The sequence below is a fragment of the Sphaeramia orbicularis genome, chromosome 16 (genome assembly GCF_902148855.1).
Source record: "Sphaeramia orbicularis chromosome 16, fSphaOr1.1, whole genome shotgun sequence".
NCBI classification, from domain to species: Eukaryota; Metazoa; Chordata; class Actinopteri; order Kurtiformes; family Apogonidae; genus Sphaeramia; species Sphaeramia orbicularis.
The window spans coordinates 20316724-20432288 of NC_043972.1; the positions used below are offsets into that span (position 1 = coordinate 20316724).

Sequence of the window (115565 nt, forward strand, 5' to 3'; positions counted from 1 at the left end):
AAAACACTAAAGGTCCTAAAGTGTGATCAGTAGAAAAACATTGTGTTAAAACAGACACTAGTGCTGTCAGAACACAGGTAGGCAGCCTTTTATTTCAGTCCATGTCATTCTCCTTTTGTCCAGCAGGTGTCACTACTGAGCCACATAGAAAAGTAGTGAGGTACTAAGTTTTGGCACAAATAAAATAAAATAAAATAAAGTAAAATAAAATATGAAAAATAAAATGTAAAATAGCCAATACGCTGCAATATTTAGTTTTACACACATCGTAAAGTCATTGGCTACGAGTGTTAATGATTATTTCTAGATTTTCAAGAATAACCTGCACAAAATACTGAGTTTTTTGTTTGTTTGTTTTTTTGCCTAATTCAAGAGATATGTTGATATTCTTTAAAAAATATGGTTGAATGGTGAATGAAAATAAATATTCCACTGTAATTTCTATAGATAATATTTGCACTTTAGCAAAAAAAAAAAAAAAAAGTTTGTGTAGTTTTTCATAGTGTTTCATAATGCTGTCTGTAACCAGGGCTGTGTGTATGGAAGGAAGTAAATCATCAGATTTCAAATTATGTCATCAGATTTTAAATTATAAAAGCCACTGAATTTATAGTACTGGTTTTTTTGTTTTTTTGGGGTTTTTTTTGCACTGAAATTAAGTATTTGATTTGATTTGATTTGATTTGATTTGATTTGATTTGATTTATTTATTTATTTATTTATTTATTTATTTTTGCGCTTCCATATGTGTGTCACAATTTCTAAAGCTTACAAACTTGCAACTTACTTAAATGACAGTAGGATATGTGGGAATATAAACATGCTCAGTGTTCAATGAACGTCTACTGTACATTTTACAGTCTTTGTCTCCCTCTGTTGGCCGTTCACTGTACTGCACACGTTTACATGCAGGGCCCACAAATTAGTTTTAGTTCAGAGGTCACATACAGCCCAGTATGAGCTCATGTGGGCCGGACCAGTAAAATAATAACATAATAACAATAATAACAAAGATAATCTGCTCCCTCTAAAATTATTGTAACATATTAATAAGTTGTTTTTGTTTTTGTTGTTGTTTTTGTATTTTGTGTTTTGTATTGTGCACATTGAAATTTGGTGTCAAATGTAAAGTGTGTTGCAAATAAAAGGTATTATTATAATTATTATTATTATTAGTAGTAGTATTATTATTAAGTGACTACCATTCTCATTTTTAGGTGCTAATGCAATAATCGTGCACAAAATATTAGATTTCTGCAATGATATCCTGCTAAATTTCCCTGTTTATAAACTGGACCTTAAATGTGTCTGAAGCAGTGAACATATTTCTACACATTATGCAGAACTTTTACCTGCAGTGAAGATTAATCACTATTTATTATAATATTATCCTTACTATTTTGTGTTTTTTCAGTGAAAATCATGTATTTTCCTATATTTACTGTAATTCACGGATCATATAGATGTTCATTAAAGCTCAGTGTAAATTCAAAGGTTATTAAATCAGAAACAGAAAAAACTGAAGAAAAAGTGACTTTTTCTGCAAAGATATCATTAACTGAACGTAAAAACGAGCATCTCCATCTGCTGTCATTGAATGAACTCCATGGGTTTTACTGGTGAATCAATGTTGTAGAAGATGACAGTGTTTTCACGTTCCCTATGGAGCCTCTGGGTCATATCTGATGACCATGAAAAGATGACAAACTGCATTTTACACCCATTATTTACATGCATTGATAGGATTAGTGGATCAGAAGTTTTAAAACATTCCACATCAGTCGATTATATTGGTCACCAGTAACTGTTTGGGTCTTTATGGGTTAAACTAATTGTTGATTCTCTGTTGTAGAGGTAGATTTTGGTGAAAAACTCAGCTGCTTTTTCATCCTATGGGAGTTCAGTGTAATGCCACAAAAATCAGTAAAATCAATGCACAGAACAAGAGAAACTGAAAATAAAATTATAAAAACATGTCAACAGTTTGTTTTCTTGATCTTGTTTGTGTTGAAATAGTTTCCAAGCAGAACAAACCCCCCCTCCAGGTTACACAGTAAGCACAAAATCACAAACAGATGTTGAGCTACTTACAAAACTCTCATCAATACTGCTCTGAGACCAGTTTGGCTCTCATTCTGTGTGGGGCACCTTATTGTCATGTGAGTTTACTAAAGGTCCTAAATCAGCGCCTTGTTTGTAGGAACTCGATTCGTGGATGCCTACTCCACCTCCTGAGAACACTGGGAGGAACACACGGGTCCCAAACCTCCAGAACTTCTCCTCAGCAGTGGAGGACAGTCTGTTTCTCTGAACCATGAAGAACCTGGTCTTACTGGTTTTGGGTTTGTTGCTGTGTGCCAAGCAGGCAATGCAAAACAGAGCAAACTGCAGACTGGTTACAGCCACCTTTTGCCAGGGTGTGGGCTACACCACCACCCAGTATCCAAACGGGGCTCCGGGCTACATGCTGCAGCCCACGGGTCAGATCGTGGAGACGGCCTGTTCAGCCAACGTTGGCATCCTCATGTGTCGCGTGGTTGTGCCTGAATGTGGCTCTGATGACGACAGCCGCCTGAAGCCCTGCAGAGCTCTGTGTGAAAAGGTCAAGAGTGACTGTGACTCTACTCTCAGATCCAAGAGGCTCACCTGGCCCTCAAAGCTCCGATGTGAGACTTTACCAACATCCAACTGTGTGCAGGTAAGGAATAAAGATCATGTACACACCAATAAGTATCAGTCATATTGTGGTATATAGTATAGATATGCTTCGACTGGGAAGGTTATTATTGTTATTAATCATATAAGCAGAAGGGTTTGGGGTTTATAAGTTGTGCTTCTTCTCACTCATTTTCAAATATGTATTCTACAGGGTGGGGAAGCAAAATTTACAGTGAACATTTAGTTGTTTTTTCTCAGCAGGCACTACGTCAATTGTTTTGAAACCAAACATATATTGATGTCATAATCATACCTAACACTATTATCCATACCTTTTCAGAAACTTTTGCCCATATGAGTAATCAGGAAAGCAAACGTCAAAGAGTGTGTGATTTGCTGAATGCACTTGTCACACCAAAGGAGATTTCAAAAATAGTTGAAGTGTCCATAAAGACTGTTTATAATGGAAAGAAGAGAATGACTATGAGCAAAACTATTACGAGAAAGTCTGGAAGATACTGTTAAAGAAGAATGGGAGAAGTTGTCACCTGAATATTTGAGGAACACTTGCGCAACTTTCAGGGAGCGTGTGAAGGCAGTTATTGAGAAAGGAGGAGGACACATAGAATAAAAACATTTTCTATTATGTCAATTTTCTTGTGGCAAATAAATTCTCATGACTTTCAATAAACTAATTGGTCATACGCTGTCTTTCAATCCCTGCCTCAAAATATTGTAAATTTTGCTTCCCCACCCTGTATGTCTTATGTTCAAGTGTTTTGTTTATTTATTTTCTTCTGTTTGACATTCATATTTGAAATAAATACATCAATCAATCAATATTATCATCCTTTACTTAAAGCTTTAGTAGGAATCAGAGAAACTAACACCAGGATTAAACCTGCACAACAGGGATTAGACCAGGTGTCAGGCTCATTTTAGTTCAGGGGTCACATATGGACCAGTAAGACCTCAAACAAAATTATGTGTGTGTTTTAGTTTTTTGCTCTTTTTTTTTTTTTTTTTACTTTAGTCATTGACATTATCTACTAATGCATGTTTACAACTAATTTCTCTGCTATATCTGCAACCATGAAATGTAAAAATGAAACTGGGGGTAGGAGTAAAGAAGTCTTACTACTTCTCACTCCCTTTTGGGCTATTAGGGGTGTATATTAGTATTAAATTATTGTATATGTTTATGTATATTTGAGTACACATAATGATGTGTATATAATATGTGGATGTTATGTTATTTCTGTCTTATTGTGAAATTGAAACAACACTATAAATAGAGCGCACAAGCTCAAAATAAACCAGTCCATCAATCAACATCATATCCTTTTAATAATGACAACTCCAAGCTTTTTTCTTTGTTTTAGAGTGGAAAAAGTAAAATTACATTTTGAAAATGTTTAGTCAGAGTAGCATTAAATAAAGCTGTCAGACAAATGCAGTGGAGGTTGTGTAATCACCAACATCTGTTTGTTGGTTTGTTTGTAGAGGATTAAACCAAAACTACTGCACCCATTTCCATGCAAGTATTGAGAAATGTGTTGAGAAATCCCACAACCAGGAATCCCAGAAGGAAAATGGGAAAACAGGAGGAGAATGAATGAGTGGAGTTCTTCAAAGATTAATGAAAAACATTATCTGGTACCAAAGAAACCTGAATCTATTACTTTCAGAAGTCACACTGTTAATTAAATCAAATAAACCATATAAAGCTAAAACATTCAGACATTAATAAAATAAATAAAAACAGTAATGTGAGGAAAAAGTAAGTTTTGCAAGAAAATCTATCATTAACAGGATATATAAACAACCCAACATCTGCAACAACTGTCTTGGACAAACTACAGTACATGGGTTTTATTGTGAATGTTGTAGAAGATGATGGTGTTTCCATGTTCACTACGCACGCTCTGAATGTAAAAAAGACAAATCTGATACCAATGAAGAGCTGAGAAGTTGCATTTTACCTGAACTATTTACATGTATTGATAGGATAAGGTGATCTATAGTTATTAGACATCTTAAATCAGTAGATGCCTTTGGTCACTGGCAGCTGTTTGGATCCATAAAGACCCAAACATCCACTGGTCACCAAAAGCAAATGTTCTAAAATGTTTAATACCTGTTGATCCACTAATCCTATGAATAAATGTAAATAATTGGTGTAAAATACAGTTTGTCATCTTTTCATGGTCATCAGATATGACCCATTTGGATGTTCAGAGGCGTGAACGTGGAAACACCGTCATCTTCTACAACATTGATTCACTAGTGAAACCCATGGAGTTGGATCAATGACAGTCGATGGAGACATTTATTTTACATTAATTACTGATATCGCTGCTGAAGAAGTCACTTTCTATTAAGTTTTCTCTGTGTTTGATATAAGAACTCTAACTTTAATCTGAGGTTTTATGAACATCTACATTTTTTTGCATTCATTCATTCATTCATTCATTTGTTTTGAGCAGAAGAAAAAAATAAGCATTTCTTTGTGTACATGGAACTAATAGCAGAGCAAATACTTTAATAAATAAAGGTGATTAAGACAAAACAGCAGTTGCCGTGTACACTAGTAATAAAATTAATTCAATATATACTGCTCAAAAATGACAGGATCAGTAAATTAAAATTAGGAAAATACATGATTTTGATTGAAAAAAAATCACAAGATAAGATAAGATAAGATAAGCCTTTATTAGTCCCACAAGGGGACATTTCAGGTTTACAGCAGCAAAGTACAAGCACACAAGAGCAAAGAACAAGAGCAAAGAAGTGCAAAATCAAAATAAACACAATCAAGAAAGTTATATACACTATTTACAGCTGAGTACATGCTGATCATGTCACAGGTTTATTGCACAGTTTACTGTATTTGTTTATTGTACGGTTATTGCACAGAATTAATATTATACATAAATGCTAATAAATCCCAAAAGATAAGCTAAATATAGTGAAAAAATATTTTAGAACTGACACAACAGTAACACTGGGTCTTTAGGGGTTAATGATCTGTTTTCTAGTTGTTCTTTGTATCTTCACTAATGTCTCTGTGGATCCAGGGCCCACCCAGTCGTCCCCCTCCAACACCACCTCCTACATGTCAGACCATCACTATTCCTCTCTGCACAGGCCTGTCCTACACAGAGACCGTCCTGCCCAACATCCTCGGCCACAGAACCCAAGAAAACGCAGGTCTGGAAGTAGGGCAGTTTTATCCACTAGTGAAGGTGGAGTGCTCCCCTCAGTTGAAGCCCTTCTTATGCTCCGTCTACACCCCTGAGTGTGTGTCAGGAAGACCTCGACCTCCCTGCAGAACGCTGTGTGAAAAGGCCCGATCAGGCTGCGAACCGCTGATGACGAAGTTCGGCTTCAGTTGGCCTGAAAGCTTGAAATGTGAAGCCTTTACAACAGAGTCCTGTGAACAAGTAAGTCCCAAACATTCAACTTTAACAGCTTTTACAAATACATATCGCACAGAACAAAACAGCTACAGACACATTTAGGGATGGGAATCGTTAAAAATGTAACGATTCCGATTTCATTATCGATTTTGCTTATCGATCCGATTCCTTATCGATTCTCTTATTGATTTTCATTGGGTGAGGGAATAAAAGAGTACAAATGGGTGTGTTTGTATTAACTGTCTTTTATATTTCCATCTGCACAGAAAATATAACATATACAGAATGTACAAATAATAATGATAACAGATGATGCCGGGCCCGGTTCGGGGGGGGGGACGTTTGTTGTCCGCACCAGAACCGGAACTGGGCCCAGCGTTCACTCTGCCGCTAGATTCACAAGCGCCGCTAAGTAGCAAATCAAATACGTGAAGTTTCTGTAAATGAATCACATGCTGGGGACAAATGTTTGAACATATACCACCCTTCTGAAGACATGGAAACTTTGACAGTGTTCCAGTGGACCTGGTGTCATCTTTTGTAGACCGTTTCTGCCTCAGCACCATGTTGGCTACGTTCTGACCAAAACAATGCAGCGTATGCGTGACGTCATCACGCATGTGCAACGAAGGCGGAATCGATAAGCAGAATCGTAAAGCAGGCAGGCAAACGATTCCAAGGAATCGAGCTACTGGGATCCAGTTCTCAAAAAGAACCGGTTCTCGATTCCCATCCCTAGTCAACTAAAAGGTTTCAACAAAACAGGAGGTGTATGGACAAACACAAACAGCTGCTGAAAACATCTGGAGACTGATTAAAGTCCAACTTGGATTAAAAATATCAAACACCTCTTTCTGATATTTCAGCATCTGCAAATTCTTCCAGGACAATGTTTTGCTTTCACTCTCTCATTTCCTCCTCAGACAAATTCAGACAAAACTAAATGAGATGAAGAAATATTCTCATCTGACTGAAGCTGATGATCTCATCCTGTGATTTCGCTAATTCTAAACCACCAAATCAAGACCAAACCAGATAAACAAACACATGAACTGAATGAAATAACTTGATTATTGAACCTTACAGTTGCATATTTATCTTGTTAAAATGAACTGGAAGCAGCTGGTCTCCATGGAGTTCATCATGTAGCTCAAAATAAACTTCCTCTTTTTTTTTTATGTTTTACAATGAATCCTAAAGTCATCAGAAAACCTAAAAAGCCCTGAACAGACAAACCAAACTCTGATTATAACAAAATAATGACAATTCTTTTTGTGACCACCATACAGGAGGGTAAGGGGGGCATATATCAGGAATATCACATACTGAACCTTTAAGGACTGATAAATGTTTTACAAGGCCACAGAAGTCTCAGTGAGTGTTGTTTTTAATCATTTACACACTGCTGGAGGATGTTTTGAAGTATATTTGTCTTTGGTGGGTGTGCAGGTCTCTTATACAGATACTAACATGTGGACCCATGGGGATTCTAAAGGGTCTAAAGATCCTCTGATACAGTTCATTCCTTTACTTTCTTGGTAAATTCCACTGGCATTTTCAGTTGAATAACCTCTCAGCTGGCATGTCTGTTTCTGCACACAAACTTTGATACCATGGCAACGTGGCCCTATTGTTTATCTGTTTGTAAAATCCTTGATACACAAAATGGTGGACTCAAATGCACGACTCACCGAAAACTGAAGATTTTAACAAAAGTATTTTAATATTGAAAAAGTCATTGAACAAAAAGTGCTCCCAAGGAGGATATATAATACTACTCAAAAGAATCTCTATGATAAACAAAACCCTTACAGAAAAACTGAAGGAAAACTGGCAAACATGAAAAAAACCTGGTTTGGACGCTTGACATGAACACGCTAACAGAATACGACGAACTGGCATAAGACAAAGGGAGACAGGGACTATTTATACATGAGGTTGGGGAACACAGGTGACACCAATCAGGGGTGGGGCTAACAATCACACTGTCAGGAAAACACACAAAGGGAGGAAGTCCAGGTCTGAAACAAGACGGAAGAGATGTGTACAAAATAAAGCAGGAAGTGCAAGACAGGACCAAATGTGAACGACTCTAACTTAACATAAAGTGACTAATCAAACAAGGACAAAACACTGAAAACCTAAGACGAGACATGAAACGCTAAACATTAACATGACTAACACACCTGACGAGACATGACACTGTTGCTAGGTAACCAAATTCAATGATGATTCTATGATTCTGGGCATAGCAATGTGATCGGCCATCAGGAGGCTATTGTATTCCAAAATTACTAATATCTCCCAAATAGTTGGTTCTATTAACTTGCCATTTTTGCTAGTCTCTTCCTTGACCAAAAATACAGGAGAATGCCACAAACTGTAGCAGTCAGCTCTTTCTGGATTTTGTGTGATGCCTGAGACACACAGACAGAGTCCACTTCGCTTTTATAATATAGGTCAGGGGTGTCCAATCCTGGTCTTCAAGGGCTGGTATCCTGCATGTTTTAGACATTTCCCTCTTCCAGCACAAGTGACAGTCGTTATCAGGCTTCTGCAGAGCTTGATGATAGGTTTATCTTACGAATCAGGTGTGTTGGAAGAGGGACACATCGAAAACATGCAGGATACCAGCCCTCCAGGACCAGGATTGGACACGACCGATATAGATGTTTATGAAGCAAATGTAAACGGTTTGTGGACATCCCAATAAGCCAGTGTTTTTCAACCTTGGGGTCGGGACCCCACATGGGGTCGCCCGGAATTCAAATGGGGTCACCTGAAATTTTCTAGTAATTGATTAAAAAAAAATGTAAAAAAAAAAAAAAAAAACTTAATTACTGAAACTGCAGCACTGTGGTACTGTTTATCTTTCAAATGTTCATTGTGGTCGGTTTCAGATGCTGCAGCTCTTTCATGATTCATAGTTTGAGTTCTTGTTTGTTCAGTATTAATTGTCAGCCTTGTAAATCCAAGCTGGACTGACTGTACATATCCTGACCAAGGAAAATAAAATTCTCACTTTGTGCCGTAATCTACACCTGGCTTTTCTGCCTCTGTCCATAATAATATACATTATATAGACTAAATGTTGTCTAAAATTAACGTTAATTTGCAACATAGCATAGCAAACTATTCCATGATCAAAAACAAAATAATTTTAGCAAAAAAAAAAAAAAAGTCCGGGATTGCCAGAAATTTGTGGTGTTAACTCTTTCATGCATTGTGGTCACTCCAGTGGACAGTTCTTCTCCAGCTGTTCTCTTGTATATTCATGGGTTTTGTTGTTTTAGTTCCATATGAGCCAACACAGTGGACACTTATGCAACATCCCATAATACATTGCAATTCATACCATTACTATAACTTTGCTGTTCTTGATAAACCTGATCTGCAGTGACATGTTTAAGTGTAAATCAGTTGTTATTTGTTAGACAAAAAGAGTTGCTTTTTGCACATTATATGAGGTAATAACTGGCATTGGAGTATGGTAAAATGTGAGAAAACATCAAATTAGCAGCCTTAAAAATGTTTTTATTTCATCGTTTTCATTTTACTTTGTGATATTGGGTTTTAAATATGTATTTCTTTACTTAAAAAATTAAATGCATGGACATTTTTATAACTCCATGAAAAAAAAAACTTGATCGCAATTTTTTTTTTATGCCTAAGGAGGTATAAAAACACTCCAGAAAAAAAAAATCTTGACTAAGGTTCTCATAATTCATGCATGAAAGGGTTAAAATGGGATCATGAGCCAAAAAAGGTTGGGAACCACTGGCCTGAGACAAAGCTAATGGAGATCCAAATAAATGAAATGAAATGAATAAAAGAACAAAATGAGGACTAAAAATGGGTGTCATACATTACTGATTCACCCACTGCTTCTTTCACATGAGCGAAAATTGAAGAAATAAAAAAAAAAGTCTCCGTTTTGAATGTCTGGGGTTGCCAGAAATGTTAAAATGGGGTCATGAGACAAAAAACACTGGGAACCACTGCAATAAGCTATCAGCAAAAAGATGCAGCTGGTTTGACTTGAGTGACCTCCAGACCACATCAAGAAAGACAGTTTGGACACTGATGTTTGGACACTTCAGTTTTCATACTCTTTCTGTTTCCATCCATCCAGGGTCCAGACTTCCTTTTGCCCCCAACACCACCTCCAACATGTCAGACCATCAGTGTTTCGCTCTGTTCAGGTCTGTCGTACACCCAGACGGTCATGCCCAACGTCCTCGGCCACAGGACTCAGGATGAAGCAGCTCTGGACTTGCAAACATATCAACCACTGATACAGGTGGAGTGCTCTCCTCATCTGAAGTCTTTCTTATGCTCCGTCTACACCCCTGAGTGTGTGTCAGGAAGACCTCAACCTCCCTGCAGAACGCTGTGTGAGGAGGCTCGATCTGGATGTGAATCGCTGATGACAAGGTTTGGCTTCACTTGGCCAGAATCTCTGAGATGTGACGCATTCACCACAGATTCCTGTGAACATGTAAGTCTGTCATTTTTTTTTTTTTTTCTTCAAATTTTTATTCAGAAAAGTCTCATAAGATATTATACAGGACATCAATGGTACAAAGTACACTGTTCTCCTTTTTTTTTTTTTTTTGCAAAGAAATAAGGGCATCAATAATGCTCTCTGAAAGGAAGAAAAAGAAAGTGAAAGAAAAGAGTAATATAAATAAAGTAAATAAGTAAGTAAAAAATGGATAATAATAATATTATAAGTTTGTACACAGAGCCAATCACACTTATAGGAAATAAGGCAGAGAAAATATGCGTAAATATATGTATACACACAAAGTAGAATTTATAGCACAAAGAAGAAAAATAAAATAAAAGAAGAAGAAGGAGGAGCCTAACAGTGCACATGTATAATTAGTATTTGGATATTCAAGTATAAAAGGTAACAATGAACACAAGAGTAGCACATGAAAAAACCTAAAAAAGCACTCGGAGAGCACAGACCTCCACCAAGGCAGATCAGTGCCCCCCATAAATCAACTGTTTATAGAGGGTATGCACGTGACGTCACCGTTAGCAGAAGTCACCGTGGTTCCGTCCACTGAGTGGCAGAAAGAGGCAGATGAGTAGCGGCTTTGGCTTGAATACTGCAAAAACTTTAGAACAATCTAAAAAATGGGGCAGAGCTGTTGTGCCATTGATCGCACAAATAGGTTTAAAAAGCACTCGGAGCTATCGTTTTAGCGGCGACCTAAAGCCAAAGACAGAAGAAGCAGACGGATCGCTGCAATTCGTAGAAATAACTGGAATCCAGGCAACCAAACCTGGATTTGTGGTTGTCATTTCATGTCAGGTAACGTTAATTTATGCTGTATTCTTGCATAAAATCATACCTTAAATTACATATCATTTTGGCTAATGTTACTTCTTAGTAAAGCTCTTAATATTAGCATCTGTCATTTAGTTCTATATTTCAGAACTGAAACGTTTTTATCTTCAGTTGTGTGATTCTGAACCTTGTGCTCTACATGATTTGTAAACTAGCTTAAACTGAGGCTAACCTAGTTTTCCAAATAAGGGGGTACTCTAGCACAAAGCTGTTGTAGCTGTGTTGTATCCAGTATTTGATGTTAACTCTACTTAAATCTCCACAGTACCAGTAGGTCATCCACTCACTTGGGTCAATACTAAGGGTTCAACTCCAGTAAATCAGTAGTGAACTGTGAGCACTACTGCTGGGCCTTTACCTTGGCAATCACCGCCAAGAAAATACGTCTGCACTGACAGAAAACCTCGAAAACAATAGTATGTTGAATTGAAAGCACTCACCAGCTGTAATCCTCTAATTAACGATGACGAGGATGTCAACAACTCTTTGTCTTTTGGATGCTTTCAGGCTTTGCATTGGGGATTTTCCCAGCGTTGAAATCAGGTTCATATAAATGTCAGGATACGGGATTTCCGGCCACATATCAATGTTCGTAGACCACTTGTTGTTTGGTAGTTGTATGGATCCGTGTCGAGTCCAGTTGTCTTTAATTTCATGTTATATTCCACATTTTTCCCTGTCTCGCTGTAGTTACTGCTATGCTCCGCCATGTTGAGCCGGTTTGTTTTTGCCGCTCAATCTGACTTAGAGGGGCGTGGCCCAGGGGGGAAGTGACATATGTGCTTTCCCTCTATAGAAGAGGGATGCCATTTTACATTGATAGAATCTGCAAAACCAAGTAAAGCACTTTTCTACTTGAGATACAGGGGTTGGACAAAATGATGGAAACACCTTAAAAAATCAACAAAATATAATTTAATATGGTGTAGGTCCGCCTTTTGCGGCAATTACAGCCTCAATTCTCTGAGGTATTGATTCATACAACTTGTGAATTGTTTCCAAAGGAATTTTAAGCCATTCTTCAGTTAGAATACCCTCCAACTCTTTTAGAGACGATGGCGGTGGAAGTCGACGTCTTACTTGAATCTCTAAAACTGACCATAAATGCTCAATAATGTTGAGGTCTGGGGACTGTGCCGGCCATACGAGATGCTCAACTTCATTAGAATGTTCCTCATGCCATTCTTTAACAATTCTAGCTGTATGGATTGGGGCATTATCATCTTGAGGTGAAGGTGTTTCCATTATTTTGTCCAACCCCTGTACATTTACAATATAATTTTACCTCTCACCCAACTACATATAATTACAAGACAAATTGACTTACTCAGCAAAATATAACATTAACTGAACATAAAAAGTGTCTCCACCCACTGTCATTTGTCAGTGTTGTAGAAGATGATGGTGTTTCCATGTTCACGACAGAGCCTCTGAACGTCCAAATGTGTCATATCTGATGACCGTGAAGACATGATAAACTGCTTACACCAATTATTTACTAGTATTGATAGAATTAGTGGTTCAACAGGTATTAAACAGTTTAGATCAGTAGATGGTTTTGGTTGATGGTGGACGTTTAGATCTTTGAGGGTTAAAATGACAGTGAACAGAACTCATCTCCACTGTATTTCACTGCCACTTCATTTACAGACATTGACAGACTTCAGATCAGACTTGTTACTGGTGTGTGTGCTTGTGTTTTGTTCCAGTATGGTGTTGGTAGCAGCGGGGGTCTCTGTAAGCCCATCACCATCCCCATGTGTCAGGATCTGTCCTACAACATGACCATCGTCCCAAACCTCCTCGGACACACAAGTCAAAGAGAGGCCGCCGTGCGGATGTCCTTCTTCAACTCTATTGTGCAAACCGTGTGTTCCGTGGACATACGCCTCTTCTTATGCATGGTCTACGCCCCCAAGTGTGTGCTGGGGGAAGTGCAGCGGCCTTGTAGGTCTTTCTGTGAGAAAGCCAAACAGGGCTGTGAGAGTCACATGAACAATTTTGGCGTTTCCTGGCCGGTGGAGCTGCGATGTGAATCATTTCCGACTGAAAGATGTATCACAGTATGTAATGGATGAAGGAACACAAACAGAAATTTACAGTTTTTTTAATGTTGAAATAGTAGATTCTTCTCTGGTTGTGTGTTTCTGACATCCTTTTTTCTTCTCTTTACAGGAGGACAACAGATCTGGGGTATTTCCTTAAGATTTTAAAAATTTTTACAAATGATCATAAATTCCATCTGATCAGATCAGTCTCTGTTTGAGGTGGTTAGATGATACATATATATCCTCCACCTCCTGAGACCCAGCAATGCATTTTGGTCCTCTGTAGGGAACGAGAGTTTCACAGCTTTACTTAGAAAAAAAATCCTCTCCACACCTCGAAGGACATTCCATAAAAAAATAAAATAAAAATAAAAATTGTATCTGAAAAACTGTTGCATTAGGCTTTTTCCAATTAAGACAGTTATTCAATGTAAAAAAGCCAAAACATTTACTTTCCCAGGTCTCAGAAGGATATATAGATATTGTTGGGAGACTTTTAATAAAACAATGATGAAGTTGTCGAGGGGCTAAGCAAGGGAAAAAAGAATCTTTACCTGCCGGACGTGCTGCTAAAAAATAAAAACTGAACTCCAGAGGAATGTCGTTCCATACATTTATTAAAGGCTAAAAAACAAACCCTGAAAAAATCCAACAATGTCTAAAAACATCCAAGACAGTATACTTTTTTTGGCGGCAGTCAGCAAAGTAGGACCCCCCCCCCCCCTCACCCTCTCAGTTCATTCATTCAACAGGTAAAAACGTAGGTACCACCCTCACATGACTCATCCCCGGATGTGACAAAAGAAATACTACCTGGCACTTACCAATGTTTATAGATATAGATAAGATATAAATATTCTAACTGGACTATTACTGTAATTACTAGTCTTGTGAGAAATACTTCCTTGTCTGAACCAGTGACTCAGGTGATCCTTGTTTGCTTGTTTCCTTCAGATGCTGAGTGCTGAAGATGTTCTTGCTCGACTAAACGCTGGTGGCTATTCTGTTCATGGAAAAAGTCAGTTTATTTTGTGTTTTCGTCTTAAGAAAAATGACCATTTATATCATTAATGATGGAACATGTTCATTCTCATCATCATCTTCACTTTCCCTCATTCAGCTCTGAGTCTGAGAACAGCCCACCTGCTGCTGACTCTGATGGATGTATCCTTTAAAACCTCAACTTTGGAGCCTGTTTTTGTGCTTGCAGCTCATCTGCTTAACCCGTAAAGACCCAGTGCTACTTTTGCGGCAGTTCCCAAATTAATTTTTCTCCCTATCCCTATTTTCTCCAATTTATTGGAATGTTATGCTCTATAATTTGTGTTTCTTCAATAAAAATCAAGTATTTTCCCATATTTAATTTACTGATCACGTAGATGTTCATAAAAGCTCAGATTAAAGTTAATTGTCATAATGTGAGAAACAGAGAAAAATGAAGAAAAAGTAACTTTTTCAGAAATTATATCATTAATTGAACATAAAACAAGTGTCTGCATCCACCGTCATTGATCCAACTCCATGGGTTTTACTGGTGAAATAATGTTGTAGAAGATGACAGTGTAACTTCGGAACCTCTGAATGTCCAAATGGATCATATCCGATGACCATGAAAAGATGAAAAACTGTATTTTACGCCAATTATTTACATGTATTGATAGAATTAGTGGATCTGAAAGTTATTAAACATTGTATATTGGTAGATGATTTTGGTCGCCAGTGGTTGTTTGGGTCTTTATGGGTTAAAACAGATTAGGATCAGTATCTACAGAGGGCCATAGTCCTGATCCTTCTGTTGTATCCAGTGGGACCTAAGTTTAGATAGTTGAGATTTTTGCCATATGTGCATCACATACAGAAAACTGAAATTACAAGAGTCTGAGGCCCCATGGAGCAAAGTGAACATAGTATAAAAAAATATCAAAAAAGTATTTAAAAAATAGAATGGGATATAACTATAACCTATAAACATTAAACAATATAACTATAGACTTAGAATATAACAATAAACAGCAGGGGGTTGAGGAGACAATAAATAGACAATAAAGATGAACAAGGATGAGAAATGAATAACCTTTTGATCTTGAATGGGCCACCATTTTCTCATATGATCTGTGTCAATTTACAAGCATAGATAATAAAGAAACATGTAGTTTTGTATACATCATATTGCACATTAAAAGATTAAAAGAGGTGAAAGTCACTACAAGTCTGGTTATGTTGAAGCTGCAGAGACATTTTCAAGAACTCTGAACAGATTGTGGACAGACAGTGTTTCCATGACGTCACCTCCACGACTTTGGGTTGTGTAGTCTTTCTATTTATATCCTGTATTTTCACAGTCTCATAGGTCAGCATTTTTACCACAAACTGCAACTTTATTGACTTGTAAAATTATCTTTTAAACTGACAGACATATAAACAGTGGTGTAATTCAAAGAGGATAGAAAAATGTCTTGTTTTACAGAATTCAATAGAATAGAATACAATACAATACAATACAATGCAATACAATTACAATACAATACAATACAAGACAATACTGGAATTTAATTTTTTGGTATAAAAGTGTCAGGGCTCAGGATCTTTATTACTACTGATCAGATCAAATGAACCACTTTTTTTAGTGTTCTTCATAATTATCCTGTGCTACTAAGAAAACAAATGATATTTTTTCATGATACACTATCACATTATCTCAAGATAAATTAATTAATTATACAGGACGCCCTTGGAAGTGTCAATAATAAAGATTTGGTAAAATATGATAATTCGATGGTATAGTAATGGTATTATACAATAATCACTGTATTTATTTATTTAGTGTTTTTACATTACAATAGGAAGGCTTGTACTATTTATTGTTAAGTATTTTTTATTGTTGCTGTGATTGTCTTTTGTTTGTTATTTATTTGTTGATCTTGGGTGGAGAGAGAGCCAGGGCACACTGTGTTTGATTGCCATGGTACTTGTACCCTGAATGCACATGACAAATAAACTTGAAACTTGAACTTGAAACTTCAGATTTAACATATGATTAGCTGCATGCACAGTCATTCACAACTTCTGTATGTGAGTATCTTTGACCCCCCCATTCAGACAGATAATTCTGGAGACCTGGAGGTGGTGGAGTTCTTCAACCTGGAGCACTATGCAGCTGTAGTGAGGAGGGAGTATGTGGAGAGCTACGAGAAGAGGAGACCACCTGCTGTGACTGAAGTCCAGATGAGAAAGGCCCTGGTTGCCCGCGGTAAAACTTTACATCTACAATACTTATTATGAAAATACACACATTGTCTTTTGTTTGATCTCAGCATGTTGAAAAAGTAGATGCATGTCAGTCTATTTTTTTTTAATTACCTCCGCCAAGGAGGTTATGTTTTTGCCAGGGTTTGTTTGTTTGTTTGTCTGTCTGTTTGTCTGTCCGTTAGTGTGCAGCATAACTCAAAAAGTTATGGACAGATTTGGATGAAATTTTCATGGTTTGTTTGAAATGGGATAAGGAAGAAATGATTAAATTTTGGTGGTGATCGGGGGTGGGGGGGGTGGGGGGGGTGGGCACTGATCAGCCTTGGCGGAGGTCTGCGCTCTCCAAGTGCTTCTAGTTAATCATTGATTCTGTTTTGCAGGATTCAGTCTGGATGAGGACACTTTCAAGACTCTGTGGCGCGAGTACAGAAACAGAGATGGAATCGACTACGACGAGTACATGGCCGCCATCACTAAACTTCAGATTCTCAAAGGTAATAGAGACAAAATTTAGAATAAATAACTTTTAGATGTATAAACAGTTCAACAGCAATAACCTCCTGAGACCCAGGAAAGTGAAAGTTTTGGCTTTTTATACATTAAACAATTGTCCTGATTGGAATCAACAGAATCCATAGTTTTTTCAGATGTATTTTTTAAATTATTTTTATTTATTTATTTATTTATTTATTTATTTAATGGAATGTCCTTTGCAATGGACAGTATTATTTAAGTAAAACGGTGAAACTTTTGTCCCCTATAGAGGACAAAAATGTATTGCTGGGTCACAGGAGGATAAGTGAAAATGCAAAGGCATAACTGTTTAGATGGAAAACATCAACGAAAATCTACTGCTTCTTCTACTCTGTTTATTAAAGCCACTTGTGACCTAGACTACAGCGCCGCCTGCTGGTGACTCAGCACATTCTTGCTCAGGGGTGTGAAACATATGGTCCACAGGTCAAAAGTGGCCCGCTAAAGGGTTTGATCCAGCCCACAGGATGAATTCGCAAAGTGCAAAAACTACACAGAACATATTAACAGTCAAAGCTGTCATCAAGTCTTAACAAATTGTTTTAATCATGAAGTTAAATACGATATTTTTCAGTTCCGGATGCCTGTTATTAAATGTTTTGTACCTTTATAGATCCACTCCAATCTGTAAGTTGTGATACACATCTGTACATGATAAGCTGAGGCATAATATTGTTAAAATAGAAATTTAAGGCATTTCATAGTTGTTCAGGTTATTCACATTTTTAAAGGATAGTTTGTAAATCTAAATATTTTTATTTTGTAATTGTACTTTTTTGCACTAAAACAAAGAGACACATCTGGAGTTATCATTATTTCTAGGTTATTAGGATATCATTTTAATGGTCAGGCTCGCTTGAGATTAAATAGTGCTGTATGTGACCCCTGAATCAAAATGAGTTTGATACCCATGTGAAATTACTCGCCCCAAACCAGTTTTATTGAAATGCATTCAGTAATTTGCAACTTTTCCGAAGTTCGCTTCAAATTGTCTTGACATTTTATGGCAACACAGATGGCGTAACGATACTTTTTTCACTACAATGCAAAAGATATGAAATGATGGTGTCAGTCATTATTTTGTACTTCACCATTTGACAGACAAGCTCCTTGAATGGCAGGAGGTTAAAGATTTATTACTTTATATTGTGTCCAGATGTGAAATGTTTCTTTTCTGCCTCAGATCGTTTTGTGGCCAATCGGCTGAACGTACCCTGTGTCGACTGTTACGTGGCCAGCTTCTCCTTCATGCAGGTGAGTAAAATTAATCACTGAACCACCTCTATTTAAAAACATGTATAGTCCGGTCCAATCACTAAGTGAAATTGTAGCTTATTTTGCATTGATCCAGGTGATTCCATCATGTCTATGTGTGTGGTGATGTCAGCATATCAATTGCCTCTATATATGTGCCAAATTTGAAGTAAATTGAAAAAAAAATTGATGCTTTTTTAGATATTTGAAATTTCGCCCATTATAAGTAAATAGGTGAAAAAAAAAGGTTTTAAAATTTGGTATGAATTCAATCAATAGTTTTACTGACACAGACATTTGACATTTTGCCCATAATAAGTAAATGGGAAAAAAAAGAATTAAAAAATTCATAAAAATTTTTAACTTTGACCTATTTTTCCCAAAATGTAATGAGATCTATTCTGGGTCACTGGTAATCTACAAACCAAATTTGGTATGATTTCAACCGATAGTTTTGCTGCTAGAGTGTTAACAAACAAACAAACAAAGAAACAATCGAACCAAAAACAATACCCCTTGCCTTCCCTTCGAGGGGGCGGGATAATAAACAAACAGGAAATCAACATCAGCACTGTCTATTGGACAAACTGTCATTTTACATATCGATATGTATCCAGAATTTGCAATTGGTGCATATCTACAAATACAGGAAAACGCATTGTGAGTGACTTTTAGTAATAAATGAGCTAAATATGTGAAGTACACAGTCTGTTTCACAAGTACATTGAGAATATATTTATCTCCAATGCTGTGTATCCTGTCTGAAATAACTCTTATTCTTTCTCTCTGCAGTTCATAAAAGCAGCAATAATCTGAGGATCAAACAGGAGCTCAGCTGAATGAACTGAAGAAACATTTTAGCAGCTGTTCGGTGGCACTGACATAACATAGACAGTAACAACTCCACTACGCATCATTATGAACACATCTTTACCATTGAAAGAGAATTAAATATTGGAAATACAATGTTGTACATCTGAGTTTTTTTGTCTTTTGTTCTTTTATCTTTGTTTGTATTTCTGGATCATGTACTGTTTATACACTGCCCAGCCAAAAACCAAAAAGTTGGCCGTGCAGTATTTGACTGCACCACCTTTGGTTTGGATTACAGGAGACATTCTCTGTGACATCTTTTTTGTCACATAATGCTTATGTAGAGTCACAATAAGATTCATAATATTTTTTCCATCCATATTTGCATTCATTTTAGATTTTTGATAGTGGAGAATCGGACCACTGCATCAAGTCTTCATCACATCCCAAATTAGAGTCTGGACTTTATGAAGGTTAATCCATGTGTGAAAATGAGGTCTCATTCTCCCTGAACCATTCTGTCACAAGGCTGGTGATCAGGATCAATCCTGGCATTGTCTGATCTTTTTGACATTAGAGACATGAGAGGACACTTACTGCTAGAGTTAAATAACCTGTTACAGCTGAAACATTATCAACCACTGCAGTACTGACCCATGGAAAGATCTTATTCGTAGTTGCTTCCAATGATCTTGTATTTGTACACTGATTAAATTGTGGTTGTCACGTTATTATCCAGTGTTATTTTTCTATATGGGATAAATAAAGTTTTCTGAATCTGAACTATTTGATCCAAGCAGTTACTTTTTTTATGTCCAGGCTGTTTATTTAACTCTAATTGTAGTAAGTGTCCTCTCATGTCTTAAATGTCAAAAAGATCGGACAATGTCAGGACTGATCAGGTTCATCAGGCTTGTGACAGAATGGTTCAGGGAGAATGAGACATCATTTTCACACATGGATTAACCTCCATAAAGTCCAGAGTCTAATTTGGGATGTGATGAAGACTTGATGCAGTGGTCCCATTCTCCATCGTCAAAAATCAAAAATTAATGCAACTATGGATGGAAAAAATATTATGAACTTTATTGTGACTCTACATAAGCATTATGTGGTAAAAAAAGATGTCACAGTGAATGTCTCCTGTAATCCAAACCAAAGGTGGTGCAGTCAAATACTACAATGTACATGATCATCTTGTACAACAACATGTTTTTTGGTTCCACTGGTCATTAAAACCTTATGCTTAATGTGTTCATAGTTAATTAGTGAATAAAAAGGTAAAAGTGGATTTAAGAAAAAATAAATCTCTGCTCTATGAGAATAACTTGGTTGAATCATACATTTTATTTTGAGAAATAAAAAGTAAAAGTACAGATATAACATGAGTAGTACAACTGTGTGCCTGGAAAAACACAGATTATTACAGTGTCACTTACACTGCAAACACTTTCAACATAGACATGTGCATTTCACAGACACACACTAACTGCATTTAAAACATCTTCTCTACTCATCACTAACATACATCAGTAACATCACCTGATTTTTAGTTACAGTCACAATTCCAAAATATCAGTGTATGACAGTAAAAAAACAGAAACCTTCTAACTAATGCAACGAATATGTAGGATTAATGATTAAAAAGTTGGAAGTTAAGACAATTTATTTACAATTTGCAAAATAATCCTGTTAGCGACTGGAAAATAAGTTGAATAAAATGTATAAAATGATGTAACTATTAAATTTCGTCACTTTCGTAGTTGCATTAGGTTATTGTCTCTTTAATCCAGTGTTAGTTATTCCATGTTGCTTGATTACTTTCCATATAAAGATTTAAGATTGATTTTATTTTGTCGTATCTGTTCATACCATGACTGATGTAATCAAACACATCTAATTACATAGGAAATAAAAAAAAAAAACCTGAATAGTATATCTGAGGAACATGTAAAAGCATCGTGTTTTGCAAAAGATTCACTCTTCAGATCAAATGCTGATCTGATTATGTGAAGTTCTCATGTACAAACATATATACATCTCTTCTTTTTAACCCTTAAAAACCTAAAAATAGTCTTGTGATGACTTCCAAATGAGTATTTATCTATTTTTACCCTTTCCCAAGACATTTATCACCATTAATTACATTACCTTTTTCATTTTGCAAGTTTCAACCAAAAACTGATATTGTCTTACAATTTACAATGTAGACATTCATAAAAGCTCTATCCTAGTCAGTCTGTTGTGTCCTTGGGTAAGACACTTCACCCTCCTTGCCTTCAGTGGCACTCACACTGGTGTATGAATGCATATGCAGCTGTGGCTACAGATGTAGTTTACCACCACCAGAGGGGGAATGTGACAGTGAATGAATAATGGATCAATAATGTAAAGCACTTTGAGTGTCCTAAGAAGCGCTATAGAACTATTATCCACATTTTCAGATTTCACATCTGAAAATTTTATCAAAATTGTGTTAAAAGCTGTTAGATCAGGGGTGGCAATTCATCTTCTTATGGGGCCACATGAGAAACTTTGATAGAGCCTGATCAATCCACTTGCAGCTCTGCTCAATATGTATCTCTAGAAAACCAGTAAATGAAACAATAAAATGATATAATGAAAATGCAGAGCACAGAGTACAACTATTTAATGAATATTTAAAAAACATTTTCCAAAATGTGCAAAACTGGCTCCACATTAACTTTCCATGAAAGAGAATAAATCCATCCAGCTTCGTTTGTTTGCATATCTCAGTTCCTTTTCTTTACCTCTGACTTCAGTAAAGACATACTTAGAAGTCCATGTCTTGTTGAAACTCTGCGGGCCCCATACAATGCCTAGGTCTATGTTAGATTGTACAAGACCTGAACTACTATATGTTACACAGAGTCACTGAGGAGTTGAACGGATCAGTCTTCACCCTGAAGGCAGGGTAGACCGGCTCAGTGAACGTTGTGTGGAAGGTGTGGAGGTGGATCAGTTTGTCAGAGGTCACTTGGTAAAAGGACAGAGTGCCAGCAGGCCAGTCCAGGTATACTCCGACTCTGTTGGAGGGGGATTTCCTGACAGATGATCTCTTGTTGTGGTGAAGGACTGAGTATTTTTCATCAGTGCAGCCCAGACTCCAGGACTGATTATTTCTTCCAAGACAGCTGTCATCACCTTCTCCCCTTCTTTTGATTCCTCTGTATGTCACTGCGATGTAGACTTGTCCTGTCCACTCCAGCTCCCAGTAACAGCGATCGGTCAGACCTTGTTGACATAGAACCTGTTTCCAGTAGTCGAATCTCTCTGAATGGTCAGGATATGACTGCTTCTCTCTCATCACTGTCACTTTTCTGTTGTTGTCAGACAGTTCGATCCTTTTGTTTACTGTGTTTAGGTCCAGTGTGAGATGACAGGCATCTGTAGATGAGAACAACATCCAATATATATTAATCAATATGTAATATATAATTCAATTAGGAGTACTGTCATAACAGAAAACCATTTCACATGCAATAAATATGTTAGATGGCAGGGCTCAGATATCGGATACAATGACATGTTTTCAGTATGTGTATGTATGTGTATGTGTGTGTGTGCATGTATACATACTGTAGTTCTACTACTTAGTTTTATTACTTACTATTATTGTTATTTTTTATATTCTTTGTCTTTTGCACTTGTTTTATGCAGGCACATTTTCTTCTTTACTTTAATCTTTTGCTGCCTTGACCAGTGAATTTCCCCATTGTGGGATCAATAAAGTCTAATCTTATCTAATCTAATCTAGAGTAGAGTCTTGAGATTACTGGAGGGTACATAATACATACTTACACTTTCTCAGACCAGGCTGTATTCTCTCAGACCCACCATGGTCAGTCCTGTGGGGGAAGTCAGGACATTTACTTAAGAATATGCCCTTTGTTGTCAGTTATTCATATAGCTATGCACTTTCGCATGTATGTTTTCAAATATTCAACTTGCGTACAATGTAAATGTAAAGCCTCAAAAACTGGGAAAATAAATGAACTGAACTGTTGAACTTTTAGACTGTATTTCCACCCTTAGCGTAAATGACATGCCAACCAGTTTTCCCCATAATATCTAAACCGTTGTGTCTTTGTACCTGAGAACCTTCAGGTTCCTCTGTTGATCCTCTCGTAGAGCAGAGAGCTGTCTGATTGCTGCCTCCTTTAGATGGTTGTAGCTCAAGTCCAACTCCCTCAAACGTGAATAATTGGAACTCAGAACTAAGGCCAGAGAAGCACAGCCTTTCTTTGTGAGCAGACAACCCGACAACCTATGAAACACACATACAGTTTTTATTTTACTTCATTTAAGAGCAGATCCTGAGGGTGCATTAGACCTTCTCACTATCTGACAGACAGGATTAACAAAAGCATCATTTGACATTTGAACTTTCTATTTTAATGTAATCAAGCATGTTTAATATTTTCACTTTCAGCAGCTACCAAACTATGGTAAAAGGGTGTTTCAAATATTTGTGCATTTTTACCTTGATGGTACACAAAGTGCTTTAGAATGTGTCACATTCACCCATTTCCACACACATTCAGGACACTTTAACATGAGGAAAGGGGTCAGTTGGGTGACCCACCCCAACTCTCTACTTTGTTTCTTCTGCCCAACAGTTTTGTTGCTTCACCTGTTTTTCAATGATTATTAGAACTTTGTGTTCATAATTCAGCTTTTGATTTGTTTCCACTGATTAAACCTGAGTTTAGCTTCTGCTTTATCTCTGTATCTGGACTCAAAGGTTTTTGCCAGGTTTTGTACAAAGAGTAACTTTGTATGTATTGCTTTTAGCTGCCAGTAAAGTGTCCCTTATATGTGAGTCTTTTCTCTGACAATGAAATACCCCACAAGCCATTCTGTTAGGTATATTTTCATTAGCCAGAAGTCCAGCTTTTTCCATTCTTCCATTAAACACACTTCTATAGTACTGTTGTGTACCATGACATGTTTCTGTAATACCTTGGTCATTAGAATACAGGTGTTTACCATCATTGCAGAGAAACAAAATCAATATAAAGAAAGACAGTTGTGACTATTGTGATACTACTTTTTTTCCGTCTTGATCTAATGGCTAAGAATAAAGGAGTGCTAATCATGCTGTTGCCAAAACAGAACAGACAGGCAAACAGAATCCACACCTGAGAGTTTCCAGTGTGCAGTTTGGACTCTTCAGTCCAGTGCAGAGCAACTTTACGCCTGAATCCTTCAGGTCATTGTTGCTTAGGTCCAACTCTTTTAGACTGGAAGACTGGGAACTCAGCACTGGGGCCAGAGCTTCACAGCTGCTCCCTGACAGGTTACAGAAATTCAACCTAGCAGCAATAAAACAGGGACTTAGGATACAAGTTATTTAAGTTATTTAATTAATTTAATTTTTGTTTTACGTAAGCTTTATCTTTGAACTTTCTTTCATTTTATAGACTCCGTGGACTCCCTCAACCAGCATCAAAATCTAATTATCCATGTCATTTGGAAACGTAGCTTAAAATCAACATTTGTACCTTTGTTGATTTTAATGATCAGCTTATGAACAAACCTGAGGGTTTCCAGAGCACAGAGTGGACTTTCCAATCCACTGCAAAGAAGTTTCAATCCTGAATCCTGCAAGTCATTGTTAGACATGACCAGAATTCTCAGACTGGAAGACTGGGACATCAGGACTGAGGACAGAGCTTCACAGCTAGGCAGTGACAGGTTACAATCACTCAACCTGAAGAGACATTAGAAACAATTACAACTCTGTTTTAATATCATTATTTGTAAAGTGACATAATGAAACAACAGTTCTGTCATTTTTCATCAACCTACAGTGCTTTGTTGGAGGCTTTGACCACAGACACCAGCCTCAGAAGAGCCATTTCTGAAGCTGAATATTTCTTCAGGTGGAACACATCTAGTTGTTCTGATGACACTAAGACATAGGCCAGTGCCGACCACTGAGCAGGACTAAGACGATCACCAGGGAAGCGTTCTGAACTGAGGTAAGACCCGACCTCGTCCACTACAGAGCGGTCCTTGAGTTCACTCAGACAGTGGAACAGATTGACATTTCTGTCAAATGACAGTTGTTCACTTATCTTCATCTTTATGTATTGGACTACCTCCAAAGTGGTCTCTGAGGTGCTTCCAGTTTTCTTCAGCAGACCTTGTAGGAGTCTCTGATTAGACTCCAGAGACAGACCCAGCAAGAAACGCAGGAACAGGTCCAGGTGTCCAGTTGGACTCTGTAAGGCCTTGTCCACAGCATTCTGGTAGAAATGGATTTGGAAAGGTTTGCCTCCAAAGATTCTAGACAGCAGAGATGGCTTTTCTGACAGCAGATCGACTCCATTGTTGATGAAGGTCAGTTGGACATGAAGAGCAGCCAGAAACTCCTGGACACTGAGATGGACAAAGCAGTACATCTTGTCCTGGTACAGCCCGCTCTCCTCTTTGAACATTTCTGTGAAGACTCCTGAGTACACTGAGGCTGATCTGACATCGAAGCCACACTCTGTCAGGTCTGATTCGTAGAAGATCAGCTTTCCTTTCTGCAGCTGCTCAAAGGCCAGTTTTCCCAGAGACTCAATCATTTTCCTGGTGTCTGGACTCCAGTGTGGATCTGCGGCAGATCTTCCATCATACTTGATGTTCTTGACTTTGGTCTGAAGCACCAGGAAGTGGACGTACATCTCAGTCAGGGTCTTGGGCAGCTCTTCTTTCTGTGTGGTCTTCAACACTTTCTCCAGAACTGAAGCAGTGATCCAGCAGAAGACTGGGATGTGACACATGATGTGGAGGCTTCGTGATATCTTGACATGGGAGATGATTGTGCTGGCCTCCTTCTCATCTCTGAATCTCTTCCTGAAGTACTCCTCCTTCTGTGGGTCAGTGAACCCTCTGACCTCTGTTACCATGTCAACACACTCAAGAGGGATCTGACTGGCTGCTGCAGGTCGAGTGGTTATCCAGAGGTGAGCAGAGGGAAGCAGGTTCCCCTTGATGAGGTTGGTCACCAGTACATCCACTGAGGTGGACTCTGTAACATCAGTCAGGACCTGATTGTTGTGGAAATCCAGCGGAAGTCGACACTCATCGAGACCATCAAAGATAAACAAAATCTTAAACTCTTCAAAACGGCAAAATCTCTCTCTGGTTTCAGTAAAGAAGTGATGAACGAGTTCCACCAAGCTGAACTTTTTATCTCTGAGCAAATTGAGCTCTTTGAAGCTGAACAGAAACGTAAACTGTATGTTTTGATGTGCTTTTCCTTCAGCCCAGTCCAAGGTGAATTTTTGCGTTAAGACTGTTTTCCCGATGCCAGCCACTCCTTTTGTCATCAGTCTTTGGATTTCTTTATCTCTTCCAGGTAAGGGCTGAAATATATCTTTGCATGTGATTGTTGTTTCTGGCTGGGCTGGTTTCCTGGATACTGTTTCAATATGTCTGACCTCATGTTCCATGTTGACTTCTGCAGCCCCTCCTTCAGTGACAAAGAGCTCTGTGTAGATCTGATTTAGAAGTGTTTGTCCTCCTGCTTTAGCAATTCCCTCAAAGACATACTGAAAATTCTTCTTTAAATTAGACTTCAGTTTAAGTTGGCACTCTGCAGCATGCAATCCTAAAAGATAAATGAAACATGATCATTTATTAAACTTAAGAAACTCAAGTGCAAAGTCTAATAATCTTGTGCTTTTTTTGTGTCACATATTGTTTAAGTCTTAGGTTGTTCTTTTTAGTGATTCGTCAACAGTTCTGTCAGGAATGTAATGTTATATATTGTGAAAATGAAAAGTTATGAAAAGTTAATTTAAAAAAAGGAACATGCTATTGTCTAAAGACTAAGGTTCCCATTACGATTAGCCATGTATTACAGCAACCAGTTAGACAGAACATGACACAAAGGCTGTGTTTGCTAGCAACGGCTGAAAAGCAAAGATATGTTGTTGTTGTTTGACAGGTAGTGACCACAATGGCACACCTCTTTCAGTTATAGCACAGCTCTTCCTGTTCAACACTAGAGCACAGAATGTATTTTAAGGTATGCTCATATGCCTCTAACTCTGACTAAGTGTTCAATGTGTTTAAAGCTGCAACTCAAATCAGGGAGCTGATTTGCACCAAAAGTTGAAAAAACACACACTGCAGTTCTTTCCTCTTCTTCCAAATCAAAGATGATGGGAAAGATACTTTTCTAAACTTCCATGTCACATGACTATGCAGAGCAGCAGAGTCATGTCTGACTGAATCTGATACAGCTGTCAGTTATGCATTTATCTCCCTTCCTGCCTGTAAACACCTGTGGCAAAGTCTACATCACAAGGTAGATTTACTACAGGGAGGAGGGTGGAATTGTAATTTCTTCTCAAACTAATTGAATTACAATTGGTTATAAGACAATTATACCCAGTGAGAATTATCCCCAATGACATCAAAAAACCATCAAGCACTGCAGCTTTAATACTGCGATGAAAGATTTTCAGACCTCGTTAATCTATGAATCTATTAAAAGCCTCATACTTATATGCAAATCATCAGCTAGTTTGTTCTTCTTCATTTTTCTCAAAAAATGTAGCGTGAGCCCATGGAACACCTTCTTGTGATCACCCATCACATCATCATCATCATCATCGCTATTAATCTGAAAAAATTCAGATTTATCTGAGCTCAGAATCTTCTGAAACATCTTCAGCTGAGTCTTCACAAAAGCACTGATGTTCTTCTCAATAACCTGAAAAAAAAACAGCACAGTATTGTTCACCTTAATACAATTAATATAATTGAAAATACCCTCAGTTTCATTAGTCACAGTCAAAATTCTCAGTGATTATTAAAAACAAGTAGGATGTTATTCATGTTCATGCTGCATAGTTACCACTAACTTTGTAATAGAAAGATACACACCCTAAATACAGAACTTAGATCTGTTTCATCACCAGTGGAGATATTTCCCAGCTCCTCGGATTCTCTGTAAAAAATAAAAGCCACCTTTACATTTCATTCCTACTTATGTTTGAAATATATTTTTTTCATTATCATTTGTACTGGTTTGTGTTCATCTGATGCGGCCACACCTTTTCCACTTTAATAATGGGATTATTACTAGGTGTTTTCAGAAATCCTTTAAAAAATCTAACATTTACTTTGATTCTAGAGTTTGTCGTCCTTGAACAGTCGTGAGGTGACCCATAGAATTGCTCCTCATGCATCTGTGCAGATCCATGTCAGTGAGATTTCTCTTCAGTCTATGTTTCATTCTGGAACAAATATCCAAAAACAACAAATGGAGCTGGTTTCACAATTGATCATCAATTGATCATCATTTTTATCATCTCATCTTTATATTATGTAATTAGAATTAGGTGTTTTTTTAGAAGTTCTGGCATACTTCAATCCTGAAGATTGCTGTCCATGGAAAGCCATGGGGTGACCCATAGACTGGTCACTCTTCATGGACTCAAGGCTTGGAGCTGGCTCATACCTGAAAGAAGCAAAGCATTAAGAAATATTACTTAATACTTTTTACTACTTTCAATGACTGTCATTATTTTGGCTTGGTGCAAATCATTGTTGCATGTCACAGTATTACTTTTATTGTTTCTTACCTGTAGCTTCCCTATTCCACACAATACAATTTATGAGTTATGAATTATGATCCATGGCAGCAATTACCGCTGTACATTTGTTTTCTGTTGTTGTATGTGAAGAGGAAATTATTTTAAAATGCAGAAGTTCTAACTTCAGGTATGGAAAGACCCAAATTGAACACTATTAGTTGTCAACTACAAGCAAATTATGCAAGAATGATTCAGTCCCATGCTTTTCAATCCATGTAAGTTTGTTTACCACTTTAAGTATTTACAACTATATCTAAAAATAAAAGCAGAGCTCCTTTTAAAACTGAACTCTTTTCTCTGACAAATGAATCCAACGTATGAATCCAATATCCACCAGATACAAACTCAAACAAGATATATTACTCCAACATTTGCTGAACTTTATCTAAAGTGATTATTATTGGTTCTTTTTGGAAGTCTGTAAAATTCTGACATACTTTTTTTCTGGAGGTTGTTGTCCTTGGAAAGCCATGGGGTGACCCATAGACTGGCTGCTCCTCATGGACTCAAGGCTTGGAGCTGGAGAGTCTGGCCTTTCCTGCTCAACCCTGAAAGAAGCAAAACATTAACAAACCAAAGAGCAATACAATTTGTAAATTTAATCATTTGTTCCTTGTGCCAGTATCAACATTTCCTGAAATTTTCATCCAAATCCGTCCATAACTTTTTGAGTTATCTTGCACACGGACAGACAGACAAACAAACATCGGGGGGGGGGTCGCTGATCTGCCTTGACGGAGGTCTGCGCTCTCCGAGTGCTTTTCTAGTTATTATTATGTTTTTCCAAGTCTTGAAAAATTCTGACATACTTTGTTTCTGAAGGTTGTTGTCCTTGGAAAGCCATGGGGTGACCCATAGACTGGCTGCTCCTCATGGACTCAAGGCTTGGAGCTGGAGAGTCTGGCCTTTCCTGCTCAACCCTGAAAGAAGCAAAACATTAACAAACCAAAGAGCAATACAATTTGTAAATGAGTCACATGATAAAAACTCAAATTTCAAGGGTAAAAGGGACTTAAACTAGCTTTTATCTGAGATACTTAGGTAGGACACTTTGAGAAATGCAAAAATTATAAATACAGTTTGGTGTGTTTGTCAAAGCAATAGCAGAGTTTTTCAGTAATACTTTCATGTAGATGTTTCACAATAAAATCCTTTGTACGAAGTTTCCATTACGAGTTCTGTCCTCTGAAAAGCTAAAAGGCCTTTTCTAAAAGGCCAGCTTCAGAGGGTAAATGAACTTTCAGACACCACTGATGCTTTGTCCGCACCAACAAAAACATTATTCTAAACAGATATTTTCTTCCTCATGAAAACAATGGACCCAGGCCCAAATGCAGAGAAAAATATCAGTTTTAAAAAATATCCACATCTTTGTGGATGGGGCAGGAGTTAATTCTAAAACTACAAAAGCTACAGAAAAAATGTTCTAGATACTGACTCAGTCAATATACAAACCAAGTTCCATAAAGATTAACTCTTCAGTTGATGAGGTATAAAGGTCACACTGACAGACTGGAGTGAAAACAATATTCTGTTTGTCTTCAGCACACAATAGCAAGACATTTTAACAATATTTTTAGGTCTTAATATTGTGTGATTATTATTGGTTCTTTTTAGAAGTTCTGTAAAATTCTGACATACTTTGTTTCTGAAGGTTGTCGTCCTTGGAAAGCCATGGGGTGACCCATGGACTGGCTGCTCTTTATGGACTCAAGGCTTGGAGCCGGAGAGTCTGGTCTTTCCTGCTCAACCCTGAAAGAAGCAAAACATTAACAAATCAAAGAGCAATAAAATCTGTAAATGAGTCATATGATAAAAGTTTAGATTTCAAGGGTAAAGGGATTTAAAACCAGATTTTACAGGAGATATTCAGGTGGGACACTCTGAGAAATGCAAAAATTATAAACACAGTTTGGTGTGTTTGTCAAAGCAAAAGCAGAGTTTTCTATAATACTTTCATGTAGATGTTTCACAATAAAAGCGTTTGTATGTCTCTGTAAGTCTCCATCAGGAGTTCTGTCCACTGAAAAGCTGAAAGCCCTTTACTTGGAACAGCTTCAGAGGGTAAATGGACTTTCAGACACCACTGATGCTTTGTCCACACCAACAAAAACATTATTCTAAACAGATATTTTCCTCCTCATTAAAACAATGGACCTAGGCCCAAATGTCATGTGATTATTATTTGATGTCTTTTTTAGAAATCCTGCAAAATTCTGACATACTTAGTCTCTGAACATTGTTGTCCTTGGAAAGCCATGGGGTGACCCATAGACTGGCTGCTCCTCGTGGACTTAAGGCTTGGAGCTGGAGAGTCTGGTCTTTCCTGTCCCCCCGACCCAGTGGTGTCGGAGGGTGGAACTCCATCATCCTTTTCCCCACTCTGACTCATTGTACCTGCACAAATACAGCTCACTGACAAATGCATAAAGTATACTAACATGATATTTTTAAGAATTAAAATGGGTTTTTGATACAGTTCAGTGGATTTTGACTTTGCTCACACTTGCTTTAACATCCAACACAGACTGAGCCATAAACAGCTGAAGTATTTCTACCATGTTTGTGTCCTTCATGGAAACTCAGCACATCATCATGTTACACTCAAACATGAAAAGGAAGAATAGCTTAACTCCATCCAGAGAGAATCAAACAGCATAAGGTGGTAATTGATATTAATATTGTTTCTGTCAAACAGATTACCAAAGTTTACTTCAGTTCAGTTACTTTATTTCAGTCTCTAATGGATTTTTTTCCTGACACTAAATTACATGAAAAAAACAAAACAATTTTAACTGAAAATGTGTAGGCTGAAGCTATTTATTTTTACACCTGCTCTTTGTACATATTAAACCAAGCAACTATTTAGGTCAAAGCAACCCCCCCCCACCAACCCACCCACAAAAAAAAAAAAAACTTTGACCAGATCAGTTTCTGACAACTAACTTGCTTACATGTGAATTTCAATTAGGACTGGGTTATTATTCTGACTTTAAATGCAAACTTCGAGGTGTAGCTACTGATATCAGTGACCTACCAGTCAAAGTGGCCTGACCATCACATGCAAATAGTGGCTTTGATGTCTGACTTCAGGAAGCTTCCTTGAGTGGACAGATGGAGCCACTGATCACACCCCCACTCTGCAGTAAACAGACAAAATGTTCTTACGTTGACGTCCAATATTAGAAAAAATATAAGAAAGGAAAGGCATCTGTGCTTGTGCCTTGCCTTTAATTTAATTAATAAAATAATTGCCCTTACTTGGATGGAACACGGAAGCTATATTACATCAAAATCATCTTAAAACTCCAGGTAAAATAAATTGTGATAATTGTGAGTTGTGTTTCATTCATTCATTTTCTGAACCCGCTTTATCCTCACTAGGGTCACAGGAGTCGCTTGGTGCCTATCCCAGCTACTTCTGGGCGAAGGCGGGGTACACCCTGGACATTTCGCCAGTTCAGGGCTGATGAGTTGTGTTTTAGTTACAGTTTAACTGGTTTAATAAAACATTTTTTAAAATTCAAGAACTTGAAAAAATATACTAATGTTGTGACTTCAGTGCCTCTCTGCTCAATATCACAGAATAATTTTTTACCATTTCTGTAGTAAGATCACCCTGATATATGCACTATGTGCTTCCGTTGGAAACTGTTGATGATTTTGTTTATTTTGTTGATTCTTCTGTTCATTTTATGATAATTATGTTTATTATTTTGTTCAATTTTGTATTACTTTTGTCATGCTATAAGACTGATGAACTCAACATAATACCCCGCCGCACACACACTGACACAGGACTGTACCAACGTGTAATAGAATTGCAATATTCAGTACTGATTTTTTTTTTTTTTTAATCAGAGAACCATAGTTTTTTTATACTTACACATAGTTTTATGTGCATATTTGTTCTATTTTCTGTATTCTCTAGTTTTTACATGCATATTTATTCTATCTTGTATATATTATCCTGTATATATAGAGCCTGTTTGTATGTATTGACGCCACCTGCTGAGCCAACTGCATCGAAATTTCATTTCTGATGTAAAATCTGGAATGACAAATAAAGTTTGTCTAAGTCATTTTATTAATTCAGTTAATTAAAACTACTTTAATTTCTATTCATGTTTAACTTCATTCTTTCAGCAGCACATACAGGGGTTGGACAAAATAATGGAAACACCTTCACCTCAAGATGATAATGCCCCAATCCATACAGCTAGAATTGTTAAAGAATGGCATGAGGAACATTCTAATGAAGTTGAGCATCTCGTATGGCCGGCACAGTCCCCAGACCTCAACATTATTGAGCATTTATGGTCAGTTTTAGAGATTCAAGTAAGACGTCGATTTCCACCGCCATCGTCTCTAAAAGAGTTGGAGGGTATTCTAACTGAAGAATGGCTTAAAATTCCTTTGGAAACAATTCACAAGTTGTATGAATCAATACCTCGGAGAATTGAGGCTGTAATTGCCGCAAAAGGCGGACCTACACCATGTTAAATTATATTTTGTTGATGTTTTAAGGTGTTTCCATTATTTTGTCCAACCCCTGTAATAAAACAATACCAAAGTGCCTTAAGTCGATCTAAACTGATGAACTGTACTAATGTTTTAAATAAACACCATTGTTGTGTACTCTGTGTTAGATAATTATGTTTATGAACATATTTTATATTGTGTATAATCTTTACATATCTAATTGCAGGTCTACATCAGTAACATTTTGGGTGTTTTTGGGAGCAGGTCTTCTTGTCAGTATATTTCTAATTTAACCCTTTGATGAATTTTCCTGAGTATTTTTATTCCTCTTTAGGCATGAAAAAAACAATGTGATTGAGTTTTTTTTTAAATGAACCTATTTTTTATGGAGTTACAAAAATATCCACTCAGCTGGACACCATGCATTTAATTTTTGAAGCATAGAAACATGTATGTAAAACAATATATCGAAAAATGATATACTGTGTGAAAACTATGTAATAAAAACATTTTTAATGCAACTAATCTTACGTTTTCTCACATTTTAACATACTCTAATACTAGTTATTACTCACTTCATGGAGATAATATGAAAAAAATAACCTTTTTGTGTAAGAAAACTGTTAATTACAGTCTAGTAACGACTAGCAAATTATTTACACTCAAACATGTTAGTGCAGATCAGGGTTATCAAGAACAGAAAAGTTACAGTATTGGTATGAATTACAGTGTATGGGATGGTGCATGAGCGTCCACTGTGTTGGCTGATATAATAATAATAATAATAATAATAATAATAATAATAATAATAATAATAATAATACATTTTATTTATAGGCGCCTTTCTTAGCACTCAAGGACACCAAACAGTAAAACAGGAGAGTATAAAACAAGCAATAAAGCAGAGTAAAAAATAAAAGGCAGGTTAAAAAAAAAAAAAAAAAAAGAAAACTGAATTGGTATGGAACTGAAACAACAAAATCCATGAATATACAAGAGAACAGCTGGAGAATAACAGCCCACTGTACTTATTAGTATGCATGAAAAGGTTAATTAGAATCCTGAGGGTGGCGCTATTTGACATCCTGAAACAGAAAGGCAACACCAGTCTGTCTAAAACCGGAAATCAGCATATTATGTAATCTTGTTTGCTTAGTTTGGTTCACTACTTTCTATTTTCCCCAGTGTTGCTGTCACTGTTGATTTATTTCACAAAAAGCAGCAGTTTGATGAATAATATGTAATAATTACATATAATGATGTCATCAGCACAGACAATGTTGAATTAGTGTTTGTGAAGCAGATTCCAGCAGCACTTTACAGCAAAAACAAAAATAATCAAGTTAAAAACCTTTTAGGCAGTCAATTGTTTTAGTTTATACATTTAAATATACTTATAGAATATGTATTTCCGCACACAGGCCTGTGAGTACTTCACAGGGCGTAGGAAACAAAAGAACATTGACGGAAATAGACGGAAATAGACGGATTTAACTTGATATTTAACTAGATGTACGCGTTTTACTTTGGTTTGATGCGGTCTAAAGCAGTAATACAAACGTTCAATATGCGATAAATACAACATATGTAGGAGTAAAACGCATTTTTACATTACCTGAGTGGATCATGACATTCGACACGTAGCTACCAGCGCCGACAAACCCAAATCGAAAGTGAAAGTAATGCAGAGACTGACTACATAGGCGTTCCTCCTGAGACCAGATAAGAATTCATGACTAACCACAGCTTTTGGAAGCAGAATATTGTAAGAATAAACTTACTGAATAAAGATAAATATTTTCCAGGTGCAGAACTGCTCTATCTTGTGACCAAAAGCTGCAACAACAGTTTAATATTCATTTAAGTACTGATAAAAAGAGTTTTTCCATTCTGTGCAGCTTTCTCCTTCAGCTGTAGTGCATCTCAGACAAGTATTACACTCCATCTTCATCTACATTTAACCCACAGCTTTTGTTAATTTTACAGATATTCCTCTGCTTCCTTTCCACTGAAAACTACCAGATGGAAGGTTATATGTTTTGTAAAAATTAACATAAATAGATCATAACATGTACAGGGTGGGGAAGCAAAATTTACAATATTTTGAGGCAGGGATTGAAAGACAGTGTATGACCAATTAGTTTATTGAAAGTCATGAGAATTTATTTGCCACAAGAAAATTGACATAATAGAAAATGTTTTTATTCTGTGTGTCCTCCTTCTTTCTCAATAACTGCCTTCACACGCTTCCTGAAACTTGCGCAAGTGTTCCTCAAATATTGGGGTGACAACTTCTCCCATTCTTCTTTAATAGTATCTTCCAGACTTTCTCGTAATAGTTTTGCTCATAGTCATTCTCTTCTTTACATTATAAACAGTCTTTATGGACACTCCAACTATTTTTGAAATCTCCTTTGGTGTGACGAGTGCATTCAGCAAATCACACACTCTTTGACGTTTGCTTTCCTGATTACTCATATGGGCAAAAGTTTCTGAAAAGGTATGGATAATAGTGTTAGGTATGATTATGACATCAATATATGTTTGGCTTCAAAACAATTGACGAAGTGCCTGCTGAGAAAAAACAACTAAATGTTCATTGTAAATTTTGCTTCCCCACCCTGTACATATATTGAGCTAGTCTAATATTAAATAAACAATAAACTTGATGTTACTTCAGGGTAAATTATTTGCCTATAAATGAAGAGTGATCAAACAATCCCTAACTTTGTTGCTTTTTTAATCTATTATTTTGACTATGTAAAGACACTTAAAAAATAAATAAATAAATAAATTTGTCATCCTATATAATGAGTTTTTCTAAATGGAACTACAGTAATGTGTGATATTTATTTGGCTATTAATTTTATTTTTGTTGCATTTTTGTCTAATTATTTCATCTTTGCTGTAAAAATTATGAAGGCTGAAATTGAAGGGCTGATTTGTGTTGGAATAATTAAAACTTCTGCACTGGCATACGGTCAGGTATGAAAACTGGTCAGGGATTCCATTTAATGCTTTTATTTTCTCTTCAGGCAGATTATTTACAGGTGGAATAGTTCAGGTGATGACATGGATAGGATGATTTGAATCTTAAACAAAAGGGAAACAATAACTCTATTACTAAAACAATCCCAAACATATTCAAAGATATTCAAGTAACGGTAACACAAAATATAACTCACTCAGATATGCATCTATTCAGTCTGTGCATTTAAGTCTTTGTTACTTCTTTAGCCTGCATGCTCCCTGTCAACAAAGGGAAAAGAGGATGGACCAGGCCTGATCCTTTGTCTTAAAGTGTTGGGTGTGGCCTGATAGATGAGGGTTAGGTCCTGACCCTCCCCACCAGGAAGTGGGGTTTTAAACATTACTATTAAGTTTCATTCTTGTGCTTTCATTTGTAATTACAGGTCACAGCTTTTATTGTTACATTTCTATTATATATAGTATATACAGCATTTCTTTTTTCCCCATCCCCCTCTTTGCTGACACTTTTAAGCAGAAATGGTTAAGTGTTGCTGCTCATATGTGAGGAGTTTAATCTGAGGTCTGAACTCAGTGGAATTATAAAAAGTTGTATCTATTTGATGACGCTAAACTCAAATTTGCAACATACACATGAATGCAGCAATAGAATGAACCCAACAAACCGACAGCAAACATTTTACTTAAATTGTATTTTTTAAGGTCTTGAATGCAGATCACTTACTCAAAGTGGAGTATTTTCACAGGGTGAATATTACTATTTTACTAAATTTAAGCATCTAAATACTTGTTCCACAACATCAAGAACAATAATGCAATAATTTTAACATTACACTGGCATTACAGGATGAAAATCACAAACAAATAAGAAAAAATAGTCTAAATTCCAGTGCAGTGATATTAAAAAGCATATCAATCAACTGAAAAATTTGCAGTGGCAGTAATAATTATTGAAACACATCAACATATCACATAAATATTACAATACAACCAGTTTAAAAGACACTTTTGTTTCATTTGTGATTTCATGTCTCCAGCACGACTGTAATGTCTTAAAAAGAAATAAAAATAAACATAATGCAGATGTCTGGTTTCCAATGAAGTTCATTTATTTCATGTTTACAGTTGAATGTTGGTTAACACTTTAGTCTAACAGGGTTAAATGTGAGGTAAAGAGTGATAATAATACAGGCACTCTAGTGGTTATCATTGGTTCAGGTTTAAATCCAACTGTTACATAGTTACTGTATATATTACATGTTAAAATGTATTAAAATGGAATGTGGCAGTGACATTAAATCCTACTGGTAAACAATGATTACACATAAAAATACAGAAATAGCATGCTGTTATTATGAGATGTCTTGCTTCTGTTCTTCAGATGTTCATGGTGACCTGAATGAACTGGAAACAGACATGAAATAGTTATTATAGCTTGTAGTTTTCAATGTTTTATGCTGCTATAACATTATAAAACAACATTTTATTTGCACAAATACAAATGGTTTGATATATGAAATAATTTCTGGAATATTTGGCACATTTCAAGTTATAAAATCATTTAGAACTCATGTCGGTGAAAACTTACATCGTCATAACCAAATGACGCGTGTCCAGTTTGGCTCTGGTCTCTCCTCCTGAACTGATCTGAAAAAACAGAACAGAAGCAAAAGTTAGTACCAACCTAATTTATTTAATGTATTTATTTATGAATAAGGATAGACCGTTCATGAAAGACAAGATTTGCAGCACAATGAAATAAAATAAAATAAAATAAAATAAAATAATTGCCCAAATTTGCAAAACAAAAAAGTTTTTACCTTAATGTGGTTTTTAATGTGCATAAAGAAAGTGAGAACACTTAAGTCTGGTATCCTCTGTGTCCTGGTTTTCACTAAAATGTACAGTTCTGAGCAAAAATCAGAGAGAACAATCTACCGAGGCAAGGACTTTGGCCCTGAAATGAAGCCTATGTTTTTGTACGTTAAAATCTAATACTGCTGATGGTCACTAGACCCCATACATTATATGATTTTAGATGATAACATATTATAGATATGCTTTTTCCAGGAATCACTTCTGGATACTCAAGTGATCTGGTTTGTCTGCAAATGTTTTTTTGTTTTTTTTCAGATTTCAGAGTGAATGCTGTTGTTAAGTCTGAAGTTATGAACAGTAACACTCACTTCAGATGCTGTTTCGAAAGGACTAAATACAATGACTAGTTTCCATAGTCAGTGTTTTACCTACAGTAGATCGCAATTTCAAGTGTCTTAGATAATATTGAAGCTCCTGGTTCACAACCAAAAACCATGTCACCTTATGCTCAGCTGTGTGTTGACATACAGTATTTAAGTGAACTAAACTTATTTAAGTGAACTAAACAGTACAGATAAAAAGCTGACAAACAAAATACAAAGTGTGATGATGTGAAATATCTCATTAAAGCTTGTTCTATATCAGGGGAATCCATAAAGACCCAGTTCGGCAGATGCAATAGGAACAAACATAGCCTGCCAAAATTTCCCAAAAAAAGACTCGTAACTTGACTTATCAACTTCATCTGCTTCCTGTGCTCTTTGTTATTTCATGTAAAGTGTTTGAATGACAACTGGATGTGTTTTATAGACTCAGGGGTGCAGTACTACATCAGATTGAAAACAGAGGAAAGAACAGTCTTGGAACTGCAAACAGGAAATGATGTCACAACTAAATAAGCAAAAAGAAGCTTTATTTGATGTTGGGCTTTGACAGGACATTTTCTCTATAATTTACGTAACAGTTTTGTTTGTTTTGGTTTGGTTTTTTTAGCAGAAATAAACTTTTTTTTCACCCCTTCTCCTTCTTTAGTTTATATTTTATTTTACTGACAAATGTTTTCTCATTATTCCCTCTGTTACGGTGATGTTGATGCACCTATTTGCACTGGCTTTTAATACAAGTGTGTGACTTTATCTTTTTTATCTGTTTTAGATGCTATTTATCCTATTATTGTGTATCTGTTTTTATCAATTTTAGCATACCTTACATTTATTCTTATTTTTACTAAGTTTTAGCATAGCTTGTATTTTACCTATAATTTTGTACAGTACTTACGGTTGTTTTAAATGTCCAATATATATAAACTTGACCTTGTTCATAATATTCAACCCAACATTATCAGTCAGTTTCCATACTTCAGTCCTCGACTCACCTGTCAGAGCTCGCAGTTTTACACAGCAGCTTACAAACTCGTCAAAGGGAATCCTACCATTTGTACTGAAGCGCTTCATGATGATGTTCATGGCTTGAGGACTCAGATTATACCCTGCACAGAGAAAAACACATCAACTTCAGTTTCAGGTTAGTGTTGATTTATCTTATGATTATCTTTAATAATAATCATAATGTTTAGTAGCCAAAGTTCATAGGTTCAGCAGCACAAGGTGATGCGTTTTAAAGTCTTGTTTTACTCATCCAACAACGTAAACCTACAAATATTCAGATTTTCATATCTGACCCTTCACTTTCTTTGTAGATGCCAGTAAATTACCGACAAACCCACTGTTAGAGAAATATAATATTAGACTATACTCTGTAAATACCAGGTGTCCAGAGCACGAGTCAAGGATGGGTCGTGATGACATGTCCTGTAAGAAAACACCCAGGATACGTCTACCATTTCTTCTCTATCTACATGTTTTATGTCTCGTGGTGCCAGTTCAGGGCCAGAGCGGCCTGTTGCCCTTGGGGAGATCAGGCCATAGTGTAGGTGGGAGAAAAGTGCAAACATGGTCACTGAACTCGTGCATCACCACATTTTGGATACCTAAACCAATGGTGAAGTTGAACAACGTCATTATGTTTGGACACTTGGACCTATGATTGTGTTACCCGTATTTTCCTATAAGAATTTAGACTTCCTTGTGTTAGTCAACTGCTGCATCTTGTTGTATGTTCTTGACTCACTGACTCCAAGTAAAGTCTTCTGATTCCAGAATCCAGTGACTCTGTCTTGATTCTTAGATGGTATCCCAGAATTTTTCTATCACCCACATGTAATCAACTTCAGTTTACTATTGATTAATTTAGCCCAGAAAATGTCAGAAAATGTCAGTTTTGACTTTCCACAGCACACAGTGATGGATTTAAACGTCTAGACTTACCCAAACATCAATTCAGAACCTAAAAATATTCAGGTATGAGAAGAAAAGCATCAAATCTACTGTTTTTCCTTGTAAAATAATAGCAATTTGTCTGACACCAAATACTTTTTTCTTTTATATTCTCTTTGAAACCCTGCACTGCAACTCTTACTTTAATGTGTGTTTTTATTTTTATTTATTTTTTATTTTTTTCTTGATTTTATGTGTTGTTTTCTTACTTGCTGTTTTTAATCACCTTTTACATGTTTCTTTTATAATGTTTTAAATGTGTTTCTTTTTGTTTCTTTTATTTCAATGTCCTGTGTGAAGCACCTTGAATTGCCTTGTTGCTGAAATGTGCCATACAAATAAACTTGCCTTGCCTTTTGACCAAGATTTACTTTTAAGTGAAAGTCATGTGCAAATATTATAGATTAAAAAAAGTGAAAAAAATATTAGTAAAAGCTACTAAGTGCTGCATTTGTCATGTGGTGGTGTGACTTTGCTGTACCCAGGCCGGCGATGGCCTGCTGCAGTTCATGGCCCTCCACGGTTCCACTGTGGTCCCTGTCGTAAGATGCGAAGACGTTCCTCCAGCCGGTCAGAACCTGCCCCAGTTCCTTGAACTCATTAAATCCCATGGTGCTGGAATAATCCCTCTGAGAGAGCACGGTGAGTCAAGGAACCATCACATACTCAACAAATTTTACATCAAACAAAGAGGATTGTGACTTAAAACAACCATGTGGAGATTTTTCACCTGTCCACATACTTTTGGTCACATTTTTTAGTCCATTGCCTGTTTACATTCTGTTAATCTGAGCCAATTGGTAAGGATTTATTGTAACATGAGCCAACAGAAGAACTAAAAGGTCCAGTATATATCTGAACCCTTGCTTTTTGTGTAGCAGGATGTTTGGTAATAAACAAACCTGACAGGTTTTTCAGGTTATGATGTTCCCTCCTGTTAAAAGTGGCTGTTAAAAAATCTACATTTCAATCTCATAAACAGTAAAGTCCTGTGAAAAAATATACGGAAAGTAAAAGCTTCAGCTGTCCAGCAGGGAGATAAAAAAAATTGGGATAAATACGTTTACGGTGCATTTAGTCACAGATATGCTTTTTTGTTATCAGTGAAGCTCGACAAGGAAACACAATGTTAAAACTGGGCAGGATGATAGATTCAGATGCACATGACAGTGAATTTCTCTAAGACAGGATGAGAAAGCAAAAAGTTGGAAAGATGCAGTCAACAAAATTAACTATAAAGCATCAAAGTCATATATAATAATCACATATGAATCAGAATTTGTTCAGATTAACCCCTCACACACAAGCAAAGTTTAAGAAACTTGTGGCAGCAGAAAGTTCATGATGGCAGTGATGACACTCCAGAGAAACTATAATTCTATAATTTCATGATATGGAAATAAAACGGTGAGTATGACTGTCAAGATAATAGAGTATTGTTAATTATTATTTTACAGCACTAATAAGTAAGGGTTAATATTAAGCTTTAGAATTAGAATGATCATGGACTATAGTCTTGTAAATTGAAGTGAATATGTGGAGTTTGACCTGGTGAAGGATACATCCAACATGCTGATCATCAGTCTGCAGGTCTCCAGGCTGAAAGCTGTGACACAAACACACAAACTAAATATAGACAACACCTGAACACACCACAGATGTGTAATCAGTGCACATACTATATACTGCATTAACTGCATTATGAGCTTTTTACCCTCTTTTGGCCTTATGTATATTTTACTTTAATAGTTTTTTTCATAGTATTAGCCTCCTGCACTGCGCTGCATTATCACTGTTTCATGGTTTTCATGTGTCATAGTTCTATTGTGATTCATGAGAAGTATTTATTAATAATACTTTATACTAATATTCCTACTATCTAATCATTTCTTCACTCTTTGAACACTAATATTGCATTTATCATGATAATAGTCATGATTCAATCCATATGTGCTCTAAATTTTAATTGAAAATCTGAATTTTATGCACATTTTAATCCATTATTAGATTGATGGATGACAGTAAAATATGAAATAAATGAGGAGTTGGTTCATCAGCAGCAGCACCTAGGTTAAATTAAAACACATGCAGTTAGATCGTGCTTCTTATAATAACATACAACCTGAGCTGTTGATTGAGAAGCTGACAAAGGTAACAGGTATTTTATCATGATGGTTTTAGTTTCTGTCTCTGAACACAAACTACGGTCTTCAAATTCTTGTAAAAATCTTTGTCAAACATTTGTTTCAGCAGCTCTTCATATACTGGCGTTTTCATAAATAATTTCAGTTTATGAAATCTGTTTCCCCTGCACTTATTTACCTTTACCTTTTATTGATACACCAATTTCTCCACTATATTTCTAATATTTATGTATTTATTTATTTTTCCAAATTTTCTTTATTTCCACAAAAATAGCTCATGAGAGTTTAATTTCAGAGCTGATATCTAGCCATTTTCCATGGTTTTCTTGATAATAACCAATATCACTTCAGTTCTTACATCAATATCTATGGCATTGTACTGACAAAAACAGTGCTTTTAGGCATTTCATGTTTTCTTTTCTGTCTGTTTTAGTCACATGATACACACAGGAGTTAGTACTCGATTGCATAACCATTGTTTTTGGTGACTTTTGATGGTCTAATAATTTTTTCTGCGACTGTAAGTGGTGACAAAAACCAGTTCAATGTTTTACATTCAGTTTTAATATTACATCCCAATACCCCACTCACTTATAAAAAAAACATACCTTATAAGACTCACATGCGTACAACCTTAACGTGTACAGATTTGCATCGATAAATAACCAATGTTTGGCCAGACATGAAAAAGTGTGAGGACTTTTATATGCTATGAGCTCTATTGGAAGACTGTTACAATGACATATAGCTAAGAGCTACATGAGAAAAAGGTGATTTTCCAACGGATGTCCTGAATTTTTGAGCACTACACTCCCCTCACACGGCCGACCTAGTGATTCATGTTATTTTCAGAACTAAGACTAAAAAACTGATATTTTATAGTTGATATTTTCTCGTACAGATCGCAGTAATAATCATTCTTGCAGCCCATACTGCTGCTGAAATAGACACTGGCTTCGCCCATTTCTACAAAACCAAACCAGTTTTCTAAAGATCACAGATTTTAATGGTGTTTTTTAAAAGGTTCTGAGTTTAACAGCAGTTGATTAACAACGTTAGGTAACAGGTGAGAGGTGCAGCCACCCTACCCAAACACCTGACCATAAATCTGTCAGCGTGATGTTAAATGATCTGATTTATCATGACCATTAGCTACAGGCCAAAGGTAAAGGTAAGCTATCTGCGCGATCTCCTGACAACAGAGATCCACAATGACAACAAAGAGAACCAGATCCAAAAGGAAGCAAAATAAACCTGACAAATTAGACTTGATGTAGTTTCTTTTGCTGAGTGTAGATTGGCTCACAGTGTAGAAGAACATGGAATCTTAACAGAGCAGTATGTTGTTCTTACGTTTGTATGAGCCAGACATGCCGGACTGTGTGAGACAACGCTGCAGCTCATCCGCTGAGATCTGTCCATCCTGTCAGAGAGGATGAAAACGGACGGAAATGTACAATATTATAGTGGAATTATATATATATTAAAAAAAAAAAAAACTGGGTGATATGAGCAAAACTATTCTAAAGATAAAAATGTTCATATCAGTTTATGTCATAATTATTGTACTAAATGTAAAATAAAGTGAAAATAAAGGACAATTCTTGATCCTGGATTAAAGTTAAAGAAACAGGACATAACTAGTGGTTTTACATTATTCATAAAAGATGTAACTGGACAAAAATGTTGTATAAGACAAGACAAAATAAAATAAAACCAAGAAGAGACGGAAGCAACATAAAAGACACCACAAGACACAGATGTAAAAAAAAAAATTCAATACAAGAAAAAACATTAAAGGCACAAGACAAAACAAAAGACAAAAATGACACACAAAATAATAAAAGATTAAAATGATGTAAAAGACAAAACAAAAGCGATGAAAATTACATTTAAAAAAATGCAACACAAGAGATGGTAAAACCAAAAATATAAAATGAAACAAGACAAAAACAAAATGAAACAAAACACGAGATGGAAACGACATATAAGACTGAACAAGATGAAAATTACAAAAGAGACACAACAATAAAAAAAATGCAAAAAAACCCCCCAAAAAAACCCAAAATGAGCCACACTAAAACAGCACAAAAGACAAAACAATTTTTTTTTAAATGATGTAAAAGACAAGACATGTTGCAAAAGACAAAACATAACATGACAAAAGAGAGAAAATCAAATATAACACACAATAAGATCCTTTTTATATTTTTATCACCAGCCTGGTTCCTACATTAAACCAGTGTGAAGTGTCTTTATAATCATATCCAATAGTACACATATAAAACAAGATATTTATGTCATTACTACAGGTGTGTTACCTGTCCTGCTACAGCTGCAAAATATCCATACATAGGATCCTGCTGCTGAAAGACACAAAGACAAAATATAGAATTAGTCACTTAACTAAGGTTCCTTTATTATTGGTTGATGACACCGGCTCACATCATATTTCACTCTATCAGCTCAGTTTGTGGTGAAACTGCTGAAGTATCAGACTGTGGAAATACATAAATGAAAGACTTTTAAGCCCTACAAGAGTCATGGAGGAGACGTAATCCTAACTGTCTCCCTCAACAGTCTGTTCAAAGTCACTCTGGAGCTCCAACATGACCCGACTTGTAGTGATTTTCTCCTCTTTTAATACTGTTTCAAAGATTTAGGTAAAGTTTATGAAAGCAGCAACTGCTTTGGTGTTGTGCAACAAAAGATGCAGTCTATTGAGCTGTTTAACACAAAACTATATGTTTCTTTTCTATCGTTATTACAAATCATGACTTTCTTGGCTCGTAAAATTGCATTTGAAATTGACAAAGATCACATGTGTAAGTCGCAGCACCATTCAAAAGTGATCAAATAAATTCAATGTCTCTCTCTTGAACGCTGTTCATACTTTTTCTGAAGGTAATGGTAGATGCGGGACTTCAATTCTCTGCATCCACAGCACTTACACAGAGCTACGGAAGTTTAGAGAGGTGTCTGGATGTGAGAGATATGATAGTGTTGTACCACAACAGATAAACAGTAGCCAGTGTCACCTTAGTTGTGAAACTGATGCCAGTCAACAAGGTCAACATCAGCTCATATACAGGGTGGGTGAAAAGTAACTAGGCATTAGACATTGCTTATAGAATTTTTGGTATTTCTGAAGTCATGAAGAAAACATTTTTTAAACAGGCAACACTAATGGGGATTTCTAATTTTCTTATTGTCTGATTTCTTATTTTCTTATAGTCTTATTCTCAATAATATCCCAGATGACATCCTTCAGATGGTTGTTCATTCCATCCCTGGTCGTTCGAGGAAACCGTTTGATGCCACCGGTGCTTCCATTGAAATATGAAGGTTTACTTTCATTTTCCCATGTAATAAAGAGCATGCATCAATTGTTTCAGTACATTTGTAATAGGAATATGGATTTTATAACCAAATTTTAATGCCTAGTTACTTTTCACCCACCCTGTAAATATCTGTGAAATTCTAACCATGAATAGTAGCCTTTAATACTGAAACAGTAAATAGTAGCCTAATAAGTAAGTGAAATTACAGTACAAAGGTACCTCACTGTCTCTACATGCCTCTTTTTATATTTGGGAGTTGCCAGTTTCAGATGTACATGGTGCCAGATTCCCATTTTGATAAAACTGCTACCCCAATGACTGTCACTGATCACATACTTTGATGAAACATCTAACGTAATAGTGTCAAGTGTTTTGCAAGAAGTGAGAGTGCAGAACTGCAAACAAGTGCCCATAGTGGAAAATGTGTTTATTATTATTATTATTATTATTATTATTATTATTATTATTATTAAGAAGAAGAAGAAGAAATTGCATTTATAAAGCACTTTTCATTCAGCAGAATCTCAAAGTGCTACAGAGAGAAGACAGTCCAATAGAAAATAAAATACTAGTGTATCAGGAATAAAAGACTTAAGCGAATAAAACAAAGCATCATGGTGGCCCATAAAAAGCCTGTCTAAACAGGAATGTTTTTAGCCTCTTTTTGAAGGAGGTTTGTGATTTTGATGCCTCTTTTTCAAGCATGGTACAAAAGTTCATAGGTATGTCTAAGCCAGGAGTGTCAAATATAAGACCTGTGGGGGGGCACCACGGGTCCAACCTGGCCCATGGGATGAATTTGTTAGATGCAAAAATTACACTGAAGATATTAATAACCAAGGGTGCCAAAATCATTTTAGTTCAGGGGCCACATACAGCCCAATATTATCTCAAGTGGGTCAGATCAGTAAAGTACTATTATAATAACCGAGAATTAATAACAACTCCAAATTGTTCTCTTTGTTTTACTGTAAAAAAAACAAAAAACAAAACCTGCTCCAACATGACCCGACTTGTAGTCACCTCTTTTAATACTTTGTCACATCACTGTTAAGATTTAGACAAAGTTTATGAAAGCAGCAACTGCTTTGGTGTTGTGCAACAAGAGATGCAGTCTATTGAGCTGTTTAACACAAAACTATATGTTTCTTTTCTATCGTTATTGTAAATCATGACTTTCTTGGCTCGTAAAATTGCATTTGAAATAGACAAAAATCGCATGTGTAAGTCGCAGCACCATTCAAAAGTGATCAAATAAATTCAATGTCTCTCTCTTGACCGCTGTTCATACTTTTTCTGAAGGTAATGGTAGGTGTGGGACTTCAATTCTCTATTCCAGAAGCATAGTGAAAGTGGCCAGATGCATCCACAGCACTTGCACAGAGCTACGGAAGTTTAGAGAGATGTCTGGATGTGAGAGATTTGATAATGTTGTACCACAACAGATAAACATTAGCCAATGTCACCTTACTTGTGAAACAGATGCCAGTCAACAAGCTCAACATCAGTTCATATACAGGGTGGGTGAAAAGTAACCAGGCATTAGACATTGCTTATAGAATTTTTGGTATTTCTGAAGTCATGAAGAAAACATTTTTTAAACAGACAACACTAATGGGGATTTCTAATTTTCTTATTCTTAATAATATCCCAGACAACATCCATCAGATGGTTGTTCATTCCATCCCTGGCCATTTGAGGAAAGTGGCTGACGCCACTGGTGCTTCCGTTAAAATACAAAGATTTACGTTCATTCTCCTATGTAATAAAGAACATGCACCATTTGTTTCAATACATTTGAAACAGGAATATGGATTTTATAACCAATTTTTAATGCCTAGTTACTTTTCACCCACCCTGTAAATATCTGTGAAATTCTAACCATGAACCGTAGCCTTCAATACTGAAACAATAAATAGTAGCCTAATAAGTAAGTGAAATTACAGTACAGAGGTACCTCACTGTCTCTACATGCCTCTTTTTATATTTGGGTGTTGCCAGTTTCAGATGTACATGATGCCAGATTTGCATTTTGATAAAACTGCTACCCCAATGACTGTCACTGATCACATACTTTGATGAAACGTCTAACGTAAGAGAGTCAAGTGTTTTGCAAGAAGTGAGAGTGCAGAACTGCAAACAAGTGCACATAGTGGAAAATGTGTTTATTAATAATAAAAATAAAATAATAATAATAATAATAATAATAATAAAATGGCATTTATAAAGCACTTTTCATTCAGCAGAATCTCAAAGTGCTACAGAGAGAAGACAGTCCAACAGAAAATAAAATACTAGTATATCAGTAATAAAAGACTTAAGCGAATAAAACAAAGCATCATAGTGGCCCATAAAAAGCCTGTCTAAACAGGAATGTTTTTAGCCTCTTTTTGAAGGAGGTTTGTGGTTTTGATGCCTCTTTTTCAAGCATGGTACAAAAGTTCATAGGTATGTCTAAGCCAGGAGTGTCAAACAGAAGACCTGTGTGTGTGTGTGTGTGTGTGTGTGTGTGTGTGTGGGTGGGGGGGGGGGGGGGGGGGGGGGGGGGGGGGGGGGGTTGACGGCCGCCAAAGGTCCAATCTGGTATTTGGTATTTGTTAGATGCAAAAATAACACTGAAGATACTAATGACCAAGGGCGTCAAAATCATTCTAGTTCAGGGGCCACATACAGCCCAATACGACCTCAAGTGGGTCAGATCAGTAAAGTACTATTGTAATAACCTAGAATTAATAACAACTGCAAACCGTTCTCTTCTTACTGTAAAAAAACAAAAACAAAAACTCAAATTACATCAAAATGTTTACATTTACAAACTATCCTTACACAATAAAATGTGAATAACCTAAATATATATGAACATCACGGAATGTCTTAAAAGCAGTAAGAGAATTTTTAACAATATTATGGTTGTTACTAAATCTTTTGTGCATTTGTAGATAAATATTTTGTGCAGTTGTAGATAAATGTTTTGTGCATTTGAAGATAAATGTTTTGTGCATTTGTAGATAAACGTTTTGTGCAGTTATAGGTAAGTGTTTTGTGCATTTGTCGATAAATGTTTTGTGCATTTGTAGATAAATGTTTTGTGCATTTGTAGATAAATGTTTTGTGCAGTTACAGGTAAGTGGTTTGTGCATTTGTAGATCCACAGTGATCTCTAAGTTCTAATGCACGTGTAAATGAAAGGCTGACACAGACTCTATTTTTTCTTTCAAAATTTCAGGTTGTTTACGATCTACGCGTTAAATTTCAACCTGTTCTGCTGCACGATGTTGCTTGTTTTCTGGAGTTATCCGGATTTCCCAAATATTTCAGTGAATATTGTGGAATGTAAGCAGATACGCCTCTATTCAATTCAACTTCCGGACTGTCAAGACTGGTCAAAGTTATCCATTGTGGGAATATTTAGCTTTCAGCAGATACTTCTAAACATTTTGCCGGTTCTTACCGCTGGTGGGAACCCGCCGGGAGCTGCACCGTATCCATGATAAGCCATTTTAGGATTTAGTTTGGATATGTTTTCAATTAAACCCCTTTTTTTCCTGTTTGGACCTGGATCCTCTTCAACACAACACGGGCGGGTCAGCTGCAAAAAAATCCAACAAACTGAAATTAAACCAAAGTCATGAAGAACCTGGAGTACAGAGACAGGTTTAAATGTTACTTACATATTTAGCAAAGAGGATTCAAGTGAAAGTGCGGATAAAAGATGAACCTTTCAATAGTTAGGAAACGTCCTGTTTCCTTCTGCGACACACCCCGCTGCTTTCTGATTGGCCGTGTCTGATCACATGACCTCTTGTTGACCAATAAGATCGAAGAGAATGGACTCAGGCAAAAAGTAATAAGATTTTTCGAGGAATGTATTTATCGCATTCTTTATTGATTTTATAATCTCAGTCAAATCATTTTATATTATGTTATTCATATTATTAATATTATTGTTCACAGTAAGAGAATTAAGAGTACACAGAATAAAAAGAGATCCTGTTTTTGTCATTGTCATTTATTCTTTATTTATTTTTATTTGTTTATTTGGTAGGGACAGTGTTTTGAAAATGTTGGATTTTTTTTTTTTTTTTTAATGCAAATGCTACATATAGCCCCTCAAAAGTTCTGCAGAAGATTTCGGCAGGATTTGGACCCCCTTCTTAGAATATTATTGGAGCATGCACATGCCATTGAATAAATATGAATTTTTTTTTTTATCATATTATTATAGAGCTGAAGAGATTTATTTATTTATTTATTTATTTAACTTTTATTTAACCAGGAAGTCCCTTGAGATGAAATCTCTTTTTCGAGGGAGACCTGACCAAGAGGCACATCAGTACAATACAAATGAAGTAACAGAATATAAAGCTACATACAATTAAGACAACATAAAATGACTAAAAACATAAAAGCTAAAACCGGAGATTGTTATGATTATTATTATTATTAGTAGTAGTAGTAGTAGTAGTAGTAGTAGTAGTAGTGGTAGCAGCAACAAACAACTAAAACAATTAAATGTGACAGCTGTTATGTGCTTCTATGTTTATTCTTCGCTACAGTGTATTTAAACAATGTATTATAATGTTTGAAAATGAAAACCCAATGAAAGTATGACCCATCTGTTGAGAAAAATGACTATAACAAATATTTATTAAGAATTATGATAACTGCAATGGCCTATACAGTAAATGACGCATACAGTCATCCCCACTACATCTATTTCCGGTCCAAAGAAAACCCATCTGCGGCTCCATCTGTTGTTCCTGAGTCAAAGCAGAGAAAAACAAGAGAGGAGGTGGACGCTCTGGTTTACCCTCACAAACACTGAAAATTGAGCTCAATTTGGGATGTACAGATTAAATCCTGGCTGCTGGATTTGGTCACCCTGCAGGGATCCTCTGTGTCTCTCTCCTCAACAACCAGGGGTCTACCCTTCAGGAGAGCTGGTCCCCCAGGAGGAGGAGGAGGAAGAAGAAGAAGAAGAAGAGGCAGGGGAGAATCTGGCCGTTTGCTGCTACACATTAGGTGAGCAAAACAAGAACATAGAGTGAGATATGGTAGATATTAAGATATTTGACCTATGTTTATTCTTTTTGAGGCAAAATTGTGTTGGAGTCAGAATAAAAGAAAAATAAAAGATGTTTGAGCCATTTTAGTGTCTTGAGACCCCATTAAATATAACACACAAAAAACAAAAGGATGTGTGTTTTGACCTAACAGACAAAACAGGGTGAATTATGTAAAACATGGAAAAAGATGGAAAGAATCTAAAAGACAAAACAGGACGAAAAATACCATATAGGATGCAACAAGAGGACTATGATGTGAAAGACAACAGAAATATTGCAATTTAAAACACCATATTTTTATTAGGACAACATTTTCATTGCAGTTTAATTCTCATAAGTTTGTACATTTGTTGCTTCATTCCTGTAAACTGAGCCAGGCTGTAGCGTCTGCAGCAAAGTCAGTACAAATCTGAAAATAGAACTCTGAATTTGGACACTGTTGCCCCATAAAGCTGGAATAAAATATTTTATTCATTTTCTCTTGAAATTATTTTGATGATGTGTTTTATTAGATAAAGTGTAACTGGGACTTAGTATGTAGTCATTGCACCTGCTCTAATGTGTATAAATAGGAATAAAATGAGAAATGTGTCTGAAAACAAATTATTCCAACTTTATTCGCACCAGTGTATGTTCACAGTAAAAACATATTGTTTTTACTTACATTTGTAGGTCCTGGTCAAGTAAAAAATAAACAGTTTGCGCCTTCTCTGTTTTTTCACTCAGCTTGATAAAAAAAAAAGGTAAAAGGTAAAAAAAAAAAAAAAAAAAAAAAAAAAAGGTTTAAAATTAAGGTTTTCCAAAGGTTTGATGTCATTTCTCATTTTTGGTCAAATGTTTGCATTTTTTTTTTCTATATTTGTGGAAAATTTGCATTAGAGGCAAGGTTGGGCATCCAGCTTTAAAGAAAATGTTGTATTTTTTAATAAAAATATCAAAATACAGTACATTCCCATCATTTTCAACCTTTATCACTTCCGTATCTGTTATCAATTATCAAAAGTTCTAAAAAAGCAACGGCAGACAGTAAACAACATCCAAAAAGCTTCAAGACAAAATGAATTAAGGTCAAACTACAGACGAGGAACACGAGATCTGTGAATAGACATGAAGTTTTATTCTCTCCAATGATATGACATTATTTTTTTCTATGCGCTGCCATAGACTTACGATGGAAAAACTCTGACAGAAATAACAACATTGTTAATATACTACTCATTTGTTGTACATCCTCTGTGTTGTGAGTGGACATGTTGTCTGCATTGTTTTTAGACTAGTTTGTACACAATAAAAGATATATTCAAAATCAGGAGCTTGTGAGAAATTAGTGGTGTCTTTTAACATCAGGGAGGATAATACAGACTCAAGTATTCTATTGATTTTAGGAATATAATTGTTTCGTTTCAGCTGTAATTGTACTTGGATATGGCATTTTGTGTTCTATATAGCCCTACGTATGTACTTTGCTATTCCCCAGCACTGTGCAACCATGCTGTGTATGTTCATGTGTTTTCTTGTAAATGCAAGGTCAGCAGGTCCAGGAAACAGATGGATAAGACGTGTGACTCAGCCATGACGTGTAGTTCAACCCCCTACATGTTGGGGTTGTTTGTGTTGTCGACCTACAGTGACTGTATTTACATGGAAAGTGTATATTTTTGTCGCATTTTAAAGGTGCATTGCTACTGAACTTAACAAAATAAATCCACATGCAGTAAATGCAGACTACCTGTCCCTCATAACTCTGAATTACTTTATCTGCAGGTTCTGATGATCTCACTGCTCAGGCTGTTGATGCTCATTGGTCCACTTCCATCCACTCAGGGATCCCCACCAGCTCTGGCTCCAGTGGGCGAAATCCATCTCAACAAATGACACTCAGTGCAGCAGATGGAGCGTTATCGCAGAATTTCCACCACGGTCTGTGCTGGGAGGGTCACGGGAGTGTGTCACATAACCGGTGTGTCTGTGGGCAGAGCGATCTGTGCTGGTCTGGATCACCATATCTTTACTACGGAGGTGAGATTTCACCTCATTTCTCTGTAAAGAGTTTCTGATTAATCAAATTGTTGCTCATTAATTCAAGAACATGTAAATTCTTTAACAAACAGAAAATAAGAGATGGCATAAGGAAAAGTTACAATCATTTTTTCCATTTATTATTAATATTAAGTGTTTAATTTTGTTTTATTTTGATATTTAGTCGTTTGGAGGATCATTTCTGTTATTTTTTATATATTATAGTCTGTAAATCCAGAGTAATGTATCCATTCAACATTCCAGTCTGTGTAATAAGCCAGTTAAGCCTATTATGGCTTAAGTATTTCATAAGTAAAATAGTATATAAGTAACCTCATAATTTAACCTTTTTCACGAGTATGCAATCAAACAAGTGGATTGATTAAATTTTCAGTCATATGTTTTAGCACTGTTTTTTGTCCTAGTGAAAACCACAAGTGTCCAAGCATTTGAATGTTTGTGATAAACTGAAGAATGAAGTGTTGAGGGCTTTATAGGTTGAGTTCCAACCTCTGCTCCTTCTTAAATTAAATAAATTCTTTAACATTTCTCTTCAGTTTTTTTGAAAATGCATTATCACAACACTCAAAACAGGTGTGTTTTTCTGATCACTGATAGGAACCATTTTAATAATATATAATAATACAAACACTGAATGAATTGACTTTTTCTTGCAGTGGAGTGTGTAAATCTGCCCGTTTCTTACATGTGGTGATATTTATTTTGTTGTTGAATATGTTTGACTCAAAAGACTAAAAGCAGTTCACCTTTCTGTGATTATTGTGTACATCCTCTTTTCCCTGCTTCTCTAGCATCTTTACACTAAAATCACTCTGTTAGAGAGCAATAATAACCTGGTTTGTGTTTCAATTTTTATCTAAAATCCAAAATAATGGTTGTCTGAAGTCAAATTCCTAACACCATTTTTATTGTTGCTTTATGCAGTGAGGACGAACATGGTGGTGGGAGTGGAGGTGGTGGAGGAAGTTGCTGTTGAAGACACTCTAGAAGTAATGTAAGCGATTTACTTTGTCAGTTACTTTATCTATAATATTATTGTTATAGCAGTAACTGATATTATGTGTAATGCATTTTAAATATAGCTATAATACATTGCAAATCAGTCACATGTAGGGCTGTGATTAAAAATTATGTTTTTTTTCTCCTCTCAGAACGGAGGATGTGTACACAGATGATCTGCTGGATCCTGACCTGCTGCAGGACCCCCAGCTCTATCCCACCTGAACCAGTTCACCCTGTTTTGACCTTTTATGCAAAGATATTCAAATATAAGTCAAATGCCTTTGTATTTAATTTATTTACCCTTTCTCAGTTGTTATGTGTCCTTGTGTTTAACATCACTTTTCAACATAATAAAATAAAACTGACAGATTTCTTAATTTTTAAGTTTTTCCCACATTTTCCTTGCCTGGTCTCCTCATTTATTAATGTTGATTCAACCACAACCCTGATTCACAATCAGAAAACATTAAATCAGAATATGTATGCTGTACTAAAAGCTGTGTCTCAGAGTCGACATCAAATATTTTAACATGAGTCATGTCAATTCAGTTTCAGAATAAATCAAACACTGTGACTGTGATGCAGGTGTGAAAGCAGCTCCAACATCACACAAAGATATCGAGGTAGTTGGTAACAGTAAAGAGACAAAGACAATGAGAACAGAAAATGTAAGGCAAGGCAAGTTTATTTGTATAGCACATTTCAGCAGCAAGGCAATTCAAGGTGCTTCACACAGGACATTGAAATACAACGACAAAGGAAAAAGAAACACATTTAAAACATTATAAAAGAAACATGTAAAAGGTGATTAAAAACAGCAAGTAAGGAAACAACACATAAAACCCAAAATATAAAAACACACACATATTAAAGTAAGAGTTGCAGTGCAGAGTTTTGAAGGAGAATGTAAAATTTAAAAAGTAAAAAGCCTTTTAGTCAAAGGCAGCAGTGAACAGGTGAGTCTGTAACCTTGACTTAAAAGAACTCAGACTCTCAGCAGAGCTGATATTTTCTGGTAGTTTGTGGTCTGGATGGTTCCCACTGGAATGTAAACATTATCCTGGTGATGAAAAGCATTTTGACCTACAGAAACGGCACTAGAGGTCCTTCAGACAGTCAACACCAAGGCTGAGTATAAGACTTCGCTTTCTATGAGCTCAACGAACTGATAATAACGCAGTACAATGGTGGACTTCAACTACCAGCATGCTTCGCTACTGCTTTCTGACGTCGTTCTCCGTGACGTCATACAGACCAATAAACATGGCCGCCGTCGGTACCGAGAAGACACATTAGCAAATAAATACATACTAGATTATAACCCAGAAATGGCTGAATTATTAGAAACACAAAGCCTTCAGGACCGCATGAGCCGTCTACAGGAGCTAACAGAGTTCACAGAGAATTGTAAAAAACAGTTGCAGGACATATTTGAAACACTGGGATGGTCGCAGGACTACACGGGCTCCGACCAGGTAAACAGTTAGCTTACGCTACTTGAGCTAACTTTAGCGTGTAGTTAATCTTTCAGTTTACTGTTTTTTGAATTGTCAGACCAAAGGTTTGTTTACTGTGGTTTACATTAACGTCTGTAATGCTATTTGTTTTAGGTAGCTGTTAATCATCCTTAACAATGTAACCTAGCTGCACGTCTCTACATTAGGTGTCTGATAGTTTCGGTTATTTCTACAAAAGTGCGTGTGGAGGTGTATGTGTGTGTCATTAAGTTTAACAAAAACTTGTTATGGTATCTGTTCCAGTCACTACACATACTTTCACCTTCAATTAAGTTAAATATAGTTCTTCTTTTTTTCAAAGGAGGCCTTGGAGCAATGTCCCTACGACCCCGATCACAGAGTTCCAGTCAAGAGCATGGAGAAACACAAAGCCTCCTGCAGCCTCAGACAGATGGGCTACACGGCTGAGGAGCAGGTAAACAAACCATGACTCTGTTCTAATGTGAAGACAAGCAGTACGTTTTTAGTAAATATATTGTCTCTGATATCAAACGTAATGATTAATAGAGCAGTAAAAGGATTTGTAACTCTTTTGCAGGCAGAGATGTTTGATCCGTCTGTCTGTTATGACAGCAACAAAGTCAGAACCTTTACAATGGGTGAGTATGGTTTCCTTTATCAAATGATGTGAGAAATTGATGTTAGGGTTCAGCTTTAATGTTTTTGCCCAAAATCAGTTTGTATTCACCACTATACAGAGTGATTAAACTTAGTTTCTAGATTTACCCACCCAACGAGGCATTTTGTATACCCCGTCTTAGCAGTCAGTACTTAATGTTGAGTCCTAATGCAACCACTGTTTTACAATCATGTTGTTGCTGTTAAGAATCCACTGCAACCCTTCATGATGTATGCAGTAGGTTCTTGTGTATTTTTTGCTGTTTTAGTACAAAATTACACTTTCCAAAAGGTTCACAAGCAATTTGACATTATCCTGTGATACATGATAACATTGTTCAGTGCTGCTTGTGATTGGTCAAATGGTGTGAAGTTATGTTCCAAGTATCCAGGTCTCAATCTGATTTAATATTTACATGGTGCATGGAAGTGAGTATTATAAAGTAATTTTTATCCATATTTTAATCATTTTTGTTTCCTTTTTTGTAGACAAATCCATGCAGCATCAGGTGATCCTCCAGGCTAGATCTGCTGCACCTCTTATGAAGATGGAAGGAGTTTTCTGGCAAGGTGCTCAGTTTGTAATGCTTAATCATGAAACTCTTCACTCTGTTGTGCTACACTGTACCACCTAACAAGACCGAGTAGAAGAAGAAGCACAATGTTCAGAGTCCATTTATTTTAACATTCAGATTGTAGAGACACTGACAGATCACTAGATGTCACTAAAGTTATTTTGTGATGAGCCCATTTACCCATCAGTGAGCTGTGCGGCCTCATCTGATCCACGTCTGCTCCATCACCTCCAAATATTTTCCTAATAAATCAGAACACTATGACTCTACACTTTCCTGCATTTGGTGCTGTGATTAGATCTGATGTAATTTCTGCCACACTGTGTAACCTGTTGTTGTATGTTTTGTTTTCAGTGACAGTGGTGAGTATTAGAGAAGCGCTGGGCTCTAAAAAGTTCTGCTGCTCTGGTTCAGGCTTGCCTGATTACGTGCAGTATCCTTTAATGCCATATCCTTTGAAACTGCTGGGCTGGGATCACAATTTTCCCTTTACGTGCAGGGGAAAGTCCTTTTTTGATGAGGTCTTTTAAACCAGTTACAGACTTACAGTGAATGTTCGGCTTCTGATTATATTTCCGCTTTTAGTCAAATCCATAGTTTTTTATTTCCCCTTATAGTATCCTTGAGCACTGAAACCTGTTGCCAGTATGAGTACTGGTTCATATTAGAGCTGTATCTAAAGGACTGAATGGAAACTTAATTGCAGATTTGCCAAATTCTAGCTTGTTAGAAACTGTACAAAAAAAAAGTTTAATTTTCACTTCAGACCAATTTCAGTCTGGTGTATCTCCATATTGAGGTGCATCAGATCTCTCAAATTTTTATACTTATATCTCATTTAATACTACTGTGGTGACAGTGTGGAAGCATTTTTTTTTATAATTTTTTTTAAAGAAATAACATCCTCTGATTTTTGATGTAATAAAAATGAAAAATATTACTTCACACCTATATTTAAAATACATACTGCTCATGTATGACAATGTCTACCATAAAAACAATTGAATTGTTGGAAAGTGCATTTATTTAAATTAGGCAGAAGTGTGCTTCAGACTGTTATTTACTGGTAGCATTGGTTCAGGCTCCATTTATGCTTGAGTATCATTTTAAAAGTGTCATTTTATCACCACTTTCAGGAAAAAAAACATTTAAGAATTTGAGCCCCATTAGTTACATTTTAATTCCAAAGGGGGGCAATATGCAGACCCTGTTTCCCTTGGTTTTTAAAAATGTCTTTTTCTACTACCAAAGAGTAATGAATATAACCATACTCCTGTAAATAGATCAGGGGTTTGATTTTCCATGATCAAAGCCATAGTTTTAGACACTTTGTGGGTTTCTCACTTGTAAGGATCAAGTGACTTATTCTGACAGTTTATGAAGTTTAGCTGATGAAATGTTTGAATGTGTTATTGTGATTAATTATGTGTGAAGCTAATGAAGCTCCTGTCAGTCGTTTCTTAATGTGTAAAGCATCTTTCCTCCTCCTTCAGGTCAGTATTCCGGACAGCCGGTGGACGTGCCTCAGAACCACAAGAGAGCCGTGTGTGACCTTACTGTGGCTGACCGACTGGCTCTGTACGATCATGTGGTTGATGTCCTTGCCCATCAAAGGGATCAGGCTCAGTCCTCCAGCAATGAGGATCTCTACGTAGATTTGGTGAAGAAACTCCAGAAGGGTAAGAATAAAGCTGCATTCTTCACAGATAAGTTCCACATATCATCCACCTTGGTGTCAGTGAACTGAAGGTTGAGGATGTTTGATTTCTCTCTCAGCTCCATGCTCCAGTGAAATAAATATGTGTTTATTTATAGGTGAAGAACAAAATGAACCAAAGACTCACCTAGAGCTGATTGCAGAGATGAGAGACTACAAGAGGCGGCGTCAGTCCTACCGAGCCAAGAATGTGCACATCACCAAAAAGTCATACACTGAGGTACAAACAACACCACAGGAGGATTGTCACATGGTTCTACAATCTAGAAGTTCTTACTTGAATTTCCCTCGGCTCGGGATCAATAAAGTATCTATCTATCTATCTATCTATCTATCTATCTATCTATCTATCTATCTATCTATCTATGTAAATTAAAGACAGTGCTCAATAGTTTATTTGAGAATGGTTTTAGCCATTTGTCTCAGATCTTCAGAATTGAGTTTACATTTGCTGAAATGTGAAAAGGGTAGATCAGAAGCAGGTATATGTCCCAGAATGTTAGAAAAAGGCTCAGTTTTCAGCTTCTTGCCATGATTTAATATTATATATTTTTTTTTTATTTTTGTTTTGTTATCAAAAGTTGGCACCAGTAATGTTCTGACCATATCTGACCATTGCATAAATTACATCATATATAAAGGAGATATAACTTTATAATGGTGGACAGTTAAATTTTATCATTGACTGAAACTTGTGTCTACACTGTAAGTGTGGTTTATGAAAATTGTATCCCTTCTTGTTTTTTAGAAAATCATTTTTATTGACCTAAATCCAAAAGTCAAAGGGCAAACAAAAGCTAACTTTGAGGAAAGAAGTATCTGAGTATATGGGAAGCAGACCTGTGTCAAATTCAAAACCATGAAAACTGCCTTTGGAAATTTAGTTTAAATAAAATACCACTCGATGATGTGTTGTAGAGGTGAAATCGGACACCCAGCTATAAATGGAAACTCATTGTGTGTAATGTAGTTCCATCTTCAGAACCAATCTCAAAACATCAGTCCACTATAACAGCCTGTTAAAATAAATGTTGGTTGTGTAATGTAATGGAAAATTATGGCCACTCTGCAGGTGATCCGAGAGGTGATCAGCGTCCATTCAGAGGAGCTCGCAAGACAGTGGAAAGAGGATGAAGAAGAGCAGGAGACAACATCTGAACTCTTTCATAGGTAAAAATAAAAAAAATTAAAAAATAAAATCTGAAGTGTATTAAAATACAGTAGGAGGACTGGTTATTTATGGCGCCAAAACATTATTTCAGGCAACACTTGGATGAGAAGCGGTCGGCATCCTCTGAGTCCCACCACTCCCACAGCAGACGCCATCGGAGCCGTGAACGAAGCCAAGACAGAGAGGGCAAGAAGAAAAAGAAAAAGAAGAGAGAAAGGTGAGGAATGACTGTGACGTTCACCTTTAACTTGTAAATGTTGAAAACTGATCTGTTTCTCTTTCTGTCTCACACATTAATATAAAACTGACCTGGTGGTGGTATTTAGACTTTTGTTCATAAAAGATAATCAACTGTTTTTGGATCTTCACAGGGATTCACGTTCTCCTGATGACTACCGCCATCACGAGCACAAGAAGAAGAAAAAGAAGAAGAAAGATGACAGGGAGAAAGAGAAGTGACAGTACTGAATCACAGGGAGTCAGATCATAGAAGGTCAAAGGTCATTAGAGTGAAACATGTTAATATTACAAACTGGAGATTTATTTAGTATTTGTGGTCATTTAATTTTTCCCCTAAAGAGAAAATGTTTATCTTAACTCTATATTAAAGATTCACAAAGGATTTAATTAAAACACATGAAATATGACGTTTTCGCACTGTTGCTCTTCATTTAAACGTGTTCGACGATCTTGAATAGTCCACCCACATCTGTCTTGTTGGCCAAAGACTACATGGAATGTTGGGCAGGAGTGTCATAGCTGGCACTCTTCTACCACAGGGTCAAAGGTCACCCTATTCCAGTCAGTTATGTGAATTTTTGCCACAGGACTTATGTAGTCATCAAGGCATTTTAGTTTGAAATGTTGGGTTAGATCATCTGAAAATGTCTGAAAATTAACAAGGTAATTTGAAGTAAATAAATCTGAAGCCACACCTGATGAAATGTATGAAAATTTAAGAAAACAAAGATTTGCATGCACCACTGGAGATCAGTTTACTGTTTGTATGTTTACAGTCTAATCTATTTTCTGTAAATTTGGGTTTTTTGTTTTTTTTTATAGAGGTGTCAATAAAATGAATATTTTTATTTTCAAAACTACTGACAACTTTCCTCGTAAATTCCAAATGAAAATATTGTCATTAAGAGCACTGATTTGCAGATGAGAACTGGTTGAAATAAAGAAATAAATAAATGCAGTGTTTTCAGGAAATGCAGCAGGAGAAGTTCAGTTATCTTTAACAATCACCATATAAATGTGAAAACTTGATGAATCAATATTTAATGGGGTAACCCAGATTTTCATTTGTATCTTAATGGATCTTGTCATGTTCTTCACCAGTTTTTACATTTGTTTCTGCTTAATGTTACTTCTGAAGGTAAAATACAAGCAGCTGATCATTTCCACTGGATCAGATTCTTGAGGTTTTAATGGGTTCAGGACTGGACACTATTGTAGATTATTCAGTTCAGAACTGTTACAGTTAATGTAGCAAAATCCGAATAAAGATATTTATGTGGTAAAACCTAAAATATTTGTTTTCTAAATAAATTCGGCAAAATGAGATGTAGGGAAAATGCGGTGTAGGGGGAAAAAAAGGTTTTTGCTAATGAATCTGTTTTTCTAGCATAGTATAGGTTAGTTTTACAAAGTAAAGTTCATTAGATAAGACACTATAAAGATTGTGCTGAGCATCAGAAATTCAATATTTGCTGCTAAATTCACTGTAGTATGAAGTGAATTTTTCATCCTGTCTGACATCTGTTTATTAGATAGTATGAAATGTCATAAATCTGAAAATTGCGAAGTGGTAATATTAGGTGAACATTTTTAGGCAAATTCTGATTGCATAGTTTTTATGTATTTTTAACATGGCAGTTCTTAAGTCTTTCATAAATGACTTCTTTTAATGATCTCATTAACACGCTGACCAATAACGAATAAATAAATACAAATTAAAAGCTGTTAAAATGTGGATAAAGTATCAGATCCACAAAATGCAACCAGGTAGAGTGGGAGTTTAGTTACACATTACATACCATGAGGTGAAAAATTTAAATAATCATAAAAATCACTACCCCAAAGGCATGCAATAAAATAGCATAAAAAGGAAAAAAAAATCGCCCAACAAGGACAGGATCTTATACTTAATATATGTGCCACTATAATTTAAAAGTCCTATTTAGATGTTTTTAAAATAAGGATAATGTAGATTATTCTAAAGAGATGGCCCTCGATATTTCTGAACATATTGATTAACAGAAGTCAAGCAGAACAGAAGGTGAAAGAATATTGTCTAAATAAAAATCTAAAGAAATTCTGTAGTAGAATATGAATTAAATTATTGTTTATATAGACACAGGTCCGGTGAACACTCCCATTAAACTGGTAGAAGTTTGTAATTTCTGAAAAGAGAATCAGATTAATGACTTTTTTTACAGAACTAATTATTCTCAGAAATTTCTTCTGTATTAGGAAAATCTCATTGAGACAAGTAGGGCGAGTATCAGGTCAGACAGTATTGAATAGATAGGGGTTTTTGATAGAATTACTGTCTGGTCATTATTGTTTTGGATTAATGACCTAATTAATCATAATATTGTCTTTGCAAATGATGTAAAAACCATCCTGACTGTTTGCTGACATGAATCTCCTGCTCAGATTTCTCTCTTCGTCTTCTCTGTCGGTGCTGGACTCTGACTCAGGTATTTCTCACCCGGCTGAGAAGCAGAGGTAGAGGATGAAAAAAAACAAGAAAAAAAACACCATCAGGATCCCATCAGAGCCTGGGAACCCGAGGGATCCTGGACAGGACAGGGAACCGTTGCAGGGATAATGCTGTGAGAACTGCTCAGGGAAAGCCAAATCAGGTCAGGTTTATCCTCTACTGTATCCTGAAAAGTGTCTTTTCTGGACGTAGTCTTCTCTGAGAGGAGACTGCAGCACCATGGCAGCCTCCAGCAGCAAGGTAAGGACGGGCTGTCGGCGCTGGGGGAGACCAAACGGGTTTTTGGTTTGGACGTTACAGGGGCCCACAGTGGAGTTTTGTTTATTTGGAAAGTGTTTAAAAGTGTCGTTTATTGTTTCTCGGACTGACCACCAATGGAAGCTGCAGAAGGTGAACTTTTTTTTTTTGCACTTTCCAGGTTCTCAGGCTGAAAATAATCACTGTAAGGTTTTAATTTGACTGTCCTCTCAGAATGTTAGTGATTCCTCAAAGCATCTTACATTAATGTTTCAAATACCAGGCCTTAGAAGTGACTGCATTTGATATAGCTGTAATAAATGAAGCTTCTATTTTCTGGCGTATTCAAGGTTTTCTCTTGGTTTTCAGAAGGTTTCAGGGGTGTTTGGGTTCCAGGATTTTGTCTAAATCTGTGGAAGACTTAGGTGTATCATTGAGGAGTCTGATTCTTAACTTTTTCAGTAAAAATAGGATTCAGTATCATGTTTAGCCACTTTATTGTCATGTGCACAAAAATTTGCAAATATATAAAAAAAGCAAGTAAACTTTTGGATGTTTTGCAGAAGGCCAATGTGACCAATTGCGGTTGTCTTCACTTTGACTTTACTTTCATTTGGTTTATGTGCTGCCCAAAATGGCTTTGAAACTGCACCTCAGCCTGGTGATGGAAAAGAAAACCCTCATAATTCTGTCTCTGAAACACATGAAACTTTTACTGTACAGATTTTTATACTTAATTGTTTCATCCTACCTGCCTAGAATACAGTTAAAATCATTTAATCATAGTATTTGTCCAAACATCCTTTCATTAGATTTGTCTTTATTTGCATAAAACATTCTTAGAAAATATCTTTCTTTATCTGGTTTTGTTCCATTTTTACTTAGAAAGACAAAAAGGAAGTATATATATTTTTTTTATTGGGTGAAAATAGATACTTTTTCTCCAGCATAAGATTCCAATCTGACTTTCCTGGTGAGGTTATGAGTTTTTCATTATAGTGTTACACTTTTTGTTAGTTTTATAATACAAAAGAGAGATTTTTACTGTGACAAAAACATTTCCTCTGCTGGTTTTTGCTTATTCAGTAAACTTTGGAGATTTTTAGAAAAATTAAGTGAAAGTGTTTCACCTCGCTGGCCCTGAGGTCCTGCAAGTCAGAGTGATCGGTTCTTTCGCTTTACATCAGGCGCCGCCTACAGACGACCATCTATTCATGCTCAAATTGAGAAAACCAGAATGTGTGTTTATTTACTGTACAAGACTTTATATTGACCATATCAATACTAATGCTTACAGTAAAACTATGAAGTAATACATTATATTTAGCAGCTGTTTAGCAAAGCATTACAGTGCAAACAACTTTATTGATCCTAATAGAGGTTATTTGTTTGGAGAAGCTGTTACAGTTAAATTTTACTGTGAAATCTGTAAAATCTATAAAATCAGAGCAGGACAGTGAAAGGATGGTCTTGGATAGTTATTTTCCAGTTAAGAGTTGAAATATTGTGACATATCCTCTTGTGCCATTTCTAACAAAATTTCCCAACTTGTGCAAACACGTGTTTGGATTCAGATATCTTATGATTGAGGTCAGTCTCTTCCCTTTAGTTCACAAGTTTTTTGACTTGGGATTTCATCTCAGAGTTATGATGAAACTGAAGGAAAATCCAATGGTCTGAAAAAAAGTTTTGACCTGTTAAAATGTGACAAAACTCCAACCTTCCCCAGCCACAGAGTGACTTAAACATCTGATCTGTTGGTGACAAAGCTTGTTTTGTTTGTATGTGCATTATTGAAATCTGACTCATCATGACAGTAGATAAATCAAGCTTAACACAAATATTAAAATAAAATGGCATTTGATGACCAACAAATACAACTACATGTACAGCAATTAAACATCATCATCACAGTATTAACACAGTGTACGACCAGGGGAAGAGGCTTTTATTAGTCAACTGTGTTATGTATATCACAGCATTATTGTTGTTTTTAGCCTCTGCTGTTACAGATAAATTAAAAATTAAGTTCTTTTTAGAAAATAAGCAAATACAGATGCATAAAAAACAGTGATTTAACCCTATATATCCTTCCTTTAAAGGCTTTTGCAAACCTAATCCTCAGGAGAGAGACTTACACTAGATATATACAATTAATCATCTGCAGTAACAGCAATTTAACTCAAATATTACTACTAAAATCTTCGGGGAAAAAATGGAGAAATGCTCATTTACTGTACAACAGCTTTTCCTCTGTCTATGAACTGAACTGATTTATTACTTCCGCCAAGTGAAACGGCGGATTTTGATGAAATTTTCAGGACATGTTAATTCCGGCACAAGGAACAAATGATAAAATTTGGTGGTGATCAAGATGGGGGGGGGGGGTTGAAATTTTCAGGAAATGTTGATTCTGGCACAAGGATCAAATAATTACATTTTGGTGGTGATGGGGGGGGGTTGATGAAATTTTCTGAAAATGTTGATTCTGGCACAAGGAATAAATGATTAAATATTGGTGGTGATGGGGAGGGGGTGATCTGCCTTGGCAGAGGTCTGTGCTTTCTGAGTGCTTTTCTAGTTGTGGATAAAATTGTCGATGACTTTTCCTGCGTTTTCCTGCAGGTGTCTCTCCTCTCACGGCTGCTCATCTTCCTACTGTGTGTCATCTTTTCTGTTTGTCAGGATGAATATTCTGGATACCACTCAGGTCAGAGACGCCATCAAACATGAAATGTTACATTTCATGATCAGACAAATCACATTTACAGCATATGCCTTTAAAGGTTTACTGTAGATGTCTCAGCCTGATTGTTTACTCAGAAATTATCCCATAAAGACCCAAATATACATCACTGACCAAAAGCATCCACTGATATAATATGTTTAATACTTGTTGATCCACTAATTCTATCAATACATGTAAATAATTGGTGTAAAATATGGTTTGTCATCCTTTCACGGTCATCAGATATGACCCTTTTGGACATTCAGAGGCTCTGTAGTTACCATGGAAACACCGTCATCTTCTACAACATTGATTCATCAATAAAACCCATGAAGTTGGATCAATAACAGTGGATGAAGACACTTGTTTTATGTTTAGTTACTGATATCTTTGCTGAAAAAGTCACTTTTTCTTCAGTTTTGTCTGTTTCTGATATAGTAACCTTCAACTTTAATCTGAGCTTTTATGAACATCTTCATGATCCGTAAATTAAATACAGGAAAATACCTGATATATCCTAATAAAATTCAAAATACAGATGATAATATTATAATAAATGGTGATAAATCAACCTAGAAAGGTTAGCTATAGAGAAAATTCCACTTTGGAACTGCCACAAAAGTAGTACTGGGTCTTTATGGGTTAAACTGTGACATTTGGAGGAAATAGTGTTTAGTTGAATATTTAAGACGTACAGTAGCTTAATGTATGTCTTTAGGACTGCTTCTTCTATTTCTTATTATTTTATCTGCAAAGTATCAACAAATACCCTTTTTGATTTAGCTGTAGTAACACATCTTCATTTCTCTGTTAAAGCATGTGTTTTCACTGATTTACTTTAACTGAGAGCATTGAGGTTCTGTCTCTAAAGGTAGGGCTCGTCCGGGATTTGAACCCGGGACCTCTCACACCCGAAGTGAGAATCATACCCCTAGACCAACGAGCCACTTAAATGAAAATAGAACTGAAGCAATGAGGGCAGAGGGGAAGGAAATGAAAGAATAAAAGGGAAGAAAGACAACACACTCTTTGCAATCATAGAATTTACAAAGATATTGTGTAAATCTGTACGCTGTTGTAACTCCTCTTTGATTTCACACTGCTATTGATTATGCTGTAACCTTTTAAAGCAGCCTACATAATAGTTATTTGATAGCTGATATATTCATCTGCTTGCATTTATTTACAGTGGATGTCAGCCACAGACAATTATTCCTGTTTATTCTAATTTGTAGTGTTTCACTGACTCGCTGTCATTGAAGTCCTTCTCCAACTCTGAGCAGTTTGTTACCGTAGCAACTCACTTAATTGTCCAGTGTGTGAGATTTAGGAGGATTTTTGAGGATCCAAGGATAGAAATGGAATACAGTAGTCATAATTAGGTTTTTATTATATATCATGACATGAAAATGAGACTTGTGTTACTGTTACCTTATGATGAGTTGTTTATTTCTTTATATCTGTCATTTATAGTGTCACCATACTCCAAATGGACTTTCTCATCTCCTTCATTCCATTGTACAGGGTTGTATCCAGTGTTGTAGTAAATGTACCAGTGTTCCCTACTATGTTTGAGTGTAGACTACAGTTGATTTACTGTTAACAACAAGCCTAGAATAGACAAAACAAACTGACTCTAGTATTGGATGTTTGCATTTTTTTTACAGCCATTCTGATTGTGGGATGGCATCATAATAACTTATAAACAATGACAACTCCAGATTTTCTGTTTTAGGGTAAAATGTAAAATTACATGAAAATGTTTAGATTTACAAACTATCTTTTCCTGAATATCCTGAACGAATGTGAACAACATGACATTTCTTGAGAGAAGTAAGTGTAATTTTAATAATATTCTACCTGTTACTAAATGTTTTGTGTATTTTTAGATCCACTGTGATCTGTAAGTTGTAATAAACGTGCAAATGATAAGTTGAGACGTAATATTGTTAAATTGCACTTATTTTTCATAAGAAGTTTCAGGTTGTTTGTAGTTGTTCATGTTATTCACATTTTTTAAAGTCTAGTTTGTAGATGTAAAGACTTTCATTATGTAATTTTGCTTTTTTCGCTGTTATTTTTACTGGTGTGTTTTACTTGAGATCATATTGGGCTGCATGTTGCCCCTGAACTAAAATGAGTTTGACACTCCTACTTTAAAGAATAAGATGCTTGTGAATAATTTTTATCTTTCCAGGATTTAGTCTTCTTCTTTTTTTTTTGTTTGATGTCACAATGCGTCAGAGAAAGTAGTAATCTGTATGATTATGTGTGTGTTCAGGTGAAGACCACACCTTTGAAGGGTCTCTAGTCGACCACTATGACAGCTTGGCGTCTCCTCATCCAGGTGAGCTCACCTGTTCGTATCTGAATGGCAGCTACTGATAACCAGCCCAAACCGTAAAAAATCTCAGATTTCATCTTCTTTCAGAGTATCCACCTGAACCGACTCACAGCTACGATGAGGACCAGCAGCCAGAGGGGGAAGACTACGACCCCTATGGCCCCGCCCCCACCCAGGTCACCATGATCACCGAGGACGCCTTCCCATACGCCACCACTGCTGAGTCACACTACGCCAAGGAGGACAAAGAGACCATGCAGGTGCAGGGTTTTACATGTTTGAGTACAGTTAGTATCAGGTCCATTTATCAACTGCTGGGTCATCACTCATATGGCTTTAACTGGGAGGAGTTTGACTAGTTGAAATAACCATATATTTCAATACAAAGCATTATGATGATGTACAATATGTTACGATACAACATGATGCAATATGGTGTGATAAAATACAACGTAATACGATGTGGTGTAATACATACACATGCATTACAGTGCAATCTGTTACAATATCTAACATTACAAAACAACACAATATAATACAATAAAATATGATATATGATATGATATGATATGATATGATACAATTGATGCTATAATTTATTGTTTGTCCGCTGTTGAGCCACACAATAAATTGACCAATTGGACAAAAACTCCCACAAATGGTGGTAATAATGTATTATTGTGTGTAAAATAATAATAGAAAATGTTGTTTCTATTTCAATTTACATTACATTTAACTCCATGAATTAGATAACTGTGGGTGAATATAAAAATTAGTACCACGGTGGAAAAATGTTTGGGCTTCTTAGCCATATATTAAAGGATAAAAATACTCAGTTAATTATCTGCACACAGTTTTACATTTCTCTGATGTTTAATTAAGGACATGAATGGCATTGAGCAAACATAAGGTATATCCCATTATTGTAATGTATTTATGCCTATAATGTTTAATGATAGAACTTTTAAGGCCTTAGTTTAGATTAAAATTCTCCAAGTAAAAATGCCTGATTGGTGTCAGATAAACAAGGCATTGTTTTGGTTTTAATGTCAGAAAGGATGCACATGAAATCCACAGACTCATAGTGCTCAGCCTACATTGTGTATTTCATGTTCCTCGTTGTGTCATTTTTATTTCAGGTTCCATTTGAGTCCGACTCTTCTGAGGAGGAGTCTGGGGCTCTCGGAGAGGAGGGGCCGACAGAGTGCAACTGTGAACCCGGAGAGCCTGGATTTGCTGGATTTGCAGGACCAAAGGTACAGAATCATTTTACTTGAATTAAACTATGAAGAGGGTTTTATTCAGAACATTACACTGACCAGCCTGTCTTAAATCTGGTTGACCTTTTATGTTGAAATCAGTACTGACAAACTCACAAGCCTAGTTTTGTTAATAATACTGCAGTATCACTCAACATATACTGTAATTTACATGTAAATTATATGTTTATAGTTATATATTATGTTATATGCCTGCATCGTGTTAAAGGACTACTATGCAATTATTTTTTATATAAAATCATTGGTGGTTTAATAATTTACACAGCTATAAAACACTTTCAAGACAGAAAAGTAAATACAGTATGTCTCCAGTTTTTCTATCTAACCATCTAATTAAATATAAGATGTCTAAAAATTATTGAAAAGAGAAAATAAAACATGCACATTGCATAAAAATCCAAGGAAACAATGTAAACAATCAGAATGTAAAAAATGAATAAATAAAATAAGAAAGCTTCTGTGTTAATGCACCTCAAATAGACTAATTGTATTTCTAAGAACCTTATTTTTTCATCAATTCCAAAATAAAATCCTTCCTACAAAATATTTATTCTCAGTCTGAGAAGAACTGAACTCTTTGGTTAGACTTAATTTTGTCTGTAATACTGATCTGATCTAATAGATGTTTTCTTCTACATTTTTGGATGTTTTGCTGTTCTATTGTCTCAGGGATCCAGAGGTCTGCAGGGTAAAACTGGTGAACCAGGAGCTCAAGGCAGAGAGGTGAGAGTGTGATGCGTTACTACTGATACACGAACTGAACAAATACCAGCAGACCAAAGTAGAAGGGTTCTTGATTTTTTTATTAATTTATATTTATATTTTTGTTCCACTTTAGGGTTATAAAGGAACCAAAGGAGTTCAAGGCAGAAGAGGAGACCCTGGACCAGTGGTGAGTAAATGATGAAACAACACTGAAACAACCAGGCATCATAAACAAATGTCTGTTCACACCATAAAAACATAATGAGAAGATTATGTCATTAAATGCAAACTTCTTTAAGTAAAACTTACATCAGTAAATCCAACATCCAACACGCTGTAATACAGTGAAAATTAGTGTTTATGTTTCCACAGCTGTCAAAACCGACTGTCCATCAATCTGTCTGAACACACTTTACACTTATTGTAGTTTTTACACTGTTATCATGAACTTGTTATGAAAGCTGCAATCTGGAAGTACAAACTATACAAGTCACATCTGACAATGTGGATTGTTTCTCTTTCACATTTTAATATCCAACATGATACTGTGTGTCTTGTTTTTATCATAGGCCAAAAGGTGGAAACATCATCCTTGATTTAAAAAAAAATCCAAGATATGAAATCCATTTCAGTCTTGTGTTGATGTGAAAATATTTACCTGCTGGATATTAACCTTCTTAATAAATTGGTCGTCACCTACTCCACAATCCCCACTACCACCGTGCAAAACCATCCAGGATCTTTGATAATAGTTTTTTAATAATAATAATAAGTGATTTACCTCTCCGTGTGGAAGAGACTGGGATCAGGCTTGACTTTAAATACTGTTTTCTAACTCTAAGTAGTTAAACATTAACCAGTGCTTTGGTGAAAATTATTACTGAATATCCTACTGTTTTGACAGTGACACAAATTGACACTTTGTATAAATGTCTTTGAAACTTAAACTTACTTTTGAAATTAATTTTACTATAAAATTCTTGTTCTAATTCTTCTTCTTCAGTGTACCTCAGAAACATATGGGAAAGAAAAAAAAATCAAATTAAAAAAGTTGTTGCACTGCTAAAACTTTGGCCTCAACTGTAGATCAACCCATGATCAGACCTATAATAATCAATATGTGATCCAGCTGTTTGAAACAGACTGATATCTGAGACCTGTACCAGATACCGAGACACAGTCAGGTGAAAGTGATGGGAATCATGTACAATGGCCTTTATAGTCTAAAGATCTGAACCCATCTGAACTATGGGGCCAATGTGACTATGGTCTAATGCTCTCCATCTCCATCATCATCAAAATGCAACGGAAATATGTTTAGCTAGAATGACATTCATCCCCTCAGTAGGTTTCACAGTCTATGTTGAGGATCTATCTGTCATTAGTCATTCACCTGTACATTTAGATTGTACTGAAATATGGAACATGATTTCAACATCAGGCTGTTTTAATGGAGCTTTAATATTAATGCTCACCATGTTCCACAACACCTGCTGTTTCTAACGCATCAAGTACATTGTGTTACTCCGGAACCTTTCATATCATATGTTTTATTAACAAAGAATCTGAAACGACCTTTGACCTCTCTCCTTACAGGGCGACACTGGGCTTGAAGGAGAGGACGGAGCGTCTGGTTTCTCTGGTGCGATTGTAAGTGTTAAAGTCTGTTTATTCTTATCTTATCTTATCTTATTTCTTATTTTTATATATTGCTTAGGCATGCAGTGTATCTGCAGGTCCTTAAAAATGTGGAATAAATGTTTAATTTAAGGCACCAAACTGTCCTAAAAAGTCTGATTTTTAATTCTGAACTGTCCTAAATGACAGGATAAGTAGTAAGTAAGTAAGTAAGTAAGTAAGTAAGTAATATGATTGTTTGGTTTTTACTGTTTTTACGTTGGTGATGCATTTATTCTGCAGGATATTAAATTAGCTTTTTTGCGGAGGATTTTCCAAATACAAAATAAATAAATAATAAATAATAAACAGTGAAAAAAAATCTGAATCAGAAAAACTAGAGCATGTAGATGGTTTATATATTTTGCGATGATGTGAATCAGGAGGAAGAAATGAAGACTTATGGAGTGGTAGTGTTGGATGAATTTGATTAAAAAAAAAGAGAAAGAAACAGCGATGGAGTGAATTTCACAGAAGAGTTTCATTATTATTGTGTTTTTTATCATCAGGGAGAACCTGGACTTCATGGAGACCCAGGAGAGGCTGGAATTCTGGGTGTGAAGGTAATAAAAAAAAAAGAAAAGAATAAAGAACAGCACTGCAGTGGAATTCCTGCATTCATATGTACAGTGAAAGATCTGTAGTTTCTTTTGCAGTAAATAAATTCAGGTATTGTTTGTGTTTTCAGGGTGACATCGGTATAGAAGGACCTCGTGGAGGAGTTGGAGCTACTGGTGAGACTGTAAGCAAACCCGACTCAGCTCTGTTCTGAAGAGTTTTTGATTATTTATAACACACTTCTCAGCCAGTCCACATGTAACAGTAGAGACATTTGAGTAACAACAACATTTAATAATGACTAGATTTATACATATTGTGCACTTGTTTCTACTAGTACTTACCAATGTGCAATTGCAATTTTCACTGCTGTTTTTTATAGTTATTGTTTTGATTTTTTTGTGGTATTTCTTGTGTGTATATTTGGTGTTGTGCTGCTTTTGGAACCTCAATTTTGTGAGGGCTCTGCCCAAAGGATCAATACAGTTCTATTGAATCGAATAGAATCAAATCTAATCTAATCTAATCTAATCTAATCTAATCTAATCTAATCTAATCTAATCTAACCTAAATGCACTTCAGCTGGATCAGTGTTTTTACCATCATGGTATTTTATGGCAATTATCACACTGAAATAGTATGATAACTGTTAGTGTTTACAGTTGCTCAAATACTGTACCTCATCAAGTAAATGAAATATGTCACATTTACTATGATGACTTTTAATGTTCACTGTGGTACATCCACATCTACAGTATAAATAGCCACCAGAATTTTTTAGGGGAAAAAAAGGTTCAGTGTCAGTACTATAGACTCCTCTCTACATCACTAAAGTGATATTTCTATTTGATAAAAGTCACAGCGACTTCACAACTGCAGTTACTAAAGACAGAAATTCTAAGACAGTTAGAAAATACTGTTTTGCTTCATGAGCTGGAGGCGATAAAACACTTAACACAGGTAGCTCCCATTTAATTCTCTATGCCTGGCTTTACCAAGCTAGAAAAAATGTGTCACAGACTATTTTGCTACCTGAGTTAAATACAGAACAATAATATGATTCATTTTCCAAATTAAATTACAATAAATAAGGAAAAACAGATAAAGGGCAGATAAATATTAATTTATGAAAGCCATGTGAAAGGCAGAAGAGAGGCATCAGCTGAACAAGATGAAAACAACATCAAAGATGCTGCTTTGTGCTCAAGAGGGTCACAAAGGAAGGAAAAATATACAAAAAGATGAAAGTTATGCCAAAAACAGAAGAGAAAAACAGTGAAATGACATTAAAGATGAAACAAGATGCAAACAGCTTAAAAGAAAGAAGATGCAAATGATGTAAAAAAAAAAAAAAAAAAAAAAAAAATGCAAAAAGGTGAAATAACAAAAGATGCAAACAAAACCCCTGAAATTATGTAAAAGGAATAACAATATGCAACAAAATGCAAACGACGTTAAAGATGCAAACAACATCAAATAAAACAGATTAAAAGGGCTGTGTTTTAAAGTGGAAAATTCAGTTAGTCATGTGGTTTTTGGTTTGCGTCAGCACTTGGATTGTTTATTTCATTTGTGTATTGGTGATGCTGTTACCACAGCACTAACTGAATATTCTTTAGACACTGGAAATTTCCACCATTCATGACATTGAGGAGTCATTGAATTGACTGACTGGTCTGGATTAACGGATAAAAAGAGGTGACAAAAAACACAAACAATGAACTTGATGCATGAACAATAAAAGACATAACCATCTGCCCTGCAGATGGACAGGTGTGTGTTGTTTGATATCAAAGCAGGTTTTATTTCCATCCAGATGGCTGGAAATCACCTGAGTTCACCTTCTTCTTAGGTGTAATCTGATGATCTGGAATTGTCCTTTTTTAATGCAGGCGTCTTTGTCACTGATCCTGTACTCTATTAAATGCAGCAGCTGTTTACTTGCAGTTCTGGAAGCTTTGATAAAAACATCTGTCAATGTATATTTCATGATGTTTAATCCATCCAGGTGAAGGTCCGACACGAAGTGAAGCCTTCTGAAGTTTAACCTATCTCCATTCTACTTCTCCATCCAGATATGCAAAGACTGTTTTCATAATATCATGAAATACACGTTTAACAAGTGTATTTACAACACACCTCATCTTTAAAAACTGACTACTCAATTCAATATACTTCAATTCTTTATGCCTCTGCTTTGCACTTTAGACTTTATTTTTCAGTTTAAAATAGATTTTTTTTTTTTTTGCAGAAGGTTAAGGTGTAAATTCATGTTCTGAATCTATTATTTGATATTTCAGGGCTCTCGAGGTGATGCTGGTTCTGCAGGTAAAAAAGGAACTAAAGGCATCAAGGTAAAGTAGAAATTCATCATATTCCAGCAAAAAAGACAAGAAAATTGGTTTATGTAGATCAAAAATTGATAGAATTTTATGTTTTTTCCAGTAACTTGAAAGTGTTTGCATTGTATGGTAGTTTTTGTTTACTCATTTATCACTGCTTTTCATGTTTTTTCTAATGTGTTCATTTTCAAAAGTATATTATTTTGTGGATTGTTGCACACATACACTACCAAAAAATCTAAAAGTAAATAAAACTAGCTTGTCTGTGTCACAGATTTTAATCTTTTGCGATTGATTGAATGTTAATCTTTATTTAATAGCTCAACAATCATATTTTGAGGATGTGTTTCTGGATTTACCTATTTTGGTTGTTTATTTTTCCTGTCCAGGGCTCACTGGGTGAAGAAGGCACACAGGGTCCTCAGGGTCGTGAAGGACAGAAGGTACAGAGATAAACATCAAAATTTTCTTGATATATCAACAAACCACAGTAACGTTTGTCTCCTGCTGCACTTCCTCCTTCTGACCAATAGATGTCAGTAGAGCTCACACCTGACTTGCCATTTTAACCCTTTTCTTTCCCTGTTTCTCACAGGGCCAGATTGGAGCTCCTGGATTTCCTGGTGACGTCGGCGACAGAGGCTCCACTGTAACTCAGATCTGTGATATTTGCAGCCTCATTCTTTAAAAAAAGAATATTTTTATTAAAGATATGGCCTCATTTAGGATAAGAAACACTTTAAATGAGTCAGTAGACAAAAATGAAGAATGTACAAGACAAAAGTTAATAACTGAAACAAGTATATAGTCACAGCTGCTTATTACAGAGGAAGAGTGAAGATACTTACTGTAAATCTTCTGAGCTCAGAGCAAATTAAAGGGACCTTCGATAAAAGCCTGTCATTAGACTGTGTTTGATCGAATGGAAACAGTAATTTAGTACAGATGTGATATAAAAAATAAAAAAACCCAATGACTCATTATAAAAAACCCAGACCTCCCCTGTGTAGAGATGTGAAAACACCTCAAACTGATCCCTAATAAATGTCAAAATGTTCATACACTTAAACATAAGAGACTGCAAAGTGCATTTGTTTACTTTTATATGAAATAATTGATGCACAAACATGTAACCCCATTATTCATTATGTTGAGCATGGAGCAACAGATTAAAATCAGTCTGATGCTCTTGTATTGTACAGTTACCATATGATTTTAGTACATTTTCCAGTATTTAGTGATTTTTTAAATATTGAATGCAGTGACATGCAAGTTTTTTAGTGAATATTTGTCCTGCACATCACCCTGTAAAGACTTCACTCCTCATGATGCAAGCATGTTTCATAATAATCTGTCCAAATGATTTCCTCTTTGTCGTCCTAAGGGTTATACTGGACAGCCAGGAGGCATCGGACCAACTGGACCAAAGGTACGAACACACTGAGGAGCACATGTTGGACTCATTATCTGTTTTTATTTGTAGCTTTTTACCATTACCATGTACACACAAAAAATAAAACATCAGACAAACATGGATGTGGGATGTCAGAACACCGATATCCATCAGTTATCCATAAATATACACAAGAAATCAGGGTTCATGACCTAAGGGAAACGAACTGGTGAGATTTTGACGAACTAAAAGGTTAGAAAATATGCTATGAGTGATTCTGCCCATTTTTCCAGAGCACTTTTTTTTCCAGATCTTTCAAAATCTAGCAGTCATGTACTATTTACTGCATGAAATAATACTGATAAAACGGCTTATTTTCCAGCTTTTACTACAGGCATGAGTGAATTTACCGTTATGATCCAACATAACCTATAAAGTGCAACGTCTCTCACAGTTAAGGAGTTACAGCCATCCAAAGTGCACATGCGCAGGGTGGTGTCACCAATGGCACATCAGGTTTTAAAGGGTTATATAGCCCTTTTCATGCAAATAGAGCACAGGTGTCAAACATGCGGCCCGGGGGCCAAATCCGGCCCGCCAAAGGGTCCAATCCGGCCCTCGGGATGAATTTGTGAAATGCAAAAATTATACCGAAGATATTAGCAATCAAATGTGTCAAAATCATTTTAATTCAGGTTCCACATACAGACACAGGCCAATTAGATTTCAAGTGGGTCAGAACCAGTAAAATATTATCATAATAACCTATAAATAATGACAACCCCAAATTCTCCCTTAGTTTTTTTGGTGAAAAAAAAAAAGTAAAATTAGATGAAAATGTTTACATTCCCAAACCGTAATTTTACAAAAAAAAAAGTGAATAACCTGAACAAATATGAACAAACGGAAATATCTTAAGAAAAGTAAATGCAATTTTACCAATATTCTGCCTGTTACTAAATGTTTTGTGCGATTGTAATGCACATGTGTAAATGATAAACTGATAAACAGAGGCATAACATTGTTAAAATTGCACTTTTTTTCTTAAGACAATTCAAGTTGTTCATGTTATTCAGGTTTTTAGGGAAACTTTGTAAACCTAATCATAACATAATTTTACTTTTTTCACTGTTATTATTTTACTGGTCTGGCCCATTTGAGATCAAATTGGGCTGAATGTGGCCCCTGAACTAAAATGAATTTGACACCCCTGAAATAGAACAACACAAAGTGCTTCAAACAAGGATAACAATAAAACACACGCAGACATATGGAAAGACTTTGTAGTTTGGTCACCCTAGCTTTGCACCAAACACCAGAACTTCTTTTCATATGAACCACAGCATGACCCAGAACCACCAGAGCAAATGTGGTGTCCAATCAGGAGCTTTGACTATTGAAAGCAGTGACTCACATGACAAAATGACAAAAAGAGACAAAAGCAAACAATATCACATGGTAAACCAACACTAGATGACTTGACCAGCTGCCCTACAGAGATGCAGGAGTCATACACTATTAATGCAGGGTTTGTTCTCTCCTTCTGGATGGAAATCACCCAGACATCATCCATCCCCCAACACCAGGATATATCCTCTCAACATCCCTCCCATTAACAACAGGTGGAAGTGACTCAAAGGTGGTTTTTGGGAGTCGCCAACATCTGTGAATGTTTACCATATGACCAAGATAACCCTTTTTATCTGTGTTCTGGTTCTCTTCCATCTTATCTTACAGTGGAAATGTTTTACCTCCCGACAAACTGCTGCTTCTAGCAATTTATTAGCATTGAAAATTAGAACATAGATATCAAAATTTAATTTCTGTTTGCCTTGAAGGCCTTGTTAATGAAAAAAATAGCACGGGTTAGATAACAGCTATGACATAAATAATAAAGAAATCCATGATGTTAATATCAGCAGATGCTCATTATAATACCGTTGAGAATTAGACCTAAAGCTTCTCGAGATAAACTGTTGGTGGTGCCAATTCTCCACCGTTAAAAGGGAGACAGCAGAGATGACGGCATTAAAAAGAGCCGAAGATGACAACATCGAAATGAGGAAATATGACGCTTCTGTTTCATCAGTAAACACACAAAAAAAAATCGTACAATAATATACAAAAAAATAAGAATGATCAGGTATTATGTCATGATGTTGCTGCTGAGTCAAAAAGTAAAGAAAGTCACTAGGTGTATCCTGTGACATCAGCTTTCTCAAGTGGTTCATGAGGTATTCACATAAAAAATGTTTTTAATGGTTTTGTATTGCTTTAAATAGCAAGCGATGTCTTTTAGTTTGATATACAGTATTACATTTGCATGGATCATGATGTGCAGTAGGATGTTGTATTAACACAGATAATACAACTCTGACAAAAGCTCTGTATGTGACATGTCAAGGCAAAAATATCAAAACTCAAACCAAAAAACACAATATGCATTAAGTGAAGACAGCTGGCTGGGTAGGCATCACTTATTTTGAGTTCTAACGCAGTCTTCTGTTGGAAGAATGTGTTTACTCGGTTTGAATTCTATAAAAGCCGGTCATGCAAAAATGTTGTATGTCATGTGTTGAGACCAGTTCAGAACCACAGCTTTAACAAACTTTGCTGAGAAAGTTGGATGTGAATTCTAATCTAAAATGAATTAATACTGAACTTTATCACTATAATAGTTGTTAGTGTGATCCTTGTAGTGAGGACCAGATTTAAGCATTAAGACACATTCTTACTTTTTAGAAAGTGTTCAAATTGTGTATATAATCATCCTACAGAACCAGCCAGTCAAGTATATTCATATCATTTAATATCTCATATTCTATTCATAATACCTTTTTATATGGCAAAATATTTCCTCTCATTACAGCATGCTAAACTGTTTATTTATTAATGCTGATGTCATAGAATAGTAATGCAACACTTCAGTTTACCTTATCTGATTACTTCATTAGTCATTACCGGTCACTCTTATCTTCTCACTGGACCTAAATTCCAGTCAGACTTTTCCCAAAAGAACACATTTTCACAGAAACTGTAGGTAAAAGCCCTGCAATAATGAAGTCCCCCTCAGAGGGAGAAAGAAATCTTTCAGTCTCATTTCTGCTTTGTTCTTTCCTTGAAAAACACTCATTTATTACATCACACAACAAAATTTGAAATCCCAGTTTTATTGAAGTTACTGTGAAGTCTCTTTGTTTAACTTTGCCTTTGCTCTTGTTTTGACAGTGTTCAATTCAAACCTGAAAGTAAAAGTGAAAGTATGGTTTTGCTGTGACTCAAAACAGGAGTGTGTCATGAGTAAATTACAGAGATGAGCTTTTGGAAATCCCCAGAGGTTTTGCACTTATGCAATCTTGACTTAGTCAGACATGTTTTGTCTAGGAGTCAAATCATGTTTACACAATATATATGACTCACTATTCTATTTGATTAAAGTAGGTAGTTTGGTCAGACTGTAAAATCAGATAATGTTTGATATCAGGGTTATCTTGGACAGCCAGGAGGCATGTCACGTTTTATTTTTTTCTGTGCTAGTGCGAAACAACTTCTAATTAAAAAACAGACTAATTTTATTGCAGACCAATAAGTCTTAGACAGAAACTAAAAGTGAAGCTAAACCAGGATGCAGATTACTAGTGTGACAGATAAAGAAAGCAAAAAGAAAAACTAGGAAAGCAGATATTTTGCATTTAAGTAAATGTTACTTACAGCTCTGTTTATTCTGTTGTAAGTATTTCACTGATGACAGAAAATGGCAGGTAATTCCATCTTCCAAAGGCAAATAGAGTCCTATGTGTTGAGTCAGTTCCACTTTTAAAACTAAAACCAACAACTTAATAGTGTTGTTGAGATTTTTAGATTTTCAAAGCCCATGTAGGGACAAGTAATACACATTAGCTTAGACTATAAATACTTAGGTCTGTGGCAACAATCTTTCCCGCATAGTCATCCCTGTACAAATAAACTGTGAAGAAACGGACACAAATTTTCATAGTTACTTGCGGAAGCTGTACATTTTCAAAATAAAGGACCGATGTAGTAATAAGAGCTGAATTTAACAGCAGAACTCTAGAAACTGAATGAACAACAACATCGGGAGAATAGAATAGAATAGAATAGAATAGAATAGAATAGAATAGAATAGAATAGAATAGAATAGATCTTTATTGTCACTGTCACAGGAACAATGAAAAGAGATGCTCTGACCCAGTGATTTGGACTTCACAATTTCTCCTTTGTCACAGTTACTCAGATCCCTACTTTTGATCCTACTTTTGGGCCTAATATATCCCACATACTGATGGGTGCCATTAGAATAATATAATCAATATTAGTACTACTTTACTTGTGTGGCTGATCAGTGTAGTGCGTTATCATTCCTCCTACATAAACTGGGGTGTGTTGAATCCACCTTTACATTTATAGCCAGTGTTGCAAATATCTTAGATACTGTTTTCCATTTAACTCCCTAGTGTGGTTAGGTGTGCCTTGTTTCCACCTCTGTTTTATCTGTAGGGAGTTATGAGAATAGAAAGATAAAACTAAAACTGTCCTGCCTGTTCTTATTACCTCTACCTAGGAGGTTATATTTTCATTGAGTTTTTTTTTTGTTTGTCTGTCTGTTAGCAAGATAACTCAAAAAGTTCTGGAAGGATTTACATGAAGTTTTTTGGAAATGTTGATTCTGGCACAAGGAACAAATGATTAAATTTTGGTCATTATCGGGGGGGACACACACACTGATCTGCCTTGGCGGAGGTCTGCGCTCTTCGCGTGCTTTTCTAGTTTTAAATGCTTTTATATGGGGGTAAATTGCACCTCCTTTTGTCCAGTTCTTATGTGCAGTTCAAAGGCTCTAAGCTGTAAATATGTTAGGGCACCACACTCTGGCATGGACCCAAATACACGAGACACTTGTGGTTCAGTGGTTAAAGGAATTTATTTTAACAAGAATCCAAAAAATACAAAACAGATGAACAAAGGAAGGAAGCACAACTTGCTCTATAAGAAAACTAAAAAAACCTAATGAACAAAAAGAGGAGCACAACGTACTCAATAAAAAACTAAAAACCTGATGTACAATAAAACACATGGAACAAGAGTCAAGAAACTTAGCACAGGATGGTCTTCACGAGGTAACAGAAACGATGCACTGACAACAGACAAAGGGAGAGGGCAGAATATATACTGAACAAAAATATAAATGCACGACTTTTGTTTTTGCTCCCATTTTTCATGAGCTGAACTGAAAGATCTCAAACTTTTTCTGTGAACACACAAGGTTTATTTCTCTCAAATATTGCTCACAAATCTGTCTAAATTTGTGTTAGTGAACACTTCTTCATTGCTGAGATAATCCATCCACCTCACAGGTGTGGCATATCAAGATGCTGATTAGACAGCAGGATTTTTGCACAGGTGTGCCTTAGGCTGGCCACAATAAAAAGCCACTCTAAAATGTGCAGTTTTATCACACAGCACAATACCACAGATGTCACAAGTTTTGAGGGAATATGCAATTGGCATGCTGACTTCAGGAATCTCCACCAGAGCTTTTGCCTGTGAATTGAATGTTCATTTCTCTACCATAAGCCATCTCCAAAGCTGTTTCAGAGAATTCATGAAGAAGACTGTTCGAGGAAAATGGTGGTCACACCAAATACTGACTGGTTTTCTGACCCCCCTGGACCACCCAATACAGTAAAAGTGCACATTTTAGAGTGGCCTTTTATTGTGGCCAGCCTAAGTCACACCTGTGCAATAATCCTGCTGTCTAATCAGCATCTTGATATGCCACACCTGTGAGGTGGATGGATTATCTCAGCAAAGGACAAAGGAGAAGTGTTCACTAACACAGATTTAGACAAATTTATGAACAATATTTGAGAGAAATAGGCCTTTTGTGTACATAGAAAAAGTTTTAGATCTTTGTGTTCAGCTCATGAAAAATGGGAGCAAAAACAAAAGTCGTGCATTTATATTTTTGTTCAGTGTATAAGGAAGGCAGGGATCACAAACAGGTGCAGACAATTACAGGAGGAACACCAGATGCAGGCAATGAGGGAATTAGGGAAGACAAAGACAAGACAGACAGAGTGCAGGCAAAACAGGAAGGAGACCACCATCACCAAAATAAAACAGGAAGAGACAAAAACCAAAACCCCTAAACTAAATCAACATAAATGTCGATGCATGATAATATTTTTTGCCAGTGTTGGTTTGTCTGTCTGTCTGTCTGTCTGTCCGAGTGCAAGATAACTCAAAAAGTTAAGGATGAATTTGGATGAAAATTTCAGGAAATGTTGATACCGGCACAATGAACAAATGATTAAATTTTGGTGGTGATCGGGGGTGTGGGTGGGCGACTGATCTGCCTTGGCGGAGGTCTGCGCTCTCCAAGTGCTAATTCTAGTTTAAATATATTTTCTTTCTAATGCAAAGTTTGCTCTTTTTGCACCAGCTGCCTATGAGCTACAGTACAGTGGGTTCTAATAACTTCTGTGGTTCTCATTGTCTGATGAGTAAGAAAAGAAATATTTCACTGTCACTCCTCATATCCTGCTTTCTGATTTTCACAGGGCACTAGAGGTCAGGACGGCCTGCCAGGCAGCGACGGTGACCCTGGAGAAGATGTGAGTTCATAACAAACTCTTCAGACACATTTATTCTCCCTGAATCTGTAAATCACCTCTTACCCCATTTGTCCATCAGGGTCCTATAGGAGTCCCAGGGCTGATGGGAGAACCTGGAGCTTTTGGTGCCAAGGTAATGAACACAGATTGAGCTTTGTTTACCTTTACACTTCATTTCTGTAAAGTTCAACAAACAATGTTACTGAAAGAGAAAAAGGAACAGAAACAGAGAAAACACGAGGAAATATAAAAATACATTATTCTTGTGGGTAAATTAATAAAAAAAAGAAAAGAAACACATTTTCACCTAAAACCATCTTCATCAAAGCTACAAATTCATATTGCATCAATTTCATAATGATATAGGACACATACAGTAGCAACAAATATGGACCGACTTTTTCTATTCTGTCTCCACGTCTGGCAAAAAGTTCAATATAACAAATACCTGAAAGCTCTTCATTTCCGAAATTACTCGTCAAAGCAACATTAGTGTACATTAGTGTTCTAGAAATTTACACGGGTTTTCTGCAGATTTCCAGATGGCTTACGTGTTGTTTACGTGTTGTCTGGGTTTTGTGTTTGATTATCAGCCTTAACATTTTTGAGAAGGAAAACTGACAACACTTGCAAGTGCACATAGAAAATAACAAACATGTTTTGTCCAGATCCACCACCTGTTTTGAGTATTTCCCTTCCTTAAATTCTTAGGAAGTTTTTGTGTTTTTCAAACTGTGACATGTGGTTTATTGAGCAGAACTTAAAGGGAGTGTCCCTAACATGACAAGTACACACATCTGGGTCATCAGATAAAAACAAAAACACGCACTGAACCTGAACTACTTCTACATTTAGAACTGAAGGGAAATTTAGCCACTATCTGCTTTCACCTCATCACACTGGCTCCTGATCTCTTATTGTGTAAAAATCTTACTGCTCACTTTTAAGGCTTCAAGTGGCCTCAAACCAGACAATTTATCTGACTTTCTACCCTGGTCCTTCCTCAAATATAAAGTAATGGAGTACTGTTTACAATCCGTACTTCACATCTTGTATCAAAGGGACATCGAATATTGGCTATTTGATCCTCCACCCTGTAAAACTCTGTTCAAGAAGATGTTAAATGTGAACCCAACCATAAGTTTAGACACAAGACACTAACAATTTGAAAGTTCCAGAACACACTTAGGACCAAAACCACCAATGAATCAATACTACTTATCAATGGCATGTATCACTCACTGAATAAAGTATAAAGTTCATTGTTTACACACATCTGTATTATGGTATCATCAAGTTTTCTTCTTCAAACTAAAACTCATAGAGGATTATTTTGAAAGTCACTCAACATAACACTGGGTTTATAATCTTCACATGCTGCATCAGCTGATAGTTTACATTATAGCTCTGTTAGCTTAGCTCTGTTTTAAGACAGAAAAAAGCCACAGTAAAACCACTAATCACCTCTGTTTTCTGTATGTTTTGTGTTGTCAATAGCTGCACTAGAGATTTGTTTGGAATCATCCAAACAAGGTCAGAACTGTCACAGTTTAGTCTGAACCGTGGATCAACAAACAGGAACTTAGCAAAGATAATAACATCATAAAATATCTTCATACCTTCATAAGCCTCAAAATCAAACTCACCCATGTAGAAGAAACACTGACATTTCAGCATTAAACTCCATTCTTTTCATCTAGAGCTGTGTCCGGTGGAGAAAACAACAACAGTGCTTCTATCTACTGAACAAAACCTCATGTCATTTAGATAAAATGTTAAGATTGTCACACCATTCTAATGTCGGGTCAAATCTAAAACAACTCACTGAAAATAGTAAACACTGCATTCTCTACAATTTAGGTGGAAATGCCTCCTGTTACAAACACCAAAGACCCACTGTACTGTTCTGTACTGTAACATGTTTAACACTTTATAGGACTATACAGAGAACTGAGCTTGTCTTTGTTTTTGAGTCAGCCTGCCTACTCTGTGTTCTGTACTTCAGTGTTTGCTCTCCTTCTGCAGGGCAGTAAAGGTGATCGTGGTGTGAGAGGGCGGCGAGGCCGAGTGGGCGCTGTGGTGAGTGAACTGAAAGGTCACTGGTCTGGAGGAGATAGATAACTAAATGAAAATGAACCCACTTTGTAAATTCAGCATTGTCCTGACATTTGCATTGAGTTCCTGTCATCGGATTTACTTGACATTAACAGTAAAAGGGAAGTGAAAGAAAATAAAGCAGAGGGAGGGAAGTATCCGGCTTCACTTGAAGAGAACAGTGAGTTTTATTATGGCATCACTGACGTAATGTACAAAATGACTGAAGGAAAAGTAGTCATGTGAGGATATAATTTGGATTAGGATTAATATGGCACATATTTTACCATGGACTTTGGGGTTTTAAAATATTATGTGAGTGACAGGATCACATGTAGACGACAGCTTTTTTCTCCCTTAAATGTCATCAATTTGACACAAACTATTAAAAACAAAGCAAATTACAATCCATCCATATCCATCCATTCACGTTCCAAACTGCTTAGTCCTTATGATGGTCACTGGGGAGCCGGAGCCTATCCCAGCAACCATCGAGGGAAGGTGGGGGTACACCCTGGATGAATCACCAGTTCATCACAGGGCTGACATTTACATATGAACGACCATTCGCTCTCATATTCACACCCACGGCTCATTTACATTGAACAGCTATCTTATCCAGGTGCATGTCTTTGGACGGTGGGAGGAAGCCGGAGAGAACATGCAAACTCCACGCAGAAAGACCCAGGGGATTGAACTCAGGACCTCTGTGGTATGCGGTGACAGTGCTAACCACTGCACCCCTGTGCCGCCCACATTGCATCTAATGTTAAAGATTACACATCAGTCTTTTTCTGTTTTCCATGTAAAATGTTTTTACCTGTTGTACGTCCAACCATGTTTGAAAGCTTTATCAGAATATCTGAGAAAATGCCGCAATGGACTGATATTCAATATACATCATACATTAAATAAATAAATTGATTAATTCAATATACATGAACAAAGTAAATGAAGGAGTATTTTTTCCCATACTTAAATTTCCTGTCGTATTTTCTAGTGCAGAACTCCAAAATATGTAACATTGTCTAATATGAACACAATGTGAACTGATCCTCCACAATCACCTACTGATGGTCTGGGACTGGATCTGGGTTTGACCACAGAGATTCTTTAAAGTAAACAATGTTTTCCATTTTTCATCAGTTTATATTTTCATTTTGTTTTGACTTTTCAGTTTTGTTTGAATTAGTTTTTAAGAAGATTTTGTAATTTTATTTTACTTTTCTGTTGGCAATAATGTGTGATAGACACAGACTGTGAGAGAGATATGTCTCAGCTGCCGCTTCTGTTTGGATCATCAAAAAGAAGTTTAAAACCAAGAATTAACAGGGTCTTAATGTGACCTCAAAACCTTTTAAATAAAGTAATCAATAAAAAACATGTTGACGTGGAAGAAAACAAATAAAAGCACAACAACAAAATACACCTGTAAAGTGGATTGCTTCTTTAAGGAACTCAGAAGTGTTTTCAATCCTGTCTCCGATTAGGCTCCTCCAGCCTCACTGACTCAGATCAGATCAGTAAATGATTAGAAACAACTGCTAATTAAGCCCTATATCAGAGTGAGTCACATCAGCTAAGTGAATTCTACCAAATGTCCAGAGAATTTTTCTTCACTGAGTTCACAGGAAGACGTGGGTGATTTGGCTGCCTGTGGTCAGACAGATAACACACACACACACCTATACACACACACACCCAGAGACAGATAAATTGTAGTTAGTTGTAGACATCACACTACTGTCAGATGAATAGATATGAAAGTAAAAATGAAGCAGCAGACATTACTGACATTATTTTGCAGTGATGAAACTACAGTGTTCTAATGCAGTGTTTCCCAACCACTGTGCTGTAGCACATAAGTGTGCCATGAAAAATCATCAGGTGTGCCGTGGAAGATTATCCAATTTCACCTGGTTGGTATTCTAAGCAAGTGGTATGATTTAAATACATACAACTGCACACGCCAACGATCCACTGTACAACAACAGTCTCCTGTTTCCTTTTGCAAAGCGAAAGTGAAAGTGAACCGGCCCCTATGTGTTGCGTTCTGTTGATAATGCCCCCCCCCCCTCCCCCCAGTGATATGCGGATCAGTCTGATCAGACCCACGGATGGGGTTGGGGCAGGGGGGCAAGCCTGTATTATACTATTATACACGGACCTCAATCTGTAAACCAGGGGTCCATCCGAGGGGTTGCTGACGCACCCCTCTCAGCACCCTACGACAATGTTGCCCCATCCCCCCAGAAACTAAAAAAACACAAACAAAGATCTTAAATTCCTACAAGAATGTCAGCTTTGTGTTCAACTAAACAGACCGAGTAAGTAAACTGAGACTAGATTTCCATTATATTTCAATAAATATACTTTTTGTGACATTTTTGTTTGGTGGTATGCCTTGTGATTTTTCTGTTGTAAAATATGTGCTGTGGCTCAAAAAGGTTGGGAAACACTGTTCTAATGCTTTGGTTGGTATCTTGTTTTTTGCACCCAGGAGGTGCATCATGGGTAGGTGTTATCTCTCTTCCCTTGGTAAAAGGCAGCTCAGTGTATCTTATTCTAAAGGAAGGTTGAAAGCATGTTTTCTATTTGTCTCTTAGACACGTCCGGTCATTTCACTCAGTTAAAAACCTAATTGTCCACATCCAAGTCCAACATTCAGTCTTTTTTAGCTCTGCTTTAGTCTCCATCAGAAAAAACTGAGAAAAAGCACCTGGCTCTTTAGCTGCTACATGTTTTGGCTGCTCAACAAAAAAAAAAAAAGCCCAAACACTGTTTTTTATCTCACTTTTATGACTATATTTGATAAATTAGTCATATCTTGTGTCTATGTGATTAAATCCAAATTCTGTTTTATTACTCTTGTGGGTGTAGTTCCCTTTATTTGACATTTTGGACAGACAGGGGTTTTACCCAAGTGGGTTTTTTTGAAGTAATGGTCTCTTGCTTCCTCATATTGACTTACGTTAACCTTTAAGTGCAAATTTCCTTTTGACAAAGTATGACATCTCTTACTTTAAGTGGCATTTCTCTGACCTTTTGATCTTTACAAGACCACTGTTTACTACCATTATTATTATTTATTCCCTTTTCTTTGTCTGTCAGGGACCTGCAGGAGAGCCAGGAGATGCCGGAATTCCAGGGAAACCAGGACCGAAAGGCCTTCAGGGCTCAACTGTGTGTGCATAAAACACTCCCATGATACAAAACTGAAAACAATAAAACCTGCACAAGACTGATACTCATTTATTACTAGATACTGAGGCTGTATCTGGTGATAAATGTCACCTCCTCCACATCTGTACATGCATCTAAATGTAAAACACACAAACTTTAATATCACATTAACATTAAATTAACATTAAATGTATCAAAATTAGTGGAAACACAGTGAAAACATAGATTAAACATCATCAGTACTAGATGTACTCAACTTTAAAAATAACTTTGGGCATAAAGTTTTAATCACTGTAGAGAAAACCAGGTCTTAAAATAAGTATTATTACAGTATATATGTAGTTACTACTGTATACATAAATATTTTGCTCCAGGAGTTTTAATTTTATCTTATAGTTCTGTGTTTTTAGGTAATATTATCAAGTTTATAGCTGTTTTTTTTTTCCTCCAGGGGGCGAAAGGTGAGACAGGACCTGATGGTGAGAAGGTGAGCTCTTAAACACAACTCCTTCACATTAATTTTGTTCCAGATAAATAATCTTTTGTTAAGGATTAATTTAATGAAATTAATTTAAGAGCTACACCAAAACTTTGACATGCAGTGCAAAGTTATCCCTGGAAATTTGTTGACAAAGTTACTTTTGCACCTAACCTGCATGTCTATTTGTAGGAGTTTCCATTTTAACCCATGAAGACTCAAACATCCACTGGTGACAAAACGCATCTACTGATATAAACTGATTTTTACCTGTTGATGCACTAATCCTATCAATACTTGTAAATTATTCAGGTAAAGTGCAGTTTGTCATCTTTTCATGGTCATCAGATATGACCCATTTAGATGTTCAGAGGCTCTGTAGTGAACATGGAAACACCGTCATCTTCTACAGCATTGATTCACCAGTAAAACCCATGGAGTTGGATCAATGACAGTGGATGGAGACATTTGGTTTATGTTCAGTTATTGATATCTCTGCAGAAAAAGTCACTTTTTCTTCAGTTTTCTCTGTTTTTGATTTAATAACCCTCAACTTTAATTTGAACTTTAATGAACATCTACATGATCAGTGAAGTAAATATAGGAAAACACCTGATTTTCACTGAAAAAAAACACAAAATACAGAGGATAATATTTGAATAAATGGTTATAAATCACTTAAGAATGGTTAAATAGAGAGAAAAATTTATTTGGGAACTGACACAAAAGTACCACTGGGTCTTTATGGGTTAAAGTACAAATTTGGAGGGAAAACATTTATTAAAATGAGTCCCATTAGGTGATTTAGTAAGGTTTTCCAGTGTCAGTTTTTGGCAATTGCACCATTATTTCATACCAAAAAACAATCATGTGTTAGCTAATTTATATGTTACGTAACTGTGACAGTTTGACCAGGTGGAGGCGCTGCAGAGGTCAGAACTGGACAGGGTTCCTGCAGGTTTCTACAAGTTAATTTTAAGACTTTTTAAAGAGCTTTTTAAGACTACTTAGAAGAGAATTTAATGCCTATTTCACAGCCACACTGGCAAAAATTCATGACTCTTACAATTTAGAAAAATGTATTTATTTACCCCAACACCTTGATTCCCACAGTTCCAAGTCATTTCTCACCAGAGGCTGCAAAGTTACCGAAAATTGGTTCCTAATTTCTCTCTAAATTGTCGGGTTGGAACGGGTGGAACTGAGTCAACTAACGTTACTTTCTTTGCAGCTTGGACATTTAACAGACACACTTAAACACAATACAGCCAGTATTATGGCAACATAACATAAGACCTAACATATCAAATTTAATATCTTTTAAAGACTTTTTAAAGGTATTAAATACAAATTTCTAAATCCAAGACTTTTAAGACTTTTTAAGACCCTGCGGGAACCCTGCTGGAGGTAGTAGAGATAGAATTTTTTCCGCTTGCATTAATGAAGCAGCTACAACAGTCCACATTTTCACATTTGTTGGCCCTGAGATGATTATGGAAGGAGCCACTGACATAGCATCACCAAATTAGGGCACAACAAGATTTCAGGCAGAGGACATACTTTCACATAAAGTCATAAATCATGACAAAAAAAACCAGGAAATCTTCAGCAAAATGCCGTAAAAAAATTCAGTGTGGGATTTTTAGCTTCCTGATGATGGGAACTGTTTTATTTAGTATGCTGGGAATTAGAGCTTATCCTAGATCTGAATTCAGCAGTTTCCGGTCTGTTCTTCCAAGTGCAAACAGGTCTGGTTGGGGGAATAAACACAATAAAAGCACAGTCACATAAAAACCAGTGTTGTTATAAAAGTCACACGTGGACTAAATTTAACCACAGACCAGTTTTTCTTCTCCTCTGCTCGTTACCTAATTATATTTTGTTTTGGTCATGTGACTCACTCAGCAGCACCTGTTGTCATTTTTACTACAACTTCCCCTTTCATTGCTAGAATTTTATGTTGTTTTATTTTAAAGGGCGCTGGAGGGAAAAAAGGAATCAAAGGAACAAAAGGACAAAAGGTAAATCCCCCGTCAGAGATGATGAAACTGGATCATATTTACTTCCTTTTTCTGTACCCGTTGGGAATTCCTCACCTTTCAGCTTGTTCTTGTTTCTTCTTTTTTTTACCTACAGGGAGGCGTGGGTGACGGCGGGGACAAAGGAGAGGTGAACATTGTTTATTTAAAGTCTGACAACATAGAAAGACAAATATAATATGGGTACATTCTGCTTTGTTTAGTAAAACAGCATTGCAATGAAAACAGATACTCAAGTTGAGTATTCTGCGTCATGCTTCAACACCACTACATCTAAGAAAAAAATTAATAAAACACAGCCCTTTTCACTGACACATGATAATAGAACTAACCTAACACATAGTTAATGGATAAACCAGTGTTTTTTATTAACCTTCATGTGCTTTTTACATTGTTTGTTTCCTTCAAATCCATTGGAGGTATTTTTTTCTACCTCCTGCAGAAACAACAATAACCTCTGATGTTAAAGTTTAATAACCTAATGATGGTTTATGATGGAATTTAATGAAAAACCAAACTTCCTTTTACAGAAAATACCCTTTCCTGATTTTAGCTAAGTAGGATTTTTTATGAAATACTTTTACTTGCATTGGACTATTTTTGTACTGCTGAATTAGTGTTTTTTTTACTTAAGTTTCAGGTTTATGTTTATTCAGTCATCATCCATAATACAGAAAATACAAACAATGAGGCTGATTTTAAGTCAACTGACTGCGAATTATGTTGAGACTGAAGAGGCTTAGGGAGAAGCTACATGCTTATATACACCTCGCCTACATTCAAATCTAAATCAGTTTTAGGCTCCCCATGTATTTGATTGAATAATAAAGAAACAAATGTCTCTCCATAGATTGAAACCTATTCTGTTTCGTTCTCTAATCTCTTTTTTGGTTGCAAATCTATTCTATTTAATTGAATACTAAAGAAACAATTGTTCAGAGAATGCGAATCTCCACCAAGCACCCTGAACGGTGTGCATGTGAGGATCGACTGTTTCTTTTTAAATTAAACAGTTTCAAGGTTGTTCCATACAACAGAAAAAGTTGAAGCTTGGTACCAGTCATGTGTATGTCAAATTATATTAAATTCCAATCAATATTTGTTGAGTTATAATGAAAAATGTGTCGTAAATAGGATTTTCAATGTTAAATTGAAATGTCCACAGAGTCCACATTCCACAGTGGATGTGGACAATTTTTTGCCAGATACAAGATAGTGTTATAAACTATGGGTGGATCAAATTGGAGGCTAATCGGAGTCGTTTTGAATTTTTTTATGAATTTTCGAAAATTGCTCAATGATGAGAGATAGGAAAATTGTAGATTTTGTGACCTTGCTGTGACCTTGAACTTTGGCCTACTTGGCCCAAAATTTAATGTGTTCGTCCCAGGGCCTAGGCCTATCTGTGGGTACAATTTGGTAAAGATTGTTGTAATAGTTTTCCTGTAAAGTTGGTAACAAACAAAGAAACACACAAACAAACAAACACACGAAGCAAAGTGATCACAATACCTTCTGGCAGAGGTAACAAATGTCTCTCCATATTCCCATCAGGAGATCAAAAATCATTCCTGCTTGTTCCCCTTGAAAAGGTCTTTCCAAACCAGTGTTTTGAAAACCATTATTGAATTGCACATCTTTAAATTTACATTTATGTCATTCCATCATTTAACCCCAGTAACAGAAATGCATCTTTTTATACATATAACGGCTTTTTGTACAGTAAACATAAAAACACCTCTGAAATCGTACTGGCTTTCCTGTATCAAAAAGAACTTTTGAACAGAATTTGGGAGTAATCTTTGGCTCGGAACAGTATTTGAATAGTTTTGTAATAAAACAAGTCATTGAATTTCATGACATGGGAAGTGAGAAAGTAAAGCTCTGAACACTCCTTCTGCCCCTGGTTTATAGACATAAATGATAAATGTCTCAGACTAACCTTAATCCATGTCTCAGAAACAGACAGAAACTCTCTTTGTTGTGTATTTTACTGGCTTTAAGTAAAAAAAAATCTGCATTTATAGATGTGTATTTAAAAAAGCCTTGTATTCTTCTGCGTTAAATTATCAGCTGTTTATATTACATCAAATGGACACCACTACCGCTAAAACAAGCTCAACTGATGATTTTTTTGTACGTAGAAGACATTAGGAAACTGTTGCTCCACTTGTTCATTGAATTTACAGTGTCTTGTTTCTATTAAATACATAATTTTGAGTCAAAATATTACAAACATACATACAACTAACATAATATACTACAGTTCTAGTCAGAGTTCAATTAAAAAGATGTGGAAATAACACCAAAAAGTGTTTGTTTCTTTTGTATAATAGTATAAATTTGTTTTTTGGTTGTCTTATTTTGTTAATTTGCTTTGGGCTTTTGTTGGTGGTGTATTGGGTTTTTTATGTCCAAAATAAAACATTCATTCATTCATTGAAATTCACCTTTACTTCACTCTGCTTGTGTTTCTTCTCCATCAGCGTGGACCAAAAGGTTCTCTTGGTCGTCCCGGGGTTCCTGGTCCTATCGGTCCTCCTGGCATCCCGGGGTCCAGAGGAGACCGTGGCCCGATGGGAGACCAGGGCATCAAGGGCAAAGCAGGATCTAAAGGGGTGGTTGGACCCCCTGTGAGTGACATGAACATCTGTGGAACCTTTCATACCTTTCTCATTCAGTCCAATCCAAATTTGCCTCTTTAGATCTGACCAAACAGGTGGTCTACGGTCGGGTCTAAAGAGGTTTCCTTGGTGTGGATCAAAGTGACCCATAGTTCAGTTCATGTGGGTGTGAAATCAGTTTTTGGGTCTGCACTTCTGGACCAGAGGAAGGCTGTCATCATAAAAATAGACTAAAGACTGAAGCAAGGTTATAATAGTTTTGGGTTTTTCATTATAGTTTAGTTTTATTTAGTTTTGACTGTTTTTTTCACTAAGTCAGTTTGTTTTAATTGGTTTTAGAGAAGGTTTGCTAGTTTTTGTAAGTTTTAGTTTTTTTCTAAATGCTTAGTTTTAATTTAGTTTTTGTTTTTTCGTATCTTTTATCTTCCTCGCCGTTGTATTCACATAAATCCCATACAGGACTTGGCTTTTCTCCTAACTTTAGTCTCCATGTTGCCAGGTAGAGTGGGGACGAGAAACTGACTCTTAAACAAGTGACAAGAAGTGACAGACCGCAAAGTGCCGCCAGCTAAAATTGTTTGAGCGAAATAAATCGATTTCATATCAATCCGATATTGACAAAGACGAAAATGAAGGGAATTTTATCCATAATTTTTAGGTTTTAGTTAGTTTTGTAAGCACACAATACAGTTTCAGTTTATCATTTTTTTCTTTTATTATAGTTTTTATTTAGATATAAACTGAAAGAAAAATCCAAGGCACTCTCTTTAAACATTAAAATGCCTTTATTGGCATGGCACAGTCAGATCTAGACCCTCATATCTAGGGTCTAGATATGACTGTGCCATGTCAATAAAGGCATTTTAATGTTTAAAGAGAGTGCCTTGGATTTTTCTTTCAGTTTATATCTACTTTTTGAATCCCTTTTTCCAAAGAGCACCTCAAACAAACTCTTTTTTTGGTCTGAGAAGCATTCCTTCCCATTAATTTTTTAGTTTTTATTTATTTCAGCTAACAAAAATGTAGTTTTTGTCATTTCGTTAGATTTTGTTAACGATAATAACCTTGGACTGAAGAAATTGAAAATAAGTTAATTAATAACACACCAAAGTTAGATGCAGCATGTCTTTAAAGGCAGGCACAGATGATGACAACAGGGTGTATTAAATGTAGATAACGCTACCAGTAACATTTATGTGTGGAAACACTGTAACGTAGCAACACTTTGTTGATACAAAGACTGGACCATGACCTTAAAATAAGAAGTCATCTTTATTTTGTCCAGCTGGTCCTCGATCAAGGATCACTTATCATTACCATTATGTTAATTAAAGAGAAGACATAGACTTGATTAAGTCTTGGAATATATTGTATGACTATTTGACTCAATTTTATGTAATTTAATAACTACTTGCTTTAGTGCTCCTTTTCTTGCCGTTGTTTTTTTCTAGTGTATTGCAAATTAAAGCTCATTTTCTCTGGTTAAGTTGTCCCAAGTAAACAAGGTCTGTTTCTCAAGATAATGAATTTTCAACCCATTATCATGAGAAACTGAAAATTTGTTTCCTCTTTTTACTTACTGGGTTCATCACAGATCAGATGAGTAATGAAAGCATGTGACATTTGATACTAAAGGGAAACACATTAGTTTCACACATTCAATCACACGTTATGATATGACACTGATGTTTAGGTTCTCCATAATTGTTCTTATCTCCAGAGAACAAGTCCTTTTCTGGTGATAAACGTCTTATTCAATATCTGTCTTTTGCATTCTTACAATGATGATGAATTAATCCAATACAACAAGAAAATTTGTTTTTTTTTATCGACAGTAATGAAATGTTTCTATATCTTGCACACAAATCTAGAAAACATTTAGATTTGTTCTGGTTGTTTTTAAACACTAACTATATCTTCTTTGTAAATGCACATACACTACCGGTCAAAAGTTTTAGAACACCCCAATTTTTCCATCCAAAGGCACTCAGAAACTGGGGGAAATGCTGACAGGAAGAGGTAGAGCCAAAGCCACAACAGAATCAGAAGACAAGTTAATGACAGTCAACAGCTGGAGTGATAGGAGACTCACAGGACAACAGCTTCAAGCACAGCTCAATAGTGGTCGTAGTAAGCAAGTCTAAGTTTCAACTGTGAAGAGAAGACTTCCATTTGCAGGTTTGATCAGTCCATAACACCTTCTTCCAGTCTTCAGTAGTCCACTGGCGGTGTTTCATGGTCCAGCCAAGCCTCTTTTTCTTATTCTGAAGTCTCAGCAATGGCTTTCTTGCTGCAACTCGACCCATCAAACCTGCCACTGGAAGTCTTCTGTTCACAGCTGAAACTGAGACTTGCTTATTACGACCACTACTGTCGACTTGAACTGCTTGAATTTCAAAACAAAACTGGAAAAATTGGGGTGTTCTAAAACTTTTGACCAGTAGTGTATATAGTAGCTTCTTCTGGCAATGTTTAAAATGTTGCTATGTTTTTTTTCCTACACTGGGAAAGAAATAAAGTGACTAATTATTTACTTGTGTCTGTGTTTCCTCTGCTACAGGGTCCTGGTCTGACAGATGAGCAGGTCCTCCAGCTCTGTAAAGGTGTGGTCACATCTCAGATCTCCCAGTACGCAGCCTCCATCCGGGCCAAGTGCTCCCAGGGCTGCCCCATCAACAACCGCACACTCATCGGACCCCCGGGGGTCACGGGACCACTGGGATCACCAGGCAAAGCTGTAGGTCTCACACCTGCTTCACACCGCTGTTCAATGTGTGGAAGATGATCATGTTTGCTTTGATACTGAAGGACAAGAAAGAAGAATCAATATTTAGATTCACAGCAAAAAAATACATAAATAAATTAGGGGAATTTAACTGAATTTTAAGACCCTGTGCATCCAAATGTCTTTAATGTCAAGTTTTATAGTCTTTACAGTTTAACCCATAAAGACCTAGTGCTACTTTTATGGCAGTTTTCAAATTAATTTTTCTCTGTATTTAACCTTTCTTAAGTGATTTATCAGCATTTATTATAACCTTATCCTCTGTATTTTGCATTTTTTCAGTGAAAGTCATGTATTTTCCTATATTTCATTTACTGATCATGTTAATGTTCATTAAAACTCAGATTAAAGTTGATGGTTATTTTATCAAAAACAGAGAAAAATGAAGAAAAAGTGACTTTTTCTGAAAACTTTACCATTGCCTGAACATAAAACAAGCGTCTCCATCCACTGTCATTGATCCAACTCCATGGGTTTTACTGGTGAATCAATGTTGTAGAAGATGACGGTGTTTCCACGTTCACTACAGAGCCTCTGAACGTCCAAATGGGTCATATCTGATGACCATGAAAAGATGAAAAACTGCATTTTACATCAATTATTTACATGTATTGATAGGATTTGTGGATCAATGGGTATTAAACATTTTAGGTCAGTAGGTGGTTTTGGTCTGCGGTGATTGTTTGGGTCTTTATGGGTTAAAGAAAATGAGAACAGATGAGGATTAAATATTACATATCTTAAAAATATGAGGAAGTGAAGAGAGTCAGTGAAATGTATGTTAACTGTTAAAACATTTGATAAGAAAGTAAATAAATTATATCTTGCTTTATATTTTGCTTTTAACAAACAAACTAATTTCTTCTTTAAGGGCAAAGCTGGAAAAGCTGGAGCAAAAGGAGCCAGAGGTGTTCAAGGCGACAGAGGTCTGGAAGGACAGAAGGGAGCACAGGGTGAACGAGGTAAAAAGAACCCTTACGAACATAAAAGAGGACTAAATGTTTTACAGGTCACACTATATTTGTGTTCCTGCAAATCACTTCAAATGAATCAGGTTGGTTGAGGACGTTAACCTAAAATCCCTTCAGTTTTAAATGCATGTGCTCAGCTTCTTCAGTCATTCTTTTAATAGAATATGATGATATTGTGCTAAATCTGTGCTTTCACTTTTTCATCTTTCATTTTTAGTCATGTCCAATTCTTCTGTATTTGTCATTTCCTCTTTATACTGCTCAGATTAAACAGTTACTGGACATTGACCAAAAAACTGGGATAGGTTTTATGGCCATTTAAGTAGTTTCAGTCTGAGTTTATGGTTTTTAGTGACTGTAAGTGTAGCTATTAAAAGTTTGTTACTCAACAGCACAAATTAAACTCAAGTTAATGAGTAAAAGGACAGGTTTTGGTGTCCTTTCTGTTTTGTCCACTTTGGATTTATTTAAAATAGGTGTGTCTGGCTCAGTCAAATGCATAATTATGTCTAGAAAATCATTTTGGACCATATTCAGTGATGCATGACTCAGTTGCGGAAGCAAAACAGCAATATCAAGAATCTCCAAAACTGACCCCTTTTAGCCTGACAATGTCTGTAATACTAAGAATGAAACTCTTTTGTATTAATAATGACATGATTTACTGAACTGGAAAGGGGTTCCATTAAAGCAACTAACACTTATGATCATAATAATGACAAACATTTGTAAATCAGACATGTTTAGGTGATCATCTGGGATGTTCCATTCACTTCTGCATGTATATGTCTAATTTTTAAACCTTCTTAGTTTGCCTTAAAATTGAACATCTTGCCCTCTTCATAGATTCTAAAGCTTCATGTATTTTATCTATAAATATAGTGTTTAACATATTTCAAGCAATAGAATCTATAAGGTGGGTAAGAATGTTCTTTTAGATTTTAAAAGTCAAACCTAATGATTTTGCTGTATTTTCTAACATGATATTCAAATGCGTCCAGGTCAAAGGTCATGTTTGGTCATTATATAGAGCTGGATACATATTAAAGGCACTATTTAGTATTATATGCATGAATGATATATAAGTTGATAAAATTGCATAAGAGCTTTGATGTGATTTTTGGGAAATATTGCTGGTGCACGGTGAAGGCAAATGGCCGTGAGTTCAGCTGCTGCTGTAGCAACATCTGGAGGTTTAGATAGTTGGAAAATATCAATACATGGCATCATAAGAGGTATCCTTCTAGGAATCAAAAACTCAACTATTTCTGAGTAAGTCCATGAAAGTGGGCCAGGTGGGTACAGAAAGGAGACAAACACTTAAGAATTCAAAGGAGTCAAACACTGAATACAAAACTAGAAGCACTCGGAGAGCGCAGACCTCCGCCAAGGCTGATCAGTGCCCCCCCCGTGGGCCCCCCCACCCCCGATCACCACCAAAATTTAATCATTTCTTCCTTATCCCATTTCCAACAAACCCTGAAAATTTCATCCAAATCTGTCCATAACTTTTTGAGTTATGTTGCACACTAATGAACAGACACACAAAACAGACAAACAAACCCTGGCAAAAACATAACCTCCTTGGTGGAAGTAATAAGGGTAAAGAAATGAAAAGTACTATTGTGAAATTAAGTTCTTCGGCTTAATTTCCTGAATTACGGACATGTTTGTTTTTTCTCACCAGGTTCAAAGGGACAAAAAGGTGCCACAGGTGACCCAGGTAAAGGCCTGGCAGGACCCGATGGACCACAAGGCCCCAGAGGTAAAGTACAGTTACTCACAAAAACCCCCTAACAGCTGTAGAGAAGATGCTTTTCACACGCTAAGATCATTTGTCGGTTCAGTGATAGTTGCGTGTTCCTCAGAATACACAAAAATAATCATCATCAGAAAGGTGTGGGGGGGTTTCTGAAAACACTGTCTGAAAAGCTGCAAGGATGATAGCCTCATATCAGATTTGTTTTATCTGTGTAAATAACCTACTATTACATCATAAAATACAAAATTCATAGAAATAGAAAAACATGTAGAAAGTTCTTTTTTCCACATTTAAGCAGCTCTCTATCAAGTTTGTAAATAGTTGGAGATTTAAATACATCCATCGTTTAACTTGACTTCAAGCCGAATGAGAAAAATCACATTGACCTGTTTCAACTTCAGGTATTATTCTAAGTACAAGGAGTCTGTGTTCCTCACTAGGTTTTAATATTAAAAAATAAAGTGCCTCTAAACGACGCACCTGCTCCAAAAAATAAACCAGAATGACAATGTTGTTAATAATTAACTGAAAAAAGTCAGTAGGCCGAATACAGTACCATGGGGAACTCCACTGTTGGCAAAAACAATGCAAACTGTGGTATTCCGCAGGGTGAAACCAAAAAAAATAAAAAAAAACTTCCTGAACACCTAAACCTCACAACATATTTTGTCACATAAAATATACGTTTCCTTTCAGTTTTTAGGTAGCTAGTTATCATTTCTTAAATAATTGGCAGTTGTAGTACGTTTATCCTTTCAACATAAACCTACTATGACATTATAAAATGCATTAAAACTTACATTACTCTGTTCAGACATGAGATTATGTAATTATTGACATTACGGTGTTGTTACATTGTTTTCAAATTAAAACATAAGCTGTACCCTCCTGTAGTAATGTTTTCATGATGAGGAGTCAGTCACTTATTTGTCAGCACTAGTACAATATTTGACTTTCTTTTTCAGGTCTTCCAGGTCACCCAGCTGAACCCAAAGATGGTATGGAGGGTCCTCGTGGTCCACGTGGTTTCCCTGGTCCAGTGGGTATCACTGGGATGGTCGGGCTTGCGGGTGTTCCCGGGTTTTGTGAAGCACGGGACTGCAGCATCCACGCGCCGGTGATGCGCAAAGAGCAGGGCCTGGTGAAAGGACCCAGCAGCTCCAAAATATAAACCAGAACCAGAGCAAAAAAACCTGCTCCGTTCTAAATGACTGACTGAAAATGTCACTGGGTCAAGTACAGTACTGTGGGGCACCCCGCTGTCAAGAAAAATCATGAGAAACGGGGAACTCTGCAGGATGAAACAACAAAGACTTTCATCCAAGCCGGACAAGGTGTCCAGTGAACTTCTGACCTTCTAAAGCTTTTATATAAACTATGCCAGCAACAACTCAGCTTGATGTGAAATGATCCCATGATTATTTGTTCTCAAAGTTTAGTGTCTGTTTTGTTTAGTCTCCAGTCACCATAAAAAAATAAACAAAAATAAATAATACTCTGTAAATATTTTGTAAAGTATCTCAAAGTGTACTGTTCTCTGAAATGCATTTCAGATAAACTGTAAATGTTTTTTTTTTTTTTTTTTTTTTTTTTTTTTTAAGTCGACGTCCTCAGTTTGTTGTTCATTTAATTTACCAATATCACTTGTAACACTGATACATGCTGAAAAATAATTAAATGACATAAATGACATCAATTCCAAATTAAAGGTGGGGTCTGAGATGTTTTTCTGGAGCATTTTTTATTATATTCCTTAAAATCCCCTTCACACTCCGATTACAACTTATTAATTAAATGCTCTAACACAAAAATTTAAAAAATCAGTCACCTGTGGAACAGGCAGGACTGAAAAAACACCGTCCAATCATTTTGAGCACTCACTCAAAATGACTGAGCGGTGATATGTCTATCAAACTCAACTGCCATTCCCCCCTCCCCCCTTCTGCACATACCCCTCTTTGTGTTTTCAGAGGCTGGAGCACTTACACAGGAAGCGTAGCCAGAACTTGGCCATATTAGTTCTATTAGGATGGAAAGTTCACCGGCAAACTGTTTTGTCACTAACATAAATCAGTAGGAAATGTAACATTAGTCACATAGGTCTGAACTGGGGCTGTTCTGGAAGAGCGGGGGGGTTAGAGGAAACTGAATGAGGTTTGCATGGATACGCCAGCTGGAGCCTCAGCCAGGGCCGTAGTCGGGGTAGGAGCCTGAGGCGTACAGGAGCGAAGCAGGGGACGGAGCCTCAGCCGGTGTCAGAGACGGTTCAGCTGGACCGGACCGGACTGTAGACGGCATTGGAGCCCAACCCGGGTACAGAGCAGATCAGAGCCTCAGCTGGTGAACTGTTGCTGTGCAGCGCTCGTGAACCCTCGGGAACAAGCATTGCGCGTGCCAGTACTCTGGGACGTCTGAAGAGAGGGGTTTGGACTTTTGAACTGAGTATTTTCAAAATGTAGCTAGCTCGAACCGTTTTTCCAAGATCTCAGACCCCACCTTTAAGTATTCAAGGAGGAATGAAATTAGTAACTCAGATCCCAGTAAAAAAGGCAATAGTAAGAAGATTTGTTGACAGCTAAAGTCGAGAACATCAAGCAGATGAATATTTGATTATTGTAATAAAGGAGACAGATTGCAGAGAAAGTTAATATAAGGTTTATTGCATTTGCACCAGTTATACTAAAGATAATGAATGCAAGAGCCCCACAGGTGGAAAGGTTTTGTCTTTACAAACATTATTGACATGACACATTACAGTTGATTTTGATAAAATAAAATTTAAAAAAAAACAAACAAACAAACTCTGCAGTTACATTCATTCAAAGCTTCTGACACACATTCTTTGAAAAAAACAAAACAAAACAAAACTTGGTGGAGTTAAGCAGCAGTCATGGTTATAAACATTTTATCACAGCAAATACCTGATTTTTGTTTTTTGGCTCATATTTGATGAAAAATAAAGGCTTACATTACTGAAAGGGTAGCGTTTTGGACATTAAGAACTCACTCTTTGGATCATGTGATAATTAAGATGCTGTGAGATGGTGTAGGACTTGTAAAATAAATAAATAAACAAACTACAGGTGATGTCAGTGCTAGCAAATAAAACACCTGGAACATATTGCATATCTGTTCATACTTGGCTTGAAGACATGGATATTCCCTCAGTAGTATTAGAGCTGAAGGTGTCTCACAATAACAAAACAAACATTGGAGTAAACAGTCCCATGGTCCTGAGTATGAAGGGTCAAAAGCAGCAAACAATTTTTCAAGAAAACTATTGAAAACTAATCCTGTGAGAACTTCAGGTCCTAATGCAACATTTTTCCAAGTCAAAGACTGACGTAAAGCAGGAGAGAGCATCTTTAGAGATGAATATAACTAACTAAAGCCTCGCCTCATCCAAAGGAACTTTGTTGATGACACATTTATTACAGATTTTAAAACTACACCATTTTCGATTCTTAGCATTTGTGGAACCCAGTTAGGGCTCAATAATTTGTCCTACGTTGTAATTTTATTACAGACTGTCACATTAATAGTCACTATTCCTAATGATACCTGTTAAAGCCTATGGTTAAAGTTGTATTTTGCATAAATCAGTGTCTGTAATGATTTATTGTTTCCTTTTTTGGCTTCTTAAAGTGCATAAATAATGTTAAATAAATACAATAAATTACGATAATATCTCCAATAAATAAAGACATGTTGTGATAATAAGTGAGGAATGAGTGAAATATTAAAATAACTGCACCTGTTAACTTTGGTCCGGTGTTACAGGAATGGGGAAAAATATTAAAAGCTTAAATGTGTCTCTACGTCTTGCTGGTAACATTTTAGCACCAATGACATGAAAAAGTCCAGTGTTTTTAAAGTCACTGCATCAGCTATCGTTGGTCCAGTGTTACAGGAATGTTGAAAAAACTAAAAGCTTTAATTTATTTCTACGTCTTGCTGGTAACATTTTACAACTAGTGAGATGGAAAAAGTCAAGTGGTTTTAAAAGTTAATTCTGGTGTTTTTCTCAGTGTTGCCCACAGTGATTTTCCTGGTACACTGAATTTTAAGACCACTTTAGCACCTAGTTTGTGGGCAGATTTAAGCTCTGAAAGGTAGGCATGATTATTTTTCAGGGGAAAAAACAGTGGGATTCCAATTTTGATCAAAATAGCAGCCTCCAAAAAAAAAAAAAACTACAAAGTGCATAATCATTGTAAGATGAGGAGGGCTAAAGTAGGATTGGCTGACGATCCTTAAACTATCAAAAATAACCAGACTTCTCACTGAACGTATTTTTCTGTGTTTTCATTTTACGATCCTCATCCTGTTATTTTATTTGTTTGTAACAGGATAATTTAAGATCCAACTTCAGTTTTACCTTCCTCATATTTTGTGTTACAGCTGCCTTGGTTTATGCTTTTGTCCAGCTTCATCTCCCACTCAGAGAACTTTTCCTGTTAAATGCAGATGCTCTTTCCTGCTCTGACGCCCCTTTGACCTGATGTCAAGTATATTTATAATGCCTTTCCATCATATCGTACCAGCATGATTCGACTCTTTTTTTTAATACTAGGTTCTTTGTTTTCACAGCAGATTTAATACCTCATCAAAGGGGACGGATGACAACACTAAGTGCACGTTCTTGTGCTATTTGTGCTTGTTTTTTGTTTAGACTTTGTTTCAGTGGAGGCTGAAGGGAGCAACAACATTAAGAAAGATAATACTGGCTGCAGTGAAAGATGTGTAATACTGTCTGTGTTTGTTCAGTCCTCTCTGCAAGAGTCAGATGTTCAAACAATTCTGTGAAATGTAACATATAGCAGTTAATATCATTATCATGACATGTTTTTTCACATTGCTTTCATCTTTTGTCTTTAATGACGTTTTCATTTTGTTATGTATCTTACAACATTTTCACCTTGTTACTTTACCATTTTTGTTGTTTGTCTTTTGCAACGTTGATACCTTGTTGCGTCTTTTTCTGCATTTTTGCACATTTTCATCTTGTTGCTCCTTTTACACTTTGTCTTGTTGCATGTTTTACAACACTTTCATCTTGTGTTTTCATCTTTTACAAAATGTTAACTTCATTGTTTCAATCTTTAAAATGGAAAGAAATAATGGTTTGACAATTATGACTGTAATTATTGACACTGAATAACATGAACCGTTATATGATGATATCGTTTGGCCATATTTCCCAGCCCTATGTCTCTGCTCTCATGGAGCCTCAACAAAGAATATTTTGCATGTTAAGTTTGTTGAGACCAGGTATTATGCAGATACCTTCCTCAACGGAAAAGGAGAGTCGAATCAAGCTGAACAATATGCAAAAAAGGCATGTTGCAATTATTTTGTAGATATTGCTGTTGAGAAATGAATCAGGATTTAAATCAAAATGATAAAGTTTACCAAAAAAATGAAATATAAAAATGACATCGATATAATATGATTTGCAGTTTAGTGCATTTCTATAGAACCACAGTGTTTCATTTATACCATCATGTAGTTTGATTTCATTACTGTTTTAACTGACCATTCTTAGGATACAGCCTTATATTCCCTTTATTTTTAATGTCATTTGAAACAATAGGCCTCATGCTAGAACAACTTGGACTGATATATCTGTTCTTAAACAACACATAACAGTGAGTTGAACCTGTTCATTCACCATGTTTAGTTTTCTTTCTGCAGTGAATGCATCTTACATGTGCAGACCTGTTTTAGCAATCATGTCCAAGTAATTTGCTATAAAGACTTTCACTCAAAAATTGTGTATTTCATTGCTTTGACGAATCTAGTTAGTCTAATTTAAAACTGTCTTCACTTCATAACCTGTTGACATTCAGTTCATTTATAAAGTTAATGGGTCACTGACACAGCTTTCCGAAGTTATGACGGTTTGCTGAATCTGAATTCTTAAAAACCCATCACACTAAAAAAAGTAAGAGGAAGTTCAGACACAAATAGAAAAATGTTCCTGCATGAGGCCCAGGGTTTCCCTTTTATTCCAGCAGCGTGATAATCTGTCGTTTAAATAAATACTCAAATATATACTGGGGCTGGTCTGAATGCCTACATTTATCTGTCAGACAAGTCTTTGAGTCATTAAACAGTCAGGTCCGACCCTGATACAGCAGAACCTCGCAGTACAAGAGCACCATTGTATGAGTAATTTACTTCAGGAGCCGCAGCTCCTAAGTATGGAGAGTGGAAATCCACAGTACAAGCAAGCATCATACTGTACATACTGAGAACATACTATACTTCATACCCCGACAGGAGCAGCCTCTGTTTGCTCAGTTCATGTGTTCATCTCATTGACGCAACATTGCAATCACAAGTGAAAACACAATCGCGATCTCATGGGAAAAAGGACACTATTGCGATTCTCCTTCCATATAATCCTCCTCCTCCTCCCCCCTCTTCTTCACACACAAGTTGTCTCATCTTTAACTCTTTAAGTGCCAGACAGTTAAGGGGCTAATAAGCCTTAAAAGTGCCACAGAATTTGGCCGTTTTTCAGTATTTCGCATCGTTTTTATAATATTTGAAGAATCCTGCAGGAAACCGCTCGATAACATCCGACCGATTGCTGATTAGATCCAAAACGCACCGGACGCAGCCGATTCATTATTGATCGTAATTTGCATAATCTATAATAATAATAATAATAATAATAATCTTTATTTATATAGCACTTTTCATACATTAAAAACTGTAGCACAAAGTGCTTTACATATCAGTTTAAAAATCAGTACCGCCCCCCACCCACACCCACCCACTCACCCGCACACACACACATACACATGCAAACCCACATATACATGCAAACCCACAAGTTCACACATACTTAAGAAGACTGACTGAGCACGGGTAGACCAGAACAAAAATGCACAAGTAAAAGTAAAACATCAATTTAGGAGGCGCTGTCTCAGGGAGCCATCCGCACCAGGAGGCAGCCGCCGACCAGCAACACAGCCCCGCATCCCAACTAGTGGGAGAGGGCCAACTGGGACCCCCACCCACCAGAAAGGAGCAGACCCCAGTGAGAGAAGGCGCCGCCACAGCCCCCGGAGTCCACAGCCGCCCCCCGGCATGGAGGGCTCCCTCTGATGAAACACCGGAGAATAAGAAACATTAAAAAGATATAAAAATATTATTCGGTCGCGTGACCTCAAATTCCCGTCTGCTTGGTCTCAAAAGGGGGACACAGAAAGAACGTCATCGAAATGTGAGAAAGAAATGGGGGTGGATGGTTTGTTTGTACACAAATGTGGCGTGTTCTCCAAAGCCGATCTGATCGGCCCGTGGCACTTTACAGGTTGTTTTCGTAAAGCCGATTTAATCGGCCCATGGCACTGAAAGTGTTAAGATAAATATGTTGATAAAACCTCTTTATTTCTTTTACATTTTCTTTTATCATGTTTTATAATGGTTATTTTCTTTCAACTGCACTTTTTTGTTTTAAAAACTCTTAAAAAAAGACTTTCAGATGGGTTTTGGGGGCTGGAATGGATTCATTATATTGCAATTCATTTCGATGGGGAAAACTGATTTGTAAAACGAGTGAATCGCAAAACAAGCTCAGTCATATAATTACACCTGTACTGCAAGGTTCTACTGTATATATAATTTCTAAAAGGCCTAAGCTAAACTCTTTCTTCTTATGTGCAAATTTCCAGTATTGCTGCAATTTCCTATTTGTATACTTACATAAAAAATATATGATTCTTCACTTCATTCATTGAAACTTCACTCAATTAATATTTCCAAATATTCCATGTCAAATCAACAGTCCTACAGAAATACTTCTCAACTCCTCAGCTGTGTACATTCATGTCTGAGCTTTTACGGTTACAGTCAATAAATAGTAGTTACAGCTTCTGGGTATCAGATTTGTAAACTTACTGTTAAGTCTTTTTGCCAGCTGTTTGTAAACATGGCACGTCTTTAGAAATCTCTTTTTCATGCAACCTGTGACTTTGAGTCCCCTCTTCTTCTCCCTGAGTCTACTTTAAACTATATTTGTCTTGAAAACAGCTGGATATTCAACACAGGTCTTAAAACTATGCATAGATTTAGAAGACAAATGTATGTCTAAAGGAGTGGACTTTGACTAAACAGACTATGAAACTGCAAATCAATTGATCTGAATCTGAACCCTGAGGGCTGCATTAAACTTAAATTTACAGTACCGAATGCCTACCCACTGTCCACAAAAATTTTTATCAGTATATTCAACATGTTATTGACCAATTGTTTTAGTGTGCTTCTAAGTTCAGCCCTGACAGAAGTTCCGATTCTAGTGTAAGGCGCACAGAGGTAATTCTTAGGCATTTTCGTAAAGGCAAAATCTTGTGTGCAACAGAAAGATAGTAAAAAAAAAAAAAAATGCTATGTACCATATACTATAAAGCAAGTCCTCACACACACATTCTATAAAGAATGCTGGCTTGCAGGAAAGAGTCCGTTAGCTTGAAGGACAGGAAGCTTAAGCACTGGTGTTGTCTAAAAGCGCCTACCATAACCATGGCAGTGTTGCATGTTGATAGCAGGAGTCACAGCTTATTTGTTGCTGATGGTTTTTGGCAGAAGGTCTCAGCAGTTTGTGAAGAATCCGAAGATTAACAAGGCCACAAGCACCAAGCCGACATGTCCTACAGGAGAAAAATTTAAGTTTACTCTCTTATATCAGCTGTCAACTACATCCGCATTTATAAGCTAACATGCTAAGATTATAAACTACAGAAACTTTCCACCGGTGTTGGTCGTATTAATAGAGAAAACAAAGGCACATACTAGATAAGGCTCATAAGTGGCACGTATGTCTTTTACACTGATATCACCAGTTATAGATTTGCTTCATTCATTTGAAAGGCGACAGTGTATATTGACAAACACGTCAATATAAATATGCTACAATTAGCCAAAAACCTACTTTACATCTGTAGTCCATCTGTAGACAGAACAATTATGGTCACTCACCTATGGGGGAAAAAACTACAGCCTGTTGTAGATACTAGGCCTCCTGCAGCAACATTGTCTTGAATGTCGCTCATATTTCCTTTTATTTTTTTCTCTTAACAAAAAAATCGGAACAATCTGAAACAGCACTTACCCTGAGTCTGCGGTTGAGCCTGGCCTGTGGTGTCTAGCTTGATCGACTGATGCTGGCAGGGTTGAGCTTCGTAATTGAAAACTTCCTCCACTGTGAAGGTCCCCTATAGAAAAAAATGGATGACAATGATCCTAGATTTGAACCACAGATTAATTTTAAAGTAGGATGTTAGTCAAATAGATAAGCTCATACACGTAAGTCTAAATTAAACAATGTTGTTGGCGCCCTGTGCTTTACCCTGGGTTTAACCGACTTTAAACATGCATTTGTATGTTTATAATCACTAGTTGTTTTTGTTTTATCACTACTTAATGTCATTTACCACTTCATTTTCCACAGATTTATCCATCTACTCCATATCTCAGAGTAAATATTGTACTTTTTAACTCCACTCATTCATCTGACAGCTTTAGTTTAGGATTTTTCACCTCCTTCCTGTCCAGTGAAAACCAGAATCTTCTAAACATTTGAGTGTTTGCGATAAACTGAAAAATTAAGTGTCCTCTTGGTAGCCGGAACTTCACACTGACCTCCTTCTTAAGCTAAATAAAGTCATGTAAACCCCCTTAAATTCACTGGAAAATACATCATTACAAAGCTGAGAAAAGGCCTATTTTTTACTTTTTCCACATCTGTGGTTTTCACAGGACAGGGACTCTACAAACATATTTAGATCTCAATGAATGTCAAGCACTCATTATATATAACTACCAACAGTTTATAAAATAATTCAAGTGAGTTCAATGTTAAACATGTACAGCAGGGAAATGAATCCCAAATATCAGGTATTGTCAAGGGACGATTGAGTCTCGGTACAATGTGAGTCTTCTTCTATTTGTGCATTTAAAAGGATGTATAAATCTACTACAATAACAAAAAAGGACATTATCTGAATAAGTGAATATCTAGTTATATAACACAGAAGTACACATAAAATAAGATGTTATTGTAATTAAATATCATGATAAGAAGATATTATCAAATTTATTGATCATTGTATTTGTAGTAAATATTTAAAGTGCATTCAAATATAGTTTATATTAAAAACAGTTGATTATGCAAATCTGACTGTGTGAGAGGTGACTAAAAAAGTGTATATGAATGGTTTGTACGGATGTTTTGTGCTGGTGTAAAAAATATACACAAAAAAGTGTGTTAACAAAGCAAAGGAAGCAGATTTAATTTAATTATTAGTTTGTAAAAAGGGGTGGGAGTCAAAACGTTATACTTCGTCCCACTCCTTTTCGAGCGCAGAAAAATTTAGTTTGACCATGTTGTATGGTTCTTTGTTATCTGATGATTCTATGTGCTCGAAATAAAACTACACTGCAACTACTACTACTACTACTACTACTACTACTACTACTACTACTACGAATGCGCAGAGTCGCTACTGCAATCTCGCTAGGACAAATCATACCCTCCACTGCTCACTTTCCCCCAGATTTAGATCACAGCTGGATAGGCTCTCAGCTGTGAAAGAAACGGGAAGTAGGCATATAATTTGACCCTTGAAATCACTTCTGATCACTATAAAGACACTTCTTGAAGCTAAAGTCCCTGTACTTTACATAATTTGACTCATACAACAGTGATTTGTCCTAGCGAGGTTGCTGTAGCAATTCGTAAAGATGACCAACAGAGATAAATGCTTCTACCCATGCGTGACTCACATTGTCCCCAGACTCAAATCCTCCCCTGACAGGTATAACATTTAGAAAACTAACAGGAGCCATTTTATTGCAACATTGTCCTTAACATTAACATTTGCATTGGAGTCATTTATTATAAATCTGAATACACTCACATTTTTGCAGATATTCTTAGCTGTACAATTAACACAGTCACGTATCTTCAGCTTGTCACCGTCTTTCTGGCATGGAGGGATGCATTTTTGGTTCGAACCCACTATGTGAGCAATCATCTGCAGAAGAAAAATAGTAAAAAAAAATACATGAGACTAAACTAAGTGGTGTCTAAACAAGCATTAGACTGAATGAGCAGAACAAGTACAAAAAAAGCAGTGAAATAGTAAAATAAAAGTCTCACAGTGGTTATATTCTAAAAACAAACACATCAACACTCACAAAACTCTTCAGCAATGTTCTTCCTCATTTCTGCTCTGTTTTGCCCAGAGATTAGTCTCTCAGACAGAACTGTGCAGTAAGAAGCAGCAAGAGGAGAGAGCCATTTAACTAATGCCACTTCATTTTTATATTTTTGCCTTCCCATGTGATGCTGCTATTGGCTGGTGGAACAAAGGTTAACTCCCAGAAATGTCTCAAACACAGCAAAACATGGTGGAAAATACAAAATACAGGAAACAGTTTCATTCTCTGCAGGCAATTACACCACCACACTCTTTGTAAAGGTGCGAGTGTTTTAAGTACAGTACATGTTACATTTCCTGATTTTTGGACTAGTACTGTGGCTAAAGTCAGTCAAAATCAATGTTTCAGTTGTGATATAAAAATGAAGGACAACTTTTTTGCACATAAAGCTTCATGGTTTTATGATCAAAAAGATGTTTTCCTTTGCCATTGTATTCTTTCTGTGGAAAACTTGGAAGTTTCTACACATGACTGTTTTACTTACATGCTTTATAAATGTGTTTTTTGTGTGAGAGTAGTTGGCACTGATTCAGCAGGATGACCCATATATTCATCAAACTCAAAGCTTAACACCAGCAGTGTGTGGACAATAAAGATGAAGATTTGTGCATCCACAGCATTATTTGTTCATCATGCAGCCCAGTGAAATGTGTTGCAGCATAAGGGAGGGATTGGTCAGCAAAATGCACTGCTGTCTGCCACAGTGTCTGCATCATAGCTTGTGCAAAATGCAAAAACACAGACAAATTATTTCAGTTGACATAGAATAACTGCTGTAATTTTGCAGAGTGTGAAGCAGCTTTTGCATTAGCTGTTAACAGACAGCAGAACCAAACATAAGGCCTGTCAACACCAAGAACCATAACAAAGTCTGTAAATGATTTAACTTGTGTGCAGTCCAAACTCAAGTGGATAGTTGACTCCACATTGCAACTGAGCAATTTGATTAACAATAGAAACCCTAACAGCCAATCCATCTGAATTTATGGTAGCGCTGCAGCTCTTATTTCATTTATTTATCATATGTATCAGAATATTGGTTGAAAGAATAGAGATACGCCACAGAGCTGCGAAGCTGAGCAATTACATAAACCATCTGTTCAGTTCAGGCAGTGGCAGCAGAGTGGAGTCAATTTTTCAACACTATTGTGGATTATAATGACCTTTGAGGATATTTTCTGTGAAACTTAAGAGACCAGGTTGCATTTTGTGTTGAAATATTTTGTGTAATATTTTGGTTTAACAACCCAGAAACATGTGTTGATTTAATATTTGCACTCTGCATACAGGTTTTATTCTACAACAGGTGTGGATGATCACAATGTTATCATTTCAGTGGTTGATCTTGGTGTAGACAGCCTTTGAAACTAAAAATAGTTCAATTCAAGAGGGAGATTAAAATCTTAGCCATTTACCCATCGGTGAAGACATACAAACCAACTACTTTATGCTTTGGTTACGTGTTTCACTGTATAAAAAAGAGAGAGAAAGGTCTGTGTGTGCTTGGATATACAACATACTTTTGAACTCCTGTATGAGTATAATGAGTTTTGCCTTTCACAACACTTCACACTGTCACATGACTAATAGCTTTGTTTATTTCACTGTATCAGGTGGAGTCTCATGCACAATGAAGAGTCTCTCAACAGATCAGCCTCTGATCTCCCTTCAAAGACCCAAAGCCTGTAGCATGTTTATGCTAAGGCTTAGTATTGGCAAGAATCAAACAATAATCAGAGAAGCCAAAATGAAAAATGGGAGCTGTTGAAACTCCTGAGAATTTAGCCATTAATGAATTTGCTAGTGCTCCACTAAACACAATTAAGTTCACTACGAATCTATGTACGTACAATTTTATCAATATGGTGATTTTGCGTGTCAAACAATATCACAAAACATAATATCATGATATTTAGTGTATTGATTTTTTTTTTTTAATTTTAGTTTCTGTTTAAACTTCATAATGTCCCCACTCACTCAGAAGATCTCTGGTAAAATGCATTTTTACATTCTGTTTTGGTCATACTTGTTAGAGATAGGACGTAAACGGTGGTTTACAATTTTATTTGAATGGCAGCAGCAACACTCAGGCATTGAAGCCATGATATAACATGCAAGGCCCATTTAGGTTCATCATCAGCTTAATAAATGAATTACCTTTCCTTGGTGTCTTTGGCCTAGTTTGTGCCTCTCTGAATAACAGTTACAACACAAACACATGAGAAATGACAAACTGTCAGTTGTTCTTTTTAAAAACCAGTTCTTGTTATTACCTTGTCTTTATAGCTCCAAGTTTGACTACAGCCTTCTTTGGGAATGACTGCAAGAGGGTTACAGCAGGAATAGTTGACATTAAACACTTTCACATTCTGGTCATCGCTGTCACCCACTGCAGCAACTGAGGAATACGGAGAAGTACATCAGATTGTGGATATTACACCCCTTTAGTTCTTACATATGGTGGGTAAAAATGAGAGTGAATATAATAAATAACAACTTTGCACCAGTAACTGATGAAAAAACATGTACAATTCCAACACAAATGAAGCAATATTCAATATATTAGAAATGCTATATATTCCTTTATGCAGGTAGATCACCCTTATGTCGCGTTTCCACTACGTGGAACCTGCTCAACTCAACTCGACTCGAGTACCAGGTACTATTCCTGGAGACCGTTTCATTACAGGATACTACCGACTTTAGAGCACCTGGAAGTCATAGCGATGCTCCGTGCAACTTCCATGACATCTGCTCAGAGTTGCTGATAAACTCGCTTGTTGTGTGTCGTCCTGTCAAGCTCATGCTGAATTTTTTCGTTGGCCACCAAGGACAGAAATGTCTGAACCTCTGCGACTGACCACAGTGTAGTTTTGCAGGCTGTCATCATGTGGATTAACCTACCGGTATATTTACTGTCAACTTCCACATCCGTTTTTTTTAAAATGGCAGGTCACATATTGATGATGCAAAGATGCACAGACAACTCTCTGACCAGTCAGTGGTCTGCAGTGTTTACACATCATGTTATAGTATCGCTTCCCCTATTTTGGAATATTAACAGAGTAGATACCAAAAAACTAGTTTCGTGTAGCAGATTCCAGGTTCTTTTACGTAATGGAAACGCAAAAAGGCAGAGTCCAGTTGAGTCAAGCTGGTACCACATAGTGGAAATGCGGCATTAGACTGTGGTCTTTTCTAAATATCAAACAATGTGAAAACATCACAAATTTAAGACAATGTATAAAAACCTTACTTTCCAGAAGTAATGTAACAATGAATGAGAGTACAACAGTAATAGTTATTGATGGAATGTTATCATTTGTTCTCTTATTCAATAATTTAGTAACTGCCCTATTCTTTATATGGACTGTATACATTAGCTGATTAGCCAAGTCATGTAAAATTGGGGTAGGACATTGTAACCTCAGCTTCTTCCTCCTCCTTTTGGACATAAAGTATTATTAAACAGCCACAGTAACATAGTTGTATGTTGTGTGACATTTGTTTTTCTTTTTTTGGTTAACATAGTTCCTTCAGTTTATTGGAATTTTTTTTTTAAATTGGTAATTTCTTTTTCGGCTTATGTTCACCTTCATCTTTTGTTCCTAATGTCTGTGTATCTATCGATCTATCTATCTTGATAAATGTACAGGGTAACATTCCAATTGTCATTTATGACTTAAGCAGTGCCACTCTTTTTTTTCTTTTTTAATGTTGCAGCCATATGTCACAGTACTGTAATATTGCAATATACTGTGTGTAGTTTACATGCCAAGTGTATATTGCAGTGTATTATTAACTAAATTATGATAGTTACAGTTTATTTTACTGTATTGTTCCTGAAATGTTAGCATGAACTTGTTAAGTCGGGGCAATATCACCAAAATCATCAGTATTGTGACATAGTTTTACATTTCATAATTGCATCATGATACACACTTTTCTTTTGTCTTTGAGGTTTATTTTATTTATACTGCAAGCTAAATCGCATTATATTTAGATATTTCCATCATGAAAAGGAATTCAGTTTCAACTTTTTTTTAATTTTAATTTTGAAACCAGTAGATCAGTGCATACAGGTATATTTTTGCTGTTACTTCTATGTCTTTCACATTATTTTAGTCTTGCTATGTTCTTTACCTCACTACCTCACTCTGGCTCATTCACCTTTTAATTACCATATTCAGCATTTACAATGTTTCTTCTTTTCTGTTTGTGTTATTGCCCCTTTTGCAAACTTTCATCTTATTTAGTCTTTTACAAATAACATTACCTCCCTAAAGACCAAAAACAAACCTTTACACTTAAAATAATGATTTCACATTTACTATCACATAATTATAAGGAACTGACAAACATTTCCCATGTAAAACTGTTATTTTAATAGTTATTTCTACTGTGCTGTACTACACTGTGGTACTTTATTTATCTTGTTAAACTCTCCTCTGTACAGATTTAAGATTAAATCTCCCTTCCTGGATCAAATAAAGTTTAAAATGTACATCTAGTTATCCTCTACATTTTAGATCTGAAAACTGGATTGCAATCTGTATTGTAGCTTACTAGAGGTTATCTAAGTGTCGACACCAGGGTAACATAATAATAAACAGGTTTTTTTTCATCTGGGAATTTCCTAACCGGCTCAATGCCACAAGGTTCTTTTTCTGCTACGCAAGAAGAAAATTACTGGGATTTCCCACAGACCGCACTTTCATTTTCATAAAAATAAAAAACACATTATAGTAAGCAGACTGTAATACCTATTGTTTATTGTCAGTATCTACTCTAACACCCAAATAACAGCTTCTATTGTTGTCTATATCCTGCAAATCCGCCTAAGATGCTGTGTATCAAAAACTAGCTTAACGCCGTTATTAGCTAATCTTAAAGCTAGAGTGACTCAGCAAAGCAAGCAAATTACAAGAAAACATACACATAATTACATATTACTCAGTTTTAAACCTGGCAGTAACAGCTTTATGAGTCGCTTTACAGGCTTTAAAGGAAGGTTAATGAGTATTAGTACACTTAACGGATTATTAATTAAAATAAGCTAATAGCATTATGAGAAATGTTAGCCAAATGCTAAAGTTAAGCTCTGAAATGCTCGGTAACTAATCTGTATTTGTGGTCATTAACAGCATTCTAATTTAATCGGACCATAAACACTTGGTGATGCGGATTAGAAGTCAAACTTATCTCAGTTCAGTTGTGACGCAGTTCACAGTTACGACATAAACAGAGATTAAAGCCGGTTCAAACAGCAGAGCCGCAGCTAAAAGTATCACATTTTATAACATGTCTGCATGATAAAAGGACAAACCTGCAGTTAGTGAAAGGGAACACAATACGACGATTTTGGAGACGGATAGTGACATGATGCTGTCTCTGCGGGATAAGATAACAGACTGATGCAATCACGCTGTGAAGCGAGGAGGCGTCTGAAGATGAATGGTGTCTCCTTTACCTGCAGAAGACACGTGCAGAAGACCCCGCGAGAATACAACGAGTGTCTTCTTGCTCAGGGCAAGGCTGTGACGTCAAAATGACGTCATTTTAAAAGTACAGTCTGTAGATGTAAACATTTTCATTTTTCAGTACATCTTCAATATAATTTTCTTTTTTTCACACACAAAAGAAAGGGAAAAGTTTGGAGATGACTACTGATAGGTTGTTATTCCATTATTTTACTGGTTTGGGTTATTTTCAGCCTTATAGAATAGAATAGAATAGAATAGAATAGAATAGAATAGAATAGAATAGAATAGTCAGGGAGACGCAGAGGAGTTTCCACTTCTATATTTAGAACATTTGGACAAAAAACATGTAGGTAATAAGTTACATTTGCTTTCTCAGAACACATCAGACTTCTTTGTGGCTGCACTACTTCGTTTTTGAACATTAATGATTCGTTTTTTGACTCTTGTTTATGCCCCTGTACTATACAACCACTTCAATCATTTACAGGCATTCACATTTACTGTTTTTTGACCTACCA

At 36.2% G+C, this 115565-nt stretch overlaps 5 protein-coding genes and 1 non-coding gene across 12 annotated transcripts; 3 read left to right on the top strand and 3 right to left on the bottom strand.

The window, feature by feature from the left end:
• The first annotated feature begins 2149 nt into the window (after positions 1–2149).
• On the top strand, positions 2150–19487 carry LOC115435202 (uncharacterized). Of its 2 annotated transcripts, XM_030157468.1 has the most exons (11): positions 2150–2698; positions 5736–6101; positions 10210–10575; positions 13146–13499; positions 13612–13629; positions 14439–14502; positions 14605–14648; positions 16584–16734; positions 17114–17227; positions 18451–18521; positions 19314–19487. In XM_030157468.1, the coding sequence occupies exons 1-11, from the start codon at positions 2315–2317 to the stop codon at positions 19335–19337; spliced, it is 1956 nt and encodes a 651-aa protein (XP_030013328.1). In that variant the 5' UTR covers positions 2150–2314; the 3' UTR covers positions 19338–19487. The 2 variants fall into 2 exon arrangements, with proteins under 2 accessions (XP_030013328.1, XP_030013329.1); XM_030157469.1 differs by lacking the exon at positions 10210–10575.
• Positions 19488–20662: 1175 nt separating this feature from the next.
• On the bottom strand, positions 20663–35110 carry LOC115435197 (protein NLRC3-like). Of its 2 annotated transcripts, XM_030157461.1 has the most exons (16): positions 35052–35110; positions 31992–32094; positions 31180–31351; positions 30596–30706; positions 29764–29874; positions 29392–29502; positions 28726–28818; positions 28481–28594; positions 28242–28305; positions 27858–28068; positions 25167–26958; positions 24895–25068; positions 24497–24670; positions 23449–23622; positions 23157–23203; positions 20663–22742 (listed from the first exon to the last, which is right to left on the bottom strand). In XM_030157461.1, exons 3-16 carry the CDS (start codon positions 31344–31346, stop codon positions 22210–22212), a joined length of 3876 nt encoding a protein of 1291 aa, XP_030013321.1. In that variant the 5' UTR covers positions 31347–31351; positions 31992–32094; positions 35052–35110; the 3' UTR covers positions 20663–22209. The 2 variants fall into 2 exon arrangements, with proteins under 2 accessions (XP_030013321.1, XP_030013322.1); XM_030157462.1 differs by lacking the exon at positions 24497–24670.
• Positions 35111–37508: 2398 nt separating this feature from the next.
• sri (sorcin) lies at positions 37509–49829 on the bottom strand. 5 transcript variants are annotated; one of them, XM_030157483.1, is made up of 9 exons: positions 49735–49829; positions 49515–49652; positions 45044–45088; positions 44076–44145; positions 42141–42184; positions 41060–41207; positions 39618–39731; positions 38013–38071; positions 37509–37828 (listed from the first exon to the last, which is right to left on the bottom strand). In XM_030157483.1, the coding sequence occupies exons 2-9, from the start codon at positions 49560–49562 to the stop codon at positions 37802–37804; spliced, it is 555 nt and encodes a 184-aa protein (XP_030013343.1). In that variant the 5' UTR covers positions 49563–49652; positions 49735–49829; the 3' UTR covers positions 37509–37801. The 5 variants fall into 5 exon arrangements, with proteins under 5 accessions (XP_030013343.1, XP_030013344.1, XP_030013346.1 ...); XM_030157484.1 differs by having other exon boundaries at positions 49782–49817; XM_030157486.1 differs by lacking the exon at positions 49735–49829 and having other exon boundaries at positions 45044–45082; positions 49515–49727.
• Positions 49830–55435: 5606 nt separating this feature from the next.
• Positions 55436–60976, top strand: snrnp48 (small nuclear ribonucleoprotein 48 (U11/U12)). The gene is made up of 9 exons (XM_030157473.1): positions 55436–55646; positions 55990–56103; positions 56227–56287; positions 56796–56876; positions 58375–58560; positions 58697–58818; positions 59671–59768; positions 59861–59986; positions 60141–60976. The coding sequence occupies exons 1-9, from the start codon at positions 55500–55502 to the stop codon at positions 60226–60228; spliced, it is 1023 nt and encodes a 340-aa protein (XP_030013333.1). The 5' UTR covers positions 55436–55499; the 3' UTR covers positions 60229–60976.
• A 974-nt stretch (positions 60977–61950) lies between these two features.
• Positions 61951–101109, top strand: LOC115435201 (collagen alpha-2(I) chain). Its single transcript, XM_030157466.1, has 27 exons — positions 61951–62737; positions 65360–65444; positions 67744–67809; positions 67894–68066; positions 68946–69062; positions 69756–69809; positions 69925–69978; positions 71388–71441; positions 71978–72031; positions 72157–72210; positions 74327–74380; positions 74758–74811; positions 74964–75017; positions 75753–75797; positions 82343–82396; positions 82476–82529; positions 84422–84475; positions 87602–87673; positions 88125–88160; positions 90128–90172; positions 90288–90320; positions 92677–92823; positions 95375–95551; positions 96471–96561; positions 98258–98335; positions 99298–100041; positions 100836–101109. Exons 1-26 carry the CDS (start codon positions 62717–62719, stop codon positions 99501–99503), a joined length of 1986 nt encoding a protein of 661 aa, XP_030013326.1. The 5' UTR covers positions 61951–62716; the 3' UTR covers positions 99504–100041; positions 100836–101109.
• trnap-cgg (transfer RNA proline (anticodon CGG)) lies at positions 66337–66408 on the bottom strand. Its single transcript has one exon. It is a non-coding gene; the product is annotated as a tRNA-Pro (tRNA).
• Positions 101110–115565: the final 14456 nt, after the last annotated feature.

Excerpts from the sequence above, each read along its gene's own strand:
- LOC115435202 (XM_030157468.1), top strand. The coding sequence starts at position 2,315 with ATGAAGAACCTGGTCTTACTGGTTTTGGGTTTGTTGCTGTGTGCCAAG. Across the intron at positions 10,576-13,145 it reads CCACAGATTCCTGTGAACAT|TATGGTGTTGGTAGCAGCGG; the intron begins GTAAGTCTGTCA and ends GTTTTGTTCCAG. Across the intron at positions 14,649-16,583 it reads TGCTGCTGACTCTGATGGAT|ACAGATAATTCTGGAGACCT; the intron begins GTATCCTTTAAA and ends CCCCCCATTCAG.
- LOC115435197 (XM_030157461.1), bottom strand. The coding sequence starts at position 31,346 with ATGAGTCAGAGTGGGGAAAAGGATGATGGAGTTCCACCCTCCGACACC. Across the intron at positions 28,819-29,391 it reads CAACAACCTCCAGAAAAAAA|GTATGAGCCAGCTCCAAGCC; the intron begins GTATGTCAGAAT and ends TGCTTCTTTCAG. Across the intron at positions 28,595-28,725 it reads CAGCAATCTTCAGGATTGAA|AATGAAACATAGACTGAAGA; the intron begins GTATGCCAGAAC and ends TATTTGTTCCAG.
- sri (XM_030157483.1), bottom strand. The coding sequence starts at position 49,562 with ATGGCTTATCATGGATACGGTGCAGCTCCCGGCGGGTTCCCACCAGCG. Across the intron at positions 41,208-42,140 it reads TGATGATCAGCATGTTGGAT|AGGGATTATTCCAGCACCAT; the intron begins GTATCCTTCACC and ends GTGCTCTCTCAG. Across the intron at positions 38,072-39,617 it reads AAAACTGCGAGCTCTGACAG|ATCAGTTCAGGAGGAGAGAC; the intron begins GTGAGTCGAGGA and ends CTGTTTTTTCAG.
- snrnp48 (XM_030157473.1), top strand. The coding sequence starts at position 55,500 with ATGGCTGAATTATTAGAAACACAAAGCCTTCAGGACCGCATGAGCCGT. Across the intron at positions 56,877-58,374 it reads GGAAGGAGTTTTCTGGCAAG|GTCAGTATTCCGGACAGCCG; the intron begins GTGCTCAGTTTG and ends CTCCTCCTTCAG. Across the intron at positions 59,769-59,860 it reads ACATCTGAACTCTTTCATAG|GCAACACTTGGATGAGAAGC; the intron begins GTAAAAATAAAA and ends ACATTATTTCAG.
- LOC115435201 (XM_030157466.1), top strand. The coding sequence starts at position 62,717 with ATGGCAGCCTCCAGCAGCAAG. Across the intron at positions 84,476-87,601 it reads GAGGCCGAGTGGGCGCTGTG|GGACCTGCAGGAGAGCCAGG; the intron begins GTGAGTGAACTG and ends TTTGTCTGTCAG. Across the intron at positions 98,336-99,297 it reads TGGACCACAAGGCCCCAGAG|GTCTTCCAGGTCACCCAGCT; the intron begins GTAAAGTACAGT and ends TTTCTTTTTCAG.